Raw genomic sequence first — 144,179 nt, forward strand, 5'->3', positions numbered from 1 at the left:
TCGCACCAATCTTCCATTAACCTGGGTGCAGCCTGCAGTCCTGTTCAATGGAGTTTTTGGAGAGGCCAGTTTAGGATCCCTGGTTGCTCGATGCCTGGTGGTGCCAAGTGGAAGGGAGTATGGAGAAGCCTGCACCAGCCCTGCCTGCGTCCTGAGACAGACACCCTGTATCACAATGTATCTAGGGTTATTAGGGTTATAGTACAGAGCCTCCAAATAGGCCTGTGATCGTGCGTGTCCAAGTATTTAATACCGAAATAAAGTGCATATGTGACAGATACTCTACAACCCACACAGCCAGAGCCATTAGAATTAGAAACTCCCGCCTGAGTTTCCAGCTTTCATACCCTGCACTGCCGAATTAGAATGCTGCAAATCTGATAATGATTAAAAATACAAAAATATGCAGAAAACCTTTGATAAATTCAAATTTGATCACCGAGAAAAGTGATCTTCATGTCACCTTGGAGAGAAAAGTGATCTCCATGTGACTTTGGAGAGAAAAGTGTGGATTTAAAACTCTCACCGAGAGCTTGTGACCCAAGGCAAATCACACCCGTGCCCTGCCCTGCTCAGGGCCCCGCATCTTGGAAATCCTATGAGGTCGGCATGAGGATGAACTAAACACCAAGTGCAGTCCTCAAAGGAAAAGGAAAAGAAATACCCACACAAGGGACTCTTTGGAACTGAGCCTGGAGGAGGGGGCTGCCCGGTCTACTCCAGGAGAATTTGCCTAAAACAAGTCTGTTCCCCATTCCATTCTCTCGCCTGTTCTAAAAATCGCCTCCTCCCCATTCCTGTAATTTGTATCATTCTGGGCTCCTGACTCTTGTTGCATCTTTTTGACATATTAAGGATATCTGGATTTGAATTACTTAAGAGCACATATGGCTTAATTTTGTATTTCTGGTAATCATTTATTAAATTTGCCCCATTTTATCGAATGACAGTTTTTTTCTCATATCTATTTTTAATGTTAAAGATTTCCTATCCAGTTTATCCAAAACCCTTTGCTTAAAATGAGTTTAATTCTAGCAATAAATAGATGTTTATCTCTCCATTGTTTTATAATTTGACAATATGTTTTCCCTCAATATATTACTGTATGGATAAGAGTTTTAAAAAGATACAATAACATCTGATCTCTCTGTCTCACCTGATCATGTGGCTGAACAAGTCAATGCCTCTGTCAAACAGAAATATCTGGCATCACTTAAGCTAATTAGTAAGAACATCCAGCGTACACCTACACCCACGATGAGGAGAAAAGACCAAACCACCAGCAAGGGGAGAATCCCATGATGTCTGTGTGAACTCATACAGGTGTCATGAATACTTATTGCTAGAAACAGTATTTTAAACAAAAGGTCTTCAGGCAAGTGTATTAAAACTGCCTTGGATATAAGGGGCCCTATCACTTGTAAAACGTTGCAAATTTGATAAATAATGATTAAAAATACAAAATTACGCAGAAAACGCCCTTTGATAAATTGATCTTAAAAAAAAAAAAAATCCTAATTGAGGTTCTCTAAATGGAGCCTTTTAGGCAACGTGCCTACTAGGTGTACTGATTGCTAGGAGGGCTGGTGACAGGCGAATCGATGTGGCTCCCCCAGCCGTCTCCTGGAAGCAGCCTGGACAGACAGCCTGGAAATGCGCGCGGCCCCGTGGTCCATGGAGCGTCCGTGGTGCGATGCGCAACGAGGCCACCTCCTTCTCCGCGACCAGCCCCGCGGCCTCGCCCCGGCCCCGGCCCCTGCCCTGGCCCCCACGCCAGGCACCCAGGCCCTCACGTCCTCTTCTTCCAGGGCGCGGAGCGCCTCTCCTTCTGCGCCTCGGCCTGGCGCTTCTTCTCGGCCTCCTCTGCCTTCCGCTTCTCCTCCTTGGCCTCCTTGTACCGCCACTTGGGGATCTGCAGGTGGCCGCTGTCCTTGGTGCTGCCCTTCCGCGCCGGCCGCTCGGGCTGGAAGGTGGGCGCCGGCGCTTTGCTGACTCGGACCCGGGGCACCACCACGCCGGGCCTCACGCTTCTCCGCCGCAGGCGCTGCAGGGGCAGGAGGCTGGACTTCCGCGAGGAGGGCGCGGCGGGGCCCCGGGACGGGGGCGGGAGGTCGGCTCTCGGGGAGCCCTCCCGGCAGTCCACATCCTCCGTGCCGGTCTGCCCGCGTTGCCCTGCGCCTCCCACCTCATCCGCCTCCTGCGCCTGGGGGCCCCGCGCCGTCCGCGCCGCCAGGATCTCCTGCACCGCCAGCCGCCTCTTCCCCACGCACGGGGGGCTTTCGGGGCACACGGTCTGGCACACGATGGCCACGGCGGGGCTGTAGAGGCTCGTGGTCATCCGGACCATGTGGTCCAGGGCACCCCCGTCCTCCGGGCCCCGCATGGTGCGCGGCGTCAGCGCGGAGAGCACGCAGTCCGTGAGCCTCTGCAGGCAGTTCTTGGAGCCCGCGGGCTTCCGCGCCGCTTCGGGGGGCGGGGGCAGCTCCGGCCGGTACTTCTCCCAGAACTGCTCCGGGCAAGGGCGCTCCAGCAGCCTCTGCATGAGGCGGACGGCATCCACGCGGCCCGTGTAAGTGGCCCATTCCTGCGGCGACATCCCACGGCGGGGGTCCCTCGCGTGGACATCCGCCCCTGCAAAACGCAAAACACACACAGGAGTGGGTGGCGGCAACAAGGTCTCTTCCCTCCCAAGGCAGAGCCTGGGGCAAAGCCGAGCCTCCTAACAGAGGGCTCCCTAGACCCCGCCACTGCGCGAACCCTGTGTCATGTGAGCACCCAAAGCTGGGCCTGGAGTGCAGTGATGGGAACGCGACCCACTGCAGCCTCGACCTCCTGGGCTCAAGCCATCCTCCCAGTCAGCCTCCCGAGTAGCTGGGACTACACCACGGCCTACCTGTAGAGATGGGGCCTTGCTATGTTGCCCAAGCTGGTTTTGAACTGCTGGGCTCAAGCAATTCTCCCGCCTCCACCTTCCAAAGTGCTGGGATTACAGGCGTGAGCCACCGTTGCCCAGCCCAGTCCAACCTGCCTTTTAAGTGCTCCATTTGATTTTCTGTCTTGAATGAAACCCTGCCTGAATTCAGCACCTACATTACAGATTTTTTTTTTTTAGATAGAATTTTGCTCTTGTTGCCCAGGCTAGAGTGCAATGGTGCGATCTCGGCTCACCGCAACCTCTGCCTCCTGGGTTCAAGCGATTCTCCTGCCTCAGCCTCCCAAGTAGCTGAGATTACAAGCATGTGCCACCACACCCGGCTAATTTTGTATTTGTAGTAGAAAGGGGGTTTCTCCATGTTGGTCAGGCTAGTCTTGAACTCTTGACCTCAGGTGAGCCACCCGCCTTGGCCTCCCAAAGTGCTGGGATTACAGGTATGAGCCACCACACCCAGCCAAATTACAGAATTTTTTAAAGAAATAAGATCCTATAGCTTTCTGTCAATGGAGAGAAGAACAGACAATAAAGCTGCCTTGGATACCTGAATGCTGTGGTTAGAATAGTCTAAAAATATGACTAGTAACAGTGACTCGCAAAGTACTGGCGCCCCAGCTGTGGCCTCACTCTGAGGACTGCCATGGGTCCTGGACTGTGGGAAATGGGTGGTCCTTTGCTTCTCCCACTGCGGGCTAGCTGGCCAGGCTCTGTCTATCTTTAACAGATGGTGGGCTTTTCCAGAATAGAAAAATTCATTTTTGTTTGCTCAACACATCTCATCCTGGTGGGTAGGGGGCACGAATTTTAAAAAGGCTTGTTGCAAAATGAATGGCAGTCACAGTGGCTGTGGGACCTGCCTGAGACCCCCAAGCTAGTAACAGAGAGAGGGTCTAAGACTTAGGTGTCCTAACCTCAGTCTAATGTACTTCCTACCACCTGGCAGGCCCGGTGTGATGGTTAGTTTTAGTTTTCTATGTCAACTTGGCTAGGCTAGAATACCAAGTGATTTAATCAAACATGGATCTAAGTGTTGCCCTGAAGGTACTTTGCAGCTGTGGTTAACATCTATAATCAGTTGACTTTAAGTCAAGATTGCCCTCCATAATGTGGGTGGGCCTCGCCCAATCTGCTGAGGGCCTTCAGAGCAAAGACCAAGGTTTCCTGGAGAAATATAAATTCCTCCTCAGGACTGTAGCATCTACGTACTCCTGCCTGAGTTTCCAGCCTTCAAGCCTACTGCACCAATTTCAGACTCACCAATCCCCACAACCACACAGTTAGCTCCTTAAAATAAATCTCTTGATATCCACATCCTATTGGTTGACTGACAGGTCCCCTTACACAGTCTCCCTGACACTAGTCACTAGTCACTTAATAAATCTCCCCAGGCCACCCACTGCCCCCAAATATTAAATATTGCAAAGTTAAACTTCAACTCAACTTGATGAAATCTGCATAAATTTCAATGCTGCAGTATAGAAATTAATATGGAATTGCTGTTCAATTAATATTGGTCCAATCTCAATCCCACATACTGTTAAAAATCATTGAGAGGCCAGGCACAGTGGCTCACACCTGTAATCCTAGCACTTTGGGAGGGCGAGGAGGGAAGATTACCTGAGGTCAGGAGTTTGAGACCAACCTGGTCAACACACGGTGAAACCCCATCTCCACTAAAAACACACAAAATATTCACTTGGCGTGGCAACGGGCACCTGTAATCTCAACTACTCAGGAGGCTGAGGTGGGAGAATTGCTTCAACCGGGAGGGGGAGGTTGCAGTGAACCGAGATGGCACCACCGCACTCCAGCCTGACTAACAGAGCCAGACTCCATTTCAAAACCAAAGAAACCATTGAGGATTTCAAGTCCCATTAGTCCCATCTCCACCAGCAAAGCAATGTGGAGAACTAGGGCAGTTATCTAGTCTGTGAGCTCCTCAGGGACTGGGCCCAACAGACGCTTCTTCATGGATATCCCATGCAGACCCAGACCCAGTTGTCTGACATGTGATGGCTGATCAATATGTGCTGAACTGAGGAAGGCCGGGTCCCCAGCCGCTGCCCTGGCCTGCCGGCCCACAGTGGCCTCATGGCTCCCGCCGACCCAGCTCACCTGAGCTTGCCTGGTAAGGATCTGAATTCTGTGACACATTAAAGAATAGCCATATTAGAAGAGTGGTAATTATTTGGAACTGGATATCAGGATGGAACTCATTAGCGAGAGTACAATTTATAAACTGACTAAAATGAAAAGGGGGCAGTAAAAGTGTCATAGCAAAAAATAGATGACACATTAAACCTTAATTAATTGCATGTCACTTAAAAAAGGAACAAACTGCAAAATTAAAATCTTAATGAACACTGCCTGGAAGAGACATTTTTCAAATGCTAATGGAAAACCAGAGGAAGAGCTGTCCAAAGTTTTGCACTCTTCGTCCTGATGTTCACCTGTCTTTTCAAAATGATCTCAGAAAAGACAAACACTCTAAGGAACAAAGGCCACTGAGTCCTAGAATCCGAGTCATGCTATAAATTAGGGATCAGCTGCCTTAGGAAGAGACTGTAAAGGGTCATATTAATGACCTGAACACAGTAATTAAATTATAAAAGATAAGTACTGATTAATAACATTTTATGCAAACACCTTTCAGAGAATACAGAGGATTTCTGAAATGCCACTGTATCCATCTTCCTGCCAGCAGACCCCCCAGCACCCTCACCTCCCACCTAGTGTCGTTTTGCCCAGGGCTCAACCATATGGACAAAAGTGGGGCTGCCGCCCATGGGTCCACTTGCTGCCTTGTTGAGCGCTCTAAGTCTACACAAAAATCCTCTATTTCACTTGAGGGAGCAACATCCTCAGTTCTTGGCAATGCATCACGATCAGTCTAACCCAGGACTTCTGAACCTCAGCACTATTGACATACTAGGCCAGGTAATTATTTGGTATGGGTCGTCCTGTGCATTGGACAACACCTAACAGCATCCCTGATCTCTACCTTCTTCTAGATGCCAGTAGCACTCCGCTAGTTCTGACAACCAAAAATGTCTCCAGACATGGTCAAATGTCCCCTGGGGCAACATTACCTCCAGCTGAGAATCACTGGTCAGATCTAACGGCTGCAATCCTGTTCCCCATTCTTCCAGCCTCCCTTACAGCTACAAGTAGCCAAGCAACCCAGCAGTGGTGACTGAGCCCTAAAGAAGGTTTTACCTCCTGACGAAAGGGACCAGCATGGTTGGTGCTGCTGCAGCTTCCTGTCTGAAATACGGATTGGATGATTCTTGTGGAATCAAGGGGTGACAGATCAACAGGCTAAGGGGAGCCAAATGGACAGGAAGAAACCACTAGGATCTGTGTTGTCCTCATGAAGTCCAGGGCCAGCTCTGGAGGGTGACTGCCAACCTCAGACTTCTAGGGAGCTGAGAAATGCAGCCTGTTTTCTTTAAGCCACTGTCTAGTCAGGATTTCTGTTACTTGCAGCCAAAAACATTCCAAACAGGTGCTAATGGGAAAAAAAAAATCTATACTTTCCATCACTCATTCTCAAGAAGGCTTTCTCCGGGAGCCATGGCCAGGCCCAGGATTAGCAGGAGGTGGGTGGAGCGTGAAGCCCTGAATGTGTCACTTCCCTTCCTGTTTCTCCACCAGCCCCCACCCACCCCCATGTTATCTACCCTATAAACCCCAGCTCAGGTCTGTCTCTTGCAAGGGGGCCTTTCCTGGCCACAGGGGACCACTATGGACCAGCCCTCACTGCTTCCTCTTGTGCCACCTCCAGCCTGTATCTTGGGCATTGTGGGTATAATCAGGATGACAAATCTGGGTTAGGGTCCCGAGAAAAAGCTTGTGCTCCAGCCCAGCAGGGAGGACAAGCCACCCCCGCCACACAGCAGGTGGGAAGTGTGCTCAAAGTTCTCATCTCCCCTCAAAGAGGGACTGGAGTTGGAAAATAAACGTCCCAGCATCTCTGCGGTATCTTTTCCTCATATTGGAGGGTCCAGGGGGTCTGAGTCCCAGCTGCCCACAAGGGGAATCTGCTCATTGGTGGACATTTCTTAGCTTCCATTCTTCCCAATCTCACTTCCCGCTCCCTCACTCCACTTCCTGGGGCCACCTTCCCACGAAACTACTTGCCCTCAAGTCCTTGTCTCAAGGTTTGCTTTTCAGGTGACACAGAATGCTTGACTTTTCATCCTTCCTCTGCCTAATGACTTCAAACAATTCTACATGGCAAATTCACACTTCATAGGAAACTTATGTTTTCCTTATAAACAGAAAGAAACCTCTATATGGTTGGAAATCATCTGACTTTCCAGGAGATATCAGGGCTTCCCTGAGACAAGAGCAACCCTCCGACCCACAGTGGGAGCATCTCTGACCTCTGTTCCTCGCCGTCCTTTAAATCCACTTTGCTCCTTGGAATCACAGCAAGATTTGAGGTTACTGCTGCTTGTTTTTGCTTCCTGAAGGCTGCAGCAGTTACACCACACTTCAGGTCTGAAAGTGAACTCCCTTAAGCAAGCCTGGAACCTGCCAACCTCCACAGATTCTACCTGTCTTCAGAAAAAAATCACATCCTCGATATGCTTCTCAGAGTCACCTATTTAAATAGACCTGTCACTGTGGGCCTTAATATTTCAATGAATTAACAAGGTTCTGCAACTCCCCTTGCAATGCTCTTCAGAACAGCCTGAGTTATTCCTTACGAGGCCAAAACCAAAGATGCAATCGACCAGCCTCTCAGAACCCGGTTATACCTTTTATTAAAATCTGAAGTGTCCATCTAAAACAAAGGCTCTGGCTATTAGTTTCTTTAAATGGTTTAATTTTTCTTAATATCACATATTTAAATGGAAAGAATAAGACTTAAAATGTTTGCGCAAATTTTAGAAATATACCAACATCTGTCCTTACTACTGTCCACTAATCCTGGGGAAGCAATTCAACACTTTTTTTTTTTTTAACAATACTTATCCATCTACTGGAAAAGGAAAATAAAACCCACTTTTCTTGGGCGAACTGTAAGCTTAGTAGTAATAGTAGAAGATGAAAATTTTCTATAAGTTCTACACTACAACCAAAGCTTAAGAGGGCAGCTCAAAAGCTCCCTAAAAGATACGTTACTTTTTTTGTTTGAGACAGAGTCTCATCTGTTGCCTAGGCTGGAGCGCAGTGGCACGATATCGGCTCACTGCAACCTCCACCTCCTAGGTTCAAGCAATTCTCTTGCCTCAGCCTCCTGAGTAGCTGGGATTACAGGTGTGTGCTACCACACCCGGTTAAATTTTGTTTGTATTTTTAGTAGAGGCGGGATTTCACCATGTTGGCCAGGCTGGTCTCGAACTCCTGTCCTCAGGTGATCCACCCGCCTTAGTCTCCCATAGTGCTGAGATTACAGACGTTAGCCACGGTGCCCAGCCAAGATGTCACACTTTTATTTGAGGGAGGAATACAGAACAAGAGAGGAAGAGTACACAGAGGGGAAAACGTCTCTTCTCACTTTGTATATCCTTTCCCATTTAAATTATTTACATCAGTGGTTCTCAACGGGAAGCAATTTTTCCCCCAACCTGGGAGACTTTTAGCAACATCTACAGACATTTTTGGTAGTCACAACTGGGGAGGTGCTACAGTCGTCTTGTAGGTAGAGGCCAGGGATGACACTAAAAATCCTACAATTTGAAAGACAGCCCCCACAACACACAATTATCTGGCTCTGCATGTCAGTAGCGCTGAAATTAAGAAACCCCTGGCCAGGTGCGGTGGCTCACACTTGTAATCCCCAGCACGTTGGGAGGCTGAGGCGGGCAGATCACAAGGTCAGGAGTTTGAGACCAGCCTGGCCAATATGGAGAAACCCTGTCTCTACTAAAAATACAAAAATTAGCTGGGCGTGGTGGCAGGTGCCTGTAGTCCCAGCTACTCAGGAGGCTGAGGCAGGAGAATCGCTTGAACTCGGGAGATGGAGATTGCAGTGAGCCGAGATCGTGCCATTGCACTCCAGCCTGGGCGATAGAGTGAGACTCTGTCTCAAAAAAAAAAAAAAAAAAAAAAAGCAAAATACAAAAACCCTGAAGTAGGGGCTTACTACCCTCACTAAGAAAGTTTAAGTATCTCATTCACAAGATATTTTTCAAAGGGAAAAACAAACCATATTTTTTCGTTCACTTAACAGATAACTATTGAACACATAAACTCACCAATAATGATAATAACAATAACAATAATCACAACCAACATGTCCAGAAGGCTTCTCCAAGCCCGGCAGGCACCTGGGGGCTGCTCCTACGTGAACTTGCTCAATCCGCATCCCACCTTCCTGCAGTGGGTGCTATCATTAGCCTCATTTTATAGAAGAGGAAACTGAGTCCTAGAGAGGTGACAGGCTGCAGGTATAGAGATGGGAAGTGAAGAAGACGAATTTGAAACTGGGTCCTGGCTCCTGCGTTATTTCTGTTCAGCTCCCTGCTCTGTACCTTGTACAGGACAGGGAGAGACTCACTAGAGGATCCCACAGACAATAATCTGTGGATTGTTCTAGACTGTGACGGGGGATAGGCTTGCAAAGTGGGGAAGAGGGGAGGGAGACTATAAAATCTAATGCCAAATTTGTATCCAAATAACTGATGGGGGAAAAGCAATGTCAGCAGCAAACCCACTGCCCACAGGCTCATCGTTCCAAGAGATGTGCAAGGTGTTTCTGGAATCCTCTAAATGCTGTCACACATGCCTGAAACCCCCAGGAGACCCAGGGAAGAAAGCACAGCAGTTGAACCAAATGACGAGAGGGCAACTGACCTACAAAAGGTTTACAGTTCAAATTAATTCAGTCAGAAAGTGCACTGATGTGACTGACATCATAAATGTTCAGTTGAAAAAGTAAATTACCAAAGATCTACACTCAATTATAACTAGATCCAGAAATAGCAAAAGCATCTGAAGCTCCCGCCAAACACAAAAGCACCACATAATCACCATTTAATTAGAAGGAACCATTTCTCATTGATAAGGGCAGGCAGGGCCAAAACTCTGTTGAAACTGATATCTCGTTGATTTTTTTTAAAATGAAACTATCATCTCTGAATCAAAAATACAATCGATGGGACTCATTTTTAATTATGATTTTTTTTTTAATTTCCAAGAAAGTTTTCATCTTCGAAGCCTCTATTCTCATTCACTGAACTTATTTTTCTTAAAGCATCCCCTAGGACTAAAGAATCCCCTAAGGTTAAAGCAGAAGGAAAGGTAAATCTGAAGCAGTTGTGAATCCTGTAACTCCAGACTGATCTCGAGAAAAACAACACATAGGCTCAGACGAGGCAGCGCTGCACACTGGCTGGAATCAAGACTGTCCCGTCACGGGCAACAGGTTATGACAGAAACTTCACAGACCCAAGAAGAGACTAGGGGCGGGATGCGGTGGCTCACGCCTGTAATCCCAACACTTTGGGAGGCTAAGGCGGGCAGATCACCTGATGTCAGGAGTTCGCGACCAACCTGGCCAACGTGGTGAAACCCCGTCTCTACTAAAAATACAAAAATTAGCTGGGTGTGTGGTGGTAGGTGCCTGTAATCCCAGCTACTCGGCAGGCTGAGGCAGGAGAATCACTTGAACCCAGGAGGTGGAGGTTGCAGTGAGCCAAGATTGCACTATTGCACTCCAGCCTGGGCGACAGAGTGTGTCGAAGAAGAAAGAAGAAGACTGGAAAGAGGAAGAAGACTAGGGACAGCAACAAAGTGAGACGGTCTCAAAAAAAAAAAAAAAAGAAGAAAAAGACTGGGGACAACTAAGAAGACAACTAAATGTGGGAGCCCAGCAGGGGTCCTGGAACAGAAAAGTGACATTACTGGAAGCACCGATGCCTGGGAAAACTCTGATGCTACCCTCAGGATAACCAAGACAGGGGTGGTGCTGTGGTCTGAATGTTGACGACCCTCCAAAATTCCTATGCTGGAACTTCAGACTCCCTGGGATGGCATTAAGAGGTGAGGTCTTGAGGAGGTGATTAGATTATGAAGACTGTGCCCTCCTGAATCAAACTAGTGCCTTATGAAAGAGGTTTTGAGGATGCCTTGGTGTCCTCTCTGCCATGAGAGGAGACAGCAAGAAGGAATGGGCATCAGCAGACATCGGACCTGCCGGCACCTTGATCTTGGACTTCTCAGCCTCCCCAGGTGCAGCAATACGTTTCTACAGTTTATAAATTACCCAGGTGAGGTATTTTGTTACAGCAGCAGAACAACTAAGAACAGAGAGGAAATCCACTTCTTCAGGAACTTGCAGTGCCAAGCAGGACTGGCTGAACCCAGTGCCAAGAACAAAAATAAAGAGAAATTAAAATAACAGAATTAAGTAACGGTGAAAGCAGCATCGCACATTCACCGAGATTTCAGCTGCTAACTGAATCTAACACGACATGTGCTTGACACATATTTTCTCATTTAATTCTCAAAATAACCCGAAGAGGTTTCACGAAGGATGATCATTGATTCTATTTCAGAGTGCAGAAAAGAATTAAAGCTATTAGTTGTGTAGCATTTAGCTTAGTAGCTCATTGCAGCTGGATAGCCTTTAGCAGTATATAAAGTATTGTCATATTTTAGCCTCAGGGAGGTGAGGGAGAAAGGTCATTACTCCCATTTCACAGATGGAACAGGAAAGTGCTTTCTCCAAGATGGTGCAAAAGACAAAGGGAGGTTGATTCAGTTTGATAGCCTGAGAATTTTCCACTCTATGACACATCAAAGAAAACAGAAATTGCCACATACATCACCATGCCATACCACATTGCCTCCTAACATTACCACGCAACTCCGCAGTCACCTGCTAACATCACCACACGACTCCACGTCACCTGCTAACGTCACCACACGACTCCACGTCACCTGCTAACGTCACCACACGACTCCACGTCACCTGCTAACGTCACCACGCGACTCCACGTCACCTGCTAACGTCACCACGTGACTCCACGTCACCTGCTAACGTCACCACGTGACTCCACGTCACCTCCTGTTACCACACAACATGTCGTCTTCTAACGTTACCATGCAACTCCACATCACCTCCTAACGTCACCATGCAACTCCATGTTGCCTCCTAACATCACCATGCAACTCCACGTCACCTTCCAACGTTACCATGCAACTCCATATCACATCACAATATTAATATGCAACTCCGCATCACCTCCTAACGTCACCATGAAACTCCACGTCACCTCCTAACGCTACCATGCAACTCCACATCACCTCCTTACGTTACCATGCAACTCCACGTCACCTCCCAACGTTACCATGCAACTCCATATCACATCCCAACATTAATATGCAACTCCGCATCACCTCCTAACGTCACCATGCAACTCCACGTCACCTCCTAACGTCACCATGCAACTCCACGTCACCTCCTAACGTCACCATGCAACTCCACATCACCTGCTAATGTTACCAGGCAACTCCGCCTCACCTCCTAACATTACCGTGCAACTCCACATCGCCTCGTAACATTACTATGCAAGGCCACCCACCAGCAAGCAGGGACCTAGGACGGCCTGGGCCGTTCCCACCATCCCTACACCCACCTTCAACAGCACAGTCTTGCCATTTACAGCCAAGAGATCACCCGTTTCCGAGGAAGAATAGATATGGACAGGGCTTGGGGTGTAGAATGGGTGAGCAGGAGGAAAACAGGAGGTGAGGGAAGATGCCACCCACTGCAAAGCTCAGCAGGGAGCAGGAAGGGGCGTCCTGAAGGGAACAAATGCATGGCTTCTCCCCGTGATCCTGAAAGCATTTGTTGTTGGCTTTTTTAAAAAACTCAGATAATTACAGCCGTGTACCTCAGTGAAGAAACTATTCCTTATTGCAGCAACTAGGCGTTGTTTCTATGGGAGTGATTAATCTCAAAACATATTCCTTAAAGGAGCAACTCTGGTGTCCCGGGGCCCCTGGAAGTTGCACGGGACAGGTGGACATACCTGCCAGCATCAGGGCTCGGATGCAGTCCGTTCGACCCTGCATGGCCGCTTTCATCAGGGCGGTGAACCCGAATGCGTTTCTCCTTTCAAGGTCAAGACCGGGAAAATAGTTCAACAAGTAGTTAGTGATGATAGCGTGCCCTGTAAAGAGAAGTGTACACGTGTATTGGTTCCCACTTCCACAAAATGTGCTGATTCCAGCCAGGCCTTCCTAGAGGGAGAAAGAAACACCGAGTCAGCCCTGGGCCAGCCGGTCTGCTGTGTGAGTTTTTCTCGGACCCAAGATAGAATTCTCCCGGAGCCCAGGAAACAGAGGAAAGCAGAGGGCACCGCCCTGGCTGCAGCACTGCTGTTTTGGGTTCTTGCGGGTCTCCTTCCACAAAGCACTTGCGGGAGGAGCTGTCCCATCACACTGTTGGGAGTGGACGTGGCGGGCAGGGACTCTGCGGGTAGGTAGGGAGCTCAGCCTCAGACAGCCAATGCGGGCAGGAAGCCCCAACTCCCAGCAGCAGACGCCCATGCAAACAGATGCAAAGCTGTAAATGAGCTTCAGAACCACTTCCAAGTGCTCCGGAGCTGCAGGGAGGAAAAAGTCATCATCACAGCAATAGGACAGTGCCAATTCACGCTGGCACCCTCTGTTCCCACCCAGAAGCGGCAGTCTCTCTCTCTCCACCCGTATCCGCCACCCCACCTTCCCCCCTGCTGCCGTCTCTCTCTCTCTCTCTCTCTCCACCTACCTACCCCCACACACATCCCACAGAGTGTCACAGGCAAGGCCCTCAGCTATAAAGCAAAGCAGGTAAGGAGATTTCTTAGAGAACACAGATTTCTCCCCTTTCTCACCTTGCACCTCCAAAAAGGATCTAACTTTCTGCTCGTTCCCAGGCACGCCCATGGTGCTCTCAGTTAATGGTGAATAAGGAGACCATCACAGCAACAGTGCTGTTTCCAGAATTCACCCAAAGAAAACCAAAATGGAGTGGGAGAGCATCCTCTCGGGTCAACTGTCCATGCCGCCTGATGCCAGCTAGCCCATAGGTCCTTGTGTGAGTATACCTCCCCCACTTCAGTGCCCTGGAGCAGGGTCAGTCCCAGCCTTGGCACAGTCGGCACGGGGGGCCACATGACTCTCAGTTGTGGGGACTGCCCTGCGCACTGCAGGATGCTGGGCAGATCCCTGGTCTCTACCCCAATAGATGCCAGTAGCAACCATCCCCACTCCCGCACAGGTTGTGACAACCAAAACTGTGTCCAGACACTGCCAAATCACCATCAGTGCGGCAAGAACACCGCAGGTGAGAACCACTGTCCCCAAACTCAGACCTCATTCCTTCATGACCAACCACAGCTGGTGGAAAGAGCTTCCTCCCTCCCTCCGCTGCACCCTCCCCTTGGCTGCCACCTCCATCCAGGCCCCTGCTGATGAGGTCTGAACCCCTTGGGAACATGAGCAGTCTGCCCGAGTCTCTCCTCCTGAACCCCAGGGGAGGTGCTGGGTACCCAGTTCCCATCTTTTTTGTTTATTTAAGAGATGGAGTCTCTGTCACTCAGACTGGAGTGCAGGAGCACGATCATAGCTCACTGTAGTCTGGACCTACTGGGCTCAAGAGATCCTCCCTCCTCAGCCTCCCAAGTAACTGGGCTCACGGGCAAGCACCATCATGCCCCGCTAATTTAAAAAAATTTTTTTTTGTAGAGATGGGATCTCCCAACATTGCCGAGGCTGGTCTCAAACTCCTGCATTCAAGCAATTCACCTGCCTTAGCCTCCCAAAGTGCTGGGATTCCAGGCGTGAGCCGCTGTGCCTAGCCACAGTGGCCCATCCTGATGCACCGGGGATGCAGCGTTCAGAAATCCCCACATATTCATTCCAACTCCAGCGTGTTCCTTTCAGCCCGCACTGTTGTAGCTGCAGGGGCCTCGTGGACATTTCTATGCACTCTCTCCTTAACTTGGTATCACCTCTCCCCAGGAACCCCTGAATCACGAGAAGCCGGGCTCAGGGCCCAGACTCCCCACAGGCATCTGGTTTGCATGGAAACTTCCAATGGGTGGCACTGCCTGAGATTTGGGATGGGAGAGAGGTGGCAAGGACATTACTCTGGGGTCGGGCAGGCATGAGACCTGAGGTGCCTCCCCAGCCCACTCCACCTCTGCAGACAGAATACTAAGTGAGCATGAGGCTGCGGAGCTTCCAGCATTCCCCACTGCGGCTGAGATTCCAGCAGGCAGGGCTGGGTGCCCTTGATCTCTGCTCCCCCAGCCCCTTCAGTTCAGCAAATCCAATATGAAACCCTCCGATATATCAAGTGGCTTCTGTCTCCCCAGCCACACCCTGAGGGATAGTATTGCAGGGGCTGGAACCCAGTTTCCCCTTTGAGGGCCACTCCGGGCTGCTGCCCCACCAGTATGAAATCCTGTGGGTTTGCTCTCCATCAATCCAAGCAAAGAAGGAACGGGCAACCAAAATCAGGAGTGAACTCTCCTGAGGAGCAAGCTCTCGCCATTGACCTCAGCCCATCTCCTTTTCACATTTCACCACAAATATGAAAAGGGGAACCTTGTATCTTTTTGAAAAAGAAGCCCTGATGAGTGTAACAGTGTCCGAGTTATAAGCAGGAAACAAAGGGTACGATCCCCTCGCTGCGTGACTCACAGCCAGTCGCTGGTGCTTTTTTGACTCATTTACACCACATTGCCCTCTCTCGTACTTTACTATGTGTGGGGAGGGGATAAGGCCAGCTGTCAGGTACCCAGAGCTGCTGAATTACTCTAAACTGGGCGGTGGTGCGGGAAGCTGGGGGAATCCTTTGATGTCAGTTTGGTTTATGGTCCAGTTAAATGCTTGGCGGCACCTGTCAGTTAGATTTAGCCAGGGTCATAGTAAAATGAATTACAATTCATTTGGAGCCATTTCTTTAAACTGTGAAATAGCGTGTCCGTCACAGTCTTCAGCAGGATGTTCCTTTGCACTGATATCTCCTAAGCGCTTTGAATAGGTGGAAAGAGGAAAAATTGAAAGTCCACAAAGCAAACCGCCCATTATACAGATCTGTTCTGCATATTATGTTGCGTTCAGAAAAACCAACATACAGCCAGCTCGTTCTGACTACAGGCCTGAGCTTTTGATGATCCAAGAAATCACGCCCTGCTTCCCACGGGTTTTCCCAGGATGGCAGAATAATACCTCTCATCACACAGATGACCCCATTCAATGGAAATCAAAGGTGGACCCAATACTTCTAAGAATGTATAAGTATCAACCTTTATTCTCTAAAAACAATGATGAGTAACCAAATGGAGCTTTCCTTTTCTTTATATATATGAGACACACAGCCTTCCTTGCACGAGGGAACCCAAACACATGCCATATTGAAATCTAGTTTAAGGCCAGGCGCAGTGACTCACTCCTGTAATCCCAGCACTTTGGGAGGCCGAGGCAGGCAGATCACTTGAGGCCAGGACTTCGAGACCAGCCTGGGCAACATATTGAAACGCTGTCTCTACTAAAAATACAAAAATTAGCTGGGTATGGTGGTGCATGCCTATATTCCCAGCTACTCAGGAGGTCGAGGCAGGAGAATTGCTTGAACCTGGGAGGTGGAGGTTGCAGTGAGATGAGATCATGCCACTGAACTCCAGCCTAGGTGACAGTGTGAGACTCTGCCTACAAAAAAAAAATCTAGTTTGAGCCCAGTCCAACTTGGACATTACGGAATCTGACTCAATTCCTGAAATCCTCAGAGAAGCCCTTTTAAAGGGTAGGCTCACCTAGAGAACCCCAGAACACCCCCTCTCCCCCAGTGAGCCCTACCCTGCTTAAGGTGACAAGTGACCCAGGGAGGAAGTGAATTTGAATGAAATTGCATCACTCAGACACAGTGTAGACAATAAGCTCAGTACTGAAGACAGCTGGCTTGGAGAACAGCCAGGTTCAAGGGCCAGGCCTGCCATTCAAAATCTAGGTGGCTTTTGGCAGTCAGCTTTTCCACATCTGTAAAATGAGGGATAATATTGACCTCCCATTTGTGAAAATTACAGGAGACAATATGTGTAAAAGGTGACCAGCAGAATAGAAAAATCCAGAAGAAAAATTCTGAGTAATCTAGGCAGGCACTCCACTCTCAAGGGGCCAGAACGTGTTCACCTCTCCTTAACCCACGGGCTGTGTGCAATGATTTCCCGTGAAAGACTATTACACGGAAACGGGGGAGGAGCGAGAGAACCTTCCGGGGAGAAACCTGCTAACATGACCTCAGCCAGGGGACCAAGGCCAACATTATCAACGATGGGTCAGGTTGGTAGTGTGTCTCCTGGTGCCATGTGTTGAGAATGGCCCTTTATCAGGGGCCTTCCTCTAAAAACTCATAACTCCAGTCTCATCACAAGAAAAGCATCAGACACGTCCAAATTAAGGAACATTCTGCAATGTACCCGACCAGTCCTCCTCAAAACTGTCAAGGTCATGAAAAACAAGAGAAGTCTGAGAAGCTCACAGCCAAGAGGAGCCTGAGGAGCCATGAGTGCTAAATGCCACATGCGATCCTGCAACAGAAAAAGGAAATCTGGGAAACACTGAGGAAATCTGAATAAAGAATAGACTTCAGTTAATAATGGTGCATTGACACAGGTCCATTCATTGTGTCCAACGCATCACAGACGTCAGATCTTAACAACAGAGGGAACTGGTGTGAGGCACACAAGCATTCTCTGTACAGTGTTTGCAGTTTCTCTGTAAGCATAAACTATTCTCAAATCAAAAGTTTATTTTAAAAAAGAGGGGACAGGCCTGGCGCGGTGGCTCACGCCTGTAATCCCAGCACTCTGGGATGCCGAGGTGGGTGGATCATGTGGCCAAGAGATCAAACCATCCTAGCCAACACGGTGAAACCCCGTCTCTACTAAAAATACAAAAATTAGCTGGGAGTGGTGGCGGATGCCTGTAATCCCAGCTACTGGGGAGGCTGAGGCAGGACAATCACTTGAACCCAGGAGGTGGAGGTTGCAGTGAGCAGAGATCACACCAGTGTACTCCAGCCTGGGCAACAGAGCAAGACACTGTCTCAAAATAAATAAATAAATAAAAAAAAATAAAAATAAAAAAAGGGGAGAACTAGCACAGAGCTATTCAAAATGAGTGCAAGGTTGGGACGATGATTCACGGCTGGCTGTGCAGCCTGGTGTGGGGCCTCTCCACCCTGGACCCGAGGTTCTCCCAGTGGTGGGGAGCTCACCAGGAGACCATGGGAGCATTCAGGAGGCAGAGATGGAGCCCAGCCCCCAACCCCGGGCGGGCAGGAGGAGGGAGAGGAGTGTTTGATTCAGAGAGCTCCTAAATGAGTGGATGGACAGGTCTGTGGTATGCAAAAGAGGAAAGCTGGAGATGACACCTGGCCCTGCCACGCCCCCGGTTCCGCTCTGCATGGATGCCAAGGCGCCTTTATTGGGAGATACACAGAGGTGGACACCCACGCCACCCAGGCCCGACCGGCTTCTCAGCCTGGCCCAACAGCCCTCCTGTGCTTCCGGGCTGACTCCTCCCCAGGCCCCATGGGGAAAATGTTAAACTTTTCATATGGAAGTCACCTACCTCAGGCAAACTCCTCTCCAGGATGACTCATCTTCAAGTTCACAGAGGGAACAGAAACCACCAGAAGGGAAGTCCCTCAGCTTTCCCCCGTCGCCCCCCATGCTGCCCACATTCATGGGCCTCCGAGAAGGAAAAGTGAAATCCTGAGCCCTCCAACGGACTGAACCAGCCCCCTCCTGGCCAAGGAGACCCCAGAGAACCCTTGAAAACTGACTCCCGGCTATGACAGGATGGAAGGGCAATGCGCCTGTTATACCCATTCCTTGCTAACCACCGCGAGGCTTCCTTTCTAAGGCTAAACAGAAACCAGCCCGTTCTAAAGACTCCTCCACTGATATAAACCAATCGCCTGATGCTGCCCCGCCCTTCTGTGATTTGGACAAAACAACCGACCAGCATTCCACCCTCGGATCCTGCTAACGCTGTCGCTTTTTGAACACAGGTCCCAGGGAGAGGCACGAAGCTCGACTGCACACGTGCATGTTTCTCCTCTCATCAATATTCAATGCTTCTCCCATAGCTTATAGAATGTGTGTATTGAGCCACCTCGTTCACACGCATTGTTCTTCTGCCTTGTTCTTCTGCCCCTGGAAGGGTCTGTTTCTGGCTTCTGGCCAGAGGCTCTGCTTCCCTGCCACAATGGCCACCCTGCAGGCTGCAACCCTTTATGAGGAGAAAGCTCTTCTTTCCCAGTTTATGAACCTCGTCAGTCCTTAGTTCACATTTCCTACAGAAAACACAGGGGATTCTCCTCTTGCTGAAAGAGGCGCATCCCTGCTTCTCCCGTCCTGTGCTTGACAGCCACTCCCTGCCCACTGCTGTGGAATATTGATCAGATCCCTCCTGTTTCTCTTCAATCTCTCCCTCCTTGCAGACTCACTTCCCTCAGAATGCTGTTGGGGCTTAGGAAGCAATACCCCACAGTGAAGGCCTCAGAAGCAAAGGTTTCTCTCTGCCCTCCTGCGCTCCCGTCTCTCAGTCCCTTCTTCCCGGAGGCCAACCATCCAAACCAGAATCCCTCTTCCCCAAGGCAGATCTTTAAAACCAGAACCCCCTTTCCCTAAAGCCAGCCATAAAACCTAAAAGTACTGCTCTAACATAAAGAAATTATCTGGCCTGCCATGTCTGACCGTAGGTCTTAAGATCCCCATTCTAGAAGCGCCATTCCCAGAAGGAAGGAATGCTGCTCCGAGAAACCTGGAAGAATCTAGACAGGCAGGCCCGTGGGGTTTCCCCACTCAGTCTATTAGGAGTCCCTCTACCTGGAATATTCTGCCTCCTCTTTTTACCTGGTGACCTGATGAGCCATCCCTTCCAATGCCAGGTCTTCCCTGGTGCCCCGGCCCCACGGTGTCTCATTGCCCACATTCCCATGCACGTGTGGGGATCCCACAGCCGCCACAGCCCTCGTTACCCAATTCACAAGCCTAAAACTTCCAACTGACTGCATGCTCTGGGGTGCTCAATAAATATGCATTAGATGAAAAGGCTGAAACATTCCTACTTCTCCTTTGGGAAAAGTTTATTTATTGAAAGTATCAGGGTGGGCAAGGTGGCTCATGCCTGCAATCCCAGCAGAGAGGCCGAGGCCAGAAGAGGCCAGGGAGGCTGAAGCTAGAGGATCACTTGAGCCTAGGAGTTAGATACAAGCCTGGGCAACATGGCAAGATCCCATCTCAAAAAATAAAAATAAAAATTAGCAGGGCTGGCCAGGCGCGGTGGTTCATGCCTGTAACCCCAGCACTTTGGGAGGCCGAAGGGAATGGATCACCTGAGATCAGGAGTTCGAGACCAGCCTGGCCAACATGGTGAAACGCCATCTCTACTAAAAACACAAAAAATTAGCCGGGCGTGGTGGCAGACACCTGTAATCCCAGCTACTCGGGAGGCTGAAGCAGGAGAATCACTTGAACCCGGGAGGCGGAGATTGCTGTAAGCCAAGATCACATCATTGCACTCCACCCTGGGCAACAAGAGCAAAACTCCATCTGAAAAAAAAAAAAAAAAAAAAAAAACAGGCAACGAACACAAACTGCTCTAAAAATGGGAAAATATTGCAGAATTGGGTTGTCTAAGACTTGACTGACTCAAGGCATTCAAATTGCAGTTCTCCAGACGAGGCCAGTAGAGGGGGCTGTCGGCTTTGAAAATACAACATCATACCAGCCACGTGGCATGAACAGACTCCAGGAATTCTTAGCATAAGGCATTTACCATGCAGATGGCCGGGTAGGGTTAATAGGGGAGGGCAGCATCCCTGCTCTCTGCAGAACAGGCAGGAGTCTGATGCGGGAACCGGGCAAGCCCCCACCTGGCTAAAGAGCCCTCCTGGCTGGCCAGTGGGCAGGGGTGTGGTCCTGCCATGGCCAATCAGAAGAGCTCAGAAAAGCTCGCAGGAAAAGATAAGGCAACGTTGGGAAACCAAGACTCGCCAAGTTCTACTCTCTTGTTTGAAGCGGTACAAATTGAGAAAAAAGAAAGCACTTCCAAACAACATGAACATCACAATGAGATCACACTAAGATCGTGATCATGTGCACTGCTTAATAAAATAAGATAAATAGCATGAAGAGGCATTGTTCCTGGCTTCCGACCAAGTCATACATTCTCCTCCGAACTGGGACTCTCCCTGATTCAGCTCAGAGCCAGGGCTCCGCAGCAGCCCAAACCGTCGGAATCCCTGCCGTTCTGTCCCCGTCTCCGGGCAGCATCCTGCCAGGCTGGCTCTCAGCACATAGCCTTCAGAATTTTACAATTAAATGCAAGAAATAACAAGCTGCAAGCACACATCAGAGGTTCCTTACACCCAAAACAAGCTTCACGGGCTCTATCCCATCACCAGCTCAGAGACCCCTGGCGTTTCCTCACTTCACCACGTTCATGCTGTTCTGTTAAAGCACAGCAAGGAAACAGATATAAACACACAGCTCTATCCATGGGACTCCTTTTTCATTCCTTTGGTTATCTTATTTTATTTTTGTTAGAGGCGAGGTAGTGAAAGTTGAAATGACTGGCTAAATGAGATTTAGGGATTACATGAGGATTTATTTTCATACATTCTCTCCATTTACAGACCTAGTACAGATTTGGCTGTATTTTTATTGTGCATTAAATAGCAGAGGAAATTAGACTTTTTAGAGAACACTCAAATGGCAGATGAAGGCATTTGCATCCGAATTTGTGCTCATAAATGCTGTGTCCTCCAGAAACCCAGAGCTCCCAACTCCCAGACAACCAACCCAGTTGCCATAGCAAATAATATGAACATATGGCTACTTTAAGATTTTGCTTCACAATGCTGATTCTGCTTAGTGTGACTGCCGTCTACACAAGCCATCCTCCATCACTGGTTTGGTACAGACTTGTGACACAACCCTGGCTGGTGAGATGACAACGACACTCCCCTGGAGCCTTCTGGAAATGTTTTCCTGTGTTATAAAAGGAAATGCCGACAGGGATTTGCTCCTCTTCCTTGACATCCCTGAGTGTTGCAACGTGAAGCCGTGGCACTTCTAGCAGCTGGGGCCAGCTTGGGACCATGAGGGAAAAGGCGAAAGTATTTCTGAGAAGGGGCTCTAGGTCCCAGCATCACCCAGCTACTCAGAGAAGCAGCCCTGCAACATCACCTGCAGATGTCCTGTGTTGCAAGAGAAGGCAGCGCCCTTGTGGTTGAAGCCAAAAGCATCCTAACAGGCACTAGGCTCAAAAGAGAGCTGGGGAAATACAACTGAAAACCAGAGTTTTGGTTCACTGTGAGTAGGGAAATACTGAAAAGACTGATCTCAGTCAGGGCTGGCAAGAACACTCTTGGACACTCACGGGAAAGGAGAAATCACCACAGCTTTCTAACGGCCATTGGCAGCTGTGTACACTTAAAACAGGCACAGCCCTTGCTGAAGCAATTCTGTTCTCAGAGTGTGTCTGCACACTGCTTCTCCTCTTCCTTGCCCTGCTTTCGGCCTAGGAAGCTGACCTGCACCACCAGCACCTGCCCGGTTTCCACCCCAGTGAGGTGTCTGGGGTGGCTCAGCAGGGGACCAGGGTGGAAGGAGCGGGATATCCAGCCCTACCTCCCGCTCCAGCCCCTGATTGGGGTTCTAGGTTGAGGCCGCCTCTCAGGTTCCAGCTTCTTGGCCTGGGTCACTCTCTGCAGAGCCCCTCCCCTTAATCCTTTCAATGTTGGTTCCCTTAACTCTACCCTTCCCCTGTAATTGACAGGCTCTCATCAAGTCCTCTGTTCAGCCCTCTGAGCACACCTGTCGCTCAACATGCCTGCTGCCAGGACCCTAACACGCTCTCCTCAGAGAGGCACCCCAAACCCGAGGACTTCACGACAGCCTTGCTGCCATTGGTTAACTCAAAAGTTCACCTGTCCAATAACTGGGACAGTTAAGTATACCATGGTTCATGCATTTTACACAACATCCTCTTTTCAAACAAATATTTAGGAAGCAAGTACTTCATGCCCAAGGACTGGCCTAAGAGCCGGGTCCACCACAATGAATGAAAGCAATCAGAATGAAGCCTCCCAAACTTGAAGCCTTGGTGGGGAACTGGTATGAGCCACACATCCCATGCGGGAAGGCAGGGCTATGAGCACCCGGGAGGGCTCAGGGACACCGATGCAGCAGGAACTCCTAGATTAATTACTAAGTGAACAAAATCACTAAACACACAATCTCAACAGAACTAGCCTAGTCAAGTGAATAAAAAGTGCACATACATACGTGCGTGTTTGGAAAGGACTGAATGAGGTCTGAAGAGGTAACTCCTGAGTGCTGATAAGGGAGCTGGAATGTTTGGGAGATTGACAAGGGATCTTTTTCTTCCTTCCTGATACTACTTTTGTAGCCATTTTTGGCTGTAAGCACATAAGCGTAGACAACTTTTGAAATTAACAAATCATCAAATAAATAAAACTGGTTATGAAATTGATTAAAATGGGACATCACCTGATTGGGCCTAAACAGCCTCTTTGGCAAAACAGCACAGGAAAGTCATGAACCGATGCTCAGCTGCTTTCCTCATTTTCACTATAATTCCCTGATGCCTCTGCGTCTTTTCTGACAACATCTCTCCTGGGGTCTGTGACTGTGATCGTCTTCAATGTCCACTGAGAGGGGCCCTTGGCCGTCATCAGACTAAAAACCTCCAAGCCCTCCATCCTCAACGTGGGGTCCCTGGGCCAGTGGCATCAGCCTCACTGGGAAACCTGTTGATCTGCTCATTCTTGGGCCCCACCCCAGGCCTATCCAAAGAAAGACTCCAGGGGCAGGGCCTGGCAGTCTGTGCTTCCACCAGACCTGTGTTAATGCTCACATGAACCAGCCCAGGTGATGCTGATGCCAGAGGCGCAAGGTTGGGAGCCAGTGTCTAAGCAACGATGCCTATGGGGATAGGGGCAGCCCCTAGAGTTTCAGAAAGAAATTAAGGAAAATCTCGTCTGTACGTTGAGGCAATTAAGACACACAAAAGGAAGCTTTTAAATCTGTGTTTGTTTAAATGACGTGAAGTCCCTCTCCCCTCCGCCTCTCTATGCAACCTCAACAATTCAGTCCCAAAGCCTCAGGCAGTGGCCTGGGCTGGGTGTCCAGGGATCAGAGCCCAGGCCAGAGGGTGGGTACACACCAAGCTGGCCACAGAGAGCTCAAGCAAATCAGTAAATAGGGGAAGATAACAAAAGCCAGTAAAAAAGAAAAAAAAAGGCCAGGCCTGGTGGCTCATGCCTATAATTCCAGCACTTTGGGAGGCCAAGGTGGGTGGATCACTTGAGGTCAGGAGATCGAAACCAGTCTGGCCTACATGGTAAAACCCCACCTCTACTGAAAATACGAAAAGTAGCTGGGCGGGGTGACTGGCGCCTATAATCCCAGCTACTCGGGAGGCCGAGGCAAGAGAATCACTTGAACCTGGGAAATGGAGGTTGCAGAGAGCTGAGATCGTGCCCCTGCACCCCAGCCTGGGCGACAGAGCAAGACTCAGACTCAAAAAAAGAAAAAGAAAGAAAGAAAACAAGAAGACAAAATACATTATAATAATGATTTTATTTAAATTTAAAAGGCAGAGTAAACCCATCTAGGCATCAAATCATTAACAACAGTTAACTCCAGAGAGCAGAACCGGAGGAGGGCTGAGAGTGAGGTGCAGGAGATATTCACCCCGAAGTTCCTTGCTCATGTGGGGTTATTTTCCTCCCAAACACTCTGTATTGTATTTTAAAATCAGATTCCAAGAACATCAGCCAGGCCAAGTGGAGGACGCAGGATAACGGCTGAGGCCTCTGCTCGCCTCCTCCTGTCCACCCAGGCAGGTTGCCAGCTGTGACGCTGCCCTCAGGACAGCCCAGACCCTTGTCCACACCCCAGCCATCCAATCCTGCTACTTGACTTGGACTCCAGCTCTGTCTGGCAGCCTGGGTCCCCCTGGGTGGGCCAGCTCCCAGGAGAGCTGAGAACACAGGAATCTTCGCTCCTACCCAGCTTCCCACCTGCCACAGTCTGCATGTTTCTGTCCTCCGAAATTGCTATGTGAAAATCCTGTACCCAGATCGATGCTACAGCAGGTAGCTTTGGGAGGTGATTAGGTCCTGAGGGAGGGGGTCCTCGTGGTGGGATTAGTGCCCTCACAAAAGAGGCCCCGGAGAGCTCCTTATTTCCTTATCGCAGCCTGAGCAGCTGAAGACGCCATCCGTGACCAAAGGCAACAGAGAGAAGCCAGGAGTGGACTAGAACCATCAAGGTACACTACCCTATTTCTGTTTCTTAAGTAAGATGGCAGAGACAGGCCCCTGTTTATGGGGAGGATGAGGTATTACACCTAATTCAGTGAACCCTACAAAACTCCGGCAATGCCCCACAGATAGAAGGGCAGAAAAGGAGAGGTGGTCCATGGGGATGCTTTGAGACCCACCGATGCCATTTTTCAACACCCCAGGCATGAGGCCAGGCAGGGCACTAAGCTCCCGATGCCACCTTCCCCCTAAGGTGCCAACAGGCAAAGGGTGGGGGCTCCTCCTTGGTTGTTACAGCCTCCCCTGCCACACTCAACTTGGAAGCAAAACTACACAGCCCAGGAGGGGAGTGGCTGTGGGGCCTGCACCTGGCCCCGAATTCTTCCCGCCATGCCCCAGGCTGCTAAGCGCTGAGCCTGGAAAGCAGCTGGAGCCCCTTCCTCCTCTCTTTGCCAGAGCGCCCTCCAATCTCCAAGAGGACCTGTGTCATCCCTGACTTAAAATAAAACAGAGAAGGATGAGCGCAGTCCCAGCAGAAGGATGAGCAAGCCAGAAAAAAAACAAAAAACAAAAAACCCTGGATCAGTGTAAAGACAGTGAGATTCAAAAAGAAGGCGGCTGGGCTACAGGATCAGGGCAGCATCTTCATCTGAAATAGATTTATTGCTCCCTGGTTGTCTAGTGCCTATGAAACAATTTAAAAAATGAAATTGGTTTATTGCAAGAAGCAAAAGAAAATTTTTCAAATTTTAACAATCCATATTCTTAGAAAAATTCAATAGGTCACTGATTCAGTGAAAAACATAAGCATTTGTGGAAAGGGAAGCAATTTGAAATCTGAAGAGACTGCATGAAGTTAAAAAAAATTTAACTGCGTTTCTGAATATGGTATATAAGACCAATAACTTTTGGTGGAATATATTGGAAGAAAACAATCCCAAAGAAATAAGGGCTTTTACTTAGCAGGTCTGATGTTGGTAGCAGTGGTGGTATTCTAATTTCTGACTCTTTGGTAAAATAAATAAATAAATAAATAAACAAAAAATGTGGTGATTATCACAGTAAGCAGTTCGTCAAATTTAGCATCACCCACATCAGGACAAACTGGCGGTATGTGTTCCTGATTGGACACGCCAAGGACATAGCACGACCAATGCCGTATTCTTGCCAAAAATATACAATGTGCTCCAGACTCTGAAGAAACAATCATGGGTGAATACGAAATCAAAACACCTGCAAATAAGCAAGACTTTGGGAAGTACCTCATGAGTATCAAAGCACAGCTATTATCTCTAACACACAAAGAGCTCTGGCAGATCAGTAAGAAAAGAAATCTCTTTTTATCGTACATTCTCATACCGTCATGACCTAATCCATGTCCCAGCTCTCACCAGCAACACCTGTCCCTCATCTGTATTTCTAGCAGGGACCAGATTTTGGAGCTCCATCTCTTCCTGACTTGCCATGGAGACCTCTTTACTTAGAGGTCTCAGAGCATTTCAAAGTTATGATAGCCAGCTCAAAACCAGTGTTCCTCCCATTCCTCTTCTTTTACTTATATGCCTTTTGCAGTTGGTGTTATCCCCTGTCCCAAAGCCCAAAGCCATCCTAGATCCCCAGCTCTCCTCAATGGCCCACATCACCACCACCGTCACCTGTGTTTCCAGCCACACAGCTCCCGGCCCTTCCCTGTGCTCTGAGCCCTCTGCTAGGCCCCCAGGATCCTCTCACCCCTGTCACCACTCACGCAGCCTCACACTACTGAAATACATTCTCTTGCACTGTGTTTAGACTTTTAATGGTCTGGTCCCCGTCCTCCCCTTATCTCTCCTAGACACACGCCATCCTACAGCCATGCCCACCTACACTGTCCCTAAGACTCGCCATTCCTGAGAGCTGCCTGGCTCCCTCTCTGCCCCAGCTCAGACCCCCTTCTTGCAAGACCTCGTCTTAAACTTCAGGCTAGATGGAGTGTTCTTGTCCCGCAGCACCGAGCTCCAGCAGACAGATGGTGGCGGGTTTCGCGTCTGTTTCTCTGTCCCATGAGCTGCAGAATTACTCAAGGATGGGGCTGCCCTGTACTTCTGTATCCTTGGTCCCTGACATGGCAGCTGACCCACGAGAGGAAATGAATCACTGAATGCCTTACAAAGCCTTTTCACACTCTTGCTAGGCTTTCAAAGCCTGGAATCCTCCATGGAGGTGATGCCTCACGCTCCGAAATCTGAGGAGGTGAACACATGTTAGCACAGCCCCTGGCCCTTTCTAAGTTTGGAGAGCTCCCCACTCTATTCGCCTTGATTGAAAAGTGGGGTGCCCAGACCACTCCCACCATGGGGGATGAAACTGTCAAACACTGGTTTTTCCAGCCTCCCTGGTCCCCGACCCATCAGATCCACCCAGGGTGGCTTTGGTACAGGGGCTTGTGAAGCAACAAGGGACAAGGAGGTCTCCCTCTGGTGACAGCAACAGTCATTTCCCAACTAGAATCAACATACAGTGTGGTCCGGGGCACTTCCTCCAGTTTCCAGGCTCTGAGTGGGATTCTCAACAACCCCTGACAACCGTGTGAGCTTCCCCTGCTTCCCTCAACACACAAGCGCCTGTCCTTCCTGGCTCAGCCGCAGGCAGCTTCTTTGCTTGCAACTGAGAACCTGACCAATGAAACAGACAGAATCTTTGGAGGCCAAGAAATTTGAAAGGGGTCAGTGATAAACCTGGTCAAGAGCACTGTTCCAAATGAAGTGTGATTATGAAGAGGCAAGCACAGGTTTCATGTCAGTCCTCAAAAAAATGTCTGGATACAATTCCAAAGGAGGAGAGCCGCAATGCACTTGGCAATACTGACATAAGCACCGTCCTCTCGATGACTATGATGGGCTGAGGGCCACATGCTTGGATACCCGCTCACAAGAGGCTCCCACTAATTTCGTCTCAGCTTGTTACACGGATACTCTAACAGCTCTCAGAAACAGTTCCTGGCATTTCTCTAACTCTACAGGTAAAGTGCAAGGTCACCTTCTACGCGTGTCTACTTTCATGATTAACTATCACTGAGACACATGACTGTGTCTCTTCCACTGGTGGGTCTGCCAGCCTCGTGCCACCCCCTGTCTTTGGAGCAGGATGGAGTGTGAGGCTCCAGGTGAAACGGTGACAAGGCTGGCTTTCTGGTGCAGACTCATATTCAAAAACTTTGGGCAGTATCAGAGCTTGATCTGCCCATACTGAATTCTGAACGAGTGGGTAAATGCATAGTGTCCCAAATGCACAGCTTGTGCACTCACAGCGATCAGCCCTTCCCTGGCCCCCCTTGGTAGCAGGACATGGTTTCTGATCATTTCCATCCTGACTGCATTGCACCGGGAGCCCGGGCTGCCGGGCGGCGGTGCTCTGGCCACGGCTCTGGGAGGAAAGGGGGAAGCCAGCTCTTACCTGCCTGTGCAGCTGTGATTAGGGCTGTGTTCCCCTCGCTGTCCTGCCAGTTGACGTCAACGTGGGGGCACTCTGCTAAGGCCACCACGGTATCCACAAAGCCGTGGTAGCAGGCGACAATAAGGCCGGTCTAGAAACGAAGAGGGGAAGCGGGTCAGAGGGGCAGAGCCGGAGCATGGTGGGTCAGCACTGGGGACCCCACGGGGCACCCACTACCCTCCAGGGGGCTGGACAGGGCAATGACAGGGACCTGGAGTCCCAATTCTCAGAGATGGTTTAGAGTGAGCCAGCTGCTCGATCCTTCTCAAACGTGTGTTGAGCACTGACTCAAGTGAGGGCCTAGACGTGAAAACATCAGTGAACTGCTAAGGCCTCAGAACCTCCTGGGGTGTGCTTCCCCCAGGAAGGGAAACACACCAACTCTGGGGCTCGTAGAGAAATAAATGACAGAGCGCGGCAGACGGCGATGGGGTAAAAAAGGTGCGTGCAGGGCAGGGTGCAGCTCTCTAGGGAATAGGGTGGTCAGGCTGGGCTTGGCAGAGGTGAGGTTGGGGTCTGTGCATGAAAGAGGCAAGGCAATGGGACACAGGGATAAAGAGAGGGGGAATGCCCCAGTAGAGGAAACAGCTCAAAGGCCCCAAGTCAGGACCATGCCTGGTGCATCCAGGGAGCAGCCCAGCGGCCGGCGGGCCTAGAGCAGAGTGAGCGAGAAGAAGAGGAGTAACCTGGGTCCAGGAGGAAACAGGGGGTCTCAGAGTCCGTGGATAGGGCCCTGGGGACCCCCTGAGTAGGGGGAGTGTCCTGAGCCGTCGGCTGCCAATCATCCACATCCACTCTGGCTGCTGGGCAGGAAACAGGCTCTAGAAGAATAGGGTGGAAGCAGGGGCTGGTGGGAGACCACTGTGGAGCCAGGCAGGCGAGGATGGTGTCACACTAGGGTGGGGGCAGCAGTTGGGGAGGCAAATTTGGATTCTGGAAAGGAAGATTTGCTGTTAGAATGGAGGTGAGGTTGAATAGAAAAAGAGTCCAGGATGACCCCAACGTTTTGACCTTAGCAGCTAAGAGGATGCAGTTGCCATCAAATGAGAGGGACAGAGTGGGCGTGGGGACAGATGGCCTGCAGACTTCAGTGTATTGTGTGATACTGTCTCCGGACAACCCAGTGGTGACGTCAGGTAGAGATGGATAGCAGCGTGGAGTCATGGAGAGAGAACCAAGCTCGATAGATACACTGATAGTTGATTTTGTACATCTATCAATTAAATATTACCAAATGTTAAAATCCTAGCTCCCAGTGGAATGGCGCAAGAAGTGGGGCTTTGGTGGGGTGATTAAATCACAAGGGTGGAGCTCTCATGGATAGGATTAGTGTCCTATAAAAGGGACCTCAAGAGCTCTCTTGTGCCTTTCTCCTCCAAGTGAGGACACAGACAGAAGTCTGCAGTCTGCATCCTGGAAGAGGGCCCGGGCCAGAACCCCACCGTGCTGGTGCCCTGATCCTGGGCCTCCAGCCTCCAGGAATGTGAGAAATAAATTTCCACTCTGTGTAAGATCTTAGACTTACAGCCCCTAGAACTGTGAGGAAGAAACTTCCGTTCTGAATAAGTGCCCCGTCTATGGTGTTTTGTTGCAGCAGCCCAAGTTGACAAGCAGACTTCATAACAAAGGAAAACAGTGTAGACTCAGGTGTGAGGCTCACCGCCTCACAGACGTACATAAAGTGAGATGCTAAAATTCAACCCAGGGTAGGAGCTAATCACCAAGCAATCAAGTGTCACTCTTGGCAGTGCCAGCCACACCACCACTGCATGGGAGGCACAAAGTTTACCTTGAGAGCCACTCCACAGTGGCCCAGTCGATTTTCACCAGATTTATTTATTTATTTATTTATTTATTTATTTATTTATTTATTTTTGAGACAGAGTTTCACTCTTGTTGCCCGGGCTGGAATGCAATGGCGCAATTTCAGCTCATTGCAACCTTCACTTCCTGGGTTCAAGTGATTCTCTTGCCTCAGGCTATCAAGTAACTGGGACTACAGTCATGTGCCACCACACCCGGCTAATTTTATATTTTTAGTAGAGACAGAGTTTCGTCATGTTGGTCAGGCTGGTCTTGAAATCCTGACCTCGTGATCCACCCACCTCGGTCTCCCAAAGGGCTGGGATTATAGGCGTGAGCCAACACGCCCGGCCAATTTTTAGTAAGAATATAATTTTTCATGGAACAACAAGAGGACTCGAGTAGCTCTGCCCACTTATCTCAATAAGGCTCCTAGTTGCCCCACAGAAGAATATTAAATCACAGATATTCACATTTTTAAAGTTCTACAGAATACCATTGATTTTCTAACACTGACATCCATACCACAGCATAATAAACTCAATAACTGTTGACTATGGAAAAGGGTCTTTAATACACTCTAGCTTATGTACCCTTTGAAATAGGTCATTCCATCGATACGGTGAAATATTTCACAATAATCTAATTTTAAATAGAAAAGAGTGGGCTGCAGACAGGCTCTGCTTAGAAGCCGCTGAGGTTTTCAGCCTCTCTGGGAACTAAGAGTTCGCTGCCGCCGCCACCTCCATTTTCCCAGCTAACCTACCAGCCTGCTTTCGCATAAATGTGCCGGAAAACTTGTCATTCCACCCAGGGAGCACCCAAAAACCGTTTTTAGCTTCTTTGGATGGAGATATTGCTCTAGTATTCTACAATTTCCTGACTTATAAATAAAACATATTGAACATAATGTAACATCTTCCTTTGCATATAATTACACAAGTAGCTCATATTTATTGCAGAAAAAGATCCAAAAATTAAAGAGAAGAAGTAAAGTTATAGACCAGACACACACATATGCCCACATTTTTCTTTAAACTAAAACAGGACCATTTGCTATATGTCTTAGTTAGGACTATATCAGCAATATCTTCACATCAATAAAAGTAACTGTGTCAAAATTTCTGGTAGATCCAGAGTATTCTATTCCATGTGGGGTAGAATTGTCATTATTTAACAAACCCCTATTCTTGGATACTCAGATGATCTGTTTCTCACTTTCTTATGAGTAAAACCTGCAATGAAACTCCTGGAGCTAAGGTTTTGTGTATTTTGTTTCTTGTTTTCTCAGGAAACATTGTTAGGAGCAGGATTTCTGGATTAAAGAAAATAGGTATTTTGAAAGCTTTTAGCATATACTGCAAACCTGCCCTTCAGGAAGGTCCCAGATGGCATCTGCCTTTGCCAACCCTGACATCCAACCTGCACTTAAAGGGCTCAGGTTAAAAGGAACGCCTTCCCTAGGTGGCTACAAGAGGGACATGCTCAGGGCTCCAGAAGTATCTGGCTCCTGAATTAGGTCTCTTTCAGGACCACCCTCTCCTCCCCTCCTTCTCACCTCAACCAGGGAAGGGTTCTGCTCTGGACAGATAGCACCTCCTCCCTCCACCACACTCCTCCAGCTTCTTAAGGTAAAACTTCCCAAAATGTGCAGCAGGCACCTGCTGGCAGTCACCTTGGGAAGGCTGATATAATATTTAGAAACCTAAGAACATCACTTTTTTTTTTTTTTTTTGAGACAGAGTTTTGCTCTGTGGCCCAGGCTGGAGTACAGTGGTGCGATCTTGCCTCACTGCAACCTCTGCCTCCCGGGTTCAAGCCATTCTCCTGCTTCAGCCTCCCGAGTAGCTAGGATTACAGGTACCTGCCACCACACCCGGCTAATTTTTGTATTTTTTAGTAGAGACAGGGTTTGACCATGTTGGCCAGGCTGGTCTTGAACTCCTGACCTTGAATGATCTACCTCAGCCTCCCAAAGTGTTGGGATTACAGGCATGAGCCACGGCACCCAGCCAGAACATCACTTATTATATTAACAAATTAAATGAGGCCAGGTGCAGTGGCTTGTGCCTATAATTCCAGCACTTTGGGAGGCCAAGGTGGGAAGACCACTTGAGGCCAGGAGTTTGAGACCAGCCTGGGCAAGACAGTGAGACACCATCTCTACAAAAAAAAAAAAAATTTTAATTAGCCATACACGGTGGCACATGCCTGTCGTCCCAGCTACTCAGGAGGCTGAGATGGGAGGATTGCTTGTGCCTGGGAAGTCAAGGCGGCAGTGAGCCGAGATCACGCCACTGAACTCCAGGCTGGGTGACAAAGCAAGACCCTGTCTCAAAAAAAAATTGGGGATGGGAGGAAGATGATCATTATCTAAGTGAGTTAAAGCTCTCAACACATACACGTGCACACACAGGAAACTGCATAGAAAACATCTAGAAGAACCACACCAAAATATTAAGAACAGAAGAACATGAATGGGAGGTATATGATGGTTAATTTCATGTATCAATTTGGCTAGGCCACAGTACATAGGTATTTGGTCAAACATTATTCTAGATATTTCTGTGAAGGTATTCTTTAAATGAGACTGAGACTTAAATCAACAGACTTTGAGTAAAGCAGATGCTCTAGGTCATGTGAGTGGGCCTCATCCAATCAGCTGAAAATCAGAGGAAAAAGGCTAGCCTCCCCACACCCTGGGAAGAAAAAACTTGACCAGCAGCACTGCCTTCGGAGTCAAACTGCAACTCTCCCCCAGATCTCCAGGTTTGAACTTGCCAGCCCCTACAATCGCGCATGCCACTTCCTTAAAACAAATCTCTTTCTCTACATATATGTATACACACACACACACACACACACACACAACTTCTGTGGAGACCCCTGACTAATCCAGGGTGGGTGGGGTGGGGAAGGAATATTTTGGAAGAACTTTTTTTTTTTTGAGATGGAGTCTCACTCTGTCACTGCCCCACAGGCTGGAGGGCAGTGACGCGATCTCAGCTCACTGCAACCTCCGCCTCCTGGGTTCAAGCGATTCTCCTGCCTCAGTTTCCCAAGTAGCTGGGACTACAGGCATGTGCCACCACGCCCAGCCAATTTTTGTATTTTTAGTAGAGACGGGGGTTTCACCATATTGGCCAGGATGGTCTCAATCTCTTGACCCTGTGATCCGCCCTCCTCGGCCTCCCAAAGTGCTGGGATTACAGATGTGAGCCACCCCATATGATTCTGTGCAGTTAGAATTCTTATGTAAAACAAAGCTGTATTCATGAGGAAATGATATCGTTTTAATTAACATTGAAAAAAGCAAGCAAACACAATGTTTACATTAATAACATCCTCATTAAGAAATAGTTTTACAATAACCACTGTAAACAAATGCAAACAAGAGCTGTCTGTGAAGGAAAAAGGAGGGCTGGGTGCTGCGTGAGGCCCAGCGCAGTCTACAGAAGAAGTGGGAGTCCACGACAGCCAGGAAAGAGACCGAGGCACCAGAGGCCCAGGGAGCCCCAGAGCCACGTGGGGCCTATAGTACCACAGTAGGGGAGCCATCATCCTGATGACCCAGAAGAAAAAGGATGTCACCATGCTTGAGTGTGGGAAAAAATTCCAAGAACCAAGAGAGTACATTTCAGATACTTAAAAATCCATTTCTATAAAACCCCATAACAACACCAGCAATAGGTCAGGGGAGATGTCTGTGTGGCTTTATGAATGAATGCAAGAATTCTGGCCTCTAAAGAGCTACTACATTTCTAAAAGGTGGCCATGAGCTCCTGCTAACACATGTCTGATTTGCTGGGTAAACTATTTTAGGCAAGTTTCAATCATCTCAGGATATTTTAAGACAATGCAAATTAAAATCATCAGGGGTCTAAGAAAAGAATCTTGCACTGGGGACAGGGGTGGGCATCCAGGATAAACATCAATGACAGCATTTGGTCGCAGCAGCTGCAATGGCACGAGAGAGATGAATTCCCTGTGAGGAGCCGACTTCCCGGTTCAGTTCACACAGGTAATTCAGGAATACTCAGGCGGCGTGAATGAAGACTGACTCAAATGCTCCATTCTGAATGTCCTCCGGAGACAGAGCCTTACTATCTGCCATGCACGGAACATTTGTGTCCCTTCAAAATTCATATGTTGAAATCCTAACCCTCACGGTGATGGTATTAGGAGATGCAGCCGCTGGGAGGTAACCAGGTCATAAGGGCAGCGCCAATGGGATTGGTGCCCTTAGACAAGAGGACCCCGAGAGCTGCCTTGCCCTCTCCACCCTGTGGGGACACAGTAAGAAGGTGCTGTCTATGAACCAGAAAGCAGGCCCATGATCTTGGACTTCTCAGCCTCCAGAACGGTAAGAAATAAATTTCCATTGTTTATAAGCCACCCAGTTTACTGTATTGCGTTATAGCAGCCTCAGCAGACTAAGACATCATCTAATTAAGCTATTCTCCAAACAAGATTCCAAAGGAAAGGATACTTCATACAAGTCTTAAAAATTCTAAGATCCCTCAACACCAGTTCATTGCTTCAACATATCACAGAAAGGTAGTGAGTACTGCAGCCTTAAGCCCAGCGCCACAGGCAGGAATCCTTTCCCTGGGCCTAAATGGAATGAAAGAGCATGAGAGGGAGGCCCCAGGAAGGCAGGGAGTCTTCAACACATGTGGCTTGTAGAGAAGACCAAGTGTGCACATCAACCACCACTGCTGGCCTTAAATTCCACACTACGCTATGCACTGGGTGTCATACAAGGCAAACCCTTCCCGGTCAAGTCTCGAGGCTGGCAAATGAATTCAACTGCAAAGACCAGCCAGCAAACTTCCTTTCTGAAAGGTCTCCCTAGGAATTCCGATTTGTCTGCAATTTCTATGATATGACATCTATTTTCTTTTAAATACACTTCCTAAGTGTGATTGTTAGTATCTCAAACCAGATACTTTCTGGGATGTGTTGTTAGAAGTTTGGAGGGTAAAGGTCAGGTCCAGTTCTAGTGCAGAGGGGTGGCAAGTGGCAAGGGGAGAGGATTTCCTGGCCAGGAGGCAGGACCCAGCACCGCAGGTCAGACACCACCACTTCAGTCCACTGCCTCTCCAGAGCCAGCTCATAATAAAGAATCCCATGGAACATTCCGTGCACCCAACCTTAACCATGGATTGGTGTTGGGGAAAAGCAGGCAAACCACACAGACACAGGGACAACCCCACTGAGCTGCCTGGACTCAGGCAGCCCCTGTTCCAAGTGCCCTTTGGTATGTGTGTATGAGTGTTTATTACAAAAAAAATTCCAAATATAGAGAAAAGTAAAATAGAAAGTAAGATAAGTAACATAAACACCCATGTCTTCATCGGTTACATTAACGAAGGTCAATATTTTGTCATAACTGTTTCAAACTTTTTAAAGGAATCCGCATTACAGAAAAAGTTGAAATGCCTTTTTGTACTTTCTTCTCCGTCCCTCCCAGAGGTGATCACTATTTGGTGCTGCTGTGAATGCTCTGATTTTGCTTTTGCATTTTTATTACATATGCATGTATCCATAAACAATATATTTATTTATTTTTACTTATTTATTTTGAAATGGAGTTTCGCTCTGCTGCCCAGGCTGGAATGCAGTGGCACAATCTCAGCTCACTGCATCCTCCGTCCCCCAGGTTCACGCAATTCTCCTGCCTCAGCCTCCCAGGTAGCTGGGATTACAGTCTCCCGCCACCATGCCCAACTAATTTTTTTTACTTTTAGTAGAGACAGGTGTTCGCCATGTTGGCCAAGCTGGTCTCAAACTCCTGACCTCAGGTGATCCACCCACCTCAGCCTCCCAAAGTGCTAGGATTACAGATGTGAGCCACTGTGCCCGGCCCACAAGCGATATATTTAATAGAGGGCATTATTTCCTATTTCAAATATTTGCACAAAACGCTCTCCAGGTACATTTGAGCCTGAAACTTGGTTTATTCACGCAGTGCTGGACATGATCTAGCCAAATCACTGGCAAATGCATTGTGATGACTCTGGTGTCTCTGCATGTCCATCCATGCCCCTAAACTGATAGACACTGTGTCCAAAGTTCTGTGATTACAAACACAGAGCACTGAAATTAAAACCTTGATCTGTATCTCCTGATGCATCTCAGCTGGAAATTAATTGGGATCCTTGTCTGTGTCCGTTTTTCGACTAGGGCACTATTGACATGTGGGGCCAGATAATTCTTTGTTCTGGGAGGGCTGTCCCCTGTACTATACAATCCCTGGCCTCTACCCGTTAGATGTCAGGAGCATCTTCTACCCTCATTTATGACAACCCAAAATGCCTCCAGACATTGCCAAGTGCACCCTGGGAAGCAAAATTGCCCCCAGGAGAGAACCAGTGCTCTAAGTGGACAAGCTGGGGGTAGAACATGAGCCAAAGTCCTCTCCAAAGCGGCTGCAACACCTTCAACTCCACCGCTCATGGGTGAATGTTACAGTTTTCCTTCATTCTCACCAATTCCCAATACCTTTGCATTTTCACCAATCGGATGCGTAAACACTGTTACTGTGTTTTCACTTCACATTCCCCTCATTGCCAGTAAGACTGGCTATCTTTCCATGTATCTATTGGCTGTCTGGATTTCCTCTTTGCTAAAGGATTTAATTATGTCTTTTGTCCATTTCCCATTGGCTTCTTTGTCTCTTCCTCATTGATCAGTATGAATTCTTTTTTGTTTTGTTTTTGTTTTTTTTAGACAGAGTCTCACTCTGTCACCCAGGCTGTAGTGTCATGGCACGATCTCAGCTCATTGCAGCCTCCATCTCCCAGGTTCAAGCGATTCTCCCACCTCAGCTGCCCAAGTAGCTGAAATTACAGGTGCCCGCCACCATGCCTGGCTAATTTTTGTATTTTGAGTAGAAATAGGGTTTCACCATGTCGGCCAGGCTGGTCTCAAACCCCTGACCTCAAATGATCTGCCCGCCTCGGCCTCCCAAAGTGCTGGGATTACAGACGTGAGCTACTGCCCTTGGCTGATAATTTTAAATTTTCTAGTGGCCAAATTAATAAAAGCCAAATGAAATCCTAATAAATATATTGTATTTAACTCGACATATCCAAAATATTACCATTTCAAAACGCAATCAATAGAAAAATTTTAATGAGCTATTTTACTTTTTGGGGATGAATCTAGTGCATATTTTACACTTACAGCACACCTCAGTTGCACTGTGTTCAACAGCCACTTGGAGCTACCAGCTACATTACTGGGCAACACAACCCTGGACACTAAAGCTGGCATCAGGATGGCACTGGTGCCCAGGGCTGACACTAAGATGTGGCAAAGGAGACCCTGGAACACCAAATTTAAAGAGGCGCTCCCTCTCAGGCACCACAGAGAGTGGGTGCCTCTGTCAGTGCTGCCCCTGAAGCTCTGTCGAGGGTGTTGCAATTGTTTTCTCTACACCACTTGCTTTTTCATTTACCATCCAATTTCACATTTCTTTCTTTTTTCTTTTTTTTCTTTTTGAGACAGAGTCTGGCTCTGTCGCCCAGGCTGGAGTGCAGTGGCGCGATCTCGGCTCACTGCAAGCTCCACCTCCCGGGTTCATGCCATTCTCCTGCCTCAGCCTCCTAAGTAGCTGGGACTACAGGTGCCCACGACCACACCTAGCTAATTTTTTGTATTTTTGGTAGAGACGGGGTTTCACTGTGTTAGCCAGGATGGTCTTGATCTCCTGACCTTGTGATCTGCCTGCCTCGGCCTCCCAAAGTGCTGGGATTACAGGCGTGAGCCACCACGCCAGGCCCCCATTTTACATTTCAATGCAGTCATATTATTAATCTTCTCTTTTATGGGAATGCTTTTTGTCATGTGTTTAAGCAATGTCTCTTATTCAAAAACCCTAAAGATATTCCTCTGTATTTAATTTCAAAAGTTTCGAAGTTTATTGTTTTTCACAGTGAGGTCTTGAATCCAAAATGGTTTTATTATGGAAACTTAAATTTACCTTTTTCTGTTTTCCTAGCACAATATATGAACACATGCGTTGTTTTCCCATTGGTAGTAACAGCATGCTCAAGCACATCCCACCTCCCCATAAACACGCGAATGCACTGAGAGTTGCTTCCGTTGGTCTAGCAATCTACCTTGGCCCCAAGGCAATCCTGATTCCACACTGCAGCCTTGTGTTTTGCAGGGAAGAAATCTTCCTTGCTCTTCCCCTTCAGAACTGCCATGGCTCTTTTTTTTTTTTTTTTTTTTTTTTTTTTGAGATGGAGTCTCGCTGTGTCGCCCAGGCTGGAGTGCAGTGGTGCAATCTCCGCTCACTGCAACCCTCATGGGTTCATGCCATTCTCCTGCCTCAGCCTCCTGAGTAGCTAAGACTACAGTCATGCGCCACCACACCCAGCTAATTTTTTTTTTTTTTTGTATTTTTTGAGTAGAGACAGGGTTTCACCAAGTTGATCAGGCTGGTCTCAAACTCCTGACCTCAAGTGATTCACCCGCCTCAGCCTCCCAAAGTCCTGGGATTATAGGCGTGAGCCCCCCTACTCAGCCAGCTGTTACTATTCTTGATTACCAAGCTTTGTTTTAAAAATCAAATTCAGTTCTCAATCCTCCTAGAAGACGTGGTGAAGAAGACTGTGCAAAACACCAGACCATAGGTCACCAGAGGACACCTAAGACGACATGCCCAGACTGCCAGCAATAGGCACTTGTGCTCCTCCTAGAGAGGGCTAAAGGAAGCTGCTGCTGGGAGGCACTCAGTAACAAGGAGCTATAAATAAGAAGATGAACTCACAGACAGTCCAGCAGGAAAACGAGCAGCAGGAAGCTCATCATCCAGCGTGTTTCACTGCCCCAAGTGGACCTCAGTATTCCTCAAAAACGTCCCTGACAACACCCTCCATTCTCTTCCATTTATCCTGTACAGTAGCATGCACAGGAGGAAGATTCATTCAAGTATGGGCGACGGTCTGTGAAGCAGCCGGTGAAAGTACACTCACACAGTCTTTTTTAATTGTTTGAACCAGGACTATTCAGTTGCACTGGATTCAGCCGCAGTACGCACTGGCATTATTCCATTATCTATTTCTTCCTGCCTCTTGGTAAAACTGCATTTCCCCACCCTTTCTGAGTTCTGACTTGACCATCTGGTTTGCTTTGGGTAATGAAATGTAAGTGAAATAACAGGTGTCGCTTCCAGGAGGAAGTTTCGAGAGACGGTGGACGATGTGCCACCTTCCCTTTTCTCTGTCTTAACTGCCCATGAAGCTCAGAGATGGGACGGCTCCCAGCCTGGGCCTCTGGGGTGAGGGCAGAGAGAGCAGAGCCCTGCCCCCTCCAGCCAGTGCACAAGAGCATGAATGAGTGAGAGGCAAACCTTTGTTATTTTAAGCCACTGAGACTTGAGGTGGTTTGTTATCACAGCAACACAGTCTATTCTGAGTGTGTGTGTGTGCGTGTAACAGCAGCGTACATCATCTATGCATGTGTCAGGTTGCCTACTTTTTGTTCCCCTTGGGAAGAACTGTCCTTTATTTTAAGATTATGTCTTTGCTACTTGATTGGGCACAAAATATACTTATAAAATGGGCTGGGCGCGGTGGCTCATGCTTGTAACCCCAACACTTTGGGAGGCTGAGGTGGGTGGATCACTTGAGGTCAGGAGTTCAAGACCAGCCTGGCCAACATGGTGAAATCCTGTCTCTAAAAATGCAAAAGAATGAGCCAAGCGTGGTAAGGCACACCTGTAATCGCAACTACTCAGGAGGCTGAGGCACAAGAATTGCTTGAACCCAGGAGGTGGAGGTTGCAGTAAGCCGAGATCACACCACTGCACTCCAGGCTGGGTGACAGAGTGAGACCCTGTCTCAAAAATAAATAAATAAATAAATAAATAAATAAATAAATAAATAAATAAATAAAATGATGATGACATGCATTATGACTTTTTAATTTATTTCTTAGCTTGCAAAACAATATTTTGGCAACTATGTCATGCCACCTATTCCAAAACCATTTTACACCAGGTGAACCCAGCAGCCCGGGCGCCACGGTCCTGTGCTGCGCCACTGAGCAGCCGAGCGTGCTGCAGCCATAGCTTCTGAACTCCCCCATGGCCACGCTGAGCTCCTGGTGGTCTGGGTTCCCCCTGGTGCCGTGCCTCATGTTTTCAGGCCTCAAAGCCTTTGCAGGTGCAGTGGCCTCCGCCGGGAATGCCCATCCTCCCTGCCGCTGACCCTATCACCAAGTCGGCCTGCACATTTCTGAGTCTCCTGCCAGTATGGCCCAAGCCCTTTGACGCCCATTTTCTGACGGTCTCACGGGGCTGCCGTTCACACACCAGCCCTCACTGAACAATAAGCTCCAAGTGGAGGAAGATCATATCTTTTTAATTTTGTTTCCCAAGTGCCTGACATCTATAAGACGCTCAATAAGCACTTGCTGAATGAAGGCACACACCCCTGAGATGGGTCAGTGCCTCCTACCCAGAATAATGCCCAGCTTACTCTAAACCGAGGGCCGACACGCAGTGCCATGAGCTTGAAGCTTTTTGTTTCCTCTACAGTCAGGAAAGGAAATGACTTCAGGTCCCCAGACACCTCAAAGATGCAGCTCCCTTCCAGTGTGGTGTCACTCTCACCAGGTGCCCCCAGATCTGGGGATGAACAATATAGATCTGAAAGCAAGAGCCAAACTCCAAAGAAAATGAAAGTGGACCCAAGAACTCCACTCTGAGGAATTCACTTCAGAGACAACAGTCTGTCAAGAGCTGGGCCCGGCGGCTCACACCTGTAATCCCAGCACTTTGGGAGGCCAAGGCGGGAGGAATGCTGGAGCCCAGTAGTACAAAAGCAGCCTGGACAACATAATGAGACCTTATCTCCAAAAAGAAATTTAAGAACTATCCAGGTGCAATGGCACACACGTGTACTCCCAGCAATTTGGGAGGCCAAGGCAGGAGGATCACTTGAGCCCAGGAATCAGCTGCAGTGAGCTATGATCATGGCCCTGCACTCCAGCTTGGGTGAAAGGCCCTGTCTCCCTGTCTCAAAAAAAAAAAAAAAAAGGAAGTCAAGAGATTTGTATCTGTATAAAGACCTGTAACTACACAGCCTGAAAAACACCCAAATATAAAACATACATCAAGAGATGACTGGCTAATGAAATACATGCTCTGGAACCCAGGCACGGTGGCTCTTGCCTGTAATCCCAACACTTTGGGAGGCTAAGGCAGGTGGATCATCTGAGGTCAGGAGTTCCAGACCAGCCTGGCCAACATGGTGAAATCCCGCCTCTACTAAAAACACAAAAAATTAGCTGGCCTCAGTGGTGCACACCTGTAATCCCAGCTACTCGGGAGGCTGAGGCACAAGAGTCACCTGAACCTGGGAGGCAGAGGTTGCAGTGAGCCGAGGTCATGCCACTGCACTCCAGCCTGGGTGACGAGCAAGATTCTGTCTCAAAAACAACAAAAATAAATAAATATATGCTATGGGACACGATGTCACTCACCCAAGACAGGAATGAAATTGTGATGCACGTGCTGATGTGGGAAGATCTTCATAGGAGAGTCTTCAGAGAGAAGTAATAATGGTAACCACAGGTCAGAGGAGCTGATACCGTATTATTTCTTCTTGTGTGAACTTCTAAAATGTGTGTGTGCCTCTGGCATGGCTATGTTCATAAAAAGTCTTTCATTTTTCTGAAAGGGGATGTAGGAAATTTAAGTAGCCATCATCAAGGCACATACTGAGAGGGAGGAGTCTTTTGGGATTTTATTATAGATTTTGGGTCTGTTTCAATGTCCTTTGGAGGTCACATATTTTTAAATTACACAAATAAAGTTATGTTGGCAGCAGTGCTATAGGTGATATTTGTGTTTTTTTATTTTTTTATTTTTATTTTTTTTTGAGACAGAGTCTCACTCTGTCGCCCAGGCTGGAGTGCAGTGGTGCGATCTCGGGTCACTGTAACCTCCGCCTCCTGGATTCAAGCGACTCTCCTGCCTCAGCCTCCAGAGCAGCTGGGACTACAGGCACGTGCCACCACGCCCAGCTAATTTTTGTATTTTTAGCAGAGACGGGGTTTCACCATATTGGCCAGGATGGTCTCGATCTCTTGACCTTGTGATCTGCCTGCCTCAGCCTCCCCAAAGTGCTGGGATTACAGACGTGAGCTACTGCGACAGGCCAATATTTGTGTTTTTATCTATGCTTTTCTGCTTCAAATAGAGATGCCTAATAAACTGTTTTAAATAAAGAAATAAGACATTTTACCAATAAAATAAATAAATATGTAAAACACATCAAGATAATTCTTTCCAACATGGGGTCACCTTGTAGCCCTGTAATTAGGATTTGATAAATTCAAGGTTGTCAGTAATTCAAAACAATTTCCCTTTAGACTAAATTTTGCATAAAATGTAAACCTTATTATCACTGCAAACCTCTTGTTGGGATTTATGATTTTAGATTAGTAATGTATGAAACTACTACTTTGTTCAACTCTAATCCCTCTACCAAGTTCATGTATATACCTAATCTATTTCTATCTCGGAGGCTCGCCTAATTTTCCCAACACCGAGAATGGTTTCCACACAGTGATCGTACAAGCGTTCTGTGATGAAAGAAAACGAAGCCTGTTAACAGTTGACCTGAAGGCAGTGACTGTCAGTAACAATTACACGTTCTTCTGACCACTGATTCACTTAATCTTTTCGAAATTAAGCTTGGAATTTTTACAATGGATGTACAAAGCTTGACAGAGAACTTAAAGGAACTAGCAAGGCTAGAAGAGCAGAATATAGAAACTCACTCGGCCAGGCTTGGTGGCTCATGCCTGTAATCCCAGCACTTTGGGAGGCTGAGGCAGGCGGATCACCTGAGGTCAGATGTTCGAGACCAGCCTGGCCAACGTGGTGAAACCCCGTCTCTACTAATCATACAAAAATTAGCTGGGCGTGGTGGCAAGTGCCTGCAATCCCAGCTACTCGGGAGGCTGAGGCAGGAGAATCGCTTGAACCCGGGAGGCAGAGGTTGCAGTGAGCTGAAATCTTGCCACTGCACTCCACGCCTGGGCAACAAGAACAAAACTCCAGCTCATTGAAAAAAAAAAGAAGAAGAAGAAGAAAAGGAAAGAAAGAAACTCACTCAATGAGAAAGAGCTCATGAGTATAATATTCTTATTGATTCCGCACCCTGGACTTCTAATATTCACAACCACAGTTATGGCGGCCAGCCTCCCGGATGGCCCCAGTGGTCTCTGTTGCCTCCTGGTACTCACATCCTCGGTGATCACCTCTCATGCTGAATCAGGGCTGGCCCCATATGGCAGGATTAATGGCGTATGCCTTCCATAGCCAGATCCTAAAAGATCTTGCAGCTTTCACCCGTCTCCTGGATTGCAGGCTCTTGAGGAAGCCGGCCACCATGCCCTGTGGACGCTCAAGAGAGACCCACAGGGAGAGGAACTGAGGCCCCCAGCCAACTGCCAGCAGCAATGTGCCAGCCACGAGAGAGAGCCACTTTGGAAGGGGACCCTCTGGCGTCAGTCAAGCCTTCAGACAACTATAGCCACAGCCAGCATCCCCACTGCAACTCACGAGAAACCCTCAGTCAGAACTGCCCAACCAGGTTCCCACGTTCCCGAGCCATAGACACTGTGAGAGAAAAGAAATGATAATTATTATTTTAAACCACTATGTTTTGGGGCGATGCATGTAGCATTAGCTAATACAAACATCAACAAGTCCTAAGGATAGAATAATGACAAAATCCAGTTACGATTTTCCAAAGCCTATCATATTAACACACAATTCCATGTTTCTGTCTTGAGAACTGGATCATTCATTAAAGTTGAATATATGCTTATACAAGATAATATATAATTAAATAAAACACATTAGTATTTTATTAATAGCCATTGAGATCTACGAGATGTTAGGTGCAGCTAGATTGGATATAATTAATGCCACAAATCAGCTAAGAAAATTTCCTCTCTGGACTTCACTATATTCCCAGAAGACGTCAGGAAAGTGCTATATTTTTCTTTTTTTTTTTTTTCCAAAAATGTTCTCCTTTTGGTAGGGCACAGTGGCTCACACCTATAATCCCAGCACTTTGGCAGGCTGAGGTGGGAAGATTGCTTGAGGTCAGGGGTTCAAGACCAGCCTGGTCAACATGGCAAAACCCCATCTCTACCAAAAAATACAAAAATTAGCCAGGTGTGGTGGTGCATGTCTGTAGTCCCCACTACTCAGGAGGCTAAGGCGGGAGAATCACTTGAACCCAGGAAGTGGAGGTTGCAGTGAGCCGAGATCACACCATTGTACTCCAGCCTGGGTGACAGAGAAAGACTCCATCTGAGGGGAAAAAAAAAAAAAATTCCACGCACAGTGGCTCACACCTGTAATCCCAGCACTTTGGGAGGCCGAGGCGGGTGGATCACGAGGTCAGGAGTTTGAGACCAGCCTGGCCAACATGGTGAAACTCTGTCTCCACTAAAAATACAAAATTAGCCAGGTGTAGTGGCACACACCTGTAATCCCAGCTACTGGGGAGGCTGAGGCAGGATAATCACTTGAACCCAGGAGGCAGAGGTTACAGTGAGCCAAGATTGCGCCATTGCACTCTAGCCTGGGCAACAAGAGTGAAACCCCATCTTAAAAAAAAAAAAAGGTCATCCTTTTGAAATTATTTTTAAAAGTTAAAAAAGAAAAACCCTTTTTCTATTGTATAATCTTACATGTTATCAAACAATAGTGAAATTGAGGTGTATGAAGAATTTTAATCATGAGGAAAGGCTTAAATTACCATAAAAAATATATACATTTAAAAAATTATATAAAAGCATCTATTAACAATGCATGACAAAAAAACAAGAAAGAAAATGCACTAAACCTTCAGTAGTAATTGATTCTGAATGAGGAGGTTATAAAAAGTTGTAAAAAGTCTCATTTTTCCCTACAATGAACATCTATTTTTATTTAATAATCAGAAAATACAACACTTTTAAGGACAGGAGCTGGGCACAGTGGCTCACCCCTGTAATCCCAGCACTTTGGGAGGCCAACGCAGGTGGATCACCTGAGGTCAGGAGTTCAAGACCAGCCTGGGTAACATGGCAAAATCCCGTCTCTACTAAAAATACAAAACTTAACCTGGCATGGTGGTGCACACCTATAATCTCAGCTACTCAGGAGGCTGAGGCAGGAGAATCACTTGAACCTGGGAGGCAGAGGTTGCAATGAACTGAGATCACTCCACTGTACTCCAGCCTAGGCAAGGGAAAAAAAAAAATTTAAGGATGAAAAAATTCTGATGAAGCTTCCTAGTCTCCTGCTTAACTGTAGTTGTGTACAAGTAGGTTCACGGGCTGTGAGAAAACTGTACAGAAGACAGAAAGCTGCTTCCCATCCTTTTCTAGAAAGAGAGAGGAGGATATAAATAGACAATCAGACTGGGCACGGTGGCTCACACCTATAAGCCCAGATCCTTGGGAGGCTGAGGAGGAAGGATGGCTTGAGTTCAGAAGTTCGAGGCCAGCCTGGGCAACATGTCAAAACCCTGTGTCTACAAAAATATACAAAAATTCGCTGGGTGTGGTGGTGCACACCTGTAGTCCTAGCTACTCCAGAGGCTGAGGCAGAGGGATTGCTTGAGTTTGGAAGGTCAAGTCTGCAGTGAGCGAGCTGTGATCATGCCACTGTGCTCCAACCTGGGTGACAGACTGAAACACAGTCTCAAAAAAAAAAAAAAAAAACGACAAGCAAATTAGACCTTTCAGGATCTCTGGACTATGATTAGCTTCATAAGTTCCTTGCAAAACGCTGCATAAAATTTCAAGAAAGGAATCTACATTGTCCATTTGTTTCAGACTCAAAGACTTGAAACCCTTTTTGGATTTTTTACCTACTCTGCCAAGTGGTTCCCACTCCGGAGGCTCCCAGCCAGCTGCTCTGAAGCAGGCTCTCAGACGACAGCATGTTCCACTCATGAGAAATAAAACTCTCCAACTATTTTCAAGGCAATGTTTTCACAAATGTCAGGCCTGTCATGCACAAATACTGCTCTACCTCACAAAAAGTGTGGCCTAATTTAGTACAACCCAACCTAATGGATGCAGAATTAACAACCTGGCTAATGATTGAGCCAAATGACCTATTTACTGTTTTCTGCCAGGCGCAGGTTTGACTTCCGCCACTCATATGCAGTCCCAGGACCAGCGGCATCAGCGTCCCCTGGGAGCATGTGAGAAACGCAGACTCTCTGGCCTCAGCCTATGCTCCTGGCTGGAAGCCCGTAATGACTTTTGTCTACAGAACCTAAAGTGTGAGCATGCTATGCTGATGCCCCAGGTGAGGCTCTGGGATGGACAGTGGTGATGTCACCTCTACATCCAGGCACAGAGGCTGCTCAGTCACCCCTTCAGGGACACAGGACACAGAGCTCAGCTTGTGTTCTTGTTCATTTTCACTTGATTGGCTTTCTTTCAGTGGGGAAATGCGCCCACCTTCTTGTCCCACCCAGTCTCTGCTATACACAAATCCAAATAAATTCTTGCCTAGTCCTGGCCTTGGTGCCTACAGCACTCCCTCACATGCCCCCTAACTGGTCTTGTTCTCATCTGCACCAGCTCCTGGGTGCTCTACCCAAAAGTCATCCCTGGCCCCATGGCAGGAAATGGCAGCCTCTTGTCACAGGCTGGGGTGGAGTGGTCAAAGGAGAAGGGCAGATCTCGAGATATTGTGGCATGTACTTTGTCTTACAGATTTAGGAATATATAGGTGTCGTCACACTTAAAATGTGTGTGACTAAACCAGCACATCCACGGAGAGCGTGCCCCGCAGGGAGGAGGGCTGCACCGCTTTCAGCTGGCTGTTGTCATCCCCCGTGAGCATTTATTCACCATCAGCAGGCTCACTGGTCGCTGGCTGGGTGTTGAAAATACAAAGATCGCTGAAATGCAAGTCCCTCCCCTCAGGACATTCAGTCTGGGGAACGAGGCAGAGAAGTAAACAATGACCACGCCAGGCTCAGCCCAGGGGGACGGTGGGAGCACAGACGACTGGCAACTGGCCCAGGCTGGGAGGGGTGGGCACCCAGCCAGGTTGTGCCTCGTTAGCCAAGCAACGGAGGCGGGAGGTCTGCAACACTAGGGAGGGTGGAGGGACCGTGTCCCAGGCGGGAGGCAAGCATGTGCAAAGGCGTGGAGCTGACAAGTGGGGAATTCTGTGTCAGGACGGGCTTCCATGGAGGGCTGAGGAGGTTGAAGTGCATCCAAAGCTAGTGGAGAATCTCGCAGGGTCTTAGAAAGCATCGTGATCAGATTTTCCTGCTAAATATCTGGCTCTCAGGTGGGAGCTGGTGTGGGAGGAGAGAGCCTTGCCATTTTCTTCTATTTTCAAAATATTCTTTAAATATATGCCCCCCAACCCTATTCTTTTTAAACTGAGTTGGCAACTCATTTGTGATTTAAGGTGTAACTGAAACTGGCATCTGTCTGTCTGACTCATAGCTGACAGGGCAGCGGCTTCCACATGACATTCTGGGCTTTGGGATGTCTGTTCTGCAGGTGTTCATTAACGTCTTCTAACTTGATTTCTTTTTAATGTACAAAATTTAAATTATAACCTTTTCCAAATGTGAAAGGGCTCGATATCGTTAGTCACAGGGAAATGCAAATTAAACCCACAATGAGATACCACCATACACCCACCAGAATGGCTAAAATTAAAAAGACTGACAATACCAAATGTTGGCAAGGGTGTGGAACTCTCATGTTCCCAGCAGGTGGGAGTGTAAAATGGAAGAACCACATTGGGAAACTGGCAGTTTCTATTAAAGTTTAACACATGTCTACCTTATAAGCCAGCAATTCCATTCACGGATACACTCTCAAAATAAATTAAAGTCTATATCCACATGAAGATGTGTACAAGAATGTTCAGGACAGCTTTATCCATAACATCCAAAAATTGCAGACAACCCAAATATTCATCAAGAGACTAAATAAGCAAAGTCTGCTATAATCAAACTTCAGAATTCTACTGAACAACAAAAGAAGAACAAAATCCTGATACACACAGCAGTACCAGTGGATCTCATGCATATTACATTGAACAAAATACGCCAGACATCAAAAAGTGCATGCTGTTGAATTCTATTTAATGAAATCCAAGGACAGGCAAGACTAATACTGTATACAGTAATAAAAAATAGTGAAGGGGGTTATTAGAAAGTGGCACAAGAGAACTTTCTGGGGTAATGGAATCATATCTTAATCTGAGTAATATTTACATGTGCACATTCATTTGTGAAAATTCATTGAACTATACACTTAAGAGTTGTGCATTTCACTGTATGTAAATTATCTCTCAATGAAGTAATGATAGCAGAAAAAGCAAATTTGCCTATGCAGACATACAATGGTGAATAAGCCTATGAAAAAATGCTCAACATCATTAGTCATTGAGTCATGAGAAATGCTCATCTAAATCACAAAAAGAAATCACTTCACCCCTGTTAGGATGGCTACAATTTAAAACACACCTATATATAAGAATAACAAGTGTTTGGTAAGGATGTGAAGAAACAAACCCTTGTGCATTGCTGGTCAGAGTCTAACGTGGTGCAGCCACTGTGGAAAGTAGCTTGGTTTTACCTCAGAAAACTCAACCTAGAATTGCCATATGATCCAGTAATTCCACTCCTAGGTATATGCCCAAATGAGTTTAAAGCAGAAGTTGAAACAGAGATTTGTACACTCATGTTCCTAACAGCATTATTCACAGTAGTGAAAACATGGAATACCCAAATGTCCATCAACAGATAAATGGATAAGCAAAATGTGGTATACACATGATGGAACATGTTCAACCTTTAAAAAAAGGAAATTCTGATATATTTTATAACATAGATGAACACTGAGAACATCATGCTAAGTGATATAACCCATATGCAAAAAGACAAATATTGTATGATTCTATTTATGCAAATATCTAGAATAGGCAAATTCATAAAGACAGAAAATATGGGAGAGGTTACCAGGGGCTGAGGGGAAGAGGGAAAGAGGAGGAAGGGACTGCAGGGAGAGGGATGATAAAAACATTTTGGAAATAGTGGTAAGGTTTGCACAACATTGCAAATGCCACTGAACTGTACACTGGTTACAATGGTTAAAATGAACAATTTTATGTTGTATATATTTCACCACAATTTTTAAAATTAATAATGGAATATGCCCCAAACTATCAAGTTGTATACTTTAATGAGTTGTCAAAAAAGCTGTTAAATATGGAAAGAAAAAAAAAGCAACCTAGTGGTACATACAATATGGCTAAATCTCAAAACCATTATGTTGAGTGAAAGAATCCAGGCACCAGAGCACACACTGTGTGATTCCACTTAAGTTTCAATACTGGCTAAACTAATCCATGGTGACAGAAATCTGAACAGGTCTTTGCCTCTGATGGGACAGGGACTGAGTAGAAAGGGGCAAGAGGAAATTTACTATGGTGATGGAAAAGCTCTATATCTTGAGTAGGCGATGACTGCACAGGTATATATATTTGTCAAAATCATACAGCTGTTCATTTAGAATTTGTGTTCTTTATCATATATCAATTATACCTCAACAAAGTATTTTTTTTTTCTTTTATTTTTTCTTAAGACAGAATTTCTCTGTGTTGCTCAGGCTAGTCTCAAACTTCTGGGCTCAAGCGATTCACCTGCCTCAGCCTCCCAAAGTGTTGGGATTATGGGCATGAGACACCACACCTGGCTAACCAAGTGTTATTAACATAAAATATGACTGGCCAGGTATAGTAGCTAATGCCTGTAATCCCAGAACTTTGGGATGCTGAAGTGGGGGGATTGCTAGAGCCCAGTAGTTCCAAGACCAGTCTGTGCAACATAGTAAGACTCTGTCTCTAAACATTTAAAACAATTTTTTAATTAAAAAAATAAAACAACAACAACGATGAAAACACGGCCAGACATGGCAACTCATACCTGTAATCCCAGCACTTTGGGAGGCCAAGGTGGGTGGATCACCTGAGGTCAGGTGTTCGAGACCAGGCTGGCTAATATGGTGAAACCCCATCTCTACTAAAAATACAAAAATTAGCCAGGCATGGTGGTACACACCTGTAATCCCAGCTACCTGGGAGGTAATCCCAGCTACCTGGGAAGCAGGAGAACTGCTTGAACCCGGGAGGCAGAGGTTGCCGTGAGCCAAGATTGTGCCATTGCACTCCAGCCTGGGCAACAGAGCAAGACTCCAGCTCAAAAAAAAAAAAATTTATATATATATATATATATATAAAATATGGTTAAAACGCAACAAGGCATTGAGAGTGCTAGAAGGGGCAGGCTAGAAGTCAGAAAATACTCAAAAGGCTCCTAGGAGTCACTAGGTAGAGATGACACCACTGAATGAGGTGGTCGCATCCAGGTGCTGAGAGGAGAAGGCAAACTTAGAAGAGATGGAGGCTGGATAACAGACACCTGGATGAGGGAGGAGGAAGGAAAAAGTAGTGGTAATTAGATTCTGACTCCAACCCCTCAGAAGGATCAAAGTCATATGCCAAGAAAAGGAACACAGCAAGAAAATCTAGTACTCCTGGTAAACATGTCAAGGTCCAGAAATCCAAAACTAAAAGGAAAATCACATGTATGTACAAGATATAATCAAGAATCAGAGGTTCATATTAGAAAGCATAATTAGTTTGTGCTATGGTCTGAAAGACTGTATGTTATGATTTCAGTTATTTTGCATTTGCTGAGGAGAGTTTTACTTCTGATTATGTGATCAACTTTAGAGAAAGTGCCATGTGGTGATGAGAGCAATGTATATTCTGTTGTTTTTGGGTGGAGAGTTCTGTAGATATCTATCAGGTCTGTTTGATCCAGAGCTGAGTTCAGGTCCTGAATATTTGTTAATTTTCTGTCTTGATGATCTAATATTGTCAGTGGGGTGTTAAAGTCTCCCATTATTATTGTGTGAGAGTCTAAGTCTCTTTGTAGGTCTCTAAGAATTTGCCTTATGAATCTGGGTGCCCCTGTATTGGGTGCATATATATTTAGCATAGTTAGCTCTTCTTGTTGAATCGACTCCTTTACCATTATGCAATTCCCTTCTTTGTCTTTTTTTATCTTTGTTGGTTTAAAGCCTGTTTTGTCAGAAATTAAAATTGCAGCCCCTGCTTTTTTCTGTTTTCCATTTGCATGGTAAATTTTCCTCCATCCCTTCATTTTCGGCCTACATGTGTCTTTGCATGTGAGATGAGTCTCTTGAAGAAAGCACACTGATAGGTCTTGACTCTTCATCCAGCATGCTAATATGTGTCTTCTAATTGGGACATTTAGCCAATTTACACTTAAGGTTAATATTGCTATGTGTGAGTCTGATCCTCTCATCATGAAGCTAGCTGGTTATTTGCAGAGTTGTTTATGTTGTTGCCTCATAGTGTCACTTGTCTGTGTACTTCACTGTGTTTCTGTAGTGGCTGGGAGTGCTTTTTCCTTTCCATATTTAGTGCTACCTTCAGGAGCTCTTGCAAGCCAGGCCTGATGGTGACAAATTCCCTCAGCATTTGCTTGTCTGAAAAAGATCTTATTTCCCCTTCACTTATGAATACTTAGATTGGCTGGATATGAAACTGAGTTGGAATTTTTTTTCTTTAGGAATGTTGAATATTGTCCCCCAGTCTCTTCTGGCTTGTGGGGTTTCTGCTGAGACGTCCACTGTTTTTAGTCTGATAGGCTTCCCTTTGTAGGTAACCTGGTCTTTCTCTTTGGCTGCCCTTAATATTTTTTCTTTCATTTCAACCTTGGAGAATCTGATGATGATGTGTCTTGGGGTTGATTGTCTCATGGAGCATCTTACTTGGTTTCTCTGCATTTCCTGAATTTGAATGTTGGCCTGTCTTGCTAGGTTGGGGAAGTTCTCACAGATGATATCCTGAAGTATGTTTTCCAAATTGGTTCCATTCTCCCCATGTCTTTCAGGTACCCCAATCAGTTGTAGGTTCAATCTCTTTACATAATCTTACATACCATGGAATACTATACATAAAAAGGAAGAAGATCATGTCCTTCACAGGAACATGGATGGCGCTTGAAGGCATTATCCTCAGCAAACTAATGCAGAAACAGAAAAACAAACACCGCATGTTCTCACTTATAAGTGGGAGCTGATTGATGAGAACACATGGACACACAGTGGGGGATCAATGCACACATGGGCTTATCAGGGGGTGGGAGGCGGGAGAGCATCAGGAAGAATAGCTAAAGAATTCTGCACTTAATACCTAGCTGATGGGTTGATCTGTGCAGCAAACCACAATGGGCATGGCACACTGCCTGTGTAACAAACCTGCACATCCTGCACACGTGCCTCAGAACTTAAACTGAAAGTTGAGGGGAAAAAAAGCAAGCAAGCATAATTAATTTTAAAGGGTGCTGGTACATAATTAAGTCATTCTGTTGTTTTGTTTGGCTTAGTTTTTTCTGACCTGGAACAATCTGCTCAGCTTATGCCAAAAACAAAGATCCCCTAGGCACAGGCGAAACATGATCTTTTCAAACTTTTCCATGAGTCAGCGAAGGCAGTTTCACTTTTGTCCTGGGACACGTAATTCCAGGAAGCGCCTCCCCTGCCCTGGTACACTCAGCCTTCTCCCTCTCTGGTTTCAGGCCATCACACCTGCTCGTTCACAGAGGAGACAAAAAAATGGATGACGGACAGAGATTTCCAGAGTCATAATCATCCAGATGGTGGCCACTAGAAAAGACTGGAGAAAATGTCCAGGGTTGGAGTGCAGAGATAAGCTCAGGAAAGATGACATCGCAAGCAATAGCTGAACCTCTGAAGATTCGTTTCTTCTCTTAAGGGGGTGTCCAGGTCTCTCCTCTGCACATCGGGCCCCACTGGAGGAATCTGAGCCCCTCTCCTTCAGTTACCCACTAACTGCCTGTAGTAGGTTGAAATGTATCTCGCAGAAAAGATAGGTACACATCCTGACCCCGGGCCCTGTGAAGGAGACTCTGTTGGGAAATCGCATCTTTATAGACCATAATTAAGGATCCTAAGATGAGATCATCCTGGAGATTTGAGACACAGATGTGCAGAGAGGACAGATGAGGACAGACAGAGATTGGAGCGATGCTGCTACAGACCACAGAATCCCCGGCTCTGCCAGAGGGAGCGCAGCCCTGCCGTCCCCTGGACTTCAGACATCTGCCCCCAACAATTGTGAGAGAATCCATTTCTGATGTTTAAACCCCCTACTTTGTGGTCATCCGTCATGGCAGTCTTAGGGAAAAAAATCCACTGCCAATCTAGCACCACAACTGCCCATGTCCCCCAAGCCGCTCCTCCACCTGGCCTCCTCCCTCCTCTCCTGCTCAGAACGTCACCCTCAGGTCCGGCCCCAACGGAGCACCTGCCTCTGGTCTGACTCCCCTCCACCCTCCACACTCAAGGGCACACTCTCTAGAGATACGATCCATATTTGGTGTTTCCTCCTTGCTTAAAAACTGCTCCTGCAACTCTCGAGTTACTTGCCATAGGAAAAGTCCAGGACTGCCCCTGCTGGGTCCCACTGATCACCCGGGGAGTGAAATCCCATCTGCTCAGCCTAGCTCCTTCAACTCTATTTGCAGTTCACCCAGCCTCTACCAAGACAATCACCACTCCTGTTGCCTGCACCTGGAAGGCACTTTCCTACCACCCCCCTCCATCGGCAGTCAAATCCTCCTTTCTCCTAAGGCCCCCCACACAAGGTTTCCCAATGCCGAATCCCACCCACATCGCAGGCAGCTCTGGGTTCCTGGCATGTATCCGTGAATTCCTTCCCTGTTACCTCATTTTCTGCCAAGAAGTCATTCTTCTTAGGTTCACATCTTACCCCACCTAATGAATCAAATACCCTCTGAGGGCTTCAGTTTTGAGGCCGTGAACCCCATGTGGCTCCCAGGGACCTTCCAGAACATGTGCCCTTGGCATGCCTGGGGATGAGTGCACACACAGGAATGAGTGCACGCACAAAGGGAATAACAAGTAGAAATAATGTGTTTTTTGGCCGGGTGCAGTGGTTCATGCCTGTAATCCCAGCACTTTGGGAGGCCGAGGTGGGCAGATCACCTAAGGTCAGAAGTTCAAGACCAGCCTGACCAACATGGAGAAACCCCGTCTCTGCTAAAAATACAAAAATTAGCCGGGCGTGGTGGCACATGCCTCTAATCCCAACTCCTCGGGAGGCTGAGGCAGGAGAATCACTTGAACCCGGAGCGGAGGCTGTGGTGAGCCGAGATCGTGTCATTGCACTCCAGCCTGGGCAACAAGAGTGAAACTCTGTCTTAAAAAAAAAAAAGAAGGATGTGTGTTTTCAAAATGCATATTTTCTGCAGTACTGGAGATCAACAAATAAATATATGATATCTTTAAACATCACTCCCTGAATAAGAAGTGAGGAAAAGCTTTAAGTAAGGAATAGATCGGTGACAATGAAGAGAATTCCTGCCCCTGGAGAGGAGAGAAAATCCCCGTGAGCTGACAGCTCCCACATGTGGTTACTCCTCCCTGTTGAGTCTCTGGGCTTTGCTCACTGCAGACACTCTAGGGCAGGTTCTGCCTTGCCACAGGACCAGAATTTGGCTCAGAGACAGCACAGGCCTTGGGTCTGAAAAAACTGTAGCTCAACAGCCAAGAGTAGTCTCACAGCAGAAAGCAGATAAACTATCCTTAAATAGGAGAGGGATCATGGGAGGTGAGGGTAAGTGAGTTGAGAGGGGTGGGGGTTGTGCTGGAATGGGGATCCAGGTGAGCCAGGTCAGGGGAGTTGAGCCAGGGTGAGGGGTTGAGGAGTGAGTGGGGCATTGAGTCAGGGTCTGATGTGAGCCCTCCTGCCCAGGAGGTGGTGACTTGGAGAGGGGCTGGAGAGGGGAAGACTCAGGGCTCTCAAGGTGAGCTAGAGTTGGAGGAGTTGAGCTGGAGCCATGGCGAGCGGGAGGTTGAGCCAGGGTGGGGTTGGGATGAGCAGGGTCGGGTGTGGACTGAGACAGGGGTGAGGTACAGTGCAAGGGAAGTTAAGGCACTAAAAAGTAAATGTCACACAACAAATGTGTAGATGGCCCCTTTGAGGAGCTCCCCACTTAAATATTCAGTGTCTAAAGGGGAGGAAAATATTCTCTCATTGCAGATGGGGTAGTACATTCATTGATGGCACAGGTTTTTGCTTTATTTTGTTCTTTCTTAAAAGAGTCAATAACTAACGCTTTAAAAAAAAAAGTAAACAGAGTAAAATATATTATCTGTATAATAATTTAAAATATGTTACTGCACAGGAAAAAAAGGTAGTCCTAGCATGCCAGTTGACCCAACTAATAATAGTTGTAGTATTATAACAATATAAGGGTTACTTGTTTTCTACCTTTGGAATCAAACTATAAAGTTGAAATAATAAGCATAATTAAGATCCAAGAAAATGTTATTAGTCTCGTAAGTGGAAAGTTAGTAAAGACAATATGAACGGTGGATGCGGGGTGGTGGGAAAAGGTTAGGAAGGTCCTTACCTAACAGAGGAGAAGTCAGGAAATACCAGCTAGAATTGACGGAGAAGGAACTGGGGTTGAAAAAAGTACATATAAAAAATGACAGGTGGATGGGTCTGATTAGAGAGGTGAAAAGGGCAAGTCAGCAAAAAGCTCCACTGCCATTGCACACAATCATCTCCACTGCTTCAAATGGACAAACCAAGAGGAGCTATGATGAGCAGGTTGCAATTGGCAGGGAGGGAACTGCCAGGTGAAATGAAAGCAGGAATGGTGGCAAGTGACAGCTCTGAGAAGCAGACGGGTGGCCCAGAAGCCTGGGGTCTCTCACTGCAAGCTCATCTGCAGAATTCTATTTTCCTTTCTTTTTCTTTTTCTCTTTTTCTTCTTTTGAGACAGAGTCTCCCTCTGTCGCCCAGGCTGGAGTGCAATGGTGCAATCTCGGCTCAAGCGATTCTCATGCCCAGCCTCCCAAGTAGCTGGGATTACAGGTGCCTGCCACCACACCCAGCTAATTTTTTGTTGTTGTTTGTTTGTTTTTTAAGTAGAGATAGGGTTTCACCATGTTGGCCAGGCTGGTCTTAAACTCCTGACCTCAGGTGATCTACCCGCCTTGGCCTCCCTAAGTGCTGGGATTACAGGCATGAGCACCACCACGCCCGGCCAGGATTCTATTTTCTATCACATATATGCTCTGTTTAACAAAAATGAGAGACAAGAAAGGTAGAATACTAACAAGAATAAAGTTTCCCCACAAATTAGTGAGAAGAAAATAAAGCAGATGGCCCAAAGTAAGACCCTGTCTTTAAAGGGGAACATGTGTTAAAGGAGCAATCTGGGCAATGATGGATGACTCAACCAACATTGCTGGAAAAGTTGATTACCGAGCAGCAAACACACACACACACCATACAATCAAAAGATAATACAAAAGGACTAAAAAGTTAAGGGTATAATGTACATACATACATACATACATACTTATAATCCTAAAATAGTTTGCTGATTGAGATAAGAGATTCAAAAGCTAAAAATAATGAAGATAAAATAAATATATAAATGTACTTTACTACATAAATATAATATTCCCTTATATAAAAATCATAAGTAAAATTGAAAGAAAAATGAAAAAGAGCAATCAAGATTAGTGACATTCACAGGATGATTTAAATATCAACAGAAATATTATATTAAATATCAGCATAAATACACCAAGAGGACAATTTTTCAAGGGTAAAGGAATGAGTAGAAAAAACAAAAAATAGCAAAAAGCCAGTAAATACATGTAAAATATATATAATCTCACTAGTAAGCAAAATAATGGAAATTAAAATATTAATGAGACACCATATGTTTAACAATAAATATTGTATTTCAGATCGTCACAAAAGATGAATTAATTAATGGTTCTGGACAAAAGTCCTAGTCACATGGAAAAAAATAAGGTTGGATCTTCATCTCATATCTCAGGTTGAAATGAATCATTAAATACTCAACCATAAAAACACTAAAAAGTCTCGGTGCGGTGACTCATGCCTGTAATCCCAGCACTTTGGGAGGCCAGGCTGGCAGATCATAAGGTCAGGAGTTCGAGACTAGTCTGATCAATATGGTGAAATCCTGTCTCTACCAAAAGTACAAAAAAAATTAGCTGGGCATGGTGGCATGCACCTGTTGTCCCACCTACTCAGGAGGCTGAGGCAGGAGAACTGCTTGAAACCAGGAGCGGGAGGTTGCAGTAAGCCGAGATGGTGCCACTGGACTCCAGCCTAGGCAACAGAGTGAGACTCCATCTCAAAAAAAAAAAAAAAAAAAAAACACTAAAAAAAATTTAGATGACTATTTCTATAAACCTGGCTTAGAAACAGCATTTTGAAGCAATATAGCAAGGCCGGAAACCATAAAGAAATAGATACATCTGACTACACAAAAATTTAAACCTTCTCAGCAAAACAACAGTGTAAACAAAGCAAAAAGGCAAATGACAGGGACTCTCACTTTCAGCTCTGAGAAACTGGCTTCAATCAGAGGCACTTCTCCCCTGAGAACAACTGAATACTTTTTTTCCCGAAATACCATTTGGAGGCATCCAGTTTCCAAGACAACCAGGACTTGCAGGCCTGACTGTATTCCAGAAAGAAGGCGGAAGTCCCGAGATGAGCTTCCACTCTCACGGCTTTCCCTAAGGGCATTTGCTGAGTCGTAAGGCTGGGTGCTGAGAAACCAAGCAGAGAGCAGTAGTGAAGGGTAGGAGGAGGAACTAAGCAGAGTCTGTCATACTCTCAAGGGTTTGCAGGGAGGGGTATCCAATCTTTTGGCTTCCCTGGGCCTCAGTGGAGGAATTGTCTTGGGCCACACATAAAATATACTAACACTAACATTGGCTGAAAACACACACACACACACACACACACAGACACACATTATTTACACACATATTTTTGTGTGTAAACAAAACACACATTACACACATATTTTTGAAAAGTCTACAAATTTGTGTTGGGCTGCATTCAAAGCCATCCTACGCCTCGTGCGGCCCGCAGGCCACGGGTTGGATAAGCTTGGGTCAAGGAGACAAAAGTGGCATTCATGGTCTGCCCAGGCTATATTTCTATAGGAAGCCAAAAGGGCTATCCCCTACAAGACAGGCCAGAAAGAGGCCAGATCTTATAAATACTACAACCTAGCCTGAATCTTCTGTCCCACTCTGTCTGCCAGAGGCAAATTAAATACTCCCTGGACAAGATAACACAATCTAGTGCTACTTCAATTTTCATACACAATGTCTGGCATTCCAAAAATTACCAGATGTGTCAGGAGACATTGCCAAGAGAAGAACAGAAAACAGAAAATATCCCCAGAAGATCCAGATATTAGAATTATCAGGCTTTAAAATAACTAATATGTAAAAGCAAACGACGACAAATGAAGGACTTTATCACAGAAATAGAATCAATAAAGAGTCAGAAATTTTAGAAATACAACATAATTGAAATTAAGAATGTAAAAAGCAATTAAATAGTAGATTAGGGTAAAGATATAATTAGTGAATCAAAAGATAAGTTTAATCAAAAATGCCCAGAAAATTAAAAAAAAAAAAAAGATTTAAAAGATAGGAAGAAAAGCATAACATACAAAGGCAGCATGGTGTAAAAGGTCTGATGTGTGTGAATTTGGTGTCACAGGATAGGAAGAAAAAGGGATTGGAACAAAAACAATACTTGACAAGATAATGGCAGAGAATTTTCCAAAACTGACAAAAGATATCAAGCCACATATTCAGGACATTCTATAAACCCCAAACAGGATTTTTTAAATGACAAATTAGAGAAAGAAGGCAGAATATAATAACTTTAGCATATGTAAAAGTAGCCTTAGACCTCAAGAAGACAAGACAGACTAATCAAAAAATTGACAAAAGAATTGGCAAAGTACTTCAAAGAAAGAAATACAAAGGGCTAGTAAACGTGTGATATGAAATACGTCTCAGCCTCACTAATCAACAAAAATACACAAATAAAAGTGAGGTATCATTTTTTGACAAGTGCGAAAAAAGTAAAAAGAGTCAAATTAATTGGTGTTGGCAAAAGCGTGGAAGGAAATGTACTCCCTTACCTTGCTAGTAAGCTTCAGTGTTGTGATGTTAAGTGAGGTAGTGAGGCTTGATGTAGTCAGGTGCAGCACAGTGTGGGACACTCAGACTGGAAAATGAATCAAGTTTACTACTCACAGGTCTGGAAAGAAGAGGACAGCACCCCTGGCAAGACCAAAGAGAAGAGGGGAGGAGCCATCCAGGACCTGCTCCTTCCACCAGCAGGTGGGGAACAAGACAGAAATGGAGGGGCCTGTGGGTTGGATCCTTTATGGAGTTACCTAGGTGGGTTTCCCACAGCACGGTTGGATTAGTTCATTTGAAGGAAGCATGAGCCTCAGCACGGGAACTCAGGGGTTACCTTATCAGATTCCCCAGGCTTAAAGCAGAAGTAATGTGGTTAAGCAGCTCAGGGTATGGCGTCTTATCCACCCAGAACATGAGAACAGGAGCTGCATGAAGACTGCCTCAAAATATGTTAGCCAAGGGTGACAAGCCAGGAACAGAACAAGCAGATGGATGCCCAGGCAGTATTCATATGCATGAGTGATAACAATAAGCAAGTTCACTCTTTCCAGGGGGCCCCTGGCTAATATGCATTCGGTGGGTCGGGGGGAGTTAGACTGTGCAGCAGAACAAGCAACCTCCACATCCCAACGGCACAGGACCAACGTCTGCTTCCTGCTCATGCCACATGGTTGGTATGCAGCTTTTTTCCACATTGTTTTCCCTTCCAGGACTCAGGATGGTGGAGAAAACTCTACCTGGAAAATTGTGGGTGGCCTGGAAGGGGGAAAAAGGATATGGCAAATCATATGTTGGATTTTAAAACTTCTGGCCAAGAGTTACACAAGTCACTTCTCACTGAATTGGCCAAGCAAGTGACATGGCCAAGTGTGATGTTATGGGGAGAGAAGTCTAATCCTACCCCAGGGAAAGGCAGATTTACTTTCAAAAATAAGAGAACCTACTACACAGATCCAAACAAAATCTAACCATTTCCTAAGAGAGTCAGTAGGTTTTTGTACAAAGATGTGCAAATCTCTGTGTTGTTACTAAACTGCAAACTAGAAATAACCACTAGGAAGTCATAGGTTAAAGAAATAAACAGATCCAGAAAGATTACACTGTAGTCATTAAAAATGAGATGTATTTGCTGGCAAAGAAAGGTGCCCTCATGAAGTTGCTAAAGAAAAAAGATTGTAAGTATCATGTTATATTAAATGTCACTAAAGTTATACCTCAAATACATAATTATGCCTGGATTATGAATTGGCAGTCACTTTTTTTTTCATCTTTGGCATTTTACCTTTTTATGTTACCTATTTTACAATAAGCATGCATGACTTAATATTTTGAAAATCAGCAAAGCCATTTCAATATTTTTGATAATTAACATTTGGTGTGATGAGAATACAGTGAAACAGGCAATTTCATACCCTGTTGGTGGGAGGAAAACTTGGTACAGTAATAACGTACCAATAATATACCTGCTTGGAATTGATCTAAAGAGAAATGCTCAAAGAGCCAATAGACACATACTTAGACATTCATACATCAGAGCATTATTTACATAGCAAAAATTTCAGAAACAAAAAAACACCTAAAATTAGTGAATAAACTATGATATATGCAGAAGATAGATTTTTAAAATCAAGATTCTGAAGTATTTCTAGTATAGAAATGACCCCTACAAGTGAATAAAACAGGACTCAAAACTTTATCTATAGATAGATAACTTTACAGATAGCTAATCAGAGCATATATATTTCACAGCACACGTCAGAAAAGAACACCGAATATTCACTATCATTAGCTCTAGGTACTGGGAATACAGGTGACTGGTTTTTGGTTTTTTTCTTTGTACTTCTCTCTTTTTTTTTTTTTCCACACATACAAAAAAATTCTATCAGAAGAATAATAAAATACCTAATAAATATTACCATTCAATGTTGTCCGAGTAAAAGAATAAGGATCGTGTTGTGAATGTGATCATTCATAGTGAAAATAAAGTAACTCTACTCAGAAAGATCTTTAACATCACTAAAATCTGGCAAAGTGTGGTGGTTCATGTCTGTAATCCCAGCACTTTGGGAGGCTGAGGCAGGTGGATCACTTGAGGTCAGGAGTTCTAGACCAACCTGGCCAACATGGTGAAACCCCGTCTATACTAAAAATATAAAAATTAGCCAGGCAGATCACTTGAAGTCAGGAGTTCAAGATCAACCTGACCAACATGGTGAAACCCCATCTCTACTAAAAACACAAAAATTAGCCGGGCATGGTGGCGGGTGTTTGTAATTCCAGCTACTTTGGGAGGTTGAGGTGGGAGAATTGCTTGAACCCAGGAGGCAGAGCTTGCAGTGACCCGAGATCACACCACTGCACTCCAGCTTGGGCGACAGAGCGAGACTCCATCTCAAAATAAATAAATTAAATTAAATTAAATTAAATCACTAAAATCGGAAACACTCTCCCACAATGAAAACTTCACATATTCCCAACTTCATTGCTTTTTCAAATTCAGTAAGCAAAAAATTCTCCCAACTTCTTAGCTAAGCAAATACTGCTGTTGAGTTAAAAGCCAGGCAACACATGGCAAATGTCCTGGTCCATGTAAATGTATCGGAAAAGGCCCATATTTGCAGTGCTGTGAAGTTAAAAGCCAGGAAACAAATGAGTAATGTCCCGGGATATGTAAATTATTGGAAAAGGCCATGTTTGCACTGGAAAGATCCTTCACCAACTGATTCTGGCTGTGACTGCAAGATACTAAGAGCAATTTCCTAAATTGTGCATTAAGATGCCACACAGCAAAACTTATTCAGCACTAAAAGACTGAAGATGACAACTGTTTGTTGGTCTAAATGTCCTCTTATAAACTGTATGAAAAATAAAGAGAAGAAAGCAGTATACACACACACACACACACACACACACACAAGTTACAAGAACCCAATGCACATCGTATTCTCACAGTGTATCAGGTCTAAACAAGAATTTCCAATCAAGTAGAGAGCCTCTGGCTATGGCACCAACACCGGCCCTTTTTTTCTTCTTCATATAGGGCTACGTTACAGTTGAACCTTAATCAACTCTTGAACTCTCAGAATACACTTATAGGTAGATTTTTTTCAACCAAATAGTAGGAAGTGAAATCTACCTACAAAGGGCTGACTCTTTGTACACAGGGGCTCCACAAAGCGGACTGTGGGACTTGAGTATATGCAGATTTGGGTATAGGTGGGGGAGTCCTGGAACAAATTCCTCACATGTCCTGAACAATGACTGTATTTCTCGGTGTTACATAATGGAAGAAAGAAATGCTATGCAATTGGCATTGAGCAGAGACAACAGAGAAACTCCCAAGACCCACAAGAACATAGAATTCAGGGTCTTCACCATAACCTGTGTTGCCGCCTGTTGGGCCCTTGAGGATAGAGCCCCGTGGCTTGTACTTGTCTTGGCCTCCAGTCTCCTGTGGAAAGCCTGGCATGGAGAAGCCATCACCAAAACTCTGGGATGGGCAAAAGATTGATGGCTGCGTCTGTTTAAGGTGAGGACAGAGAGGAGGGGCTCTGCGGTAAGACCCATCTGTCAGACCCTAGGCCCACAGCTCTGCTTCACGCATGGCCCCCATGGCCCCATGCTTTACGCTGTTGGCACAGCGCCTTCACCCAGCATGGTAACCCATCAAACACCTGGGCCCAGGGCATCATGTTTCATGAGGGTGCCCAGCAAGGCTACAACCCAGACATCTCCAGCACACCTGTTAGCCACACAGGCCTTGGGGCAGCCACGTCTCCGGGGCTAACAGAGGAAGCCACAAACACCCAGGAAGTGCTAATTCTAGGTGTTTCTCAGTGCGTTTCTTTTCCCCAGAACAAGCAAAGCCACATGCTCCACAGACCCCATCTAATCACATGCTTAAACTCCCTTTGTCAAATGGAAATGACTGCAGAGACTCGAAGTCAGACCTAAAACGCCTAAGCTGAGGACCACAGGTCAGCATCCCAAATATGGATTTGTCCATCAAAGATAATGTTTAGGGGACCTCAGGTTCCAGCTCTACATGCATCCAGGAAAACACTTGTTGATTTAGACAAACACTGAAAAGGCATTGATCTAATCAAGCACAATATAAGAGACGAGCTCACCACAACCAGAACCTAAGATCTGCCCTGGAAGACTTTGTCCACTTGAAAGAGGACCAAACTTCCACAAGACGCTAGCAAAGCTCTCACTTACGACTGGAGGTGGGTCTTCTTCCTTCCCCTCCAGCAATCCTTACCCGAGTCTGTCCTTCCCTTTGTGAGTTAAGCACTGGTCGCTTCTGACCTCATCTCCTGCCCTCTCCCCACGGTGCTCTGCTCTAGTCCCCCTAGCCTCCTGGCTCTTCTAGAACATTCCAGGCTCTACCACCTGCTCCACCAGCCTGGAAGGCTCTTTCCTAGACCTCCAAACAGCAAGACTTTCACTTCCTTCTAGGTCTTTACTCAAAGGTTCCTTCCTCAGTGAGGATGGAAATTTTCAGCTTCAGCCCAGTGCTACAAAACCCTTTCCCTGCCTGCCTTATCGCATCTCCTGAGCACTTGCTCCTTCCCCTGAGAAGGGTGTGCATGTATTTTAGCTTGTTATTGTTTCTCTCCCCAACAATCACATAAGCTCCACTTCAGCAACAATCTCCATTCCTGTCTGGCATTCTGTCCCCCAGAACAAAGCCTGGCACAGGTACCCCTGTCCAATAAATATTTGCTAAATAAATAAATACATTAAACTGAAAAAGAGGCAACTTCATGCTGAATCAAGAGGCTTATTTAAAGCAAACTGTTCTGTGACATTTCTTTATTTATTTTTTATTTTTTTGGAGACAGGGTCTTCTTGCTCTGTCTCCCAGGCTGGAATGCAGTGGCATGATCATGGCTCACTGCAGCTTCAACTTTCTGGCTCAAGTGATCCTCCTGCCTCAGCCTCCAAAGTAGCTGGGACTATAGGCATGTACCACCACATCTGACTAATTTTTGCATTTTTTGCAGAGACAGGGTCTCACTATGTTGCCTAGACTGGTCTCGAACTCCCAAGCTCAAGTGACCAGCCCACTTTAGCCTCCCAAAGTGCTGGGATTACACGCATAAGCCACCGCCCCCGCTGACAGTTCTTTTTAAAGGGAGAATTCCAACAGAGAAAGTGCCTGCTTGAAGTGTTATTAGTTCATAAAAATCACTTTGAAAATCAAAGCCAAATGCATGGTTTCTTGGTAAAACACGTGTCATGCGGTTCTGTTAGGTGTAAAACAGTCGTCTCTGGCCCCTCATTAACTTCCTGTCAATTACATTTTCACCGGGCAGGTGGCAGCTGCCGCCACTTGTCTTCTAGGCTGCCCATGCCAGGCACTGGATAAACGTGGCAGGTGTCCTCAGAAGACCAACTGTGATCTTCAGAGGGATATTTCATGCCTCCTGGGGCTAATCTCCTCAGATTACACTTTTAAAAGCTCCCTTGTCCTATTACAAATCCAAGAGGAAAATACGGTCAAATGTTAAGATTCAAACAACAAACACTCCAAATAACAAACAGAGAATCATTTACAGATCCAGGAACTCTAATTGTAGGTATTTTCCATCTTACAGAATAGGACCACTTGTTGTTGGAGGGGCTGGTAAACACAATTTTCCTACCAAAGTACATAAATTCTTTCACTGTAAAAAGCACCTGACAAAACTCTTGGTGAGGAAGAGGCAGGAGAGAGCAGCGAGGAGTGCCAAATACCGCAGATCCTTCCAGGTAAGAAGGCGCCCAGGTTGACAACTCCAACAATGTTACTCCCTGCAGTCTCTATTCCAGTGACTTCAACAGGGGAAACTGGCAATGTCTGGAGACTTTGGTTGTCACAAAGGGGAAGGCACAGGTGCTGGCATCCAGTGGGCAGGGGCCAGAGATGCTACTCAGCACCTTGCCATGCACAGGACGGGTTCCCACAGCAAAGGATTATTGGAACCGAAATGTCCACAGTGCTGAGACCTACCTTATTTTTAAGAACTTTCAAAATAGTGTATGTAACTGGCAACAGGGCACGGTACTTGAATCATGTTCAAAAAGCAAGGACAGGCCGGGCGCGGTGGCTCACGCCTATAATCCCAGCACTTTGGGAGGCCCAGGGCAGGCGGATTACCTAAGGTCAGGAGTTCAAGACCAGCCTGGCCAACATGGGGAAACCCTGTCTCTACTAATAATACAAAAAACTTGCCCAGGCGTGGTAGCATGCACTTGTAGTCCCAGCTACTCGGGAGGCTGAGGCAGAAGAATCACTTGAACCCTGGAGGCGGAGGTTGCAGTGAGCCAAGATCACCCCATTGCACTCCAGCCTGGGCGACAGAGCAAGACTCCATCCCAAAAAAAAGAAAAGAAAAAAAAAAAAAAGCAGGGACAATCATCCACCAACCATGTGCAACAAACTGCTGGACTGCACAGGGCAGAAACTGAATGAGGTTGAGCATCTCCCTCATGCAGCTGACTGAGCTTCAAGAATAAATATCCACCAATCAGTACAAAACAATGCAGAATGAAAGGCATCTACGCCAAGTTGCAAACTGCAATGAGGGTCCAAAGTCGGGGAAGCCATGTAGCAAAGGGGCCCACGGGAAGTCCATGGGAGGGGACCTCTGAGTGGCCTGTAGTCAAAGGAGGGACAGGTGTGTGGTCCATGGAGAACAAGGATCCACTGTGGTGGATCAGGGAGCAGGAGGCACAGCGCATGGGTGGGGGGACAGCAAGTCACTTGGCTTCCGTGACACAGAGGGAAGCATCTGGAGAACTAATGGGAGGGGCCCTCCAGGGACAGTTTCCAAAGACGAGTTGCTGTAAAAAAGAAAATAAAAAAGCCACATACATGAAGATAAATCTAGAAGCAGCAGCAGAACAGACTGGTGAGAGACTCCAGGGTGGGGGGTTATAGCACTTGTTTAAGTGAGACGCCAGTGAAACGTGGGAGACCATCATGGTGGACATCCCCCTGCTTGGGAAGTGGCTGGATACAGGAGACGAGGAAGGCTGGGCTGACTCTCGGATTGTAAACATGGGCAGCCAGAAACGCAGGGACAGCCAGGACCAGCTCTGTACTTTGCAGCCCCAGTACAAAATGAAAATGCAGGCCCTGGTTCAAAACCATTAAGAATTTCAAAACAGTAACAGCAGAGCGTTATACCAGACACAGGGCCCTTTTAAGCACAGGCCTGTGGACTGCACAGGCTGTACACCCAGGAAGCTGGCCCCGGAGTCAACAGGAACACATTAAGAAGGAGAAGCTGGGAGAAGACTGGCAGGAGGAACTCTGCACATGAGGTTGAATGCACACGTGACTCTTAGGAAAGTGGTCCAGGGCTGAGAGCTGGCACCAGCTGCGTGAGCCTGCGGAGGCTCTGCCAGCAGACAGTGTTCCTACGGGAATGCATCAGTCAGGGCTCTCCAGAGCGACAGAACCAAGAGGAGACACAGACATAAAGAGATTTATTTTAAGAAATTGGCTCATGGGATTGTGGGGGCTGGCAAGTCCAAAATCTACAGGGCAGGCAGGAAGGCAGGCTGGAAACTCAGGCAGGAGTTTCTGCTTTGAGGCAGACTTTTTCTCCTCCAAGAAACCTCAGTTTTCATTCAATGGATTGAATGAGGTCCACCCAAATTATAGAGAGTAACCTCCTTGACTTAAAGTCAACTAATTGTAGATGTTGACCATAGCTACAACATACCTGCACAGAACACCTAGACCAGTGTTCAACTGAATACCTGGGTACTGTGGCCTAGCCCAGCTGACTCATAAAACTAACCATGACAGGGAGTAAAGAGGCCAGCCCATGAAAAGCACCTCGTGGAACAAAGGAAGGGAAACCAGACTGTCCAGGGGAGACCAAAAATGAGCAGTGTAAAGAAGCAAAAAGAGGCTCCCGGGTCCAGGGTGGAGGCTGTGGTGTCAGGATCCCAGATGCAGAGCAGTTCCCAGGAGCTACAGTGTTGGCAAGCCCAGAGCGCCGGGCCACTGTGCACCTCGAACAGGCTGCTCACACCTAGGACACTTGACACCTGGTTGAGAGGCAAGGGGCCAAGGGAATCTGAGACTCTGCCCTGGCATCCCAGCCCCCAAAGCAGGTTTGTCATCATGTTCCAATTCTGACAATAGTGCCCAAAACGCTTGGGGAGGAGGAGGCAGTCCTGCCAAGGTCATGAGAAGTCTCAGTGGGTTGGATGGGGAAGAAATCAGGACTCAAGGGGTAGGGACAGGCCCCAGGCACAGATGCTTTCATGACACCCACCAATAAAGCCAACATATGCTGTGGAGAAGCAGCCTGAGAAGGCAGAAGCCCTGGGCTGGCAAGGGCAGAACCAAGTCCACCCCAAGGCTGGAGGCAGGACGAGGACTCAGGACCCACCAATTGGCAGCCCTTTGGCCTTGGGAAGCAGAAGATTTAGAGGACCTGCCGGAGCCCAACCCACTGCCAAATGAGTTTGGGGTTTTGGGTTGGTTCTGTTTTTATGACAGGAGAGATGTAAACATGTTCATGAAAAGGAGGGAAAGAACCAGCAGAGAGGGAAGGATGGAGGAGGCAGTGGGAGGAAGCCACTGACAAGACCGGATCCAGGGGCAAGTCCGGACCCAAGCCACTGGCAGAAGCAGATGTCCATCAACATCTGTCCACTCCCGAGTCCCTCCCAAGCCCCACCCCTGGACACCCCACCAAGGGCAAAGCCAAATGGCCTACTCCCCACAGAGCTCCCCCACCCCAAACCAGAAGCAGGAGCAAGAAAAGAAAGAAAAGAGAGGAAGGGAACAGACAAGACCCAGAGAAACCAATCGCAACCTTCTCTTCAGAAAAGAAAGCAGGAGAGAAAACCTGAAGGGTGGTGGGGGAGGGGCGGCAGGGCCGGGGGTGGAGGAGGCAAGAAACATCAAAATAGACGATGTCATGAAAGCAGTCCGTCCATGGTGCTCAAAGGTGAGCAGGCAACAGAATCCGCTGGAGGGTTTGCTCAACAGTGACGCTGACCCTGCCCCAGCAAGGGGTCTTGGTGAGGTCCAAGTGAGGCTGGGTGGGGACCACATCCTGAGGACCTCTGCAGCGACAGGTCAGCGAACCAACTAGAGATGAATGAACGGACAGCGTAGCCCAATGCTCAACACAGAATGAGTCAGACTTAGGGCTTTGCCTACTTGAAAAGACTCAGCCCCTCATCCTCCACTGTAATTGACAGGTAATTTATGGTGAGACACTGACAGGTAGAACCTGCATATGTCTTGCATGTGGCAGCCACTCCTGGTGGTAGAATGAATGCCCTACTCTCTTACTGAGGAAAATATCAAGACAGGGTAACAGAAAGTTATAAGGATCTGGTTCTTTCATAAAAATCCTCCCATAAGTCATGTAAACAGGCACACAAAGTAGACTAATGGTTGCTTAGGGCTGGAGAGGGTGGGGAATAGAGGGTAAAACCTAAAAGGTATGCGGTTCTTTCTGAATTGATGAAAACGTTCTGAAATTAACTGTGGGGACAATTGCACAATTCTGTGAACATGCTAAAAACCACTGATTTGTAGACATTAAACGGTTGAATTGTATGGTATGTGAATTCTCTATCAATACAGCTGTTATTTAAACGGTTCCTTTTTCTTCACTTTGCCTTTCAAATTACTTCCTTTTATTATGCTTTTTGGGGATTTCCCATTACTTTGACCTTTTCCATTAGGTTTCTTTAAAAAAAAATTTCTGTTCCTAGTCATCCCGTGACGACTTTATTTTAATCATTTAATTCTAATCATTTAATTTTTTTAATCATAAGATAGAATTCCATCAATTTTTAGAGCTAGAGATAATCTATTTGAGCATCGATTAATTTTCCAGATAAAGACCCTGGCATTTTTTGAGTGAAAGTGACTTTTTCAAAGTATGCACAAGTAGTTATATTCAGAAATTTTAAAAACTACATACCTCTTCTGCAAGTGGAAAGACACTCAAAATACAGAATTTCAAAATTATCCCTTCAACACGTGATATTGTGTTTTAATAAAGTTCAGGAAAATCTATTCTTTTCCAAAAAAAAAAAACATTCCTCACAGTCTTCTTGGATTTTACTGATAGGAAACATAGCCTTCCTGTCTATGTTAGAACTCACACACCCAAACCAATCCATAAGAATGATATGAGTATGTAAGTATTTTCAAGGTCCCTCTGCCAGATTAAAAACAAGGGCATTTTTTAAAAAGGAGAGTATCTTTTTCTTTTTCTTTTTCGAGACACAGTATCACTTCCCTTGCGCAGACTACAGTGCGGTGGCGAGATCACCGCTCACTGCAGCCTTGACTTCCTGGGCTCAGGTGACTCTCCAGCCTCAGCCTCCTGTGTGACTGGGATTACAGATGCATGCCACATGACCAGAAAACTTTCGTATTTTTTTGTAGAGATGGGGTTTTGCCATGTTGCCCAGCCTGGTATTGAACTCCTGGGCTCAGGCAATCCACCGACCTCAGCCCCTCAAAGCGCTGGGGGATTAGAGGCATGAGCCACTGCGCCCAGCCCAGAGTATCTTAAATATTCTTAGACCCAATAAAATTATTAGTCGAGTCACTGTAAGTCACTGTCTCTAACAAATGAGATAGGTTTGGGGTTTTTCAAAATTAACTCAAAACACTTGTGCCTCATAAACAAACCCAATGGTTCAAATTTGTTCACACTTGATAAAATTTAAAAATGATTTCTATTAAACAGAAATGGACCGTAGATTCTCTAGCATCTCTTAAGTAACCGAATTTTTTCAAGAAATGTACTTAATCTACTTTTCCCCAGCTCCAATTCAGTCCCACCCTCCACCCCATGGGCCCTCTCTGATCAAGGGCTCTATCTCCCAAAATCCTCCCTAGAAGATCTATCTGTCCTGTGTCCCCGTGTGGGCCCTGCCCCTGGCTGGGTGATGGCTTTCTTGTGTGATAAAAGAACGCAGTATAAGGGACTAAGTTTAGTCCAGTGCTTCCTTCCGTATAATGTAACTTCACACGCTGCTTTCCTCCAAAGCCAGATAGTGCTAAAGGAGAAATTCTGTGGTTGGTGGGTGCTTCAGCTTCTCTTAGGCAGCTCTGTGTGCAGCCTTAACCTAAGGGTGGCCTTGTTCATAGGCAGGGTGACTAACTATCCCAGTTCCCTGGGGACAGAGGGGTTTCCCAGGATGCAGGATTTTCAGTGCTAAAAACAAAAAACAGGAAAGTCCCAGGCAAGCCAGAATGAGCTGCCTGCCTACAGGACCTGTACTTGCAGCTGGAAGTGGCCTTCCACCCATCACAGTGTGTGACAGAGCCTCAGAGATGGCCTGGTGCTGTTCACTCTTCAACAGAGGACATGCAGGTGACAAGGCACTGCCCCTTCCCTCACTCCTGAGGGCCCATCCCAGGCCGTGCCAGCTTCCTAAAACGCGACTCTTATGTGTCTAGGGCCTTTGCACTCCCAAGGAAACACGTCCCCCAAAGACCTGGACCCTCCAAAGCATGGAAGTCAGCAGGGAGATGACTGAAGGACCCCACGGTGCCGCAAGGTGGGGTCAAGGTCTCCAGTGAGGTCAACTGAACCCGGCTCTACATGGAATTCATTTCCTAGAAACCTGCCCATTATCTAACACCAGAGACAAAAGCTGAATTCCCAGTGCCAGCAAAACTGACTGCGGAGCTATGTCACTGCTGCTATTTTTAGGAGATGACTATTGTCCCTTGAGTTTTAAAATGCAAAAGCTGTAAGGTCTAGAAGGAAACGATGCAGACTGACCCTCCCGCTTACACATGGAGAGGACCAGGCCCTTTGGATGGCTGCCTTGACAGCGTTCAACGGAAGCAGATGTGGGGAGAACCCGGGAATCCACCACAGTCACCTGTGCATAGCCCAACACCAGACAGAATCAGTCCCTGCAAGACCCAGATGGACCCCGACTCCAGGGGTCTTTGCAGTAACTGGTACTCAAGGGAAATGCTGAAGAAAAGAGAAAGGCGGCCAGGCATGGTGGCTCACACCTGTAATCCCAGCACTATGGAAGCCCGAGGTGGGTGGATCACTTGAGGTCAGGAGTTCAAGACATGCCTGGCCAACATGGTGAAACCCCGTTTCTACTAAAAATACAAAAATTAGCCGGGTGTGGTGGTGGGTGCCTGTAATCCCAGCTACTCGGGAGGCTGAGACAGGAGAATTGCTTGAGCCAGGGAGGCAAAGGTTGCAGTGAGCCGAGATTGCGCCATTGCACCACTCCAGCCTGGGCAAAAAGAGCGAAAGTCCATCTCAAAGAAAAAAAAAAAGAAAGAAAAGGGAAAGACTTGTGACCATCCCCGGCACGAGCTTCTTCCCCCTCCTTGAAAAGCTCTCCTCATGCCACTTCCGAATCTCCTCCCACTCGCGATAGGCTTCTGTTCCATTTCCTGGGCCAGCATCTCAGGCTCTACCCTCGCGTCATCAGAGGTGCCCACAAGATGCACCAGAAGCCCTAGCACCCTCCTCTGCTCCCTTCTGGGCTTCTCCCCATGGCACTGGCTGCCACTTTTAACAGTTACAAAAGAGGCCTCACCACGTGGATGTGCTATTTTCTTAACTACTCCTCTTTGGTTAAACATTCACTTTGCTTCCACTTTTCCCCTTGGCTAAAATGGAACTAGCAGTACTGGAAAACCATCTGGAGATTCATTCGCCCCTAGAAGCAACAGCTCTGTTTACTGGGTGTCTATTATGGCACAAGCACGTTCTCTATAACTTACTCGTTAATTCTGCTTAGAACCTCTAGGAGGTGTTATTACCTTCATAGTAAGCCTCCCAATTTCTAGATGGGGATCTAAAGGAACCTGAAGATCAAAAGATCACGGGACTTGTCCAGGATCATGTAACCAACAAACTGGATTTCTACTCTAAGTTCTAGAGCTCCTGAAACTTAAATGTATGTGCAAATTGTCTCAGGACCTTGAAATGCAGATTCTCAGGAGCCTGAGATCCTGCATTTGGTAGACGCTCCCAGGCGATGCCAATGCTGCTGGCCCATGAGCCACAGTGAAGGTAGCCAGGTTCTGTCACCAAATATTTCCAGCGAGTTCTCTTCCCACCTATTAACAACTAGGTCTGACCCCGCTTTCATGTCCAAAATTTGACTGATTGATGGAAGCAAGGCTACAGAAAAAAGGTCATGTGTGCAGCCTTTCACGCTCATTCAACTTTTTATTTTGAAATAGTTACAGCCCCACAAGAACTTGTACCCTTCACCTGTCCTCCCCAAAGGCAGCATCTTGCACAATTACCATATAATAACAATGCCATGAACTTGACATTGCTGCAATCCAAGCAGCTTATTCAGATTGCACCTGTATGCACACAATCGTGCGTGTATGTGTGTGTATACGTCCGTCTATGCACGTAGCTTCCTGTAACCACCACAATCAAGGCGCAGAACAGCTCCAGCACTGAAAGGCCCCCTCCAGCTACCCTTTTATGGTAACACTTTTCCCCTCCCCACCCTCGGCCCCAGCAGCCTCTGATCAGTTCTCCATCTCCACAACGGCATTATTTCAAGACTGTGATGTCAATGGAAGCACACAGCATATAACCTTCTGAGACTGGCTCTTTCCACTCCCTGTAATTCCCTGTCCTTCCTTTATTTTTAAATCAGCAAGAGTAAGTCAGTGTCCCTGTGAAGGGAAGCAGAGTGGCCTGGAAGTGCTTGAATGTGCAGCAGAAGGTCTCTGGAGATGGTGTCAGCCATACTCTGGAAAGCTACAGGAAGCTCTCCAACTTAAATAGGGGACTCTGTCTGTCACATTTACCCTTAGCTTTAGCTCTAAAGGACAGAAAACTGGTTTCATTTGCCAGGCTCTGTTTACTTATTCATAAAGGTAAGGCCCAACAATGTCACAGAATTAGGACTACGGGGAAGGAGTAATAAATCCAGCGAGACTTTTGGTTTTTTTTTTTTTTTTAGACGGAGTCTCGCTCTGTCGCCAGGCTGGAGTGCAGTGGCGCGATCTCGGCTCACTGCAAGCTCCACCTCACGGGTTCAAGCGATTCTCCTGCCTGCCTCAGCTTCCTTAGTAGCTGGGATTATAAGCACGCACCACCACATCCAGCTAATTTTTGTATTTTTAGTAGAGATGGGGTTTCACCATGTTGGCCAGGATGGTCTTAATCTCTTGACCTCATGATCTGCCCACCTCGGCCTCCCAAAGTATTGGGATTACAGGTGTGAGCCACCGCGCCTGGCCCGCCAGCAAGACTCTTAAGTGAGAATTGTTTGTTTGTTTGTTTCTTGGAAACAGGGTTTCATTGTGTCATCCAGGCTGAGTGCAGTGGCACCATCCTAGCTCATCCTCAGCCTTGCATTCCTGGGCTCAAGTGATCCTCCCACCTCAGCCTTCCCAGTAGCTGAGACAACAGGCATGTGCCACCACACCTAATTTTTAATTTTTAATTTTTTTTTTTTTGGTAGCGACAGAGTCTTGCTATGTTGCCCACGCTGGTCTTGAGCACCTGGCCTTAAGCAACTGTCCTGCTTCAGCCTCCCAAAGCGCTGGGATTACCGGCGTGAGCCACTGCACCTGGCCAGTTTTAAAATGTAATAGGATGACATTCTTATCGAATCTCTTTGTAATCTTTGTTATAACTGTGCTATAACCTGTTATCCTGTATTTTCAAATTTGTGCTGTTTCTCTTTTTTATGACAACTATTGTCAAAAATATCTATTTTATTATTACTTTCAGAGAACCAGCTTTTGTCCTGGATCTATAATCTTCATCGTTTCATCAATTTCTGCTTTTCATTTGATTATTTCCTTCCTTTAGTTTTATTCTACCTATAATTTTCCTTCAAGATATCACTTTTGCTTTTCCCCACAAATGTTGATATGTAGTATTTTTATGACTTTTCAGCTCTAATTTATATTGTGGTTTCCCTTTTTACCTAGGAGTTTACAATTGTGTTAGATTTAGAAAAAAGAAATTAACCAAATTCAGAGAATATGGTGTTTATGACACCACTTTTTTGCATTTTCTTGAGCTTGGCTTTACAGACTACTGGGCTAATAATTCTAAATCATAACCATGAGAAATTTTTCTCCAAATTAAGTCAAGACAATTCCATATGTAAAAGAATACATAAATCCTTTTAATTAAAAGAAATAAGGGTGTAGAAAAGTTATTAAAATATGTGAACAAAGAAAATATGCTTCATTCACAAAAGGTGGCACTCTTTTAGACAGCCGGTGGATGATATGCGTGTATGTGTGTGTATTCACATGCTCACCCATGTTTGTCCATGTGTAAAAGAGCCCATGGGCAAGGAAGGGGTTGATGGCTGTCACACAGACCTGAAGAGCGTGACTGAGAAGATGCCCCTTTTAGTCGTGATGGGGAGTGGAGGGGTATGATGGTGTTACCTGTTTGTAGATCTGATGATGTCAGAGTTTAAGATAAAGCAGGGTGTCAGGAGTCCTTGATGTAATTAAGTATGTGATATGGTTTCCCTGTGTCCCCACGAAAATCCCATCTCAAATTGTAATCCCCACATGTCAGAGGAGGGGCCTGGTGGGAGGTCATTGGATCATGGGGGTGGATTTCCCCTTTGCTATTCTCATGATAGTGAGTTCTCACAAGATCTGATGGTTTTAATGTGGCACTTCCCCCCTCGCTCTCTCTCTCTCTCTCTCTCTCTCTCTCTCATGACGCCATGTAGTAAGACACGCCTTGCTTCCCCTTCGCCTTTTGCCATCATTGTAAGTTCCCTGGGGCCTCCCCAGCCATGCGGAACTGTGAGTCGATTAAACCTCTTATCAATTGCCCAGTTCCGGGCAGTTCTTTATTTCTTTATAGTAGTATGAAAATAGACTAATACAGTATGTATGTCCATAAAAGAATTGGAAGAGTTTTTTTGTTTGTTCGTTTTGTTTTTGTTTGTTTGTTTTTTGAGATGTAGTCTCACTCTGTTGCCCAGGCTGGAGTGCAGTGGCGTGATCTCGGGTCACTGCAACCTCTGCCTCGCAGGTTCAAGTGATTCTCCTGCCTCAGCCTCCCAAGTAGTTGGGAATATAGGAGTTTGCCACCACACCCAGCTAATTTTTTGTATTTTTGATAAAGACGGGGTTTCACCATGTTAGTCAGGATGGTCTCAATCTCCTGACCTCGTGATCTGCCCACCTCAGCCTCCCAAAGTGCTGGGATTACAGGGGTGAGCCACCACACCCAGATGGAAGAGATTATTTTTAAATGATGTCCCTGAATTTAAAGGACAGTTGAAGGTGGGTTTTACTTATTTCTACTAAGTCAAAGATACAGAAATTGAGGTAGAAGTGAAATCCCATGTCACAGCTGGCTCAGTGGCAACTGATTGGATTGGAGTGGTGGGATTTGAGAGCAATTTCAAAGAAACGGAGAAACAACAATGTATGCTTCCAGAGGCATATTTATGTCGGGTCTGATGAAACTCAGATCAGAAGCAGGCCTCTGATCACACGGGAATGAAGAATGAAGCATTTCCCTCTGGCCTCTGTCTCTGGGATGCTTACCTGGCTCTTGAATTAGGACCCATACCTCTGGCAAGGGACATTCCAGCTGAGAGAGGCACAGACAGGGAGGCCCAGGAAGAAGCAGGCACAACCATGTCGGCCTGTGCTCAGCAGAGGTGCCCAGTGAACGGTGTTAAGTGCATTCACAGTGGCACACTTTTTCTGAGACAAGGAAAGATAGAAGTCGCATTCCAGTATCCACTTGGGGAACAGGCCCAGACCGGGCTGCCTGTCACTAATGCTGCGGCATGGGCAGTAGGTGAAGCCATGTGTTGTGGGGATGCTAAGTCTCAGACTCAGATTGCACTGGAACTGCCTCCTGGCTCCACCACGGGAGCACCTATGGTACCTCCCTGAACCTGTGACTTCATCCATTCACCACAGACACCCACATCCACGTCACAGGGCTCCGAGAGTGGAATGAGATGCTCTGTGCTAAGGCTTCTCAAAGGCTCCATTGCCTCCAAAGCCCCTGGCAGGTTTTGCTGAAAAGTAGGCCCTGACTCAGCAGGTCTTGGTGGGGAGTGCTGGGATTCTGTACGCCTAACAAGTTCCCCAGCAGGGAACCCCTGCTCCGGGTCTGAGGACCCCACTTTGAGTTCAAGAGTCTGCACCAGTGGTTGTCAATGTTGGCTGCACACTGAACTGACTCTGGGAGCTTTAGAAAATACGGATGTCCTGGCCGGGCGTGGTGGCTCACGCCTGTAATCCCAGCACTTCGGGAGGCCGAGATGGGTGGATCATCTGAGGTCAGGAGTTCGAGACCAGCCTGGCCAACACGGTAAAACCCCAACTCTACTAAAAATACAAAAATTGGTCAGATGTGGTGGCGGGTACCTGTAATCCCAGCTACTTGGGAGGTTGAAGCAGGAAAATCACTTGAACCTGGGAGGCGGAGGTTGCAGTGAGCCAAGATTGTACCATTGCACTCCAGCCTGGGCAATAAGAACAAAACTCCGTCTCAAAAAAAAGAAAAAAGAAAATACTGATGTCTTATCTCACCCTCAGATTCTCAGTTAATTCTGAGATGTGGCCTGGGCACTTGGACTTTTATAGACCTTTCCAGATGATTCTAATGTACAGTCCAAGCTGGGAACCACCATCGCTGGGAGACTACCCGGTGCAAAACGCCTCAGAAATCTGGACTCACATTTTTTTAAACTTTGTCATTGTTGTTCAAATTTATCCAAATTTTGTTTTTTAAGTTTATTTCAGAAAACTATTAACTCCTTAAGGTGATGGATATTTCCTCAATCTAAAAAATCAGAGCTGGAGATCAGGACTAGGAAACGAAAAGCACGCTCTGGGGTCCAGGCGCAAGCCCCAGTGTGGACACCTGTTGGCTCAAATAAACACTCAAGAGGCCAGGTGCGGTGGCTCATGCCTGCAATCCCAGCGCTTTGGGAGGCCAAGGTGGGTGAATCACCTGAGGTCAGGAGTTTGAGACCAGCCTGACCAACATGGTGAAACTCCATCTCTACTTAAAATTCAAAATTTAGCTGGGCGTCGTGGTGCATGCCTGTCATCCCAGCTACTCAGGAGGCTGAGGCAGGACAATCGCTTGAGCCTAGGAGGTGGAGGTTGCAGTGGGCCGAGATCGCACTACTGCACTCCAGCCTGGGCAACAGAGTGAGATCCATCTCAAAAAAATAAATAAATAAACAAATAAGATTTTAAAATAAGTACTCAAGAAACCCAAATGCAGCAGAACCCCCTCTCCATTTCACACTGAAGATCAGGGGCAAAGTCACAGACTGTGGGGGAAATCAGCACTGTAAGTACAGGCTTGAAATGGATTATACCTGTTCTGTTTGTTTTCATATTGGTAGCTGACCAATAATGATAATAATTACAATATTATAAACACAAACACACTTATATCAAGGAATTTTTTTTTAAAACTCAATGCCTGTTTTCTCTTCTTTAATGAGTCCTAATTGACAAAAAAAAAGATATTTGGGTCATGTTGTTAAAGAATCTCATTGAAAAGAATAAAGGAGGCCAGGCATGGTAGCTCATGCCTGTAATCCCAGCACCTTGGGAGGCCGAGGCAGGAGGACTGCTTGATGCCAGGAGTTTGAGACCAGCCTGGGCAACATAGCAAGATCCTGTCACTACAAAAAATAAATAAAAATTAGCCTGGCATGGTGGTGCGCACCTGTAGTCCCATCTACTCAGTAGGCTGAGGTGGGAGGTTCATTTGTGTCCAGGAGGTCAAGGCTCAGTGAGCTAGGATTATGCCATTGTACTCCAGCCTGGGCAACAGAGTGAGACTCTATCTCAATATAAAATAAAATGAAGAAGCAATACCTGACAAAGCAGCCACACTGCATCAGTCAGAAAACTCCTGCAAAACCTACTGACTCCTTCGGACCTCAAGCTCCCCTCCAGGGACTCCACGGCTCCCCAGCCCCAGCTCAAAAGATAGAAGCACACTGCAGACCACATGTCCAGCCTGAGATGCCCCAGAGGGAGAGCTCATCAGAAAACCCCTATCAAAGTCTCATCCTTATTCTGGCAGACCAACTGCAAAAAGGGCTACAATTCTTCCCCTCCCTTTATCCACACCTCTTGTTATGTGACTTTGCATTGAGAGGAGTCTATTTTCCTACCTCTTGAATCTGGGCTTGGCCTTGCGGCTTGCTTCAGCAGAAGTGATACTGAACCTCAGCCAAGCTGAAGTATCATGAGGCCATATTTGCTCAGCCTGCTCTCCTGGAACCCTGCCCCTGCCATGGAAAACAAGCCGAGCCAGCCTGCTGGAGGATGAGAGACCAAAGGGAGCAACAATGAGTCCTCCCAGTTAAGACTGTTTTGGTCTTGCCATTCGCAGCTGACCACCAGTTGAATGCAGACGAATGAGCAAATCCAGCCTCCATCAGCTAAGCCAGGCCACCCCCAGTAAAACATTTACAGTTGTAAACACCCGTGAGATTTTGTAGCTATTTGTTAGGCAACATGATTGTGGCCACAGATGACTGATACTCTTATATCAAAAACACATGGGGGCTGGGTGCAGTGGCTCATGCCTGTAATCCCAGCACTTTGGGAGGCCGAGGTGGGTGGATCACTTGAGCTCAGGAATTCGAGACTAGCCTGGCCAACATGGTGCAACCGCGTCTCTACTCAAAACACAAAACTTAGTCAGGCGTGGTGGTGCGTGCCTGTAATCCCAGTTACTCAGGAGGCTGAGGCAGGAGAATCGCTTGGACCTGGAAGGTGGAGGTTGCAGTGAGCTGAGATCACACCACTGCGCTCTAGACTGGGTGACAGTGCGAGACTCCAACTCAAAACAAAAAAAACAAGCAAACAAAAAACATATAGGCCTCTCTACTGCTGCTAGACCCAGAGTGTCCCCAATTGCCCACCTGCCACCAAACCCACTTCAGCTGAGTCCTCCTCTGACTCCAGCCCCTCGGACTCCCGGTCTAGCATTCTGCTCAATTCGCCCTCCTCATCCCCTTTCTCACAGTTCAAAATCTGGAGATGCAACTAAAACACTAGCATACATGCCTTTATTTATTTATTTTCAAACGCGGGTTTTGTTCTGTCGCCCAGCCTGGGGGGCACTGGTGCAATCTCAACTCACTGCAACCTCCGCCTCCTGGGCTCAAACGATTCTCCTGCCTCAGCCTCCCTGGTAGTTGAGACTACAGGCATCCACCACCATGCCTGGCTAATTTTTGTATTTTTTTTAGAGACGGGCATTCACCACATTGCCCAGGCTGTTCTCAAACTCCTAGGCTCAAGTGATCTGACTGCCTCGGCCTCCCAAAGTGCTGGGATTACAGGAAGGAGCCACCATGCCCAGCCTAACATACATTCCTAAAAAGCAAAGCAAACCTCTCCCTTGTGCTTGCAGGCCCTCGGCAAGCATACAGAGGCCTGAGGTCAGAATTAACTTTCTGTGGTAACTAACAAGAACCAGAGAAGTCACTTTCTATGCTAATCAGCCCATTTCAGTGCACACACAGGCCATGAGCACCGAGGCCCGGTAAAGATGAAGCACTGTTCCAGTAACTGGAGTCTCATTTTAGGGGAAAAGTGATTCTGAAGCTTATAAATCTTTCTGAAGCATATAAAAAAATAAAAAAATAAAATAAAATAAAAATAAAATTTTCTCACATACATTTCAAGATGAAGCCCTGATCATAGCTATAAATCTATGAAAATGAAGTTTTAATTTTAAGCACCTCAAGAGTAAAGGGAAACACCCACATTGGGTGTGATGTGGGCTTTGCTGACCTAACAGAACAAACCAATGGAGGGGCCTTTGGAAAATGTCACCAAGAGACCCTGGAAATTTAAATATACAGAAGCGGGCCAGGCACGGTGGCTCACACCTGTAATCCCAGAACCTGAGAGGCCAAGCAAGAGGATCACTTGAGGTCAGGAGTTCAAGACCAGCCTGGCCATCATGGTGAAACCCCATCTCTACTAAAAATACAAAAATTAGCTGGGCGTGGTGGCACACACCTGTAATCCCAGCTACTCGGGAGGCTGAGGCAGGAGATTCACTTGAACCCAGGAGGCGGAGGTTGCAGCGAAGAGATTTTGCCACTGCACTCCAGCCTGGGTGATAGAGTAAGACTCAGCCTGAAAAACAAACAAGCACAAACATGCAGAAGCAGAATCCCATCAAGACAGGAGTGCAATATTTTAAATTGAACACGTATTTGGGCCTAATTAAGTCCAAGAGCTGTCTGACATTTAAACTGCCCTTCTGCAACAATTAAAACAGCACATTTTGTTTGTTTTCACTGTCATCTCAAGAGCCACCAAGGCCAAAAAGGTGAACTTCAGGTGATAATAAGTGGAAGAGAAGAATTAAGAAAAAGAATTATGGCAGCTTTCACTGCCTCAAGTCAGAAGGAACAAAACTACCATAAATCCGGACGAGATCAGGAGCACCCTTTGAATGTTTCTGGGCAATTATTTGACAAATATTTACATGTTGCATATTAAATCATGCAATGCTTTTAGAGCAATAAATATTTTAGAAGGAAAATGGTGTGCTGAGTCACATCCAACATTCTATCAATCTCAGGAGGCAGGAGAGAATGCATTTTCTTAAACAAAACACATCTGATCCTTAGTTACCCAGACCAAATGGAACACCTGTCAGCTCAGGCAAAGCTCCCTTCTTAAACGCCCAGAGATGAAGAGCTCAACAAGCACGTCCCAGAAAAGTTTAGACGCCTTTTGAGATCATTTCCTCCTAGAAAGCCGGCTGTGGGCTATACCTGTGAGCTGTCATTCTGTCATTAACACAATTACCCCTCCACTGCACCAAAGCTGTCCCGGCCTTCTTTAAGATTTTCAATATCACTAATCATGATAAGCTTGGAGACCAGGCTCCAACAAGGTTCCCACCCCAGAATCTCTGCACACACTGTTCCCTCCGTCTAACTCCTCTTTCCCCTAGATACCATCTCTGCTCAAACGTCACCTGCTCTCTAAATGATCATCCTATTTATAATTTCAGCCCTCATTGTCTGAATGCCTACATTACCCTCGTTCAGCTTTCAGGTTCTGTAGGCTTGGAGAGGAAACAGAAAAGCATCCCAGGGAAGGTGCCCTTAAACCACGAGCCTGCAGGCAGTGAGGGAGTGAGCCATGCTGCCGTCGGGGAGACTGGACCCCGTCATGCGAAAAGCAGTCCGTCTCCCAGTTTCCTAGGTCTTAGCTAGCTGCTCTTCCTCTGCAAGTTCTTTTCCTCACTAAAAGGCTAGGACTCTCAAAGGCAGGGACTGCTGGATTCAGCTTTGAGTCTGCTAAAGCACCTAGCGGGAGCACAGTAGGTTTGCGGTAAACTTTAGCAATGACTCACTGCATTTACCACAGAGCGCGCCATCAGGGCTTTGCCACACTTGATTCTTTCAGCTGTTTTTCAGGAAGATGTCTGATCAACAGCCTTGAGGCTCCTGCCTCACTCCCCCCACTGACCCCCCAAAGCACAGAACACAGGTCCTGCTCCCTCTGATGCAAAGATGAAGGAGTCCAGGGGTCTCTAAGTTAGCAGGCTATGTACGGGCCTACATCATTATTTTACCCCACACAGAGAAACAAAGTCTTCACTTCTGCTGTCATCAAGGGGGAAGAAAGGCAGAGAGAGAAAAAGCCTTGCCTGGCAGAAGACAAAAACAAAACAAAACAAAATAAAACTGGAAGGTGCTCTCTACCAAGCCAAGAGAAGGCAGGTGAATGAGAAACAAGATGGTGAACACAGACCTGGGGCCAGGACTTCTCAGAGCCCTGTAGGTACTAAGCCATTTTATGCCCACATCCTAGGAGGAGAGGCTGCCGTTATCCCTATTTTACAGATGAGGAAACTGAGGCAGAGAGCTGCTGGGAGGCTGGAGCTAGCCTCCCATACCACAGCCCTCCCCTGCCTCTCTGCTGTGGGGCCTGGAGACTCAGTCTGTTAGGCTCAAGCCCCTGGGGATGGTTTACGTTGCTGTCAGTTTTCTCCAACGCAGCTGTTTTCAAACATTTATGTTTTGCCCCTAAAGGAAACATTATATAAAGCTGAGCCCAGTGGTGCCCTAGAGTGGGGACTGGGCGAGCCAGGCCCCTCCTGTGCCCATCCCAGCCCATTGGAGGCAACCAGGCTGCCCAGGAAGCACGAGAGACCCACCCCTCCTGTTCCTTTATGAGCTTGGTGGGGCTTCCTTTAAAGCTGGTCCCCATACCGGCTTCCAGAAAGCAAGGTTTCTGATACACACATTTGGGCGTGAAAACTCACAGTTAAACCAAATGTAGAGCTTGAGAAACAGGCCCTAGGACTTCGGGAGGGGCTCCAAGCCCTAATCACATGCCAGCCACGGCATCTGTCGCCGGGGCTGGGGGAGGGGGCACTGCAAGGGGACGGGCAGCAGGAACTACAGGGCTCCAGGTGATGCTACCCACGGGGACCCCACGTCTGGTCTCACTGCCTAACACATGACAAGCGCAGACCCTTCCTCCAAGCTCAAATGCTGTGTGATATGGTTTGGCTGTGTCCCCACCCAAATCTCATCTTGAATTCCCACGTGCTGTGGGAGGGACCAGGTGGAGGTAATCGAATCACGCGGGCAATGTAGTACAAGCAGAAAGTGACATTCAAGGGCTTCCCATCCACCTAAGCCCAGCCCAAACCACAGTCAGGGCAAACCACCTGCCCCACCCACTGCAGGATAAACCAAAGGCACAAGGTCACCCAGGTCCCCAAGTCAAAGCACATGTTTTCTATCAGCTGCACGCTCCTGAGCAAAAGCATTTGCATTTGTGCTAGGCTGCATCTGCAGATACAAGGTACCTCGGGGAATATAAAAATCAGGTGAGAACGCTGCCATTTGCCCACAGAGCACAGACTAAAGGGCACTTGGCCACCGTGGTCACTCTGCAGCTTTCCCTTGAAGTGATTTGCTGGTGGAAGGTGTTCCACCAGCCAGTCCTTCTCAGGTCTTCTTAAGCCAACTTTTTCTTTTCTTTTCTAAACATCTCTTGCTTTCTCTGAGTCTGGTCATAACGAATGGACAGCCTGTGCCTGCCTCCACGCCGCCTGCCCTCCCCGAGTGCCCTACCCCCGCGGCTCTGGGGCTCTCCCCAGGCCCTGCCTCTGGGGAGCCCCGGCTGTCTCTGGCTGGCGGAGGTGACTGTGCGCACAGACCAGTCAGAGATCACGTTGGCTGGTCGCGGCGCGGGCCACAAGGCTCAGCGGAGGTGGGGTAGGGGACCAAGCTGTCCCGGCGAGGGAATAAACTGTTGCTTCCTAATCACTGCGACTGGAGGAGCCGATCTGAGCCCCAGCGTGTTAGAACAAGGGCGGCGCGAGGGGCCCAGGGGACAAACGGGGCGCTGGGCAGGAGGGGCTGTCTCCTGCAGGCGAGGAGGAATGGTCCCCTGCCAGGGGCCTGGGGAAAGGTAACGGTCAGGAGAGGCCCGGGTTGAAGAAACCCCGCAAAAAGCCAATCCTGGATTGCAGCACGGGCCGCCAGCGCGAATTCAGTCAGGAGGTCCCTGGGGGCCGGTAAACGAGAAGGAGATGGGGTGAGGACGCCGGACTGGCGTTTCCTGCCGCGCTGCCACCGCGGGCAGAGCAAACTGCTCCCTCCCCGCACCGCGTCCCCCTGCCTGGGACGGGGAGGCCACCTAGGGCACCCCACACACCGCGCTCCCAAACAGCGGCGAAAAGGAGCTCTGGGCGGCGGCTGAGTGACCAAGGGACCCGTCCGGAGCCAGGACCTGGGAGGCGCGGGGATGTGGTTGGGAGGAGGGGAGCGGGGCAGTGGGGTGCTCAAATCCTGCGGGGACGCCCGCTTACCCGGCCGTTGCGGTCAGTCTCCTGCGCCTCCTCGACGCTCACCCCCCGCCGCAGCAGCGTCCGCAGCAGCCCCACGTTGTTGGCGCAGGCGGCGCGCAGGAGGGTGGCCGCCTCCGGGACGCTCTCCGGGACGCTCTCCGCGCTCTCGACGCCTTGCTCCTCCTCGTCCTCGAAAGGGTAGAAAGAGTCGTCCGAGGCGATGCTGCGGGTGTCGGGCAGACTCGAGAAGTCCTCAAACTCTTCGTAGTCAGTGGGGTCCTCCTCGACCTGCGCGCCCCGGGGTGGGGACGACGGTGGCGGGGTCATGCAGCGCGCCCCGCCGCCCTCCGGCCCGGTCCCGGCCAGCAGCACCATGCCTGCGGCCGGGGCGCGGGCCGGGGGCCGGGGCGCGGGCAAGGAGAGCGGGACGCGGGGCGCGCGCCGAGGTCCCCGCTTCTCGCTTCTGCGTCCCCAGGGAAGCCGTGGCCCGCGCGCTCCAGCTCGGCGGAAACCGGCGCCAGGCGGCTGCGCTCAGCGAAAAAAGTCTCCGGAGGCTGAGCGAGTCCCTGGGGTGGGCGGGACCGCGGGGGCTTTCCGAGGCGGGGCGGGGCGGGGCGCAGAGACACGCCTTCACCCGGGGCCTTCCCCGGGGCCCGTTCCTGGCCAGAGTTCAGAGCCAGGCACGCGCTCTCCCGAGCGCGGGGACGGGGCACCTGGCAGCGTTGCCCCGGAGCTGGGGACAGCTCGCGCGGGAGAAGCAGAAGCAATCACTAAAGAAGCCGAACCCGAGTCTCGGGCGGCGAGCCGCCCCGCCCCTCCTTCGCCGGCCCGCGGGATGGGGGCGGAGGTGGCGGTAGGGGGACGCCGGGGTGGAGCCGGCCTCCAGCTTCGGGAACCTCGGACCCCTGCAGCCGACCCCCGCCAAGGGCGTCGGGTCCCCGCGCCAGGGTGGGGCCACTTTCTCCCGCGGCCTCGGAGGTGCCGAGCGGGTTTTCTCCCTTCGGGGGATCCCGGGCTTTGGGGCAGACTCCACCCGGCAGCGGCTGCTTTGAGGCCGGGGAATCCCCGGGGCGCTTGGCGGGCGGAGGAGCCGGGAGCCGGAGCGGAGCCGTCCACCTGGGACCTGGGCCCGGGGAGCGCTGCGGGGGCCTGCCACTCTGAACTGGGGGCCGTTGGCTGCCGTGGGGGAGTCCCAGCCGGGAGGGGAGGACGATCCTCAGAGTCCCCCGGTCTCGCAGAACCCGGGCCGGCCGTGGCTTGTGGGTTGGTCAGACCCTGGGATTGGGAGCCGGGTGTTCCGGAACCTCAGGGAGCATCTGGGTGGGAACGGACGACAAGGAGTTCCCCGACCCCACGCCTGGCCTGTGTCACGTGCTGGGATCTGCGGATTCACCCCCGGAGGCTGCCCAAAAGAGCAAGGACCGCGGGCCACAGCCGCAGTCCAGGCCCAGAGCCCCTCTGGCCCAGCCTCGCCCTCTCCCCGTCAGTCCTGGCGCCGGGGATGGGCGGGGAGAAGGAGGGCGTGTGAGGATTTGCCACGGAGAGGCCTTGATTTCGGGGTGGGAGGCGTCTTGAGCCAATCTTGGGGGAAAGTCTGTCTGCAAAGGCGCGGTGGTGCGCTCGCGCCCGTCGCAGGTCAAAGAGTGCGGAGGCCACCAGCCCTGTGTCCCCCTAGCCTCCTTCCTTCATTGTTTTCCCCCGATCTTGACAGCGTGTCCATCAGCTGCCAGCCGGTGGGAGGCCCTCGCAGCCCCAAGGTGAACACAGCTAGGCGGGCGCAGCCGCTAGGGACAAGGCTTGAGGCCCACGTGCCGCTGGGCAAGCTGAGGGGCACGAGGGCACCGAATCCAAAACAGCCGTGGGAGGTGTAGGCTGCGGACAGCCGCTCGAGCCCCCGTGTCACACCGCACTGGCCCGACCCGCTGTCCTGGTCGCCTGGTCTTCCAGTGTCTCCAGCAGGAGCCGAAGGGCCTGGTGCCGGCCCAGGACCCGGCATCTGCGGGGCCTGGGAGGGTGGGGCGCGCGGGAGCAGCGATTTCTGGTGAAGACGCCCCCGCACCTGGGCGGCTCTGAGCGAGCGGCGAACTGAGCCTCGCTGGCCGCCTTCTCTACTCCGGGGATTCTTTCTGCAACCAAAAATAGTCCCCAGATTACGGTATATTCTCTACCTTTTTGTGTAACTGACCACAGTTTGCGTCAATTCCCACTGGGAATTTCCCCTTTCAAGGTTGAGGGTTGTTTCCAAAGGCCTGGGGTATTTAAAATTTCAAGTGCCCCCTGAGGGCTGAGTTGGGTTTGCTGGACCCACCGTCCTCCCAGGGAGAGCACTGCGTCACTTTAGAGCAAGAGTCCCGGCTGCGCGTCACCAGGGCCCGGGTGGACAGGACCAGGCCCTGAAAGGGGGGGCGCCACGCAGCCTCTTCTGGCCTCCCGCAGGCGACTGGTGCTCACTGACCCGTCACTCAGCAAGGGAATTGAGGCTCTATCTTCAGAGTTTACCACTTCCTTTTCTTCCTTAGAAATTTGAGTCCAAATAGCATTTGAATGTGTTTCCCCTTAAATATAAACTAAAATGTCATCGTCTGCTCCAAAGAAGAACTATCGTTTATAAGTGGTCCGATTCAGGATGCAAGCTGATCATTTTCCTGTCTTTTAAAAATAAACCGCTAGGAAGAAACAATAAACAAAAAATAAAATATGCTCCTTTTACAGCAAAGACAGTAGAGTCTGGACATTTCTGGAAGATGGGCTAAAAGAAACAGAAAATCAGCCGGGCGCGGTGGCTCACGCCTGTAATCCCAGCACTTTGGGAGGCCGAGGCGGGCGGATCACGAGGTCAGGAGATCCAGACCATTCTGGCTAACACGGTGAAACCCCGTCTCTACTAAAAATACACAAACAAAATTAGCCGGGCGTGGTGGTGGGCGCCTGTAACCCCATCTACTGGGGAGGCTGAGGCCAGAGAATGGCGTGAACCCGGGAGGCGGAGCTTGCCACTGCACTCCAGCCTGGGCGACAGAGGGAGACCCTGTCTCAAAAAAAAAAAACGAAGCAAAAAGACACAAAATCAGGCATGGACATTTTTAGTAAAGCCAACATTTATTATGTGTACAAAATCTGCATAGGTAGGAGAAAGTAGCTTATCAAAACTGCCGACTCAGGATAATTTTTAAGTTAATAACATTCTGAGGCCAGGTGTGGTGGCTCATGCCTGTAATTTCAATATTTTGGGAGGTTGAGTCTAGCGGATCCCTTGAGCCCCAGGAGTTCAAGACCAGCCTGGGCAACATGGCGAAACCCTATCTCTGGAAAACATACAAAGCATAGCCTAGTATGGTGGCCTGTGCCTGCAGTCCCAGCTACTTGGGAGGCTGAGGTGGGAGGATCACCTGAGCCTGGGAGGTTGAGGCTGCACTGGACCCTGATGGTGCCGCTCCACTCCAGCCTGGGCAACAGAGTGAGACCCTGTCTCCAAACAAAAAGAGAAGTTCTGAGAAATTATATTTCATCCAACTGTCAAGTTTCAATGAATTATTTTGTTATGATTTTGGGATATACATAGCAATTACATAATTTGTTCACTTAGTTGAATAATTTGTCTTTGGACCATTTTTTAAAAATTCAGCACTAGCTCAGTTATCTGTCTGTAACATGCCTTTCAAAATTACAAGCAGTGTGTTTATCTTGAAGAGAGAGAAAACTGCACGCACCTATAGGGCCCACCCCACCTTGGTTTGGAAGGAGGGAGGCGGGGGGAACCTAATGGTGGAGGAGCACACAACTGTACCACAGTGTTACAAATAACCAGTGTCATAAAATAACCAGCTCCGGCACTTTGGGAGGCCAAGGTGAGTGGATCACTTGAGGTCAGGAGTTCGAGACCAGCCTGGCCAAGATGGTGAAACCCCCATCTCTACTAAAAATATAAAAATTAGCCAAATGTGGTGCTGCACGCCTATAGTCCCCACTACACAGGACGCTAAGGCGGGAAAATTGCTTGAACCTGGGAGGCGGAGGTTACGGTGAGCCAAGATTGTGCCACTGTACCCCAGCATGGGTGACAGAGTAAGGCTCCAGCCCCCTCAAAAAAGAAAAGAAAATAACCAGCTCCCACCTCCCAAGGCTAAATGAAGAACTGAACGAGAGAGTGATTTAAAACCTTCCCACATTGTCTGGAGTTTGGCAACAGCAAGTGTTAACTTTCATTAGTATGAAAATTAAAGTATCCATTCGCCTTGATATACATTGTTCTGTAGGAGCTGCTTCTCCAGATTCATTGCCTTATTTGCCGAGAGAACCAGCCAGGTGAAGTGAATGAGAAATGCATATAGAAGGCAGTGCAGCTTGGGGTAAAGACCTGATAGTGATATCAGACAGACTGGCTTCCAATTATGGCTTTACCACTGCTAAGTTACAATGATAATAGTTCTAGATTTTGAACGTCTGTTACTGTGGGGGTACCAATCTCCTATTCTTAATGTTTAAGGTATTTCCAGCATTTTCCTTAGTGGACACAAATGCACCCTTGTCCAGGTATTTCCTCAGAAAAACATCCCACCTTAAGTGGCTTGAGTTTTTTAAACCCCAGCGTTATGTGTAAAAATTGTTTTCAGTGAGAGAGACTTGGAGAGCCATACCTCGAGCTCAGATGGGAAGACTCAGGGCTCTGAAGATCCTATTTGTCTTCGTACTGTTCTAGAAATGACATGACCAAATTCCTGTGTGAATTATTGGAGGGGAACATGACAACACTAATCTAAAGTAGATCTCATGAAATAACAACCATCTGATCATTTCTTTTGCTGCCGTTGTTTTCATTGTCATTGACTAAAGCTTTCTAGAGTTAGTTTCTGTTACTAGCAACTAAAACTCAGTTCAGCAAAACAGCATGTTAGGAAAAAAAACTCGGCCGGGTACGGTGGCTCACGCCTGTAATCCCAGCACAAAAAGAAAGAAAGAAAGAAAAAAAGCTAAATGGGGGAAAAAATCATTAATTGCAGAAAAAACATTAATTGTGCTGCTTGTGACAGGTGGTTAGGATGATAGCCAAAATGCAGAGAGAATTCACAAACTAAGAAGGAAAAGCTGAGCATAGTTATTAATTGGTTTAGCCCCTGTTGTTCCATAGTGAGGGAAATACAGCTCATTACAATGAAAAAGACTCATTCGCTTGCCTCAGGTGGCCGAGGGGAAACCGTGCCAGGGAGGCGTGGGCTCTGCTTTCTTCAGAGACTGGGCTGAGTGATAGCCATAGTTAAAGGGAAACAGGCCAATCCTTGAAGGTGGATGCCAGAGAAGAAAACGAGGGTCTGGGGTCAGCCCAGGCTGCAGAGGTGACCTTAAGGTTCAGCTTCACGAAGGCTGGACGCTTTGTTTTCTCAGTACCACCTTCCTGTAAGTCATCTTCTCAAAAGACAGCTGGGAGATGTTCATGAGCTGAGGTTTGTAACAGGCTCCTCCAGCTTTCCCACTGCCTACGAGAGAAGAAGTGAGTGGGGAATGGGACATTTCTTAGTCACTCATTTTTTAAAAAGCAGTTTTAAAACACTCATGTTTTTAAAAACCAAAATGATTTGTTTTGGAGTTTTTGCAGATTTCTCCGAGTTGATTCCCACACTCGTGGGAGCAACCTAGTGTGTCCTGAAGTCAACCTGCAGAATCGCTGGGCCAGATTACCTTTCTCATCAGCTTAGGAATATAAAGAAAGGTCTCTGTGTATTTCTGGATCTCCCTATTAAAGAGATTAGTTGCTGTTTGGGCCTCACTCCATTCAATTGACAGCAACTAGATCCCTTCTGTTATAATCTCAATTCATATCACCATTTCAGAACTTCAGCTTGTTTTAAGGAAGTTTTCTGCCTTTGTGGTTAAATATCTAGAGGTAAATGCACATGTGCACTTAACTGCCAGTTCTGCCACCTTTTTCCTGCTCTGCGTGGGATTAGCAATAGTGGGGTATCACTAGAAAATCTATGCCTACTCTAAGGACAAAAGGCCTTGGGTCTTTTGTCAACGGACCCCTTTATTCAAGAGAATAAATGTGGTTGGATTTACAAGGCCAGTTGAGGGAGTCCTATGAGGTGACAGCCTGTTAAAAGACTTACTCGTCGACCAGGCGCGGTGGCTCTCGCTTGTAATCCCAGCACTTTGGGAGGTTGAAGTGAACACATCATGAGGTCAGGAGTTTGAGACCGACCTGGCTAACATAGTGAAACCCCACCTCTACTAAAAATACAAAAATTAGCCAGGCGTGGTGGCACGTGCCTATAATCCCAGCTACTCGGGAGGCTGAGGCAGGGGAATTGCTTGAACCCAGGAGGTAGAGGTTGTAGTGACCCAAGATCGTGCCACTGTAGCCCAGCCTGGGCAACAGAGCAAGACTCCGTCTCAAAAAAAAAAAAAGACCTACTAATCAAGGGTTTCCCCATGACCCACCCTGATTCCCTGAAGTGCAGGAGAAACTCCACCCTTTTCCCTATCACTTCCCCTATTACATGCCTCTATAATCACCCTTTTTTTTTTTTTTTGAGAAGGACTCTTGCTCTGTCACCCAGGCTGGAGTGCAGTGGCATGATCTCAGCTCACTGCAAGCTCTGCCTCCTGGGTTCATTCTCCTACCTCAGCCTCCCGAGTAGCTGGGACTACAGGCACCTGCCACCACGTCCGGCTAATTTTTTATATTTCAGTAGAGACGGGGTTTCAGTGCATTAGCCAGGATGTTCTCAATCTCCTGACCTCGTGATCCGCCCGCCTCAGCCTCCCAAAGTGCTGGGATTACAGGCGTGAATCACTGCCCGGCCTACAATCACTCTTATTGCCCTGCTTTCCCATACGTTTTTGTAAAACTACCTTCCTTTGTAAGCTGACAGTTTGCCAAGAGCAGGAACCAGGTCTCATTAATTTCTTTTTGAATCCCCAGCATCTAAAAGGATGCCTCACCACCTTGGGTGATGTTCAACAGATGTGTTAAACAAAAGAGAAGGCGATGCCTGCTAGACCCGGCTCTGCTGCATCTTGGAGCCTTCTGAATGTACACAAGGTCAGCACAGAGCAGCCGATCACCAGGAACCTGAGCTTTCTTTAGCCACTTACACTTCAAAGTCTTTGTATCTTCAGGACTTTTTTTAAAAACTTCCTGCCATAGGTAGGTAAATGTGGGACCCAGGAGGATACTCAGATTCTGTGTCAGCTTCTGAGGATCAACAGCCCTCTGTAAAGCTGGATTCATGCCTTAGCACGAGTAAAACTGCCAGGCTGAGACTTCGGGGGCACCAAGCAAGGGGACTGGAGCTGATAGAGGCAGCACCTTGTGAACCAGGAGGGATGGGGGCATCGTGCCTGGCTCTCAGCTGGGACCAGTGTGCTTCATGCCAGGCCTACAAGTTGCCACCCCATCCTCTCCCTAACTGAGCATACATTCAGTCAGCAAAGCAAAGCCTAAATCAGGATTTTAAACTACCGTGGTGAATCACACAGTTTGGCTTCCCTTGTCACTTAGCTTATTCTCTCTTGGTCAAAATGTGCCCATGGGGACAAAGCTGAAGGCAGGGAGAATGCAGGCTGGGCAGCGACCGCATGTCAGGAGGCTCAGCCATCAGCATCCCTGACTTTGTCATTCTGATCTCTGGGAACGCAGAAGAGGACCGTCCCCTGCAGCCAAACCCTGAGCCCTCCTTCCCTGGGACTCTGGATCCCCCCAACCCTTCCTGAGGTCCTCCCGTCATGGTGTGGCATCTGTTTCTGCATCCACAGCCCATCAGATCCCCACAACACAACAGACTTTACGCCCCCACACGCTCCTGCGCTACCCCCACCAGCTTAGCTCACAGCTGAACCTTCTGCAAGACAGATCTGCACAAGCTGCAGTTTTTCATCTTCCATTTCTTCATTTGACATATGTATGTACATATAATCGAAAATTACAAAAGTAGTGCACGCTTCTTGGGAAAACCCACAAACATTATGCTCTACACAGCAAGAAGGCAGTGTCAGCCAGGCATGTGGCTGTGCTTCTCATCCCAGCTACTTGGGAGGCTGAGGCAGGAGGATTGCTGGAACCTGAGAAGTTGAGGCTATAGTGAGCTGTGATCACACCACTGCACTCCAACCTCAGGAACAGAGCAAGACCCTGTCTCAAAAAGTAAAATAAAATTAAAAAAAAAAAAATTAAAGAAGGTAACGCCTTTACTTTCATTTCCTCCTGTTGCTCTTTGAATTGCTGCCATCTGCTCCTGCCCCACCCACCCTCACCATCCCTGGCTTCCCCAAGGATCCCACAAGGGTTTCTTTCCTGTGAAATTCAGTGGACATTTCCAGCCCTGAGCCAAATTTGATGACGACATGCGTCCCATACTTTTCCTGAACAGTGATCATCTCAAGGAAATACAGACACGGTCCCCTGGGTTCCCTTCAGCTGTCCATACTATGGTCATCCAAGCACTGTAAACAGAGCTGGGAGGTGGGGATCCCCATACTCCACGCCCCTGGCAGTCCTGAGACCACAGGAAAGGAGAGGAGCCTGGAGTTCTGCTCACAGCCTTGCAGAGGGGCGGGGCTGCAGACTGTGAATTCTCCAGAACAGAGACTGTTCCCTGTTGTATCCTAAAGCAGCAGGTGGCCCTAAGTGCCTGGGAAACATTTCTGATGACTAAGTGAAGGAGGGATGGCTGAGCCAGCCCAGCTCTCCTGTGGCCCTAAACCTAAAGCAACCTATTCTATCTACCTAACCCGGAAGCGACATGCTTAGCAGTGCCAAAGCTCAGCTCAACACTGGCACAGTGTGTGGGAACTAAATCCATGCTCCTAAGACGTGGACTGCAGTGGGGCTGATGGTTACTAATTTTCTTCCTTTTCTTTTCTTTCTCTTTTCTTTTCTGTTTTTGTTTTGTTTTTTTTTTTGTTTGTTTGTTTTTTGTTTTTTGAGACAGGGTCTTGCTCTATCACCCAGACTGGGATGCAGTGGCAAGTCATAACTCACTTCAGCCTCCAACTCCTGGGCTCAAGCAATCCTCCCACCTCAGCCTCCCAAGTAGCTGGGACCACAGGCGTGTATCACCATGCCCGGCTAATTTTTAATTTTTTGTAGAGATAGGGTCTTGCTATGCTATATTGTCCAGGCTGGTTTCAAACTCCTTGGCTCAAGCCATCCTCCTGCTATGTCCTCCCAAAGTGCTGGGATTACAGGTGCAGGCCACTGCACCTGGCCAGTTACTACTTTTCATTAGCACACTTTTATTTTTTGCACTTGAGTACGATTGCCTCTGTTTCCATGGCTGTATATGCATATAGGGTATAGATTTTCTCAAACAATTCACCAGAACATTTTGGTATTTTATTTTTAGAACCAAAAATACCCCAAGTTTATAATGATAAAAATTCCCAAATTCTATTCTCTCTCCTAATCTGGAGTTATTCAGTCAACTGGCTCACTGAGCGCGGCAGATGCACGCTCCACTTCTCAATATGCACGTTTTGTCATGGTTTTCCTCCTCAGAGGCCCCCACTGGTGACTCATGCCCACATTCCCTGTGTCAGCAGCCGGCTCCCAGGCCCCACAGCAGACCTGCCAGGATGCCTCGGGGCTTGTGGCTTCTGGTCTCTTTGTTGGCATAGACTTCCTCTCCCATCCCTTGCAAACATTTTCCTCAATAGTATTTACTCAGTATTGATGTATCATTTACATATATAATCCAGACATCCACTGCAGGCATTGAGAGGGAGAGAACAGGATCCCAGTGTCGTCCTGCTTGCAATTATTCATAATGATGAGATTCCTGTGTGTGCAACTTGTTCACCGGATGTGCAGCTACAGAGCACTCAAACTGAAAGGGCGGGAAGGTGTTGCTGAAGAGGTGGGATGTCACCGAAAAGAACAGGATCTCAGTAAAGCTCTGGAGTTTAGGTGGTGGAGCAGAAAGTATGTTCTGTTGAGGGGAATAGACCAGACACACACACAACACACACACACACACACACACACACACACGCCTCAGAGGACAGAGCAGCACAGCCGGTTTTGACTTCATATAAGAATTCTTTCCCTCTGTCTCTCTTTTTTTGGGGGGAGTTTGTTGTTATTGTTGTTGTTGTTTTTGAGACAGAATTTTGTTCTTATTGACCAGGCTGGTGTCAGTGGTACGATCTCAACTCACTGCAACCTCCGCCTTCCAAGTTCAAGCGATTCTCCTGCCTCGGTCTCCCGAGGATTACAGGCGCCTGCCACCACGCCCGGCTAATTTTTGTACTTTTAGTAGAGATGGGTTTCACCATGTTGGACAGGCTGGTCTCGAACTCCTGACCTCAGGGGATCCGCCCGCCTCAGCCTCCAAAAGTGCTGAGATTACAGGCATGAGCCACGGCGCCCAGCCTCTTTCTCTCTCTTACATATAGTTTTTCACTGCACCTCAACTCATCCTCTACTCTCTCTCTTTGAGTTCCAGATTCTGGGGCCCGAATTGTATTTCCCCAGGTTGTCAGAAGAATGGAACCAACTCTCACCTCTCCCTTAGTTTCAGATCATCCACCCTTTGAAGAAGGTATCTGAACTCTATCAGTGTATTTTTTAAGTCTTTTTTTCCTAAGCCCTAATGATATCTTCAACTGAAAGCCCTTCCTTTTCCCCACTCCAGCACTCTAGGGACCCTTGCTTTGGGCCCTCTACTGGGGCCGCTTCCTCCACTTTCCTCACACTGCCTCCAACACCTGGCAGCTCCTTTCCACTGCTTCTTCCTCTTGCACCTTCCCACCGTCCCCAGCCTCTCATCCTATCCAGTCCACTCCACACTGACGTGGTTCTCACACTTCCCAGATATCACTGCACAATCGGAGGGCCATGGGGGAGCCACCATCCATTACACATACGTTTAATCCCACCCCGTGAACTGGGATCACTCTCACCAGCGGAAAATCTACCTTTATTGGCACAACATGAAATCACAACCAGTGCCCTCCACCCTCCACCCAGCACACCTGCATGCACACACACACACACATGCGTACACACACACACACGTACACACACATACACACACACATACACACACATACACATACACAAGCTCTCCAGTGAAGCATGAGTGTGTCTCTCAGTAAGGATCTCCAGTCATAGGTACAGTGCTTACTGCTCATTTATTGCCATGGTCATCTAGGAACATTTGCCACTAAACAGTAAAAGGCACTGAAGGTAACCTTAAAATGTTGGCGTAAAAGACGCTGAAAATGGAGATGGCAGAATTCCTCAGAGCCAGCATTCTTCTGTGCGTTGGGAAAAGGCTGCCTTGTTTTATTCTAGCTGTGGCTATTTCAGGTGGCTTAGGGAGCTTTCCGCCTGGCCTCTCTCCTGACCTCCTTTGACCTTGCCCTAGGCCTTGCCCCTAAATCTCTCAACCCTTTTCAGCACCCAGATTGCCCCTAAAGGTTTGAGGCTGTGCTCCTAAACCCTGCAGCTGCTGAGAGGCTGGACACCTGCCCTGGGCTCAGGGCGGTGGCCCCAAGGCGACTCTCCACTGCTTCACTTTCTGGCACCCTTTAGGGGTAATAGCTTAACCCTTTTCACCATCCAGCACCACAGCCCTGCTCTTGTGGTTTATTTCCTTTCCTGCCTCGGGTCACTAGCTGGTCTCACATGAATGCCTCTCTTATCAAATTGTCTCCTTGCCCTGCCTTAGGCATCTGTAGGCCCCACGCCATCCTGGCTGCTGAGTACCGCCCACAAAGGTCACACTGCTGAAAAAGAAGGCTACTTAAAAACGCAGGTGTCGGCCGGACATGGTGGCTCACGCCTGTCATCCCAGCACTTTGGGAGGCCAAGGCGGGTGGGTCCCTTGAGGTCAGGAGTTTGAGACCAGCCTGGCCAACATGGCAAAAACCTGTCTCTACTAAAAATACAAAAATTGGCCAGGCATGGTGGTGCATACCTGCATGCCTATAATCCCAGCTACTTGGGAGACTGAGGCAGGATAATTGCTTGAACCCAGGATCTGAGCCAAGATCGTGCCACTGCACTCCAGCCTGGGCAATGGAGCAAGACTCTCAAAAAAAAAAAATGCGGGTGTGGTCTGCACACAGGAAGTTCCCAGTCACTCAGCAGTTCTTGCACTTGGCCTTGCTTTGTAAACAGTCACCACTTTCTCTCAGTCCCACCCTACTCAGTTGGAGCAGGCAACATCACTCTCCAGTGGCGGGGGTGGAGGGCCCAAGGCACAAGGCTTGTCTCTGTGCCCTCCCTCCCTAGGCACCTAATCTTCAGCCCTGGCTGGCCCCCTCACACCCAGGGTTCCCATCAAGCTTAAAGAGGCATAGCCAGACGGCACCCTGGATAGTGCTTCCTGGGGTCACACAGGCACCTGGAGACTCCCCCAAGCCTGACTAACATGACACTACCATCTGCCCAGGAGGCCTCCCTCCGTAGCTCCTGCTTCTCATCCCTCCCTCTGCGTTCCCACTGCCACCTCAGGTGTCTTCTCTGTAGGCCTCCACATCCACATGGTGATCTATGGCATGGCACAACTCTCGAGTCTAGAGTAGGCACATCTAAGCTCAAAACCCCACTTAGCACCAACCCTGTGACTCAGTCATTCCACTCCTGGGCACGTACCCAGCAGAAATGTGTACATATGGCCAACCAAAGCCATGAACGGGAACGTTCACAGAAACTTTATTCACCGTGGCAAGAAAGAAAGAGAGGAAACAAATGTTCCCCGACAATAGATTGGATCGAGTAGCTGCGGCACATTCATCATTGCAGCACCGTACAACAGTGAGAACAGGTGAGCTGCACACGACGACAGAAAGGAACGCCGCCCACTTAGGGTTGACCGAAAGAAACCAAACACAGGCCGGGCGCGGTGGCTCAAGTCTGTAATCCCAGCACTTTGGGAGGCCGAGACGGGCGGATCACGAGGTCAGGAGATCGAGACCATCCTGGCTAACACGGTGAAACCCCGTCTCTACTAAAAAATACAAAAAAACTAGCCGGGCGAGGTGGCGGGCGCCTGTAGTCCCAGCTACTCGGGAGGCTGAGGCAGGAGAATGGCGTGAACCCGGGAGGCGGAGCTTGCAGTGAGCCGAGATCGCGCCACTGCACTCCAGCCTGGGTGACAGAGCGAGACTCCGTCTCAAAAAAAAAAAAAAAAAAAAAAACACAGAAGAGCACATGCGGTATGATTCCATTGATAGAAGCTTAAAAATGAGGCTAAACTAATCACTAGAGCTGGAAGTCAGGATAGTGTCTACCTTTTGGGAGGAAGAGGGGGTAGTGATTGGGAAGGGGACAAGGGAGGTTTTGGGGGCACTAGAAATGTCCTATCTGTTGTCTCGATAGGTTCACTTTAACATCATTTCATCAACGTATATACTTCAGAGTTTTCTGAATGTTTGCAACCCTTCAATAAGTTTGTTTTTTGTAGAGCGTCCTCCTACCTGGACCTCCCAAAGTGCCAGGATTATAGGCAGGAGCCACCATGCCCGGCCCTTTTTAAAAAACTCAGCTCTTTTTAGCTTGGGTAAGTTAAGTGTCCCTTTCCAGGAATACCAACACCTGCCTCATGAAGTGGTAATGGAAGATAGAGGAAAGCAATGCATGAGAAGCATCTAGTGTGGAGCCTGAAACTGAGCAAGCACTCAATTAATATGAGCTGTGATTATTAATTAACACTTAGCAAATGCAGAAGGAAGCTAAACCCACTGCCCCAGCTCTCTCCCTATCCCAGAAATTCTCTTGATTCCCGTAACCCCTCTCCTGTAAGAGGCGCCCTGGGAACCACCTCGGTGCTAGTGCCACACGCCCTGTGGCCTCCCACTGAGAATGGAATTCCTAGCCCCGCTCCCTCCAGTGGTGGAAGGAAGGCTCCCTCCCAGTTCCGGGCCTCCTCAGGATGGGGATTCCAAGCAGCCCATTGGATTTCAGGATCCTTTGTAGTGCTACTCACAGTTTAGGCATTTCTTGTTGGCTCTTGAGCTTAATGATTCATATCATTGTTTACCCCAAATTCCCCAGGGCCAGATCACTGGTTGGGAATGCCCACCCCGGGTGTCCTCAGACTTTGGCTGCACGTTTAACCCAGAGAGTGCCATTGATGATGAAGAATGTGCTCATTAGCTCCCAGCCCACAAGACTGACAATAAACACGGGTCTTCTGGCCGGGCGCTAGAGCTCATGCCTGTAATCCCAGCACTTTGGGAGGCCGAAGCAGGCAGATCACCTGAGGTGAGGAGTTTGAGACCAGCCTCGCCAAAAGGGTAAAACCCCATCTGTACTAAAAATACAAAAATTAGCCAGGTGTGGTGGCAAGCACCTGTAATCCCAGCTACTTGGGAAGTTGAGGCAGGATAATCACTTGAACCCAGGTTGCAGTGAGCCAAGATCATACCACTGCACTCCAGCTTTGGGCGATAAGAGTGAAACTCTGTCTCAAACAAACAAACGAAAACACTGGCCTTCAGATGGGCTTTTTCTGGGGGACATTATAACACCCTAGGCTCAGGAAATGTATCAGCTTCTCTTGACAAGTAGAACAGTCTTTCAGCTACTGTCTAACCTCTTTGTGCTTCTAGTTTCCTCTCTATAAAGATGGGAGTGAGAATAGAGCCTTTCTCATAGTTTTTTGGTGAGGATTAAATGAGCTAATTTATTTAAAATTCCTAAAACAGCACGTGGCACATAAGAAGCATTGCATAAGCGTTAGATTGGCATTCCTGCTGTTGCTGGTAGAACACAGTGCATTGCTTCTCTAATTGAACTGTCCTGGGGCTGTGCAGTGGTCCTCCCTACTCCAAGCAGCCTCCGGTCATACTAGAGTCCAGAAGACAAATTGGAGAAACCAAGGGCAGCTCGGCAAGGGTACTAGTCACTTGAGACCTGGGTGCAATTCTGGAAGGTTAAAAACGGCAGCAGAGAAAAACGTGAAGGGCTTAGGCAGAGAGGTCATCAATGTCGTGTCCACACCTCCAATGCCTCAGGTGCCAAAATGTAAGGTACTGGAGAATCACCTTGGGGCCACCGCCCCAAGCCCAGGGCAGCGGTCCAACCTCTCGGCACCTGCAGGATCCTTTTCCTCCAGCATGTTCCTCCTTCCCGAAGCCACACCTGAGCCCTTCTCTAGTTGTGTAGTTAGACACAGTCACCTCCACTCTGACTGCCTTCTTTCCTTGTGGCCCAGGACAGGAGCACAAAAATAACAAACATGGAAGCGTTTCCAGAACCTTACGATTTCTACAACCACAGGCGTGGTCTGGAGTTGCCAGCTCCTTCCACTAGAACAACTGGAAAACCCACTGACTTCTCCCCCTTCTGGAAGGTTTCTCCATCCCCTGCCACTCTCTCCTATGGGCAGGCATAATCTTTCCCACCAGAATGTCTGCTTCCCAGCCCTGAAGTTAGAAAAACCACTCGAAGCAAGGCGGGGCGCAGTGGCTGACACCTGTAATCCCAGCACTTCTGGAGGCCAAGGCAGGTGGATCACCTGAGGTCAGGAGTTCAAGACCAGCCTGACCAACATGGTGAAACTCCACCTCTAGTAAAAATACAAAATTAGGCAGGCGTGGTGACGGGTGCCTGTAATCCCAGCTACTTTGGGAAGCTGAGGCAGGAGAACTGCTTGAACCCGGGAGGCGGAGGTTGCAGTGAGCCGAGATTGTGGCACTGCACTCCAGACTGGGCAACAAGAGTGAAATTCCATCTGAAGAAGGAGGAGGAGGAGGAGGAGGAGGAGGGAGGAGGAGGAGGAGGACACACAGAGAGAAGGCCATGTGAACATGTGCAGATAGAGGCAGAGGTTGAGGTGATACTGCTCGAAGTTAATGAATGCCAAGGATTGCTGAGAACCACCAGAGTCTGGAAGAGGCAGGAAGGAGTCTCCCCTACATTGCCTGCAGATGCCTTGATTTCAAGCTTCCAGCTTTTAGGACCATGAAACCATTCACTTCTGTTGTAAGATACCTGGTTTCTGGGACTCGGTTACGGCAGCTCTAGCAAACCAACACACTGCTAACACATGCCAACACACATGCTTACAACACAAATCTGCAGCCTTCTTCATGGCTGTGTAGCACTGAACGGCGTTGTCATGCCATCATGCATTCAAATGATCCAATGGTGATGAGCCCCTGGCTTATTTCCAGTGGTCACTACTGTAAACAAAGGTGCAATGCACAGCCTTGTGTATCTATCTTGGCTCAACTGTCTTTTATATGCTTATAATTATTTCTATAAGTGGAATTATTTATATATTTTTTCAAGCTTTATTGATGCATAATAGGCATATGAAAAAACTGTACCTAATTAACATATACAATTTGGTGAGTGTGGCCATATAAACATCCTCATGTTACCACAACTGAGGTAATAAACATGCTCATCACAGAAGTTTTCTTGTATACCTTGGTTGTTCCTGTACTTTTTGTTTGTTTGTGTGTTTGTTTTAGAGACTGGGTCTCATTATGTTGCCCAGGCTGGCCTCGAACTCCTGGGCTCAAGCAATCCTCTTGCCTTGGCTTCCTGAGTAGCCAGGACTGCAGGTGTAAGCCACCATACCTGGCTCCATATACTTTTGAAAGACTTTGGAAAACTTAGGCCAAATCACCTACTAAAGAGGCAAATGAGAAAAAAAATAAAGAATAAAAAATACAAATAATGATTTATCTGAAAAGTTTCTCAATTTACAGAGCTGACTTTCTAGCTATCTGTATGTTGCTATGCCGGAGGAAGCAATTGTTTAAGAAAAAAAAAAAAGGTTTCCATATGACGTGAGTTCAGAGGCAGCACAGGATGAAACTGGGGAAAGCAGGCGCAGAGTCTAATTATTATTCATTACTAGAAATCACACTGAGCAGCGGTGAAATTGGGTCAGCAGCAGCATGGTGGGGGAGTTTGGTGGAAAAAAGGGGTCAAATATCTCCCAACTGTGGCTCGCACAGGAGCCACTGGGGATGATGAGTATTTGGATGGGGGAAGGTGGGCTAGATTCAGGAGAAAGCCTTTGACTCAGGCCTCAAGTGAGGACCCCCTACCACTTGAGGTGAAGTACAGAGAACCCAAGAAGATGAACTGGGAGGCTGGAGCAGGTTTGTTCATTTTGTTTTGTTTTGTGTTTTTGGCCCAAGCTGAAGTACAGTGGCACAATCATAACTCACTGCAGCCTCCACTTCCTGGACTCAAGGGATCCTCTCACCTCAGCCTCTCAAGTAGCTGGGACTACAGGCATGCACCACCACACCCGGCTAATTTTTTATTTGTTTTAGAGGCAAAGTCTCACTGTGTTGCCTAGGCTGGTCTGGAACTCCTGGCTTCATGGGATCCTCCTGCCTCAACCTCCCAAAGAGCTGAGATGACACCACACCCAGCCTGGAGCAGGTATTGAGTAGGAGGTCAAGGATGCTCAGGAGAGCCTTGCCCTTCTGCAGCACTTTGCTTAGGACTGGCCCTGGCCCATGAGGAGGGAAGGGAATTCCCTTGTGCTTCCTGTTTTCTCCCCTTTTCACTGTTAAAAGATGATTTTAAAAAAAGAAAAAGAAGAAAATCATGACTCGCTTACAGATATAAAAATGAATGCTTATTAAAGATGTTCTTTCATAAATGAAAGAACCAGGCAGGTGTTCCATCCAGTTTAAAGAGAATCCGAAGAGCAGATGTGTTTCTAGATCAGGACTATGGAAATGATTGTGCAAATGAGGGCAAAACTGGTTTTCCAAGGTGGCTGGGCAAGAAGTCAATTGAACCTCTTCTGAATAGGACAGAATTTGCATATCTATAAATAAGAGTTATTTCTCATTGCGATCAGTTACTGTACTAGGTTGAATAGTGTCCACCAATAACTCATGTCCACCCAGAATCTGTGAATGTGACCTTATTTGGAAATAGGGTCATTGCAGATGTAATAATGTGAAGTGAGGTCATACTGGAGAAGAGTAGACGCTAAGTCTAACGTGGCTGATATCTTTATAAGAGAGGGCAACTCGGACACAGAGACCCAGACACGCAATGGAGAAGGCAATGTGTAGATGGAGGCAGAAATCAGAATGATGCATCTACAAGCCAAGAAGCACTAAGCATTGACAGCGACTGCCAGGAGCTGGGAAGAGGTTGGGAGGGAACCTCTCCTAGAGCCTTTAGAAAGGGCATGGCCTTGTTGAGACGTCGGTTGCAGTCTCAGTAACCTCTGAACTGGAACCTTCGGTTCTGTGCTAAGTTACCAAATTTGTGGTGCTGCGTTACAACAGCCCTAAGTAACTAACACAGTTATCTACAACTTCCTGAAGTATGAAATAGCTCAAAGACAACGAAAGGCTAAAATCAGTTACCCTGGAGTTCTAGCTACTAAGAAAATGCACAATTTTCTATGGAAGCAAATATACTTCCTGTATCATATTAGAGTTTCCTGCTGCTAGTAACCAAATTTGAAGATGGGCTGGTTTTTCTCTGTACAAGTCTATACAATATTGTCATTCTACAAGTATGGAACCAAGTGTTTTTGCCAAAATCTTTCGCTTTTACAGAGTTTTGTGTGGGGAGGGTTGAAGATGTCATCAAAATTTCTGACAATGCTTACTGTCATGTATGGATTCATGCAAAAGAATGGAGCATTTCTTTCAGTATGCTACATTTCCAAAAATGTTGTGCAATTATGCCAGAAATCCTTGATTTAAATAATATTTTAGTCAAAATATTTTAAGAAGAACTTTTGTATGTCTATACATTTGTTTTTCCATCAAAGGAGCATTTTCAGCAGCACAGAAGATTGGACAGAACAAGACCACACTCTTGGGAATGGACACGGTGCTGTAGATTCTGTATGAATTAGCTTTTCCCATCCTCAAGATTAAAACAACACTAACAACAACAAAAGCCAACCTTTCATGGCAGTGGAAGTCATGTGATAATTTGCATTCTGACAGCTGCCAAAGTTTTGTTTGGAGAGGAATCTGACAGAATGCTTCAGACTGCTGTTTAAGCCAGTCCCATTTTTCAATTGAACAATGATTAGCTGAATTAACTTAGGACGTGAAACTTCAAGTTTTGCAAAAGATTGATATAACACCTCTCTTGTCCCTGTTACTTATGACAACAAAGGAAATTGAGCATGGTCATTCGTCTAGGTACAATGGCTCGAGATTCTGTTGGAAAAGAATTGTGGTTTCTGGGACCTTGGAGTTCATCATAAAACCATTTTATATATGTGTGTGTATATATATATAAATTTAGATATATAAAACAGAGAGAGAGAGAGAGAGAGAGAGACAGAGAGAGAGAGAGAGAGAGAGAGTCTGTCTCTGTCACCCAGGCTGCAGTGCAGTGGCCTGATCTCAGATCCCTGCAACCTTCACCTCCCGGGTTCAAGCAATTCTCATGCCTCAATCTCCCAAGTAGCTGGGACTACAGGCACGCGCCACCACTCCCAGCTAGTTTTTTTGTTTTGTTTTTTGTTGTTGTTGTTGTATCTTAATAGACACGGGGTTTCACTATGTTGCCCAGACTGATCTCAAACCCCTGAGCTCAGACAATCCACCTGCCTCAGCCTCCCCAAGTGCTAGGATTACAGGCGTGAGCCACTGCACCCAGTCCTTTACGATATTTTTAACACTGCATGAATATTCTTCTAAGCAAGTTTGCTACATAGCAAAAAAAAAAAAAGAAAAAGAAAAAAAATTAATGGGGTTTTGCCATGCTAGTGCTCCAGATGTGCTGGGGTTTGCTGATACCGAGTGAAAATCAAAGGAAAACACTCATTTCTGGTGTGTGCTTTGTCATGCACCATCAGTGGCACCTTTCAAAACTCTGTCCAGAAATTGATAAGAGAACCTCAACTAAAGGTGATTAATGAAATGAAAAGCTGTGTGTCAACCCCCAGAGGTTTTGCTTTGCTCTGGATGAAGATCTGAATGCCAATCAGAAAAGGCTGCTCCACTGGGCACTGGAGTTTGTTGGTTGTGAAAGGAAAATAAGCATTTTCACCTGCTGGTTGAGGCAGGTATCCTATGCTTGGAATACTAGAGAAAAGAAGCTTCTTAAAAGATCTTCCAGCAAAGTTTATCATATTAGACAACTATGTTCGAAAGTTTGAATATGAACTTTCCCTTATTAAAACATTTAGAGCTCAAATCAAGTCACAGATGTCAGGAATCATCACTAAAATTGTCTATTTATTTGTTTCAACATAAAACTTTCAAACATAATGTTCTTAAAAGAAATTCATGGAAAATAAACTTTTACCTAGTGCAGGCTTAGGCTGAACTGGGGGACTCTCTTCTAGATACCATGGCTGAAAAATCCTGTTTCAGAGCTTATCAAGAAATCCTCTTTCCTCCTAATATTCTATCTGTACCAGGAAACACCACCAAGAATTTCTTTCTTTTCTTTTTTTTTTTTTTTTTTTTTTTTTAACCAAGTCTCATTCTGTCACCCAGGCTAGAGTACAGTGGCACAGTCTTGGCTCACTGCATCCTCCACCTCCAGGGTTCAAGTGATTCTCCTGACTCAGCCTCCCGAGTAGCTGGGATTACAGGCATGCATCACCACGCCTAGCTATTTTTGTATTTTTAGTAGAGACAGGGTTTCACCATGTTGGCCAGGCTGGTCTCGAACTCCTGACCTCGAGTTATCCACCTGCCTTGGCCTCCCAAAGTGCTAAGATTTCAGGCGTGAGCCACTGTACCCGGCTTGGCTTTGACATTTACAAGTCTATAAAGGGAATGGGTCTCTAGATAAAACTGTCTCTACAAAAGGAATAGAAAAAGGACAGACGGGCTTCCTAGATTACATAACTGAGTCATTGCATCAACCTGCCCGGAAATCTGCCCACCTCTGGACTTCTATAATGGGAACCAATGAATCTCCTTTGTCATCTAAGACAGTTTAAGTTGGGTTTCTAATTACTTGCCACATAAAGAATCTTTGCTAAATCTGAATTTGGTGCCAGGAGGTAAGTGTTGCAAATCATAAACACTAACAAGCTAAATTGCCCAGGGAATAGTGAGGATACCTCTAGCCCAGTTTTGAAACGAGCAGTTCTTATTACATGTTTGCAAAATGGTTAATTAAATTGTCTTCAATTATATCTTAGGAAATAGGTCATTTATCTATTATGATAGTTTTAGGGGATGTGTTAGGAAATGTTCTAGAATGTGTTGGCTAATTCTTGTGATCTTCTGTAAGGTTTTAGAAGAAAAGATAAACAGCTTGGGTCAAAGGCAGCCCAAGTAGAATGAGAGCTGATAATTCCTGTTAATCACAACAAAGTCTTAACTGATACAAGCACTTGGGAGAATTGCTGGGTGAAATATTCCTCCTTAAAACAAGAGAGAAAGGATTCTTATGGTTTTTCTATTTTTACCCATCTATATTTGATTTTTCCTTCCTATGGGCTTTGAAAACAAAACAGTGCATTAGGCTAGATGTTGAAAGGGTCATGGTGAGCTCTGTTCTCCCTCTTCTTCAGAAGATGCCAATGCAAGACTCCAAGCTTACTCATATATCAACTGACAAAATTTTTAAATGTATCTTTAAAAATGGTCGAGTGTGGTGGCTTCACGCCTGTACATTCCAGCACTTTGGGAGGCCGAGGCAGGAGAATTGCTTGAGTCCAGGAGTTTGAGACCAGTCTAGACAACCTAGGGAGATGCCCTCTCTACAAAAAACAAAAATAAATAAAACATTAGCTGATTATGGTGATGCATGCCTGTAGTCCCAGCTACTAGGGAGGCTGTGGCCATGATCGTGCCACTGTCCTCCAGCCTGGGAAACAGAGCAAGACCCTGTCTCAAAAAATAAATAGATCAGTAAATAAATAAAATAAAAAATTTGAAAGATAAAAATAATATTTTCTTCTATTCCTATCATGGAATTGGTTTAGTTTTGGCCACCATGTTGTTTTGAAATTTCAAGTAACATTAAAAGAAAGCATATGTTTTGTATATTTTCTCAAAATTGAGACAGATTTGAAGTTTGAGAATATTCTGCCAGAGAATCTGGAAGCAGAGAAATGAAAGCTGCTTCAATACATTGTCAAAGGGAGTCCAACCAAAAATAATTGAAAGATCATAGAACAGTAATGTTTGACAGAGGAAATGAAGAGGAATTTGATTTACAAAAAAAAAAAAAAAAAAAAAAAAAAATTACTTTAACTTTTATAGAACTTATCTATTTTGAAAGGCATGAGTAATTGAACTGATTTCCACTTATATCCGCCTTCCTGCCAAAGTTTTCAAAGCTTGTTTTTTCTAATGATGATAATGCATGTTCCTTGCCTCTTAGCAGCTCCAGGGAGCTCAAAGCATTTTGCAGATATTATCTCATTAGTCCTGACTCTATCCACAGGTACTTTGCAGACATTATCCTGCCTTTTAAAAATGATCACAGCTCAAAATGGAAAATGACACCAAATCTCCTGCAGCTCTCTCTTTTTAAAACACTGTATGTAAATAACTATATGCAGGTATTAGTCTAGATCCTCGGTTGCAGACAACAGAGCTCTCACTGCAGCTAGGCTAAGCAAGAAAGAGATTCAAACGATGCTGAACAGCTCTCCGAATTTCCTGGAGAGAGGGAGATTCTGGTTCACAGGCTGTCCATCCCAAAACTCACTGCTGCAGGGTTTTAAAAAAAAAAAAAAAAAAAAAAAAGATGCTCTTAAAAAAAAAAGTTTTAGATTTACAGATATGTTGAGCATATAGTTCAGAGTTCCCATATGCCATGCCCCTAGTATTAATATCTAACATTAGTATAGTAATTTTGCTATAATTAGCGAACGCATTATTAGGAACTGAAGTCCCTAGATTATTCAGATTTCCTTCGTTTTTACCTAATATCCATTTTCTTTTCCAGAATCTCATCCAGGGTCTCACATGACATCTAGTCCTCATGTGTCTTTAGACCCCTCTTGGCTGTGACAGTTTCTGACTCGGGGTTCTGGATGATCTTGGTGGTTTTCAGGAAGACTGATCAGGGATATTGTAGGATGCTCCTCTATCAGAATTTGCCTGTTTTTTTCTCATGGTGAGATGAAAGCTGTGAGTTTTAGGCGAGAAGACCACAGAGGCAAAGCTCCACGCACATCGCATCTCAGCAAGGGCACACGTCGCCAACCCGACTAACGCTTGACCTTGACCATGGGACAGGCGGCGATGGTCAGGTCTTCCCATGGCAATGTTGTTCTTTGCCCTCCCCATTCCTATGCTGTGCTCTTTGGAGGGAAGTCACTATTCACCGCAGGGGCTCACTTCGTCTACTTCCAGAGTCTCCGGTTGGAGGAATGTAAAAGATAATTGCCTTAATCCTTAGCAGGGCCTTCAGGGTCCTCCTGGCATCCCTCCTCCCTGCTGGCTTCTTGGCTAAATTCTTTCTGTGCTTCTCCTAATGGAAGGCTGGCATCGTGTCTCCCTCATTCACGCGTCCTCCAGGGGACCCCACATGGTACCCTGCACACAGTAGGCCCTTAACAAATCTCTAAAAACTTTGATAGAACTGGATTTCATCTAATAGTCAATACGAATCATTCATAGGCTGCTGGTAGGTGAGTGAGGGTGAGGGCCACTGGGGCAGAGGGAGACATAGCTGGTTGAACACTCCAACTAGAGCAGTGGACAGGCTCTAGAGTTCTCATCTGGACGCTGTACCATCTGCATTTTAAACACCTACGTGGGGCCAGGTGTGGTGGCTCACATCTGTAATTCTAGCACTTTGGGAGGCAGAGGTGGCAGGATCACTTGAGGTCAGGCCTTTGAGACCAGCCTGGGCAACATAGCAAAACCCCATCTTTATTATTTAAAGAATAAAAAAAGAAAAAGAAAACAAAAACTTACTTGGCAGAAGACTGACTGACTTAACTGAGAGTTTTTACTTTTTTTTTTTTTTTTTTTTTTTTTTTTTTTTTTTTTGAGATGGAGTCTTGCTCTGTTGCTCAGGGTGGAGTGCAGTGGCACAATCTCAGCTCACTGCAACCTCTGCCTCCTGGGTTCAGGCGATTTGCCTGCCTCAGCCTCTTGAGTAACCAGGATTATAGGTGCATGCCACAATGCCCGGCTTTTTTTTTTTTTTTTTTTTTTTTTTTGTACTTTTTTAGTAGAGATGGGTTTCACCATGTTGTCCAGGCTGGTCTTGAACTCCTGACCTCAAGTGATCTACCCGCCTCAGCCTCCCAAAGTGCTGGGATTATAGGTGTGAGCCACCACACCCAGCCTGGATTTTTCCCTTCCCCCCCACCCCCCCAAGGGACAGAGACTCTCCCAAGACTCCTCCAAGTTAGAGGGTGGAGTTTCCTGTCACAGGAGTAATAAATTAGGAGGTGACAGAGCTTCCTAATGCCCAAGACCCTGATATGTGGTTTGGACAGGCCTTGGTGACACTGGAACTGGGTATCCCGTGGGTACAAAGCATCGTGGAATGAACTAGAGGAGGTCTGTGCCATAGGTCAGGTCTTCCCTGTCTGCTGGTGTGGACTGAACGTTCGTCTCTCCGCCAATTCTTGTGCTGAAGCCCTAACCCCCAGTGTGATGGTATCAGGAGATGGGGCTTTGGGGAGGTGATTAGCTTTAAATGAGGCCATGACAAAATGAGTGCGCTGGTAAGAAGAGACTCCAGGGCGCTCTCTCTCTCTCTCTCTCTTTCTCCATCATATGAGGACAGGGCAAGAGGGCAGTCACCTACAAGCCAGGACGACATCCCTCATCAGGAACCGAATCAGCCAGAACCTCAATCCTGGACTTCCAGAAATAAATTCCTGCTGTGTAAGCCACCCAGTCTGTGGTATTTTGCCATAACAGCCCAGCTGACCAAGACAGCAGTTTTCTCTCTGGTCCTCCACTGCACTGGCTTAGTGCTTGCTCTAGCTCACTGAATCTTCCCACTCACACGACTCTGACGAGCCTTGGATCTCTCATGGCTCCTGTTTGACCTGCTGACCATGTTGCAGCTTTAACTTTTGCTCCACCCAATCAGTTATCACAACCAGAAAGGCAACCAGCCCAGTCCTTCCCTTCCTGTTCAACCCTCTGTGTGTCAGTGTGTTTCTCAGGCAGCCGCATGAGTTTCTCTGGGGTTGGGAGCCCATCCACTCTTGACCAACTCAGCTGAAGCCAACAAGGGGCCAGCAGGGCCTGGGAGCGGGACACGTTCTTTGAGGTAGGGCTGTGGGCATTCCCAGCAGCAGGTCTCCAGGTCAACCCAAAGACATGGGACTAGGCTTGCCTGTATTGCCGCTGAAACATGCCCAGCAAGGTTTCCAAATCACGTGGGGAAGTGGGGCTGGGGGACTCAGCCGGCACAGTGGACCATGATCCAGCCTCACCTGCAAATGCCTCAACTCCAGCTTCGTCTCCACTAGATTTTCCCTGCGGAAAGGGTAAACACGGTTGGACCTGTTTCACAAGAATACACATCTATAAAACCAGCCTAAGCTAAGTGTTGGATGTATCCTACTCCAGTCTGGATGTTATCAGTCTAACTTTCAACTGACTTGTTTTACATGTTTGGATGTGTTACAGGGGGACAGGGGAATGGAGTAACCCTACAACGAATGTTTACAGTGACTCCTTGGAGGTAGCACAACTTAAGAAATCATGAGGAAGAACATTAATTAGCCTGCCGTGCCATGGAGGTGTGGGTCGGGTTGCTCCCTGCATCTGCACTTCTGCCTCAGCGATCAGTCATCCCTTTCCCTGCCAGAGCCCCACGCATGTGGGAGGCGTGGGGAGGTTCTATTTGTTCCTTTTCCACCTTGCACAGCATGTTCTTCTAGCAAGGAATTTATTCCCAGCTTAGAATCAGCATTTCATAGTGGGCGTGGCATGGAGTCAGGGCGCCCACCGCCCACTCTCGCTCCATGCTGCTCCCCCTAGGTGGCTGCCTACAGAGAGCACACCAAGCCCAGGCTCAAAGGCTGCAAAGAGCACACCAAGCCCAGGTTCGAAGGCTGCAGAGAGGACGCCATCCCCATGCTCAGAAGCCCAGAAAAGTGTCAGAAAGAAGGCTGGTTCTTCCAGATGGAGGTGGGGACTGCCAGAGATCCTGACCCCTGACGAAGGCACCAGGAGCCCCCAGAACATTCACAAACCATTCAGAAGTATGGGTTCATGCCCACTGTGTGTTCACACACCCATACTGACTCACACACTCTCACACCCACACACCCTCACAGTCACTCATGCACGCACTCAGCCTCGCTCATGCATGCACACACTGGCACACTCACATCCAGTCTCTCTCACACTCTCTCTCCTACATGCACAACACAGCAAGGCACGGAGAGGGTCCCCAGGAGCCTCTCTCCAGGGCTTTCCTGGGCAGGACTGCAGGTGGTCACCAAGTCCAGTTCTCTCCTGCATTCTTATGGCCACCATCTGGACTTCTAGGGTCTGGGCTTTTGCCCCGAAACTCTTCCACCTCCCGGAAGCATCACTCAGGTCACTGGATGATGGAGAGTAACGGGAAAGGCCAGGACTGGGGTGGCCCACACCCCAGCTTTCCTGAGTCACAGCACCTCACCTCACCGAGAGTTTCCCTCCCACCTCTGGGTTTGTGTGGTGGGCAGAGAGAGATCAAGGGGGTGCCCAGGATGTGGGCATCCTCATCGTGAGGTGGCATCACGAAGCTGGAGAAGGGGTGACTTCCTCCCCACTGACTCCAGCAGTCCTCTCTCTGGCCACTGGCTTCAGGACCCCTGGCACTGCGCAGGCTCCCCTGGGACAGCCTGGGCTGTGCCCTCTTTAAAGGGATGGACCTGGACTCCCTCTGTAACCGACTCCTCTCCCTAGTGCCTTTGAGGGTGGTAGGAATGGTGGCCTGGGATGCCTCGTGGGGCATGGAAGAGCCAAGGAGGGACTTTCATTAGCCTGAATGGAGAACTTCCCTGCCGGATCTGTTGTCCAAGAGCCACAGCAAATGGTGAATGCCAGTGTCCTTCTGTCAGAGCCCTTTGGGGAGCCGTCTGCACAGAGGGGCCCAGAGCAACGCCTGGCTCTGAGGGCCTCACCAGAATTTCATGAGTTACTGTGGGAAAGGCTTATCAGGACCTGTCACAGAGTGAGCGTGGGATTACATAAGCATTTGCTTAAAAAGGAAAGGAGAGAAGCCACAGCAGAGGGACATGCAGGCTTCGGGGTTCCGGTGGAGCATAACACTGGAACTCTTCGGCGAGCAGCAGCGGGAAAGAGACCACAGCCCCTCAGGACATGCTGGTGTCATGCATGTGGCTGACGGGCTCTTCTGGAAGGCAGGGGAGCCTTCTCAGTGACAAGAACAGTTGCCAGGTCGAGGAGGAGAAGCCGTGAGATCCTTCTTGAATTTTGCTGAGTGCAATCTTATCTAAATTTGGAAATGGACTTCCTCTGTGGGTTCTGTTTTTTATTTTAACAATACCAGTCCCTGGGAGGTTCTATGAAACACATTTCGGGAAGTTGAAATGAATGCAAAATTATTTAAGATCGTCACCTAGGTATGACAGATCGTCAAACATGGCAATTCTCCCAGTTGAAAACGAGATAAGCTAAGAAGTATATTTTCAAATGTTATGGCTGGGTTTGCTTCCATTAAAGTCTGGAAAGCAAAATTATAATAAAGTCTGGTTTGAGAACAAATAACATATTTAAACCTAAAAACAAAAACAAAAACAACAAAACACAGGAGGAGAGACAGGATCACTGAAAAGGCCACCCCCTCCAGCTCCAGCGACCCAGTACTGCGATGACGGGGGCCAGTTTCCATGGTCTTGTGTCTGTCAAAGGAGCCAGGCGGAACGACGTTACAGAGAACAGACCTGTGACTGTCAGGGACGGGGTCAGAGGCGGGGGGCACTGCAAAGAACATCATTTGGAAGGGATTTTTGGAGGTGATGGATCTGTTCTCTATCTTGACTATAACAATGATCACATGATTGTATGTATTAGTCAAAAATCATAGACTAGTATATCATGTAAATCACACAATATTATATACCATATTATACTACATAGATTATACTATCTCATATTATAAAATAAATAATACTATATATATACGCCAGTAAATTATACTTTATAATTTTGTTTCAAATTATATCATAGAATTATATAATACTATCAATTATATTATGCTACATAAAGACATACAAATAAAAATTACATTTCAATAAACTGACTTTAAAAGAAGACATTAGGCTGGGTGGCTCATGCCTGTGAGCACTTTTGGAGGCCGAGGCAGACGTATCACTTGAGGTCAGGAGTTCGAAACCAGCCTGGCCAATTTGGTGAAACCCTGTCTCTACTGAAATACTAAAAGTACAAAAAATTAGGCCAGGTATGGTGGCAGGAGCCTGTAATCCCAGCTACTTGGGGGGCTGAGGCAGGAAAATGGCTTGAACCCAGGAGGCGGAGGTTGCTGTGAGCCAAGATAGTGACAAAGCAAGACTCCATCTCAATTAAAAAACAAAAAAAGCCATTAGGGATGGGTGAGGTGGCTCGTGCCTGTAATTCCAGCACTTAGGAAAGCCAAGGTAGAAGGATCGCTTGAGCCCAGGAGTTTGAGACTAGCCTTGGCAACATAGGGAGACCTTGTGTCTACAAAAAATAAAAAATTAGCCAGGTGTGGTGGTGCACGCCTATAGTCCCAGCTACTCGGGAGGCTGAAGTGGGAGAGTTGCTTGATCCCAAGAGGTCAAGGACACAGTGAGTTATGATTGTACCACTGCACTCCAGCCTGGGTGACAGAGCAAGACCCTGTCTCAAAAAAAAAAAAAAAAAAAGACAGTTGGAGGGCGAGTTTTCTCAGGCGGCACTTTTCTGAGAGCCAAACATCTTGCCCTGCTCCCTGCTACCCTTCCACCCACCCACAAGGGCTGGATTAGGGCTGGATTTGCCCCTAGACAGCCTGACACCATTTGTTTCCTGAGAAGGGACATCAAGGGAAAAGGATGCCCCATAAACATCTCCCTGTGCCATGCCCAGGCTGGGGCATCCCTGATTCTGATTCTGTCACCTCCTGCCCTTCCACCCAGGTCTGTGTCCTGAGAGGCCAGGAGCAGCCTCAAGTCTCCAGAGGACAAGGCGCAGGGCCATCTCTAGGCTGTCGCTCCTACCACACCATGGTCTTCCTGCCCGGATTCCCTGCACCTAGTTATGTGAGGACACATAGTGATACGAATGGCAGGAGCTACGGGCTGCCCTGTGGCTCTGCTATCACCGATCTGCCTTGGGTGCCTCCTGCCCTGAGGGCTTTGCATCCTTCCTTTTCATAGCTACACAGCAGATGTTATGTCCCCAAACAAACATCCTGGAATTCCTCTCCGAGAACACGAAGGCCTCATCACAGGGAACGAGCTTTTGAGGGAGGAGCGTTTGGCTTATGAATGAAATGGCTTATGATGGGCAGAAAAAATACTTCAAGTGAATTTCAAAAAAAACAAAAACAAAAGCAAAAGCCACTTTACGTATTTTCCACCAGCAGAGAGGAACTGGAGTGGGTTCACTCAAGGCTTCAGGATTCTACGTAACCTGCTCACTATGGAGCTGAGAAAACCAGCAACTTTCTCTTATGGGTGTGTGTGGGCACGTGCGTGCACATATGTGCCTGTGTGTGCACGTGTGGGTCCACACAGCTGCTTTCCAAAGTCACTGAGCTTGCTCCCTGGCTCCCTGATGAGAAAGATGGGAAAATGAGTAAAATGACATTTCGCAGCCATCTTCAACATTCTGGCTTTTTCAGCACCGAAAGCCTCCTCTGTAGCAGGGAAACTGCTCTTCCTACCCAGGCCTCGCTAACTCTGGCTTCAAGAGGCGCAGATGTCTGTGTGTGTGTCCCTGGCAGGTATTATGGTGACTTCCACAGTGTCTCTGGACGGCCCCCACCCAAAATGTTTTCCCCCTGGGACTCAATGATTCCAACAGGACTCATTCCCTAGGGTTCTTCTCCTAGAAAGCTTTTCTTTCTCTCTCTTTTTTATTTATTTATTTTTTTATTATTTTTTAGACAGAGTCTCACTCTGTCGCTAGGCTGAAGTGCAATGGCACGGTCTCAGCTCACTGCAACCTCTGCCTCCCAGGTTCAAGCAATTATCCTGCCTCAGCCTCCCCAGTAGCTGGGATTACAGGCTCCCGCCACCACACCTAGCTAATTTTTGTATTTTTTGTAGAGACGGGGTTTCACCATGTTGGCCAGGATGGTCTCGATCTCTTGACCTCGTGATCTGCCCGCCTCGACCTCCCAAAGTGCTGGGATTAGGGTGAGCCACCACACCTAGCCTCCTTCTTTTCTTTTTAGACAGGATCTCGCTCCGTCACCCAGGCTGGAGTGAAGTGGTGCGATCTTAACTCACTGCAGCCTCGAGCTCCTGGCCTCAAGTGATCCTCCCGCCTCGGCCTCCCAAAGCACTGGGACCACAGGCACCACAGTCTCACAGGTTACGATGCTTTTCTGAAATGCACAGGCTGCTGGCGGGGCCGTGGTGGGCACACGGGCTCTGGGGCCACTCACCCACCTCCACGGTCCCTCCACCTCGGCCCTGGTGCAAGAGGCCCCAGGACCCTCCCACCATTGCCACCCAGAACGGTAGGAGGGTCCTCTCCTCCCAGCTCTTCCTCCAGGACAGGACACTCCTCTCGCTGCTGTAAGCCCCCCTCCTCCCGGAGGGTCCGGGGAGGCAGGTGGGGAGGGGAGGAGACCGATCCTGGGGGGGGGAAGGGCGAGGCAGAGACAGATCCCCCCCTGACCTCTCCATTTTGTGTGTAGGACGAGTTTCTAAAATGGCTTAAAAACCAAACAGATCCCAAAGCCTCCCTGCTTTTTATAGAACATCAGTCCCTGCTTCCAAATTAGCAACCCTTAATCTCCTGCCGCTCTAGTTCTGAGGGGCCCTAAGCTGCTGGGTGAGGATTCAGCCTTGCGTCAGGGTGGAGACGCGGGCGGAGGCAGGGAGGGGACCCAGGAGGGATGTGGGGGGCGGGGCGAGGAGGAGACGAAGGGCTGGGGGAAGGGGTGACCGGGAGGGGACTAAGGGCGGCAGTTCGGGGGGAGAGGACCAAGAGTGCTGGGGGTGGTGTCGAGTGGAGGTAGCTTCAAAGGGGATCCCAGGATAGGGAGGGCAGGGAAGGGACTCCGAAGGTAAAGAGTTGGGGGGGATGGGAGAGGGGACCCTAGGGGGCTTCCTGGCCTGGGCCCAGTGTGTTCATGTCCTAGGGCCCCCATAACCAAACATTACTAATTGGGTAGCTTAAAAACAGAAATGTGTTTTTCTCACCGTTCTGGGGGCCAGAAATCCAAACTCTGGGTATTAGCAACACAGTTTCCTTCTGGAGGCTCTGAGGGAGGACCTCTTCTAGCCTCTCTGCCCACTGCTGGTGGCCAGGCCAGCCTTGGCGCTCCTGGCTGTAGCCGCACAGCCTGTGTCTGCCTCCAGTGTCTGCCTCCACTGCCACAGGTCCTTCTCCCCTGCGCCTGTCTTCAAAGTGCCCCTTCTCATAAGGATGCCAGTCACAAGGATGAAGATCCCCCGCTCCAGAATGGTCTCATCTTAACTAACCCCATCTGCAAAGACCCTAGTTCCAAATAAGGCCACATTCTGAGGTATGAATGGACATGAGTTTTGGGGGGACATTATTCAATCCAGTGTCAGGACCACGCACAGGCCCAGACAGAAAACCCGGCTGATTCCCTCTTACTATATCCAAGAGGCAGGTTGTGCCAAGAAAAAGCCTCCCCTTTAGATGGGAAGGAGTGAAGGTGTCACAAAAGCTGAGCCACCTAATGGGTGGTGATGGGGACAGGCCTTTCAGCCGCCTCCCTCCACCCCAGGCAGTCTTCCCTGACTCTCTGTGATGACCACGACTTTCCGCAAGGCCCTGGGGGCTTCATTCCCTTGGCCCTACCCCAAGAGTTAGAGCGCCCACCTTCAGAACTCCTCGCTCCTTTAAAAGACATTAAATGATTGTATCACATGTGCTCCTTGTGCAAAACTAGGACAAATTGCCAACTTACACATATGGTCTATGATCCCACCACTCTCAGCATTTTCGTGAACCTCTTTTTAGCCATATATATATTTTTTGAGACGGAGTCTCACTCTGCTGCCTGGGCTGGAGTGCAGTGGCGAGATCACAGCTCACTGCAACCTCCACCTCCCAGGTTCAATCGATTCTCCGGCCTCAACCTGCTGAGCAGCTGGGATTACGGGCGTGGGCCACAACATCCAGCTGATTTTTGTATTTTTAGTAGAGATGAGGTTTCACCATGTTGGCCAGATTGGTCTCGAACTCCTGACCTCTGGTGATTCACCCCCTTCAGCCTCCCAAAGTGCTGGGATTACAGGCATGAGCCACCGCGCCCAACCAGCCATATACATATTTTAAGTTATCCTTTGAATCTCAGATGGACAGAATTGCAATCACCACCCTCAGTCTACCACATACCATAGTTTGCACACACATTGCTCTTTTTATTTTACTTATTTTTCTGGTAATGTGTGTCCAAATAGGATGCAGCGGATGTGATAGCTCCTGTTCATCTTTTGTGTTATACATTTTGCTCAAAGCATGTATTTATTTAATCCCCAAAGCCCCTAGCTGTTCTGTGCTGGAGTCAGCCCAGGCTGGCTTGTGAGGGTGACTTAAGTTTTCAGAAATTCTGTGAATAGATTGTTAAGTGACTGGGAGTGTGATGTTGGCCATTATGGGAGTATTTGCCACGGAAGCCAGCAGATGCAACAAATCAAGGCTTTTTCATCAAGAGCCCCTTAAATGCCACCCTTCGGCCTGTGGGGTTGGTACTCTTGTCGTTCCCACTTAACCGATGACGAAACCAGGGTAGGGAGGTTGGTAATGCCCTAGGACTCACACCCAGCCAGTGGCAAGTCCAAATTCAAACCCAGGAATTTTGTACAGCGCTGGAGTCTAATGACTCTGTCGCTATGTTGAACTCTGCCATTTTGAACTCTGATATTTTCTATCCATCACAAGCAGCTTCCCAGGCACTAAAAATTAGTCAAATTTCACTTTTGATGACTGCATAATTTTCTGTTATGTGGACATACAGTGTCTTGTTAAATTAGCCCCAGCCGTAAAACAATAGGGTTCTATGCAGTGTTTTCTCCTTGTAACAATGTTTCAACCCACCTTTCTCCTCTTCCTTGGTGTTGGCCCTGTGGATCCAGTCCCAGGGCCTTCCCTGGTGAGCAGGGCATCAAGCTAAGCCTCCCAGCAGCCGGCCCTGAGGGTCGGGCTGTGGGGGTCAGGACACACGCAGCTCCTCCTGAGGGTGAGGTGCCCCCTCGCAGACCCAAACCTTCCCCAGGTACAGCAAGACCCGCCCTGTCTATGTGTAGCCAAGAGACCCTGCAGCAGGTTTCTCTTTCTCCAGCCTCTACTTCCAGAGTGACGAGGGGCCAAAGCCCCTGACAGACTTCCTGTGAGAGCTCTGTCACACTCACACACGCTCACACTCCTACACAGCCACACACTCATATACACACAAATATGCACGCACACACAGATTCACACCCAACACTCTCATAAACACACACACACACACACACACACACACACACAGACGGACATACAAATGCTCGTAAAATCACCCAGCACTCAACACGGAGACAGTCTTAAGGACACACCAAGTTATGACGTACATTCTGTCCCCATGAATGAGAACTCTTGGAAGGCAGGGAAGGTGTGATCAGTTTTCCAAAAGTTCAGCAAGTTGCCCTACGTGTACCAAGGGCTCCGTTCCATAAAAGGAAAAACATGGATAGACATGAGCAAACACATCTCCACCTTGGAAAACTGCAACCTCTTAGTTGTCAAGCTCAGCTTCCTTATGGGGTGTATTGGTTGCCTATGGCTGCTGCAACCCAGCACCGTGCAGTGGGGGTTCCCACCACAGGAAAGCATTGTCTCACAGTTCTGCAAACTGGAAGTCCGAGACCAAGGTGTTGATAGGGTTGCTTCCTTCTGAGGCTGTGTGGGAGAACTTGTTCCAGGCCTCTCTCCTCACTCCTGGGCTTTGCTGGAGATCTTTGGTGTCCTTGGCTTGTACACACATCATCCCGATTTCTGCCTGTGCCTTCACATGGCATTCTTCCTGCATATGTATCTGTCACATGCAGAGAAAAAAGCAATTGAAACAGAAGAAAATTTGACAAATGGAATCTAATTAAACTAAAGAGCTCCTGCGCAGCAACAGAAACTATCATCCGAGTGAACAGACAATCAACAGAATGGGAGAAAAATTTTGCAATCTATCCATCTGACAAAAGTCTAATATCCAGAATCTACAAGGAATTTAAACAAATTTATAAGAAAAAAAAAACTCCATTAAAAAGTGGTCGAAGGAGATGAACAGACACTTCTCAAAAGAAGACATATATGTGGCCAATAAACATGAAGAAAGCTCAACATCACTGGTCATTAGAGAAATGCAAATCAAAACAACAATGAGATACCATCTCATGCCAACCAGAATGGCAATTATTAAAAAATCAAGAAACAGGCCGGGCACGGTGGCTGATGTTTGTAATCCCTGCACTTTGGGAGGCTGAGGCGGGTGGATCACCTGTTGGGAGTTTGAGACCAGCTGACCAACATGCGAAACCCCGTCTCTATTAAAAATACACAAAATTAGCTGGGCGTGGTGGTGCATGCCTGTAAACCCAGCTATTTGGAAGGCTGAGGCGGAAGAATTGCTTGAATCCAGGAGGCGGAGGTTGTGGTGAGCCGAGATCATGCCATTGCACTTCAGCCTTGGCGACAAGAGCGAGACTCAGTCTCAAAAAAAAAAAAAAAAAAATTCAAAAAACAACAGAGGCTGGCGAGGCTGTGGAGAAGAAATAGGAATGCTTTTTACACTGTTGGTGGGAATATAAATTAGTTCAACCATTGTGGAAGACAGTGTGGTGATTCCTCAAAGACCTACAATCAGAAATACCATTTGACCCAGAAATCTCATAACTGGGTATATACTCAAAGGAATAGAAATGATTCTACTGGGCCGGGCGCGGTGGCTCAAGCCTGTAATCCCAGCACTTTGGGAGGCTGAGACGGGCGGATCACGAGGTCAGGAGATCGAGACCATCCTGGCTAACACAGTGAAACTCTGTCTCTACTAATAAATACAAAAAACTAGCCGGGCAAGGTGGCGGGCACCTGTAGTCCCAGCTACTCGGGAGGCTGAGGCAGGAGAATGGCATGAACCCGGGAGGTGGAGCTTGCAGTGAGCTGAGATCCAGCCACTGCACTCCAGCCTGGGCGACAGAGCAAGACTCCGTCTCAAAAAAAAAAAAAAAAAAAAAAAAAGAAATGATTCTACTGTAAAGATACCTGCACACATATGTTCATTGCAGCTCTAGTCACAATAGCAAACACATGGAATCAACCCAAATACCCATCAATGATAGACTGGATAAAGAAAATGTGGTACATATACACCATGGAATACTATGCAGCCATGGAAAGGAATGAGATAATGTCCTTTGCAGGGACATAGATGGAGCTGGAAGCCATCATCCTCAGCAAACTAATACAGGAACAGAAAACCACACACTGCATGTTCTCACTTAGAAGTAGGAGCCGAACAATAAGAACACACGGACACAGGGAGGGACACAACACACTGCAACCTGTTGCAGGGGCGCAGGGGGAGGGCAGGCATCAGGATAAATAGCTAACGCAGCTGAGCTTAATACCTAGGTGATGGATTAATGTGTGCAGCAAACCACCATGGCACACGTTTACATACGTAACAAACCTGCACGTCCTGCACATGTATCCCAGAACTTAAAACAGAATTAAATTAAATTGAATTAAAATTTTTAAAAACCCAGTCATACACATGAAAAAATGCTCATCATCACTCACCATCAGAGAAACGCAAATCAAAACCACAATAAGATTCCATCTCACACCAGTTAGAATGGCAATCATTAAAAAGTCAGGAAACAACAGGTGCTGGAGAGGATGTGGAGAAATAGGAACACTTTTACACTGTTGGTGGGACTGTAAACTAGTTCAACCATTGTGGAAAACAGTGTGGCGATTCCTCAAGGATCTAGAACTAGAAATACCATTTGACCCAGCCATCCCATTACTGGGTATATACCCAAAGGATTATAAATCATGCAGCTATAAAGACACATGCATGTGTATGTTTATTGCGGCACTATTCACAATAGCAAAGACTTGGAATCAACCCAGATGTCCATCAGTGACAGACTGGATTAAGAAAATGTGGCACATATACACCATGGAATACTATGCAGCCATAAAAAGGATGAGTTCATGTCCTTTGTAGGGACATGGATGCAGCTGGAAGCCATCATTCTCAGCAAACTATGACAAGAACAGAAAACCAAACACAGCAAGTTCTCACTCTCAGGTGGGAATTGAACAATGAGATCACTTGGACACGGGAAGGGGAACATCACACACTGGGGCCTATTGTGGGGAGGGGTTGGGGGAGGGATAGCATTAGGAGATATACCTAAGGTAAATGACGAGTTAATAGGTGCAGCACACCAACACGGCACATGTATACATACGTAACAAACCTGCACGTTGTGCACGTGTACCCTAGAACTTAAAGTATAATAATAATAATAATAATACAAGAAAGCAGAACAGAGACTTCAAATGAAAAATAAAAAAAAACCCAGTCATATTGGATTATGGCATCCACCTTATTCCAACATGACTTCATCTTAACAAATGACATCTGCAACAATCTTATTTCCAAATAAAGTCACATACTGAGGTACTGGGACTTAGGACTTCAGCAGATGAATTTTGAGGGGTACACAATTCAGCCCGTAGCAGGGGGCAATCCAGTCCCGTCTCCTGCTCCTGCTGCTTCCTCAGGGGTGCCATGTGAGACGATGGTGAGAAGAGGCAGATTTGGACTTGCCCAGCCCTGTCATTCTCCGGCTGTCACACAGACACCCTACATGCATTCATTCACTTGGCGCAGCACAGCATTCTGGATTTTTTTTTCTTTTTTTTTTTTTTTGGTAGAAATAAAGCTAATTAAAAAGTTGTTTAGGTTGCTAGGTATTTCTTTACAATACCTGAAACTTCATCCTCACACTCTCTTTCCACACATTTGACATGAGAAAGGCTATCATGTTAACTGTCCGCAGAGTTATTTAACCATCATTCTGCTATATCCTCTTAAGAAGAGAAAGGAAGGAAACAGATGGGCCCTTCATCTGTTTCTTATTAACACAGCATTAGTTTCATCATGACAAAAATTTCATATCTATTAATGTTTCTTCCAACAGTTCCTAACTCACATCGTCTCTAAATGGTGCAGGGAGCAACACGGCAGTTTCCTTCAGTATACGCGCCGACGGAGACATTTCCCTAAGTTAATGCTCTGTTTTCCGAGTCACAACCTCAGATGCAAAGTTTTCTTTTTCTTTTAATGAAGACAGGAGGGTGGGAGTCTTTACAGTGACAAATTTTGGCTCCCACTCTCCTATCCCCACCAAAAGAAAAAGAAAACCTGTACCTCTAAGGTTGTGACTGAGAAAATAGAGCATCACCAGTCACTCGTGGGTTCTTCACTGACAGATCTCCATCAAGAAGATGGAGGGTGCGGTGCCTCACGCCTGCAATCCCAGCACTTCTGGAGGCTGAGGCAGGAGGGTTGTTTGAGCCCAGGAGTTCGAGACCAGCCTGGGCAAAAAAGTGAGACCCTGTCTCTATGAAAAACAAAATGTTTTAAATTAGCCAGACATGGTGGTACATGCCTGTGGTTCCAGCTACATAGCAGGTGGGAGGATGGCTTGAGCCCAGGAAGTCAAGACTATAGTGAGCCATGTTAACAAGCCTGCACTCCAGCCTGAGTGACAGAGGGAGACCCTGTTTCAAAAAAAAAAGAAGAAAAGAAAAGAAAAGTAATTATGACTGAAGTCTCATTATGTGCAAGGCTGGGTTGCTGCTATGGGAGAGATCAATGTTGGGGAGTCAGATCTGCTCAACGAGCTGTGTGACTTTGGGCAAATTACTCAACCTCTCTGAGACTTGGGTTCAGAAAACATAAAAGAAAGAGAATAAAGTTTCCTTGTCAAAGTGGATGTGAGAGTTAAATGAAGTGATGTAGGTGAAGTCTCTTGGACACAGCAGGCACAGACTAGAAACCAGATTCCTTTTGCCCCTCCCCAGAACAGAAATCTAAACAAGCACCCAATCCCCTCTCCTACTGCCTATGAGAAGATTAGGGCCTCCTCAGCATGAGTCATTTGTCAATTCAAAATTTTGTTTATTATTATTATTTTGAGGCAGAGTCTCACTCTGTTGCCCAAACTGTAGTGCAGTGACACGATCTTGGCTCACTGCAACCTCCGCCTCCTAGGTTTAAGCAATTCTTTCACCTCAGCCTAGCAAGTAGCTAGGATTAGAGGCACCTGCCACCACACCCAGCTCAATTTTTTGTACTTTTAGTAGAGATAAGGTTTCGCCATGTTGGCCAGGCTGGTCTCGAACTCCTGGCCTCAAGTGATCCCACCGCCTCGGCCTCCCAAAGTGCTGGGATTACAGGCATGTGCCACCATGCCCGACCCAAATTTTTTTTGTTGCTGTGCTTTTTTTTGAGACGGAGTCTCTCTATGTCGCCCAGGCTGGAGTGCAGTGGTGCGATCTCAGCTCACTGCAAACTCTGCCTCCCAGGTTCAAGTAATTCTCCTGCCTCGGCCTCCCAAGTAGCTGGGATTACAGGTCCCCGCCACCATGTCTGGCTAATTTTTGTGTTTTTAGAAGAGAGGGTTTCACCATGTTGGCCAGGCTGGTCACAAACTCCTGACCTCAGGTGATCCACCCATCTTGGCCTCCCAAAGTCCTGGGATTACAGGCGTGAGCCATCACGCCCCACTGCCTTAGTGCATTTTAAGTCAGAAACTAAACATGTTAGAACAACTGATACCAGAATTCTCTCAAGATGAGAATTATTAGCCTTTAAGTTCGTAGTTCTTCCCACCCTTTCTGTAAATGAATAGGCTCAGCTGAGGTTTGGAAGTGCATTTGGTACCCAGGTACACTGCCACACAGCACTTACCATGTTAAACAAAGGAACACCTGTGTGTGAGGCTGATCTGTGTCTGCTGCTAGGAGTAGGGAGTCCAGCCACCAGAGCAGAGGGTCTCGTGTGTCCCATATGCTGAGAAGCCCAGAAGTCACAGGTTGCTGGCCTTGCTTCCTTTGCTGGACAATGCCATCAGGCATGCAGGCTTTTCCTTGTCTTTGTCAGGTTGGCTCTTCATCCTCAGGCTGGTTTCCTCTTGGTTTCAAATGGGCTGCTGTAGCTCCAGACATCACGTCTATCTTCGAGAAAGTAAGAAGTGGGAGAAGAGGAAGCTGTGACCATGTCTGTCTTTTATCAGGAAACCTAAGATTTTGCAGAAGTCAGTTGACTTCTGCCTCCATTCAGTGAGCCCCTGGCTGCCAGGAGGATGAGTTTTGTGGGGTTGAATGAAGGTTCTCTTAGTAAGGCAAAGAGGAATCACGGATGTTGGATGGACTGACCATGGGTCTGCCGTAGAAACTCAGAATGGCATAGATGCAGTTGATCAGGAGGGAGGTAGTGAATGTGTCCTGGCACAGTGGCTTTGCCAGGTGAGAAGAACTAGGGCCAGTCCTCTACCTGTACCTCTGTCATTCAGGGGCCTCTGCCTCTTGCATGAAGACACAAAAGAAAGTGGGAAATGGTCAACAGATACCAACAAATTGATTCCTTTCTAAAGCAAGGACATCTTTACAGGATGGTCTAATGTCTTTTGTGGGGACATTACCTTGATCATTCTGGTATACAGTACTTGTATACTTGTATAAATGAATATGATTGCTTGAAAGAAAAAAGAAAAGAACACAAATTTTCTTTCACGAAGTGGCAGAAGAAGAAAAAGTTCTTAGTTTTCCCATCTGAATGAATGTCTTTGTGGGCTATCTTGGGGAATAATACTTCTAGAACAATACCTCTCCCTTTGCCCGAGACGTCTGTGTCATACTCACCAAATTCAGGCTAAGAGTTACTTATGAAAATCAGTTGGATTGCTTTAAAGTCATTCCTCATTTTTCACCTAAAAATACCTTATCCAAATTGTCTCACCCACCTTGTGCCCCAGACTCAGCTGTAAGTGACTCGGCTGTTTCTAGAATTCAAATCAACCCTCCAAGAATGAAGTGGATTTTGTTTTGTTGATTTGTTAATGGGAATACATGCAAAACAATTTGCCACAGGTTTGAAAGCAGTTCAAGCATTAGGGACACGGAAGTTTGCGTCTCAGCTCTCAAGGTGACTCCTTTCTGGGACCTTTGCATTCTGAAGGTCGAGAAGAATCCGGCGCCTACTGTGTTCTCCTGGTCTGCAGGGGGAGGCTCCAGCCATTTGCACAAGGTGAGCCACACATTCAGGCCCGCATGCCCATGAGAGAAAAATGTACAGGATGAATCAGTGCCTGAAGCAGCCTCGTAGAATTCCCAAAGGAAAACAAAAAGAAGTGAGTGTCTTCCTGGGCAGGCTGGGTCCTCAAAGACGCTGAGGTAGGAAGTGAGCTAAACTGCTTAACCACCAGCAATGAGGCTCCACGCCAGGCCCATCTGGTGTCCAGAGCTCCCGGCGAACGGGGCCAATGACAGCGAGGTCAGTGACGGTACTGTCTTCTGGAAAGGCCACGTGAGGAGGCTTGGCAATGGCCAGGCCGCTGGGCGCAGATGGTGAGAAGGGCCGGGTGGCAGATGCCGGGCTGGGCAGGTGGGATCATGGAGGGGCAGCAGTCATTACTTGTTGCTCAAGTCTCTTCCCTCCGGTTTGTAGACTCAGGGTCCTAAGCAGACATACGCTTTGCATGGCTGGTGTTCACCATCACAGCCGCTGCAGGCTGGGAGATCTCAATTAGAAAGGTTTTAATGAGCTCCTCCTAACTGCCAGTGCCTTCCATCTAGTGATTCATTCATTCTCATCCCACAAACGTTTATTAAGTACCTGCTATGTGCCAACGAAGGCGCAAGGATGCTTAACCACTTGGGACCAAAAGTGATGATAATATAAATCTTTTTTTTTTTTTTTTTTTTTTGGCCAAACCAGAGAGCAGTGGTGATTCGGATTCTTTCTGGGAAAACCCTCACATCCCCATCTTTAATAACGGCAGATGGCACACAAGGGATCTGCAGCACAATAGGTGCTTATCAGCAGAAGCATTTGCATCAAAGTATTTTCAAGGTCATTGAAACTGCTAAACAGCCCCCTGGGGCTCAGCCGTTTCAGGCGTCTGGATAACGTGTGTTTGGTATCTAAGGCAGTCGGCCGTCAGCAGATGCTGAAGGAAACCTGGCAATGTGAAAATTGTCATTATTTGGTCACCAGAAAAAGTGAAGCTGAGGGCTGGAGGGCAAGGGAAAGGTTAAACCAGGAGTGAGATTGCACTTCCATGTCCACTCACTGTCCACTCACACAGGGAGAATGAGATTCCACCTCCCTCTTGATGCACCAGCCCAGACCTGCAGGTGAGTGGGAGGTGGTGCAGGAGGGGCCCCCTGGCACGGGCAGAACACCTGGAAGAAGACTTGACTCTGCTTCCTTTTGTGCCCTTCCCATGTCTCCCCACTTGCTGCCTGCTACCCTGGCTAACATGGGCTTGGATCATGAAATGGTTTGGCTCTGTGTCTCCACCCAAATCTGAATTATCACTCCCATAATCGCATTGGGGGGCAATTGAATCATGGGGACGGGTTCTTCCCCTGCTGTTCTTGCGATAGTAAATAAGTCTCAGGAGATCTGATGGTTTTATAAAGGGTAGTTCCCTGCACAAATTCTCTTGCCTGCCACCATGTAAGACATGCCTTTGCTCCTCCTTCACCTTCCACCATGATTAGGAGGCCTCCCCTACCATGTGGAACTATGAGTCCATTAAACTCTTTTTCTTTATAAATTACCCAGTCTTGGGTATTTCTTCATAACAGTGTGGAAATGGACTAATATAGATCATGATCCCTGCCACAGCCTTGCTTGAGTGTGGCCTACTGGGCCCTTCATTGTCTAAATCTGACAATGGGCTCACATCTGAGTTTTGACTGAGCATTTCTCACCCTTTCCAGGGGCCACCTCTCTCTATTCACACACGCATACAGACACACACACAGGCACAAACGTGCACACACACACACGTGCATGCACCCCACTAAAGCAACACCAACCAGGCCCGGCCCTCTCACTCCCCAATGCCCTCCCCTCCCCTTCTCAGGCCTGATGTCAGCCTCAATTCCACCAGCAGGCTTTTTTCAGGAACCGGCAACTCCTTCCAGTCAAAATACAGCATTTTGCTTTATGCCCCACGTTCTCAACGCACAGGTGATGAGAGACAGACAGATAACTGTCTTCTCCCAGTTCAGTTAGTGAGACAAAGAAATACAATTGCCTGCCAAATCTAAGCACCCTCTAGACCTGCACAGTCTTCCAGACGTCCAATCGAGGCCTAGGCCTGTGCCCGTCGGAAGTGACACCGAATAAGCCTTTCCCGTGAGCCTGGTGCTCTTTGGGCACTAATGACACTCGGTCCTCAAACAGCCTGCCCAGGTGGGTACTGTTGTCACCTCCACTACACAGAGGAAGATGTGCAAGGCACAGAGAGGTTAAGTCACTTTCCCACTGTCACAGAGCTAGTAAGTGGCAGAGACTGGATTTGAACCTAGACAGCTCTAGAGCTCACTCTCTTGACCAGAATCCGAAGGGCCTCACCTCACCAAGGGTCCCCATTCCCAGACCTCCATCACCCAGTGGTGCCTGTGACACTGGGTTTACCATAGTTATCTATCTATGTAACAATCATCCCACATTTGATGGCATCAAACAAGAACCATTTTCCCATGCCCAGGGATTCTGCAGGTCAGGAGTTTGGAGAGGATGAAGCCTCAGCCAGGAAGCTGTGAATGGCCATGGCTGGCATCTCCCGGGGGCTTCTTCCCTCTTAACCCCTGGTCTGGGAAGCCAGATTCAGCCAAGCCTGCGTATGAGCCCCGGTACCTGGCTGCTTCCTGTACCTTGGGCTTCTTGCAGCACAGAGGCGGAGTTCTGAGCAGGAGCTTCCTGAAGGGAACCTTCCAAGGGAACCAGGCCTCAGCATCAGGCCTGTTCTGCCGTGGCCTCAGATTGCACCACTACACTCCAGCCTCAGAAGCCATCGGCATCGATTCTACCCCATCCTATCCGTCACAAGGGAGCCACAGGCCAGCTCGGGTTCCCGGGGATGGAGAAAGAGACTCCGCTTCCGCATGGGGGAATGACAGGGTCACACTGCAGAAGAACAAGAGTAGGAGGCAGCGTCATGGCCATTTTCGGTAAACACAACCTGCCGCCCACCTGACTTGCCCAAGCCTACCTCTTCCAGAAACTTCTGTGTCCCAATTATGGTTCACCTTGAGGTCCTAAAGGTATCGACTGCTTACTTCAATGGTCACATTGTCCCTGTGAAAGGAAAATCATGACTTAGGGCTACTGTATGACCATTCCATGTACAGCAGGACGAGCCGCAGACAAAACTCCTCAGACACCGGATTAAAGAAGGAAGAGGTTTGTTATTTGGCCAGGAGCGTCGGCGGACTCGCATCTTAAGAGCCGAGCTCCCCAAAAAAGAAATATTTGGCCTTTTTAAAGGCTTACAACTTTAAGGGGTCCACATGAAACGGTCATGGTAAATCGAGCAAGCGTGGGAAACGTGAATGGGGGCCACATGCATCAGCTAACAGAACAAAAAGTTTTACAGTGCTTTTTGCATACAGTGTCTGGAATTAACAGATAACACAAGTAGTTTAGGTCAGGGGTTGATGTTATTATTATTACTCTTTTTAAACTCCTAGGGCCGGGTGGTGGTGCTAAGGTTGTCTGGCTATTTATATTACTTTTGTTTCTTTCTAACTTTTTGCTTTCTCTCTTTCCTCCTGTCTTGTGAACTAAGCAAGGTAGAGAGAGGAGGGCAGCAGGCGTAGTAGAGGTCTCCTTCCTTACATGGTGGCCAGAGTGGCCTGACCCCCTAGTAGTGCCAGTGGGGACGACGCTGGAACCGACAGCGGCCTCCTTCTTGTGTTGTTGTGGCATCTTTCCTGGCAGTTGGGTGATCAGAAGACAACTGCGTTTCTGACCCAAAGCTCTTACAACTTCCAATTGCTCGGACAGTGGAGGGTAGACCACCTGAGGCCGGAAGTTCGAGACCAGCCTGACCAACGGGAAGAAACCCCATCTCTTCTAAAAATACAAAATTAGCCAGGCGTAGTGGCGCATGCCTGTAATCCCAGCTACTCAGGAGGCTGAGGTAGGAGAATCACTTGAACCTGGGAGGCGGAAGTTGTGGTGCACTGTGATCACGCCATTGCACTCCAGCCTGGGCAACAAGAGCTAAACTCCATCTCAAAAAAAAAAAAAAGAGGAACTTGAGCATTCAGGTTGTCATTTGGCCATTGATCAAAAACAAGAAGCATGTCTGCTGTGGGCGGGTGGGAGGGGGCAGAAATGGCACAGAATCTTCTATTTGTTCGGCTGCCTTATTTCTTTTTGGTGGCGCCTGGATGAAGACTGGAGATGCAGGCTTGCTTTGTGACTATAATTGATTTAATACTCAAAAAAAAGGGACCACGAGTCAAAAGCGTTTTCTCAAAGTACTCACTACTTTTAAATGACTCTCTAGAGGGAGATGAAAGGAGGTTTCCTCCAACTCTGCTTTCCCTGGCCTTTGAGTGGTGTGGAAAGAGCCATACGTCCTCACAAATGGTATTCAAAATATGTTTGGCAGCAACTTTTTTATGAAAACGTACAGAAGCTTGAGCCAGTACACTGAAATATTAAATACACTTCAATATTTTAGATACTCCTGAAACGCCAACTGACCAAACCAGTCTTTTTTCCCAACTGGGTGTGAAACTCACAACGGTCAAGTTTAAGCAATGTATTCATAACGGAGCCTTGACCCCAGGAGAGGCCCACTGCCCCAGTCGGGAGGGAGCCACGACTTCTGTGCAAGGGCGCAGCCATGACTGTGTTTTCTTGGAGCCCACTTCCCAGAGGCGTCCTGACTTCTGTTCCAAGAGAACAGGGCAGGCCGGGCACAGTGGCTCACGCCTGTAATCCCAGCACTTTGGGAGGCCGAGGTGGGCGAATCACCTGAGGTCAGTTCAAGACCAGTTTGGCCAACATGGAGAAACCGTCTCTATTAAAAATACAAAAATTAGCCGGCTTGGTGACGCATGCCTGTAATCCCAGCTACGCAGGAGGCTGAGGTAGGAGAGTCGCTTGAACCCGGAGGCAGAGGTTGCAGTAAGTAGAGATAGCACCACTACTTGAGCCTGAATGACAAGAGCAAGACTCTGTCTCAAAAACAAACAAACAAAACAACCAACCAACCAAACAACAAAAAAACCAAGAGGACAGGACCAAAGAGTGGGGTGTGCGTGGTTGTGCTGGACATGCCACCTCTGTGTTGACTGGGAGCCTCAGGTCTTGGTGACTTTGGGCGCGTTACCTCACTTCTCATCTGTAAAACAGGAGGTAATAGTGATACTTACCCCATGGCGCTGCTGGGCAGGAGGGTGTTGAATGGCTTAACGTAAGTGAAATGTTTTGAATATTCCTTGGCACAAAAGGGCTTCTCACACCTGTCCTACCGTCAACGCTCACCTGTCGCAGCTAGCAATGGCATTTTGACAAGATCGTCATTCTCACCTGGCTCCTCAGGGAAACGAGGTTCACACAAACGTGCAAACAGACACACAAGCCACCAGTGGGGCCTCCTCGTCCACACAGGCTCCTGCACACAATAGGCACTCAATCAATGCAGTTGGCCCTGTGGTTAGCTGGTCTGCAGACTGGAAGGGTCACAGCTGGCCACTAACACTAAGGACCCACGTGGAGCCTCTAGGCTCTTGGATTCTTCTAGAGCTCACTTCATCCCAGAAGTGGTTTTCTTCTACTTCTCTAATGCCAGGAAACAATGCTCTTCTCTCCAGGTCAAGCTCCAGGCCGCAGGGACTCTAGCTGGTGTCCGAGCCAAGTGAGCGTCTGTGCCGTTTGCCGACCCCCTGGCCGATGTGGTAGCTTCTGGGGGCTGTGCTACCCTTAAAGGAGCTGACTTTTGTCTCTACAGTTTTTATGGCAGAGATTTGGGGGAGTTTTAAAATTTTATTATATTTTATTTTTATTATGAAAACTTTACCGATTTTTATTTTTAACATAAATTAACTATTTTTTTCCTTTTTTTTGAGATGGGGTCTCACTCCGTCACCCAGGCTGGAGTGCAGCAGTGGCTCGATCTCATCTCACTGCTCTATCTCCGCTTTCGGGGTTCAAGCGATTCTCGTGCCTCAACCTCCTGAGTAGCTGGGATTACAGGCACCCACCACCACGCCCAGCTATTTTCTGTATTATTAGTAGAGACGGGGTTTCGCCATGTTGGCCAAGCTGTTCTTGAACTCCTGACCTCCTGATCCACCTAACTCAGCCTCCTAAGGTGCTGGGATTACAGGCATGAGACACTGTGCCTGGCCAATAACTTTTATGTGGAATAATGGCTAACTTACAGAATAATTACAAGAAACATAAAAACTTCCCTCGTACCCTTCACCCAGATATACTAATTGTTTTTGTTTGTTTGTTTGTTTGTTTGTTTGTTTGTTGAGACGGAGTCTTGCTCTTGTCACCCAGGCTGGAGTGCAATGGCCCAATTTTGGCTCACTGCAAACTCTGCCTCCCGAGTTCAAGTGATTTTCCTGCCTCGGCCTCCTGGGTAGCTGGGATTACAGGCACATACCACAAAGCCTAGTTAATTTTGCATTTTTAGTAGAGATGGGGTTTTACCATGTTGGCCAGGCTGGTCTCAAACTCCTGAACTCAGGTTATCCACCTGCCTCAGCCTCCCAAAGTGCTGGGATTACAGATGCAAGCCACCGCGAGCCACCACGCCAGGCCTGGATATACTAATTGCTAACATTTTGCCACATTTGGCCACATCATCTCTGTTTCTCTATATAAATACACATCTCTTTTTCTCTCTGATCCATTTAGGAGCAGATTACAGGTATCATACCTTTTATCCCTAAATATTTCCACATAGATCTCCTACCAATGAGGGTGTTCTCTCACATAACCACAGGGCAGTTATCTGAGCCAGGAAATTTCTCATTGCTGGAATGTGGTTACCTGGTTACCAAGTGATCCAATGATGTCTTCACAGTATTTTTCTTCCAGTCCAAGATCCAAACCAGGATCGTACATCATGTTTAGTAGCCAGTTCTCTTTGGTGTCTCTTCATCTGACACCATCTTTTAGCTGTGTTTGTCTTGCACGACACTGATATTTTTGCAGAAGCCACAGAAGTTGTTACTGAAGAGAACCGCATGGAAGATCTGGGATGCCCTTCCCCAGATTCTCTGCCCCGTGGGGCCATCTGAGGGCTTCTCATCACTAGATTTGGGTTTGCTTTGAATAAACACTGAAGTCTGCATTCCTTGTGCGTCCCATCACGGGCACATGATGTCGGTTCGGTCCCCCCTCTTTTTTTTTTTTTTTTTTTTGAGATGAAGTCTTGCTCTTATTACCTATGCTTGAGTATAACGGCGTGATCTCAGTTCACTGCAACCTCCAACTCCTGGGTTGGAGTAAAAAGTAGAAAGTAAATTAGCCAGGGGTGGTGGCAGTCACCTGTAGTTCCACCTCCTTGGGAGGCTTAGGAGGGAGGATTGCTTGAACCCTGGGGTTCGAGGCTGTAGCGAGTCATGATCATGTCATTGCACTCCAGCCTGGGCAACTGGCCCCATCTCTGAAAAATAAAAAATAAAGTGAACAATTTAATGGCTTTAAATATAGCCACATGGGTGGATCACCTGAGGTCAGGAGCTCAAGACAAGCCTGACCAATATGGTGAAACCCCGTCTCTACTAAAAATACAAAAATTAGCCAGGTTTGGTGGCGGGCTCCTGTAGTCCCGGCTACTCAGAAGACTGAGACAGGAGAATTGCTTGAACCTGGGAACCGGAGGTTGCCGTGAGCTGAGATCACGCCACTGCACTCCAGCCTGCACGACAGAGTGAGACTCCATCTCAATAAAATAAAATCAATATAGCCATAGATATGTGCAGCCATCACCACAGCCAGTTTTAGAACCTTTTCATCACCACAAAGAGAAACCCCATACCCTTTAGCTATTTCACCTTTTCCTCCCATCTCCCCAGCCCTGAGCAACCGTGAATCTACTTTCTGTCTCTAGAGATTTGCTCACTGTAGACATTTCATAAAATGAAATTATATAATATGTGGTCTTCTGTGACTATCTGCTTTCAGATAGCATAAGATTTTTTAAGGTTCATCTATACTGTGGCATGTATCGGTACTTTATTCCTTCTTAAGGTGAAATCACATTCCATTGGATGGAGATAGTACATTCTGCGTAGCTGCTCATCCACTGATGGACATTTGGGTGGTTTCCACCTTTTGGCTATTGTGAATAATGCTGCTATGAACATTTATGTAAAAATTTTTGCCTAAACACCTGTTTTCAACTTAGTGGGTATACACACACCTAAAGTAGAATTCCTGGGCCATATGGCCATCCAATGTTACAAGACATCCGATTTCTCCACATCTTTGCTAACACTTGCTTTCTGTTGGGTTTTGTTTATTGTTTTATAGCTATCCTAGTGTGAAGTGGTATTTCATTGTTGTTTTTATTTGCATTTCCCTAGTGGTTAGTAATATTAAACATTTTCTCATATGCTTCTTGGTCATTTCTATATCATCTTTGGGAAAATATCCACACAAGTCCTTTGCCTTTTTTTCTTTTCTTTTCTTTTTTTTTTTTTTTTTTTTTTTTTGAGACAAAATCTCACTCTATCACCCAGGCTGGAGTGCAGTGACGTGAACTCAGCGCTGTAGCCTCTGCCTCCTGAGTTTAGCAATTCTCCTGCCTCAGCCTTCTGATTAGCTGGGACTACAGGTGAGCACCACCACACCCAGGTAATTTTTTTTTTCTTTTTTGAGATGGAGTTTTGGTCTTATCGCCCAGGCTGGAGTGCAATGGCTCGATTTCGGCTCACTGCAACCTCCGCCTCCCGGGTTCAAGCAATTCTCCTGCCTCAGCCTCCTGAGTAGCTGGGATTACAAGCATGTGCCACCACACCCAGCTAATTTTTTGTATGATGAGTAGAGACGAGGTTTCACCATGTTGGCCAGGCTAGTCTCGAACTCCTGACCTCAGGTGATCCACCTGCCTCAGCCTCCCAAAGTGCTGGGATTATAGGTGTGAGCCACCACGCACGGCCAATTTTTGTATTTTTGGTATCAACGAGGTTTCACCATGTTGGCCAGGGTGGTCTCGAACTCCTGACCTCAAGTGATCCACCTGCCTTGGCCTCCCAAAGTGCTGGAATTACAGGTGTGAACCACTGCACCCAGCCCCTTTGCCCATTTTTGAATTGGGTTGTTGGTCTTATTGTTGTTGAGTTGTAAGAGTTCTTTACATATTCCGGATATAGGCCCTCATCAGATACATGGTTTCCAAATATTTTCTCTCATTCTGTGGGTTGTCTTTTCATTTTCTTGATGGCATCATTTGATGGAAAAAAGATTTTAATTGTAGTAAAGTCCAATCTACCTATTTTTTTCTTTTGTTTCTTGTGTTTTTGGTGCCTTATCTCAGAAGCCATCGCCAAATCCAATGTCATGGTTTGCCTCTACATTTTCTTCTAAGTGTTTTAGAAGTTTAGCTCTTACAATTAAATCTTTAGTCCTTAAGTTAATTTTTGTATAGGTGTAAATTATGGGTCAAAAATGCATTCTTTTGTGTGTGGCTTTCCAGTTGTCTCAGCACCATTTGTTAAAAAAAATTCTTTCCTCACTGAATGGTCTTGGCATTCTTGTTGAAATTCAGTTGACCGTAGACACATGGACTTATTTCTGGACTCTCAGTTCTGTTCCATTGGTCTATATGTCTATTCTATGCCAGTGCCACACTGCCTTGATTACCATTGCTTTGCAGCGTGTTTTGTGATCAGGAGGTGTGAGTATTCTTACTTTGTTCTTCTTTATCAAAATTGTTTTGGCTATTCTGGATAAGCTATCTATTTTTTTAAATTTATTTTATAAAGACAGGGTCTTGCTATGTTGCCCAGGGTGGTCTCAAGCTCCAGGCCTCAAGCAATCCTCCTGCCTCAGCTTCCCAAACTGGTGGGATTACAGGTGTGAGCCTGGCCTATAAGCTATTTATTTTTTATGCAAAATAAATGCCAGGGCTTTATCTGAATAGCAAGTGTGTGTGTAATTATTTGGGTGACTTGTTTTTTATTAGTTTGGTGCAAAAGTAATTGCGGTTTTCGCCTCTGGACTGTAAAACAGAAATTTGCACACATGTGGATGTCGGGGACTTGCAGGACTAGAGGATACTTCAACCCAAAGTGTTTGCTTGGCTGAGCCAGTAATAAGTAACAGGGATCCAAGGAAGACCTTGGGGCTCCAGTTACGGAAATTAACCAGAGTTCACAAATCCCAGAGATTCCAAAAGTCAGTCAACCCTGAAATCTGCTACCCAGGCATCTGCACCCTCCTGCCCCCCCTTGCCCTAGGCCTCATGCTTTCCTACCACATTTTCCAGCTGGGTGTACACTGGGGCTGTGAGCTGAAGAGGAAACCCACCTCCACGGGGGTTAGAAATCCAGCTCTGGTTTTGCCGGTAACTGTTCTAAACCTTGTTTCCCACAGCCCTCATTCAAACCTGGGCGGAGTCAGGGTGGAAGCAGGAAGGGCAGCATCTGGCAGGATAAGCAGGGGCGGAGCATCCCTGTTTTCTTCTGTGTGTCAAGGTGCTAAGTTTGGTGATTTTCCATAAAGACTGACAAGATTCAGTAGCAAGTTACATGCATGGCTAGCATTTATTCCAGCAAAAGATGCAGAGAAAAAGCCACAGGAAAAGATATGCATTGGTTGGATTACAGGACAGTCCAGTTCAGGCTCCTTCATGCCTCCTCATCTGAGACCACTCAGAATGTAGTTTTTGTCTCGCAGAGAACTCCAAGGACATGTGTGGAAGACCCGGGGAAACCCATGCCAGTCTCGGGGTCCAAGGTTTTTCGGGTGGTTGATCACATAGACATATTCTGCTTAGCTATCAGCTATGCCAAGTGAAACTCAGGACCCCAGCAGTGAAACCACGTACATATCATCAATCTTGATGTTTGTGCAAACTACCCTGACAAGCTGGTTGCATGTGACCTGTTCCTCCAGGAGTATAGAACAAAATCATTAATCACAGACATGAGAACCTTCCTGGGGACCGCACTCCCCAGGGCTGGCCAAGGGTCGTTGTTCTAGGCTTCCCTGGAGACACGCAAGACCTGCCGGGCTGGCTCTTTCCTCACATCTCAACTATCTAAGTGGCCACTGCTTAGTTACAGATTCATCTAGATGGCTTGGAGCTTGGACTCAAGCTCAGGAAACTACTGACCACTGGGCTTCATTGCTGTGGCTGTGGTAAAGTGAAATGGGAGAACAGTGCACTAAAAATGCACACAGATGGCCTGGTTGCAAATCCCTACTTTATGTGCGTCCTTAAGAAAAGCATATCAGGCCAGGCATGGTGACTCACGTCTGTAATGCCAGCACTTTGGGAGGCTGAGGTGGGCAGATCACTTGAGGTTAGGAGTTCAAGACCAGTCTGGCCAACATGGTGAAACCCCATCTCTACTAAAAATACCAAAAATTAGCTGGGCGTAGTGGCGGGTGCCTATAATCCCAGCTACTCAGGAGGCTGAGACAGGAGAATCACTTGAACCTGGGAGGCAGAAGTTGCAGTTAGCAGAGATCATGTCAGTGCACTCCAGTTTGGGCAACAAGAGCGAAACTCTGTCTCAAAAGAAAGAGAGAGCGAGACAGAGAGAAAAGGGAAGGAAGAAAGGAAAGAAGAAAGGAAGAAAAGAAGGAAGGAAGGAAGGAAGGAAAAGAGGGAAGGAGAGAGAGAAAAAGAGAAAAAGAGAAGAAGGAAAGAAAGAAAGAAAGAAAGAAAGAAAGAAAGAAAGAAAGAAAGAAAGAAAGAAAGAAAGAAAGAAAGAAAGAAAAGAAGAAAGAAAGAAAAGAAAAGAAAGGAAAAGAAAAGAAAAGAAAGAAAGAAAAGAAAAGAAAAGAAAAGAAAAAAGAAAGAAAGGAGAAAGAAAGGAAAGAAAGAAAGAAGAAAGGCAAGGCAAGTCAAAGCACACCAGGCTGGGCACAGCGGCTCACGCCTGTAATCCCAACACTTTGGGAGGCTGAGGCAGGCAGATCACTAGAGGCCAGGAGTTTGAGACCAACCTGGCCAATGTGGTGAAACCCCCAACTCTACTAAAAGTACCAAAGTTAGCCAGGTATGGTGACGCATACCTGTAATTCCAGCTACTTGGGAGGCTGAAGCAAGAGACTAGCTTGAACCTGGGAGGTGGAGGTTGTAGTGAGCAGAGATTGCGCCACTGCACTCCAGCCTGGGTGACAGAGTGAAACTCATTTTCAAAAAAACAGAGAAGCACATCATCCCTCCATGTCTACAGTCTAATGTATCCCACCCAAGGGAACGTCTGTGAAGCTGCTGTGTTGGGATGTGCAATGCAAGCTCTGGTTCCCACTGCTACGGCTGTCCGGCAGTTGTCCCTCCTGCTTTGGTCCCTCCTGTCTGAGAGGATCTGGAAATCCATAATCTCCACTTAAAGACGGATTCAGGAAATCAGACTCAACCCCTCTAGGCCATTTGTTGATCTTTTGTTAGAGGATTGAACGCTGCTAAACTTACCCTACTTGGTATTTTCTACTTGGACAAAAATCTCTTTGCTTCTTGGATGAGTCTGTAAATCCAGTTGGTCTCATTTCTTGGTAATATATTAAAATGCTGAAAACAATTCTTTATTTACTGGTGGGGGGCATTCGTTCGGCAAATATTTACTGAGCATTTTGGATAATCATTATTATGATTGTTCTTCAGCAAATATTTATTGGATGTGTGATCTGTGCAAGGTACCGTTGACGAACAGGAACACAGGAGATAGAGTGGATTAGACAGACACCGTGGCTCTGCGCGTGAGATTCCCATCTGTCTGCTAAGGAGGGTGACCAGCTGTCCTGGTTTACTTGGAATTGAGGGGGTTTCTAGGATGCAGTACTTTCAGTGCTGAAACAAATCTGGCCTAGCACAAACTAGACAAGTTGGTGGCCCCACTTAGCAGACAGCTGGTCACCCTATTGCTGAGACAGACTCTAAAGAACTAACCTCATGGTTATTTACTCCTTGGAATTGTTATCAGTATTATGAAGGGAGTGTAGAGTTCTGTGAGGGCTTCTAAAAGATCGGGAACACAGCCCCACCAAAGCACCTGCCTCTAGTGACCCCCTGGAACCACTCCCTAGGACCTAGACTGCTTTTGGGGGCTCACAGGGTGGGCCCCCGAGACCTGTTGCCTCTGGAGCCAAGGCCAGAGCTTCCTGTGGTATTCTAGAACAGCAGTGCCCCAAATCTCCCGGCAGAGGCCACTGCCACTGTGGATCTGCCCTGCTTTCCCCAGAGCCTGGTAGGGTCTCAGCAGAGCACCCCCCACCACCTGGAGGAGCCCTTCTCCATGATGGGGCCGTGCTGCCCTCCGCTCCACAGTGCCAGGGAGGTTTGTTTGGGTAAGAGAGGCTGCACTGGACTGAAATTGTGTCCCAAGAATTCATGTCTTTCCTGGAACTTCAGACTGTGAACTTATTTGAAAAGAAGATCGTGATGTATATGATGAGTTACATTATCATTATTATTATTGAGACAGAGTCTTGCTCTGTCAGCCAGGCTGGAGTGCAGTGGCACCATCTTTGCTCACTGAAAACTCCACCTCTTGGGTACAAGTGATTCTCCTGCCTCAGCTTCCCGAGTAGCTGGGATTACAGGCACACGCCACCACGCCTGGCTAATTTTTGTATTTTTAGTAGAGATGGGGTTTCACCACGTTGGTCAGGCATGTCTCAAACTCCTGACCTCAAATGACCTGCCCGCCTCAGCTTCCCATACTGCTGGGATTGCAGGCATGACCCACCACCCCCGGCCGCCTTTCTCTTTTCTTCAGCATTTCCCTTGAGTACCAGTTACTGCAAAGACCTCAGGAGTCGGAACTTTGGACCCCAGGCTGGTCTCAAACTCCCGACCTCAAGTGATCTGCCCTCCTTGGCCTGCCAAAGTGCTGGGATTACAGGTGGGAGTCAGTCACCGCACTCAGTTGTAATTAGTTAAGTTAGGTCAGGGTCATAGTTGTGTAGGATGAACCCTTAATCCAATATGACTATCCAAGATACCCAGAGAGAGTCACACAGGGAAGAATACCACATGGAAACAGAAGCAGAGATTCGAGAGATTTCGAGAAACAGAAGATTCGAGAGATGCAGCTGCACGCCAAGGAATGCTAATGCTTGCTGGCAACCACTAGAAGCTAGGAGGAAACCAGGAGAAATCTTTTCTGGATGCTTCAGAGAGCACAGCCCTGCCAGCTTCTTGATTTTGGACTTCTGTCCTCCAGAACTGTGAAAGAACAAATTTTTGTCATGTTAAGCCACCCAGTTTGGGGTACTATTTTAAGGACAGTTTTAGGAAACTAACACAGCCTAAGGAAACTAACATTGCTGTTCCAAAAGCTGATAGATTATTGAGATCCAAGCTCTCTTCCCCAGTGCATCCCCTTCCCAAAAGCTCCCTCAGCGGGTTCCAGAAGCACCCCCAACCTTGCCTGTCACCCAGACACAGCCCTCACCGGGGTGGGCGTGAGCAGAGAATGACCATGCCCTCTCCTTCCACTCAGTGACACCTGCCCACACACTTTATATTTTCCCTTATTTTGAAAGTTATTCATAAAAGGATTTGTATGTTTTATAATCAGAAGGAAAAAGTTTAAATGAGCAAATAGATTCTCTTTTGGCAAAACATACACAGGTTTCCTATTTCTGCCCCTTGTATAGCCATAGCCATAGAGTGGACAAACATTATCATTTTGTAACCAATTTATTTTGTCTTGAATTATTTATCTATTATAAAATGGGCTGTTCGGGAAGTAAAATCTAGACTTTCTTTCTTTGTTTTCTTTCTTTCTCGCTTTCTGTCTTTTTCCTTCTCTCTCTCTTTCTCTTGCTCTCTTTTTCTCTCTTTCTTTCTCTTTGTGTCTGTCTCTCTCTTTCTGTCCTTCTTTCCCTCTTGCTTTCTTTCTTTCCTTTCTTTTCCTTTGGCATCTGGGGTTGTGTCCTAACTGACTCCTCTTGACTGGGGCGGGGCTGAGCTGTACAATCTGTTCAACGCACCTCTCCACAGCTGTGCTAACCCAGGTGACCTGCTTACACTGGCTTTTCCTCTTTAATCCCTGAGTTGAGGATGGAAAACACTGGCTATTCTGATTTCATTAGGCGGGCAGATGGTATTTGCTAATCACGTAGACAGTCTCTTGAAGACGCCTGTTAAAATGAATGCTGTTCAACATGTTTGGTTCTGATTTACCACATCCCATATATGGAAACATAAAGGTAGAGATGACCCTGAGAAAAACTCTGATGTGATGAAGTATCACCCGGCCCTTTTCGTTTCATTCACTGGCTAATCATGAGATGTAGGCAATGTCCAGCCTTTTCCACGTGTCATGTATGCAGACGGGATGGAATGTGGTCTATGTATTAGTGAGGCTCCCATCATCGAGGAAGTGTGCAGGGTATACCTGGGCCTCCCAATGCACCTGGGACAAAGCCAGGCTCCCTCTCCAGTGCTCGTCTCCGCCTCTGTCTGAATTCAATGCTCTAGCCTGGCTCTTCCACAAGCAAGGACCCTCCAAGGGGAAGAATGTGCTGCTTCCTCCCAAGCCCAAAATCCCAGGGAAGAGCTCTGATTGGCCCCAATAGGCTCAGGTGCCCAGCTCTGAGCAATCAGTGGTGGCCATGCGGGCAAAGTCTGTTAGATCACGGCAGCTCTCTTTCGAGCCATGTGGTTGTGGTGGAAGAAGGAGAATTTCCCAGAAGAAGGTTGACTGTTACCCTCAGCAGACAAAAGAGTCAATGTCCGCCACATCCCTGCCTCAGCGATCTCCAGCTACCTGGGGTGAGAGTCAGTTAAGGAATGTGAGGAGTGCTGTGACCACCAGATGCACAAAGGCCTCTGTTAACAGGGAAAGTGGAGTTCTTCTCTATAACACTGGCCGCCACTGGCTCTCTTTCACCCACGATTTCACAATCAAACTGAATAGTGAAAGTAGAGGTGGAGAGCCAATGTTGCAAGAGAGGCTTAGTGCGGCGGGGAATTCCAGCTGATAGGGAAAAAGTGTGTGTGTGTGTGTTTGTATGTGTGTGTGTATGTACAGGGGTATTGAAGAGCTTATTCTCCTTAAAATTCCCAGTTATCTGATATAAAGCATTTTTCTCAAATTACATGAACTCAATGAATCATAAGCAAACAGACAAACTGAAATTGAAGATCATTCTACAAAATGACCAGTAGTCACCAAAAGTGTTAAGGTCATGAAAGACAAAGACACTGAGGAACTGTCACAGATTGGAGGAGACAAAGGAGACCAACAATAAAGGACCCTGGATTGTATCCTGGAATAGAAAAAGGATATTAGGGCCGGGCATGGTTGCTCACGCCTGTAATCCCAACACTTTGGGAGGCCAAGGTGGGTGCATCACCTGAGGTCCGGAGTTTGAGACCAGCCTGGCCAACATGGCGAAACCCCATCTCTACTAAAAATACAAAAATTAGCTGGACATGGTGGTGCGGGCCTGTAATCCCAGCTACACAGGAGGCTGAGGCAGGAGGATCGTTTGAACCTGGGAGGCAGAGGTTGTAGTGAGCCAAAATCGTACCACTGCACTCCAGCCTGGGCGACAGAGTGAGACTCTTTCTCAAAAAAGGAAAGGAAAGGATATTAGGTAGCATGCCAAGGGTCCCCACAACCACCCTCAGGTTCAGTGAATCACTAGAAGGACTCACAGATCTTTAAAAAGCTGTCACACTCACGGTTACGGTTTATTACAGTGAAAGCATATATATTAGTTAGCATGGAACAGAGCACGGAAGGCAGACTCCAGGAGAGACAAACACCAGTTTCTGGTTGTCTTTGCCCAGAGAAACTGTACAGACGCACTTAATTCTCCCAGCAGTGACGCGCGACAACACACAGAAAGTACTGCCAACCAAGAAAGCTCACTCAAAGCCTGGGGCCCAGGTTTTTTATTAGGGGATCAGTGATAGATGCATGGAGCACCTCCATGGCTGACCTTAGCTACTCGGTCTGCAGCCCCTCAAGAGGTCAAATGGATACAGCAAGTCCCAAGGCTCTCCACCATAAATCACACTGTTAATACAGACTATCTGACAGGGCCCGAGGGCCCAAGTAAACAAAGACTCTCATCAGGCAGGATATTTCAAGGGCTTAGGAGTTTTTCCCCCAGAAGGTAGTCAAGGGCCAGTCCTTTCTCTGGGAGATGCAGGGTTTGAACACCCCAAGTCTGCTGAGTTAATCCTTTACTTCACAGGGAGAAAACTAGGGTAATTCAAATAAGTCTGTAGCTTAGTTAACAGTCTTGTATCAAAGTTTTTACCCTGGGTTTGAGCATTGTACCATAGTTACATATATTTATAACATTGTAGGTAGCTAGATAATGGATATACATGAACTCTCTATACTATTTTTGTAAATTTCTCTAAGTCTGAAATTATTTCAAAATAAAATGTTCAAAATATCCATGCGAGGCCGGGCATGGTGGCTCATGCCTGTAATCCCAGCACTTTGGGAGGCTGAGGCAGGCAGATCACCTGAGGTCAGGAGTTCGAGACCAGCGTAGCCAACATGGTGAAACCCCGTCTCTACTTAAAATACAAAAATTAGCTAGGTGTGGTGGTAGGTGCCTGTAATTCCAGCTACTTGGGAGGCTGAGGAAGGAGAATCACTTGAATCTGGGAGGTGGAGTTTGCAGTGAGCCAAGGTCATGCCACTACACTCCAGCCTGGGTGACAGAGAGAGAGACTCTGAAAAAAAAAAATAATAATAATAATAATAATAATCCATGGGAACATGGACAAGCAATAAAAGAAATAAGAAAATATATTATCTGTGTGTATCTGGCCTCTTCACCTCATTTTCTCATGGAGCGGAGCCCAGTCAATGACTAATTCCAACTCAGGTGTTCACAGCAAAATTCATCACTTACTGTGCATCTGTTGTATGGATGAGGACTCTGATGGCTTCCTTGAGGAATTGCTAAATAAGCATTATCTTTGCCGAAATCAAATAACCAGATACTCTTTCTGATCCTCAGTTTCTCCTTTCTCAAAAATGGGAATGAAAATTCTGATGAACTAATCAAGTATGCTACCAATGGGAGATTGCTGTTAAGAATGTCTTTAGACTCGAGTGTCATCGTGTCTGTCATTCTGCCGGTGCGTTTCTCTTCTACAGCTCTCTTTTTGGGGACGTCGCCAATAACATATATTTGAACAAGATGGATACAGCTGTGAAAAGGATCGGATTCTGCCCAGGACTTCGAGGCGACATACCTTCCCTCTACTTCTGGAGAAGGTATTCTGTACCTCTTTAGGTTTGTGTTATCATTGTCTTTCCCCCACTGAAATGTAAGCTGAAAAGAAACAGAGGGCCTTGTCTGTTCCAGGCTTTCCTATAGCTCCGGCATCTAGAACAGTGCCTGGCACTCAATAGATCCATGTTAAAGGAATGACTCAGTTTCTCCTGGCCATTAAACCGTTAGTATTGGTATGACTTCTAATAGCTCTAATAGCTCTGTCAGAACGTATGCGCTCCTAGATTGTTCCAGGAATTGGAGGAATACTCTGTGCAGATGTTTAAAACTAATATCTCTTAATATTCAAACCCTATATCAGTGTAGTGGCTATGAAAGAAAAAAGTTACTTTTTTTTTTTTTTTTTTTTTTTGAGACAGAGACTTGCTTTGCCACCCAGGCTGGAGCGCAGTGGTGCAATCTCACCTCACGGTAACCTCCACCTCCCAGGCTCAGATGATTCTCATTGCCTCAGTCTCCCAAATAGCTGGGAATAGAGGCATGCACCACCACACCAGGCTCATTTTTTGTTTGCTTGTTTGTTTGTTTTTGCATTTTTAGTAGAGACGGGGTTTCACCATGTTGGCCAGGATGGTCTCAAATTCCTGGCCTCAAGTGATCTGCCAGCCTCAGCCTCCCAAAGTGTTGGAATTACAGGCGTGAGCCATTGCATCTGGCCGGTTCTCTTTTTTTTTAATCAAACATAACCAACTGTTGCAGGAACAGCCCAAGTCCGAACAAGGGCATAAAAATGAGAAGCGCAAGTATTTTCAGACGGGCCTCCCATTATAGACTGCACGACTGGGAAAGGCTGATCATACTAACAGCGGGAGGCTAGCTGACTTTTCCCTCCAATATCCTTCCATAATTGCTTATCTTGGGTGGTTATACACCAATGCTTTGTCAAACAGTATGTGACCTCAGCAGAACTGACCAATACATTACTGGAGCAGAATAATGTCTTGAAATAAACCCATGGATAAAGGGTGGATTGTCCAATAAATGACATTACCACAATTAGGTAAGCATTTGGGAAAACAAATGAAGTTTTATTACACGATATATGTTATGGATTGAATCGTGTCCTCCTAAAAGATAAGTTGAAGTTCTAGCCCCTGGTACCAGTGAATGTGGCGTTTTGGAAATAGGGTCTCTGCAGTTGTAATCAAGTTAAGATGAGGTCATTAA

At 47.3% G+C, this 144,179-nt stretch overlaps 1 protein-coding gene across 2 annotated transcripts; it reads right to left on the bottom strand.

The window, feature by feature from the left end:
• Positions 1-1,747: 1,747 nt before the first annotated feature.
• On the bottom strand, positions 1,748-85,043 carry ANKRD33B (ankyrin repeat domain 33B). 2 transcript variants are annotated; one of them, XM_007961215.3, is made up of 4 exons: positions 84,512-85,042; positions 28,677-28,806; positions 12,919-13,059; positions 1,748-2,631 (listed from the first exon to the last, which is right to left on the bottom strand). In XM_007961215.3, exons 1-4 carry the CDS (start codon positions 84,863-84,865, stop codon positions 1,790-1,792), a joined length of 1,467 nt encoding a protein of 488 aa, XP_007959406.1. In that variant the 5' UTR covers positions 84,866-85,042; the 3' UTR covers positions 1,748-1,789. The 2 variants fall into 2 exon arrangements, with proteins under 2 accessions (XP_007959406.1, XP_072870935.1); XM_073014834.1 differs by lacking the exon at positions 12,919-13,059 and having other exon boundaries at positions 84,512-85,043.
• Positions 85,044-144,179: the final 59,136 nt, after the last annotated feature.

The sequence above is a fragment of the Chlorocebus sabaeus genome, chromosome 4 (assembly GCF_047675955.1).
Source record: "Chlorocebus sabaeus isolate Y175 chromosome 4, mChlSab1.0.hap1, whole genome shotgun sequence".
Classification (NCBI taxonomy): domain Eukaryota; kingdom Metazoa; phylum Chordata; class Mammalia; order Primates; family Cercopithecidae; genus Chlorocebus; species Chlorocebus sabaeus.

What these genes read in the sequence shown, in the direction of transcription:
- ANKRD33B (XM_007961215.3), bottom strand. Translation starts at nt 84,865, where the DNA reads ATGGTGCTGCTGGCCGGGACCGGGCCGGAGGGCGGCGGGGCGCGCTGC. An exon ending in AATCACAGCTGCACAGGCAG is followed by an intron (nt 13,060 to 28,676) that starts GTAAGAGCTGGC and finishes TTCTCTTTACAG; the next exon opens with GGCACGCTATCATCACTAAC. An exon ending in CCGAGCCCTGATGCTGGCAG is followed by an intron (nt 2,632 to 12,918) that starts GTATGTCCACCT and finishes TGCGTTTTGCAG; the next exon opens with GGGCGGATGTCCACGCGAGG.